The sequence below is a fragment of the Dasypus novemcinctus genome, chromosome 1, assembly GCF_030445035.2.
Source record: "Dasypus novemcinctus isolate mDasNov1 chromosome 1, mDasNov1.1.hap2, whole genome shotgun sequence".
In the NCBI taxonomy this organism is placed as follows: domain Eukaryota; kingdom Metazoa; phylum Chordata; class Mammalia; order Cingulata; family Dasypodidae; genus Dasypus; species Dasypus novemcinctus.
Genome location: NC_080673.1, coordinates 190,847,091 through 190,991,269, shown reverse-complemented (window position 1 = coordinate 190,991,269; position 144,179 = coordinate 190,847,091).

Below are 144,179 nucleotides of genomic sequence, written 5' to 3'. Positions count from 1 at the left end.
ATAATAGAGGCTCTCCATTTTGCTCATGTACACATAGTCACAGGAGATAAATACTTTCTCTTGGTAACTGAGTCTTACCTACATAGGAAACTAACACACCTCATGGATATCTCCTCTTCATTCTATTCTAGTGAACAAAAGCTATCCCCTGGTGGGGATTTGTTTAACCATCATTGTCATATTCCACCTATTTCAATGAACTGCACACTGAACACCCCCAATACTATTCTCTGCTGAAATTGTGGTAAAATTGTATCAAGTACCTCTTTGACACAAAATAATGCCACTGCTTCATTTATATTTTAAGTGGCAGAAGCACCTGGAATTTCCCTTTACCCATCTGATGTAGATACTCCCTGGGGGAAATAGTCACACCCACTATAATATGATGACTAAATAATGATCAAAGCCATTGAGGAACAACTTAACTATTCACCATGCTGATGTTTAATGGCTGACAAGCATTTGTTAAGAAAAAAAGGCTACTTCTGCAGAGCATAAGACAAAACATTAAATATTATTTTTTAATGCCTTATTTGTAGTTAAAATTGCATAACTTTATAGAAAGTGAATAACTTAATAGAAGATAACTTTATAGAAACAACAATCTCATAATTTAAAATAATTTGGATGTTCTCCCTGGACCCTGTCTTAGTTTGCTATAGGCTGCCAATGCAAAATACCTGCTGACTTTTATAATGGGAATTTCATGGGTTAAAATTTTACAGTTCTGAGGTTGTGAAAATGTCCAAATCAAGGGATCATCAGAGATGCTGTCTCACCCAAGGTCAGCTGCTGGTGATCCTGGACTCCCCCATGAGGAAGGCAAAATGGCAGCTGGTCTCTGCCTTCTCCTCCAGGCTTTTTCTCCCCGAGCTCAGCTGTGGTTGATCAGGCACATAGCTTGTCTCTCCCCTCTCTTCTGGGCCTCATCTTTTTGAGCCTCTCAGGGGCCTTTTTCAGTGCCTTTGTGCTCCACTGAGTCCAGCCTCCGAATTCTCTCTCAGCCTCTCAGGGTTTCTCTGTTTTGCAGTTGCAGGTGACGCAGGAGTCCTCTCTCTCATGGCAGGGTAAAATGGTGCTCTCTTTCTCTGCCTTCTCCTCTGTTTTTAAAGGACTCTGGAGAAAAGATTAAGACCCACCCTAGGGCCTGCCTCACTAAAGTCTTCCATTAAAGGACCCCAACTGAATTCAATCCAATCACAGGGCCCCATGCCCACAGGAACGGACCAATTTAGGAACATAGTTTTTTGGGGTCCACATAAAAGATAAACCAACACAGATGTGTATCAGTGCATTTTCTTTTTACTTAACTGTTATTAGTATATGCAGACTCTCTAATGCTCTTTATTCACTCGTGTGTATATTTTCATGAAGCAAGGTCTACAGACTTTTTTGGATGATGTTTTATTATCTCATAACTTGCTTAATCATTCCTGGGTTGTGGGCCATTTGTATAAAGATAGTTTATTTGGATACAGAAAAGTCAGCTTCTCTTTATTCATGACCAATCTTCCCCATTTCCGAATTATTTAAATAAATGGTTTTCCCTATTTGATGAACATCTGTATCACCTTTAGAGATGTTAAAATTAAAGAGGTTATTTCAGCCCTTGCCAAACTTACTGAATCAGAATCCTGATTGCGAATGTTGAAACAGTTCTTCAGGTGATTTTGATAATAGTGAAGCTAATATAAACTGTGTGGACACACCAACATCAGCTTCAGAACAACCACCGTCTTCTGCAGCTAATGTTTAAACACACACAGACATTTAATTTTAGTGTAATTATAACTGTAATAAACACAGTCTGACCTAGCATGATACTACATATTGTTTCATGTGGTTCTCTGCCAGCCATATGGGTTTATGTCCATCTTTATCTCCTGAACCAGCTTACCACCTAACTAATTGAAAGCAAAGTTTCTGTTTCCTCTATATTCCCAGAGTACTCAGCATGGGGCTGAATATGCTGGGAGGCAAATGTTAATATTTGCTTGTTATTTAAACTTCCTCCTTCCTGACCCCACTGGACTGTCTTCTCTCTTCTTGGCCTTCTAAATGGAACCAACTCACCCTCGTATTGTGAAGCAGGTGGTAAAAACCAACTACAATCTCAGGTATTGGCCCAGGCTCACTTTGACTTACCCATTCAACCCTTTCTCTAGTTGACTGAACTCAGCACCCATGCTTCCTTCTCTTGGTTTCAGGTTTTGTAGGATAATTTATTCATTCATTCATCAAACAAACATTTATTGAGTCCCCATTTGTTTGTGGCAGATACTGAGAACCTAAAGGCTACATGCTGGCAAGGATCTCATGTTCTGGTGGTAGTTCTGAGTAAGAGTTATTTTCTCAAATAAAGCAGCTAGTCCTCTGTGTTAGCATAAAGGGATATACTCCCCTAGCTCATGTTTCTAAAATGCTTGATATTTGTGCCATAAAATATGACTACATTTTTGTGCAACATGCATTGATTTATGCATTAATCTTGTTTCCCTGGCTAGGCTGTAAGCAAGTTGGGAGAGGAAACAATGTCATTTGCTTTTCTGTAACACACTCAAGAAACTTACAGTGTGCTGATTTATTGATTTCTGTAAATAAGGGGTGGGATTGCCTATGAGACTTGGCTCTTATTCCTAAATAATTTGACTTGACTTTTTTTTGCTGTGCTAAGCCTTATTTCCCCCTCTACTTACTCTACATTACAGGATTCATCAATTTGACCATTGTCTTTTAGCGTCTTCTGCTCTTTTGACTCTTTGGCTGGCTCGACAAACATCTAATCTTGGAATTATCCCACCATTTTTCTGCATCTTCTGCTGGGCCCTCAATTCTGTGGGAAATGAAGCTTCCTTTCTGTATGTCTCATCAGCACTTCCTTGGGTTCCCCAGGCCAGCTTTTCCAACTCTCTATTTCCTTCCTGATGTCCTCTGCTTCACCTTCCTTCCTCTCTGATAAGAAACTTCACAGAACAGAGGCACTGTGAATGTATTCCTCACCTTCCTGCCACCTTTTCCTCTAGCAACTCTCCTTCTCAATTTCTCCCTCTTGTTTGAATGAAAGTGACCCCTTCCCTCTCCCCCCCCCCCTTTTTTTTCCTGTTTCAGGCCAATCCCTCCACCCATGTCCTTGACCCCTTCTTGCCTTTTACAGGCTCTTGTTCCATCAGTCAATCAGAGTCTTGCATGACTCATTTACCCTTTCTTAGAATAAAATAAGATGCAAATATCTTCCACCCTGAAAAAGGAAACAAAAGATGACTTTGATACCCAGTGACACATCTATGATAGATGAAAAGTTTTGATTGAGGCAACCTGATACATGTGAGGTACTGGAGTGAGTTGTAAGAAGAGCAAGAATAAGCGAGATGATTGACTTTCACCCAAGGTTTAAAGATAGTACCAGGTGAAGTGAGGAGGACTCCCACAGGATTCCTTCATGAACTCACTAAGGCTCTTGCAGTTGGTCCAGGGTGGAGGGTGGAGCAAATTTCAAACACCAAAAAGAATGCAAAGTATCTCATTAATAATTTTTATACTCATTGCATGTTTTTTTGTTTTGTTTTCTCTTTTTTTATTTACTTTTTAAAATTAAATTGTCTTTTTTATAAGGTACATAAATCACAAAAAATGTTACAGTAAAAAATATAAGTGATTCCCACATATCCCACACCCCACCTGCCACTCCTCCCACATCAACAACTTCTTTCATCATCATGGCACATTCATTGCATTTGGTGAACACATTTTTTTTTGGCCTTTATTTATTTTTTTAATGTTACATTAAAAAAATATGAGGTCCCCATATACCCCCTACCACCCTCACCTCACTCCTCCCCCCAAACAACAACCTCCTCCATCATCATGAGACATTCATTGCATTTGGTGACTACCTCTTTGAGCACTGCTGCACCTCATGGTCAATGGTCCACACCATAGCCCACACTCTCCCATAGTCCACCCAGTGGGCCATGGGAGGACATACAATGTGTGATATCTGTCCCTGCAGCATCACCAGGACAACTCCAATCCCCGAAAATGCCCCCACATCACATCTCTTCCTCCCACTCCCTACCCCCAGCAGCTACCATGGCCACTTTCTCCACACCAATGCCACATTTTCTTCGATTACTAATCAGAATAGTTCATGACTTGAATATCAGTAAGTCCACTCTAATCCGTACTCTATTCCTCCATCCGGTGGACCTTAGAATGGTTGTGTCCACTCCACATCTATATCAAGAGGGGGCTTAGATTCCACGTGGATGCTGGTTGCAGTTCTCCTGCTTTCAGTTGTAGGCACTCTTGGCGCCCTGGTGTGGTGGTTGACCTTCTTCACCTCCATGTTAGCTGAGTGGGGTAAGTCCTTTACTTGATAATTTTGGACAGGTTGGTTAAATAAAATGTATTATTAAAATGAATTTCACCTGATTCTTTTTACCTTTTTAATGGAATTACTAGAAAATTTAAAATAAAATATGTACCCTGCATTGGTGGCTTGTATTTTCTTTCTATTGGACAGTGCTGATCTAGAGGATAAGACAGGCTGAGAGAAGGTTAGCTCCTGCTACGTTTAGACCAATTTGTATTTTCAGAGTTTTTAGGGAAAAGATACAGAAGTAGTTTTTATGGACCGGACAGGAGTCACATAGGGGAGAGAGAATGATCCTTGGTTATTTGGCTGCTGCCCAAGATGATGACCTGATAGGCAATGTGTCAGAGTGGGTGGATGCCTAGAAAACGAGGAGAAAGCTGCAGGGGAAAGAATCAACTTTCTACATCTCTCAGGCTCTAAAGTTTGCAGGCAGGTTACAAAAGTACAAATCAGTTAATTTTTTGCCTTCCTTTTCCTTCCACTCTGACCTAGGTAGTCAGAACTATATCTACTGAGATGAGGAAGTCATGGACCAGACTCAGCAGACTCAGTTTAACTCAAGATTTGCTGGGGTCAAGGGTGAAAGTGGATTTCATCTCCAGCAGTGGCTCTCTGCAAGCTGGCTGGCCCTAACCTACTCACCAGTCTGCGCCTTTATTATGGAACAAACCATGCCCCAAACAATGGCTCCAATAACACCCATTTATTTAAGTCATGATTCTGGTGTTAGCTAGGACGGTGTTCTGATATGGGCTGATCTTTACGGGGATTGATCGTGTGTTGACTGCCAACTGGCAACTGGCTGGCTTCCAGGTGAGCTAGGATGGCCTCACTCACACAGCAGGCTGTTGGCTCGATGATGGGGATGAATGGACCAGGTGTCTTGCATCATCCACAGATTAGTTTGGGCTTGTTCACATGGCAATCTTGGGGTTCCAAGAACAGCAAGAGAGGACAAGTCAGATGTACAAATGATTTTCTACCCTCTTCTGGTGTTATGTTTGCCAACATTCCATTGTGTGCCAACAAGCATTGTGTGGCTGAACTCAAGTCAGAATGGGAGGCTACTCAAAGTTGTATGGCTGGGGGCATGGATACAGAGTGGGGAGAAATTTGTGGTCCCTCATATTCTATCCATTTTAAAACTTGGTTTTACCTTCCGAATATTTCCATAGGATCAATTGATTTGAATTTCAAGCACCCCTAGAAATTTAATAAATAAAGTTGTTTACCTATTGTTACAGAGGTAAAGCTCCTGGCACTGTATTTTGTTATTGGTTGGATCAATGTTTAGTGACTACTCACTCTTCAATCTCTCTCCCTTGGAGTAGAGCAGCATTTCTCAAACTTTTGGATCTCAGGATGTCTTTACTCTCTTAAAAATTGCTGAGGACCCCAGTGAACTTCTGTTTACATAGGTTTTATCTAACAATACTTAAATTTAATACAAATTGAAACCAAGAAATTAAAAAATACATTAATTCATTTAGAAATAATAAACAATAATAAACCCACTACATATTAACAAAATGAATATTTTAATGAAAAGTAATTATATTTTCCCAAACAGAAAGAAATAGTGAGAAGAATGGTATTGTTTTATATTTGAAGACAGATGGATTTTAAGATTTTTCTCTGCATTTCATCTGTTGTGATATGTTGTTTTTGGTTGAAGTCCATGAAGAAAATCTGAGCTCACACAGATAATTAGTTGGAAAAGGAAGGAGTATTTAAAATTTTTCTTTCATGCTACCCTGAAATTTCAATGTATGCTTATGGGAGGATAAGAGTAAAAAAGTCATATAATGCCATAGCATTATTAAGAAAAATATTTTGACCTAGGGGTCACAGTTTGTGAACCACTGGAGTAGAGGATGCTTTGCTTCTTCAATGACTTGCTTTGGCCAATGGAATGTGGCTGATCTGAGGCCTTAAATGTACCTGCTTGGTTTGGCTTGGTTCTTGCACTCCTGCAGTCTGTTATGAGAAAAGCATGCCTTGGACACCTGGTGACTGAAGAACTATGTGGAAATGTGGAGCAGTCCTGAATCTAACCCATAGCCTGGAGTCTGCTTCCCAGGGTCTGGCTTAACCTGGCTAATATGCAACTGATATGAAGGCCCATGAGCAAGAAATAAAGTTTAAGAAATTGGAGCAAGAAATAAAGCTTTGTCATGCAGGATTATTGCATGAATAATGTACTAATACAATCTGGAACTTAAAAAATGGAGAATCAAAGGATAGAGAAGGCATGGGCTTCTCTTCCGCCCATGCCCAGAAGGTCATATCTCTGCTGCCCTACTGGCTGCAAGGAAAGGACTTCAGCTACCACAATAGTGATTACCTTAATTCATTTCTTTCTTTCTAGTTTGTTTTCTTTCCTTCTTCCCTCTCTCCTCCCTGCCTTCTTTTAGTCTTTACTTCTTGTATCATTTTTCACTACTCAACTGATAAATTGGGCTGGGCACTAATACAAAACAAATAATACATACAAATACAAATAAGATCCCTATTATGGTTTAAAGTGGGACATGGACTGGGAGTAGTTGATCCACCATGTAAGAGGGGCTGTAATAAAGTTGTATAGAGAGAGCAGGTATATATAGACGGTAGGAAAAAAGGGGAGCCGTCTGCTCTGGGGGGTCCTCCTGAATGCTCGTGCCAGGCATTGTGTGCGCAGTGGAGCTGAACATAGTCCACCACTGCTCTCTTCCTTCCAGCTTTTCTGAGTGTAGAGGCTCATCTCTGTGGACTCAAAGCCTTTGGATTCTGGGTTCCTCGCACAGGTTATTTCCTCCCTGGAACTCTCACCCCTTCCATTTTGCCTAGTCAACAACTCTGGGCCCCCTTCTTTAGGGGAGCCTTGTCTAAACCCCAGAGTAAATTGGATTCCCTTTATAGATGCATTCATAATACTTGGTACGTGTCTTTTTGTAATATTTATCATATTTGAATTCCTAGTTAAATGTCTGTTTTCTCTCCAAGGTAACTAGTTCAAGAGGGTATCTATCTGGTTCACCACTTATCCCCACTAACTAGCTTACTATGGGACACACAGAAGGGATTCAGTAAATATTAAGCGAATTGGATTTGAAGCCACTCTTGTTATGTATGTGAGAGAATGTGAGGAAGATGGTTTGGAGAAATTACACAAAGGATCAGTTCACTTCCTAGATCCTCAAACAAATACCCAAATTGCTATCCAAGTTGATCCCTGAAATTACAGAAAAGGACAAGAAACATTAAGAAATCTAACTCGGGTCTCCAAGGCGCTGGGCTCCAATTTCAGGGCTGAGAACTCTCCATCAGCTAGAAAATTCCACTCAGGAGTTAGCTCACCTGGCTCTGGGTTTACGACGCAAGCAGTGTTTGGCGGTAGCATTTCCTGCGATTAATACTTTTCTGCCCCGTGAGTCCCTCGGGGTCCTCGTCTTATTCACAGAGGCACAAAACCTGGCTGTGCTGCGTTTGTCTTCGAATCACTCCTCTGCGCGCAGGGCGGCGCCTGGGTGCGGGGGCGCCGGGGTGCTCAGCTGCTTTGTTCGCTTGTTACCGCCGCGGAGCTGCCTCTTGTGCTAGGTTCCCGGTAGGGTGAAATCATTCAGATCTTTCTCCTAGTTGTTTGCTGGACTCAAACAATGAAAAATTTCATTCCCTACCTCCAGGCAATGACACATTCTGCAACATGTATACACTGAAAGGATTGCTCCGGGTATGAAGAGAGATTTTGTATGCACAGGGTCATCTTACCTCGGTTGAATTTCAGATATCACTTCCATGTGGCCTTGTGGGCTCAACGTTCGTTTTACTAACAGAGCAGAAGTGGGCAAACTGTCACCTGTTTTTGTACGGCCCACGAGCTAAGCATGGTTTTTATATTTTCTAAAGGTTGGAAGAAACCAAAAGAAGAATACTATTTTGTGACACGGGAAAATGATGTGAAATTCAAATTTCAGAGTCTGTAGGTGGGGGGTTATTGGGACCCAGCCGCGCCCATTTGTTCACAGATGGTCTGTGGCCGCTTTTGTGCCACTGTGGTGGGGTTGAGTAGTCGCCACCGAGATAGAATGGCCAGCAAAGCCTAAAATATTCTCTATCTAGCCCTTTACAGAAAAAGTTTGTTGATCCTTGCACTAGAGGGATATGGATTCTTTTTTAATTGGCAGCCTAAATTTACCAGAGACTTGCTCAAGGGCCCATTTTGTGTTTCTGCTGAACTGAACTTTATTCCCCCTTTGAGGAAAGATGTGTGGCCGCACACAGCTCTGTCGGCTCTTAAGAGCATGTCTTCTCCGCTCCCTTTGGTGTTATGGGGCTGCGTGTAATAATCACAACCCAGAGAACCTAACCCACTGGCAGGAACCACATAATGATTCAGCAGGGAAGGAGGACTCGTGCCCACATTTGCTGCCAACCTGTCTAATGAGACCTTCTTTGAAAGGACTGAGCATAGAGTCCTTGGATACTCAAGAAAAACCAAGGGGTTCTTTTTGCCTCCCTTGAAGGCACCTGCACTGCTGGGCATGGTTATTAAGCAAGACTCTTGTCTAGATAATTGCAATATCTCTAGAGAGGTCTCGCCCCCTCGGCTGGCCTCCAGCACCTTGTTCTTGCCTTTGCTAAGGCATAGCCATGCACAGAATTCGATTGTTTTTCTTTACCTTCTAGATAGGGAGAGTTCCTTGAAGGCGTTTTTTTTTTTTTCTTTTTTTTTCTTTCTTCTTTAATCTGTGTGTTATGAGCACATCTGGCAAGAACTAGGCGCATAAGAAATACATGCGAAATGTTCAACGGATCTCTGGAGTTTGTTGTGCTTCTCACACTGAGCTACAAGTTTGGGAAGCCCATGGTAGTTTAGTAGGAAGTACTTCATCCACAGATTAAATGTGACGTAGCTTTCTGGGTTATTGGTGGTCTCTAAGGTCTATGGAACAGATCATGGTTTTTATATTTATACAAGTGAGCATTACAGAGTGAAAACTCAAAATGTTTCAAGGTTGAGGACAAAACTCCAAAGAAGTAGACCCCCTGGTCGTGGCTGATTTGGGGTCTGCCTCAGATCCCTGGAGCAGGGAAGGGCTCAGCAGGTATAAATTCCTTCCTCCTGCAGTTAGAGGTCTTTGGGTGGCATTGTCAGAGGACTAAATTACTGTTTTTCTGCAAGTCCAGAAATTAGCAGTATTAACCATGAGGTTTGGGGACGTGAAATCAAGCATTTGTGCAAGAGGCAAGCAGGTAGAAGAGAGAGGCCCTTGAATGACAAAGCAGACCCAGGCAGTACTTACAGCTGCCCCATGTCCTTTGTCAGGGATCTTTGGACACAGGCATGGACCTTTAGTGTAAGGGGTCCTGTAAGAATCTGGTAAAAGCTGTAGACTGTTCACATAATTGCCCTATCCACACACTTGAGGGTGGCAGAATGTCATTTTAATGTTCATTATAAGCTCAATCATAAGTTTATTCCTTTTTTTTCCCAAGAAATATGACACAGGCCTCAATAATATAGGGAAGGCAGGCAAGGGAGTTAAAATTTAGTTGGGCATCTGGTCTGAAGTATTGTTTTAGGACACTGTCTTTTTTTTACATTAAAAATTTTACTGGGAAACGGACTTTGGCCCAGTGGTTAGGGCATCCGTCTACCACATGGGAGGTCCGTTGTTCAAACCCCGGGCCTCTTTGACCCGTGTGGAGCTGGCCCATGTGCAGCGCTGATGCGCGCAAAGGAGTGCCGTGCCACACAGGGGTGTCCCCCGCGTAGGGAAGCCCCATGCGCAAGGAGTGCACCCGTAAGGAGAGCTGCCCAGCTCGAAAGAAAAAGTGCAGCCTGCCCAGGAATGGCGCCGCCCACACTTCCCATGCGGCTGACGACAACAGAAGCGGACAAAGAAACAAGATGCAACAAAAAGACACAGAGAACAGACAACCGGGGGAGGGGAGGGGAATTAAATAAATAAAAAAATAAATCTTTATAAAAAAAAATATATATTTTACTGAAGTTGTGATGGTTAGGCTAGTGTGTCAACTCAGCCAGGTAATTGTACCCAGGTGTTTTGTCAAGCAAGCTCTGGGCTAATTGTAATATAAGGACATTTGTGGGCTTTGGTCATCAGTGAGTTTACTACATAGATGGCTGATTACATCTACCATCAACCAGGGAGGTTGCCGTCAGCCCTGAGTGAAGTCTTAAACAATCAGTTGAATGCCTTAAAAGGAGAAGTGATTTCAGCATTCAGAGAGAATTTCCCAGCTAGTTTTTGGACAGCCAGTTTCTCCTGGAAACTCATCAAGGACCTTCACCGCACTTTGATCAGAGCCCCTGGTTGCAGCCTGCCTGCGGAACCTGGACTTGTGCATCCCCACGGTCACGGGAGAGACTCTTTTAAAATCTAATACTATTGAAAGATATCTCCCGTTGATTCTGTTTCCCTATAGAACCCTGACTAATACAAAGTATATTATTCTTACATGAACATACATAAAGAATAAGTGTAAATGTGTAGAGAAAGTTGTGAACTTATAAAACAAACATGCATAGCATCATGTAGGGCTCCCATATACCACCATATCACCGATACCTTGCATTGTTGTGAAACATTTGTAACAAATTATGAAAGCTCATCATCAAAATTTTACTACTAAAGTCCATATCTTACATTTGGTGTATTTTTCCCTCAACTCATCCTATTTTTTTGTTTGTAATCCATAAAGTTTATCTCAAGTGTACAATCAATGGCATTTGGTATAATCACCAAGTTGTCCATTTATCACTTCAATCAATATTAAAGCAATTTCATTACTCCCCAAAAAAGGAAAAAAACAAACCACTATCTACCCTATGTTAACGCTACTAATTACAAATCTAATGCTGTGCTTTCACCATTTCTATTCATTTACAAACAACTTTTACCAATTCTGCACAGATTAAACTTCAGCTTTCCATTCTCTAACTGCATTCTCTGGTGACTTATATTTTAGGTATTCATGCCATGAACTTGCACATTAACTTTGTTCATAATAGCAAAATCACAGAATATTTGTCCTTTTGTGCCTGGCTCAACATAATGTCCTCCAGGTTCATCCACATTTTCATATGCTTCATGACTTCATTTCTTCTTAGAGCTGAATAATATTCCATTGTGTGTACATACCACAATCCACTTATCCACTTGTTGATGGATACCTGGGTTGTTTCCATCTTTTGCCAATTGTGATAATGTCTCTGTGAACATCTGTGTGATGTCTGCTCGTGTCACTGTTCTCCGTTCTTCTGGGTATATACCTAGTAGTGATATTGTTGGGTTACATGATAAATCTGTGTAACAGTTTGATATTGTTTATGAATGCCAAAAGTAGATATTGGATTATGTTTGTGAACTGGTCTGTTCCTCTGGACATAGTAAATTGATTAGAGGGAAGCGGCTATAGCTCAGTGATAAGGCCTCTGCCTACCATGTGGGAGGATCCAGGTTTGCTCCCTGGGACCTCCTGGTGAAAAAGAAGAGAAAGCATGCCTGCATGGCAAGCCAGTGCCCATGTGGCGAGCCGAGTGCCCACACGAGTGCCTGTATGGTGAGCCAAGTGTCCATGGGAGTGCCCGCATGGTGAGCCGAGTGCCCATGGGAGTGCCCGCATGGTGAGCCGAGTGCCCATGGGAGTGCCCGCATGGTGAGCCAAGTGTCCATGGGAGTGCCCGCATGGTGAGCCGAGTGCCCATGGGAGTGCCTGCATGGTGAGCCAAGTGTCCATGGGAGTGCCTGTATGGTGAGCCAAGTGTCCATGTGAGTGCCCACATGGTGAGCCAAGTGTCCATGGGAGTGCCCGCATGGCGAGCCGAGTGCCCACACGAGTGCCTGTATGGTGAGCCAAGTGTCCATGGGAGTGCCCGCATGGTGAGCCAAGTGTCCATGGGAGTGCCCGCATGGTGAGCCGAGTGCCCATGGGAGTGCCCGCATGGTGAGCCAAGTGTCCATGGAAGTGCCTGTATGGTGAGCCAAGTGTCCATGTGAGTGCCCGCATGGTGAGCCGAGTGTCCATGGGAGTGCCCGCATGGTGAGCCAGTGCCTGCGCAGTGATCTAGTGCCCACCCAAGGGAGTCATGCAGCAAGATGATGCAGCAACAAAAGAGACGAATGGGAGAGTCAAAGCAAAACACAGCAGAGACCAGGAACTGAGGTGGCACAATTGACAGGCAACCTCTCTCCACATCAGAGGTCCCCAAGATCAAATACCTCTGAATTCCAGAGGAGAAAGATGAGAAGAGAAGACAAAAAAAAAAAAAAAAAAAAAGAGAGAAAGAAATAGATACAGAAGATCCCATAGCAAAAAAACTGCAGGGCGGGGAGGCGGTAGGAGTAAATTATAAATTGGATTAGATTCTGAGGTTTCACTTTTACTTGATTAAATAACAATTAAGTCGTTGATTGGTCCATATCAAAGAAAATGACATGATAGAGGAAAAAGTTAGAATTTTAATGCTGGGACCCCAGGATATAAGCATGCAGAGAAGAAGAGGAAAGAGAGAAGGCTCCATTAGACATGCAAGAGGCCCCCGGAAGACAGACAAGCTCTTTCCCTGACAGTTTACAGCTGGTCTTGTGGAGAGACCAGAGCAGCTGAGCCTGGAAAGAAACCAGCCCCAGGAGAGAAACAAGACTTATCCCAGCCTTCAGCTGATATTGGAAGAACTGGGACCCTGGAGCCTTAAGAGGAAGAGGAAGCTTGAACCTTTGCAGACGTCACCAGCCATCTTGCTCCAACCCGTGGCAACAGACTTTGGTGAAAAAAATAACTTAGGCTTTATGGCCTGGTCACCGTAAGCTTCTACCCCAAATAAATACGCTTTATAAAAGCCAATAGATTTCTGGTATTTTGCATCACCATCTCTTTGGCTGGCTAATACAATCTATATCTAACTTCTTTAGGAACCACCAAACAGACTTCTTTCTTCTCCAATACTTGTACTCATTATAGCTTTGATTTGCATTTCCCTAATAGCTAGTGATGTTGAACATTTTTTTGTGTGTTTTTTCACCATTTGTATTTCTTCTTTAGAAAAATGCCTATTCAGGTCATTTGCCCATTTTTTAAATGGGTGATTTGTCTTTTTATTGTTGAGTTGTAGGATCTCTTTATATTTCATGGGTGTTAGACCCTTGTTGGACATGTGATTTCCAAGTATTTTCTCCCATTGAGTAGGCTGCCTTTTTCCCTCTTCACAAAGTCCTTTGAGATGCAAAGTGTTTATTTTTGAGGGGATACCATTTATCTGTTTTTTCTTTTGTTGCTTTAGCTTTGGGTGTAAGATTTAAGAGATCCCCACCTACTACAAGGCCTGCAGATGTTTCCCAACATTATCTACTAGGAGTTGTATGTTAGGACAATTTCCTTGAGCCAGACTTTTACATACAGTTCCATTGTGTCCATGGATCTCAGGTTAATAACCCCTGAGCAAGCTTCAATCTAAAAATGGGTGAATGGAAGCGAGGAAGAGAAGATAAAATAACTCAGGAGGTTCTGTCCTGTGGTCTGAATTGCCAGAGGGAAGGGAAGTGAGTGGCCCCGTGGTGTGAACCCCCCTACCAGCAAGCAGTGGATCTCATCCAGTCATAGCCACGTGCCTACTGAGTACTGTGCAATTCTATACCCTTTCTGTGAGTGTTATTGATTTCTTGGGGAAATGAGATCAAAAAACAAATGTTATTATGTGGTGTCCTATGTTTTCTGGGGGAAGTAAATAGATTAGCTAAATTGGACAGACAAGATCAGGGCAAAGAGAGGAGACTTCCCGGACCAGCCTGCCCTGAAATGGGATCTCTTGGAGTGATCTGCAGGGGAAATAAGATGAGGCAGGACAGAGATCTTTCCTGTACAGAGATCAAATGTCACACTTTGTTTCATCCTAAGTTTTGCGTCCTGAGACTCAGACCTCTCTGCTTCCCCAAATTGTCTGATGTCAGCGGCTCTGCCTGTCTGCTCCTGAACCATCCATCCCCCGGCTGCCAGGGCTAATTGTCACTTTATGTCCCTGAATGTTGCTCTAGGGCAGCACTGTCTAATGAAACTCTTTGTGATGATGGGACTGTCGTATGTCTCGCAGTTAGAGTAGTCACTAACCTCATGCGGTTTTTGAGCACTCAGAATGTGGCAAATGTGACTGGGGGACAAGATTTTAAATTTTATTTCATTTTAGCGAATTTAAATGTAAAGAGCCCACATGTGCCTAGTTGCCACCACTTTGGACCGTGCAATTTAGACTCTGGCACTACTTTTGGCATCAGCCGGAATTGGGAATTTACCAGAGATGTAACATCTTGGGCCTCAGTCAGAACCTTCATTTTTACAAGATTTTCAAATGTTCAGTGCGTGCATTCAAGTTTGAGAAGAACTTCCATAAATGACTAGGTCTCAGGAAAACACATGTAGGCTAGGTTATGTTGTGATAACAAACAAGAGCTTCCTAATGGCCTGGAAACCAAGTTTTGCTTTTCACTAATGCAGGGGTTCTTAGCCAGGGGTCTGTGGAAAGATTTCAGAGCATTTGTGAGCTTGAATTGAAAATTCAAAAGAACGTTATTCTCATGGGGATGTTGGTTTGTGTGTGATAAATTTATTAAATAATATACACTATAGTGAGGACTTAGTATGATTTTTTTTTTTGTATGTAGTGTGTTCTGAGTGCAGTGGATAACTGCCTGCAAAAAGGTTGGTAAAGATGGTGGAGATGATTTTATGACGCTGTGGAAAAACTCGGATTTCTAAATGTTTGCCGAAAATGACCATTTGAACAGATGTTGAACTGTTAGGTTATCAGGTATTGAGACAATGGGAAAGTTGTAAAATGTAATTTTGAATATTCTAAAATTTAATTTAAAGACATGCCAATGTTGAGTGTCACTGAACTATTTGCCACTACATTCTGAGAAGGGGTCAGTGGTTTTTACCTGACTGGCAAAGGGGTTTGTGGAACACAGAGTTAAGAACCCTGGACCTAATGCTATCTGTCCATTGTGGGCTAGAAGGGGTTCTTTTCTACATGATTCCCACTCCAGACCCCAGACTCACAGACCAGTACTCACTGGATCTTTTTTGGTTGTTGGGGCTGAAGGGAAAACAGACAAGTGTGATGAAGCCTGCCATTTCTATTCACATTTCATTGACCCAAGCAAAGTCACATGACCACAGTTACTCAAGGGGGCAAGAAAGTGCAAACTTAACCATATGCCAAGAGGTGGGATGTATTAGTTAAGGTCCTCCAGAGAAATAGAACCAAAAGCATATATTTGGAGAGAGGTTAATTGTGTGAAATTGATTGGCTCATGTCCACCGGACACAAACTGGAAACTCTGATAAAGGTGATGCTGATGACCTTAGTCTGAAATCCCCAGGGGAAGTTGGCTGGCAACTCCAGCAAGCTCTGAAATTCTTTTGACCTCTGACATCCTTGGTCCTGCCTTTTAAGGCCTCTAATTGATTGGATGAGGACACTCCCCACTTTGCTGTGAGCACGCACCCTTGTTCATTCTGTAGGTACTCAAGGATTGGAGATGCAAATCTCATCTACAGATATCCTCACAGGGACAAGCTGATCAGTGTTGGGCCAAGGAAATGGACATCACAACCTAGCCAAGTTAAAGCATGAGATTCACCACCACAGGGGAGAAATAGACTGTTTGGTATATAGTGCTAATGACTGCCACATACAACAAGCGTAATTAGAGGCTATTCGTTGTGTTTTGTTCTGTTTTTGTTTTTAACAACTAGTTCAGAGCCTCATCATTTCAAGCCTGGGCTTGCAATATCCTTCTAATTGGCCTCTCTGTCTCCTTCCTAACTTCACATCACTGCCAAGTTAATCCTCCAAAGACTTAGCTCAGGGCATGTCATTTCTCTGCTCAAAACCCTTCAGTGACACCTCTTTGCCTACCAAATTAAGTAACTCCCATTAGCATGAAGTAGTGGAAAGAATGCTCTTCATTTATCTGTGGGACCTTAGGCAGGGTTGCTTAAATTCTGGGAATCTCAGTTTCCCCATCATTTGACTTGGGCATGAAAATACCTGCCTTAGAGGGCTACTGTGAATCTCAAATGAAATAATGTATATAAAGTCTTAGACATGTAGTAAGTGATAGCAGTGCTGTTATCATGTGCTCAGAGCCTAGGGTGCATATTCATATCATAATATTTACCAAACACATAGTGAAATATGTTTGCATGTCTGTTCTCCTGGCAGACTTGAATTCTTTAAGAGTAGGGACTATGTCTTTGACTTCTTAACAGCTGAATCAGGGCTCTGTATGTGGGAGGTTCTTACTTAATGTTGTTTTAACTGCACATCATTAGCCAAGCATTTAGAGCACTCCCTACCAAGGCTGCCTTATGTGCTCCCTGTGTTTTAACCAAGCAGGACCACTTGCTGCTCCTCAAATGAAAACATATTTTTCACCTCTGTGCCTCTGCTCATGATGTTTCTGTTTCCTATCCAAACTTTTTCTATCCTCTGTCTTAGCCTTTTAAACTTTTACCCTTCCCTTGAGCCCATCTAAAATGGTGTCTCAGCAATGAAATTTTTCATTATGCCTGTAACCGAAAGCAACATTTCTAGTCTCTGAACATTCATAATGTTCAGGGAAGGCTCACAGAGAAAGTAAGACCCAGGATTCTCCTGAAAAGGGTTGATCAGATATTTCCATGGAGAAGACAAAGTTGAAGGCAGGAGACAGGGAGGGCATCCCAGAATAATCAGGGAGGGTTTAATATTGCCAATAGCTGAAATACAGGAAATGTGAGGAAAGGAATTCAAAGGATGAGACTACAGAGATAGGCAGGCTGAACTGGCCCTGGAGAGGAGTTGGAATTTCATCTTGAGACAATGGAGATGGCTTTAGGCAGGGAAATGACCATATTATATTTGTGATTTCAGAAAAAATATCAGGATCTGATATTGGAAAGCAACCCTTAGTACTTGACCTGCAATACTCTATGATAAGCCAGTTCTCCTTCTCTATTTTCTGATCACATTTGGGCCTTCCCAATCCTTCTTCTTAACTTATGACATTTATATTACCTATCTATCCCCTGAAGGTATTTGCATTTTCAACCCCTTCTTAAGCCTGCACTCCAAGCAAAAATCATCTCTTGTTAGCTTAAATTTCTTGTCAGTTAGGAATTGCATCAGGCTGATTATAAAAAAGACTTTTCCAACCAGTGGCTTCTATAAGATAGAGAAGCCTTTATTACCGTCATGTAATGAAGTCTGGAGGGAGGCAGCTCACATTTACATGGTGGCTTTATAGTTTTTTTTAGCGACTATGACTTCTCCTTTTTTCCCTCTGCCGTCTTTGACATATGGCTTCCATTCTCAAGGTTTTCTGGTATAAAATGGCTGCTAGAGCTCCTACCATCACATCCCCTTTCCAGGGAGCAAGATGGTGGATAAAGGAAAGAAAACATGGCTACCTGGAATTTCCATATAATGTATCTGCTTATAATGATTGGCAAACATTTAGTCACAGGGCTACAAGGGAGGTGGGGAATGTAGACACTTATTCCAGATGGTACTATACCCAACTAAAAGTTACTTCTATTGTTGTTTTAAAAAAGGAAGAAAAGACTTGATATGAGAATGGGAAACTGGTAGCCTCTGCTATTGCATGTGACTCAGGTATTCATTCTAATATATCTGTGTTTTTTGTTTTTTGTTTTTTTGAAGAAACTTTATACTTCCACTGGCACATTTTTATCAGGTGTTTCATTCTATGGTGTCCTACTGGTATATGTTTTTCTTCTTGTACTTAAATTAAATGTCAATATCAATTTATGTATTAGTCACACTCTGTGTATTGATGGATGCACAACTGGTTGTCCCGAACTTGAAAATTCTTGGTTAGATTCTCTCCTTCTTAACCTTTCAGTACTACATCTCAACAAGGGATAAAAGAATAGGAAGTACTGGGCAAACTGAATTTGGAAACTCCTGATATGTTTGAAGAGACATTCCTCCAGTGGATACCCATCTACGTGGGGAATGCATTTATTTTCTTTGCACAAATTTACTTCTTAGAAAAGTGCCCCTGTATGGATTGTTGTCATCACTCTCACCTTATTGTAGGAGTTCCCTGCATGGCCAAAGAGAAGTCGGGATCCACATTTAGCCATGTTCCCTTCTAGTTTGGAATTTGCTAATGAGAGGAATTTATAGAAAATCGGAAAGGCAGAAGGGAAAGGCCTGTTGCAGATTCAGGGTGGCTGGCTGTTGGGGACCGTCAGTGGTCCCTTCCCTGACTGTGGGTGGCTGTCCCCTAATTTTGCAGGCAGCTTCCCTCTTAGGTCTTCCAATGGTCATATAAGTCCCTAATTCCTGTATTCAACTCTTTATACTGAACTAATTGCATGGTTTCTCTTTTTCTGAATGAACCCTGACTGATACATGGCCTCTTCCCTGAGTTCATTTGATTACAAAAGTTTTGGAAGTTCCTATACAGCCAAACAGGTAAAATGTATATTATTTTACATTGCAAACTTCTTTGAAAACTACATCTATGAATATATATATATATATATATATATATATATATATATATATTTGTATTCATACATACATACATCTCTATTTTTCTCTATCTTTATGTATCATCTCTATGTATATCTTTAAACACATACATCCCCCACCCCCTGTAGGGTCAGTTATACCTCAAGGGCTTAATATCTGTAACTCTAATATGGCAAGAAGGTCTTCCATTTTACTCTATATGAGTGCTTTAAGGGAGAGGAAAATGTAGGGGTGGTGATGGAGTCAGAGAACGAGGGGGTGGAGCTCCAGGCCTGAGTTCCCAGCCCTCCCCTCCTACTTCGAGTCCACTCCATTGCTCCTTATGGACACATGGGGGATCGGGTGAAGGATTTCATTTGACAGAAAGTGTCTGACGACTTAAAAATAAGGTGGAGGACTTCTGCTTCAAAACTCCAGATTTGAGATGTGCACTATCGGTCTCAGTTCCTCCATTTATTAGCCATGTGACCTTGAGCGTGTCATTAAAATGCTCCAAGTTCAGCTTCCTCAGGGGCACAATAATACAAGTGTCAAAGCATTGCTGAGAAGATGAGAAGAAAGGATGCCTGTGCATTTGAAGAGCTGGCTAGACCAGTCAAGGGTGATACTCTCAAAAGCCTGCAGGGGCTAGGCTGGGCCGGTGACATAAATGAGGGAAATTCAGAAAGGGTTATGCTCCAAAGAAAGGTGCCATCCTCAACCCACAGGGTTCCTTAGCATATGGAAATGTCAGCACACCGTTCCATATATGAAGAGAAGCTTGAAATTATGTAGTTTTCCCACCAGAAATCTCAGGATTTTAAAATGTTGACACTAATTCAACTTTTAAAAGACCAAATAAAACACATCAGTGGGTATGTGGGCTTCCTTGTGTGAACTTTAAGTTACCAGATGACAATTACTATTTTTAATTTCATATTGGAAATAGGCATTGGAAGCTATTGTTCTCTAGTGATCCCTTTGGGTTTACTTCTCTCTCTGCTTTTGGTAAACTTGCCTCAGAGTTGGACACCTGACCAGGTCTGACCAATCTAAATTTTAATTCCCAATGATCATTCTCTGCTCCCTCCACCCCACATCCCTAACCCCTCACCCCCGCCAAGAAATAAAACACTCATTCAGGGGATTATTGCCACTATTACCTCTGTCAGTGGCCAGTTTCTTTCTCTTCCGGAGTTACTGTCCTACGATTTGGGGGCATGTGCGTGAATTTTCTTTTTTGCTTGTTTCTTTTTCTTTTCTCTTTGCTTTGCATTAAGATGCTCCGATTTGATATTTGACCTGAACACAAAGGGCTAGCTGCTCTTGCTGATTTCCAGCAAATGGGGTAGGGGAAATATAGCAATTGGTAAAGTCCTTTAAAATAATGGTTTTGTTTTTTTCATTTTGAGAGAATCTTCTTTCCCCAATGTATGTTTTATATTCTCCTTTTTGCCCAGTTTCCTTATCACTTGCTATAAACAGCTTATTTTGTATTCATGCAGAGTATGTTACAAGTATGTTTCATCTAGTAAACTGAAAATTATTTGCTTAAAATAAAGATTAGAGGTCAATCGTCTGAGCTCCTCATAGAGTCTGTCCCCTGAGGTGGCAAGGGAGAGCTGTGAATAGCATTTTCCCTACCTAAGAGGTGGGCATTTGACCTAGGTAGGTCTATTCAGGTTCTTCATAGGGATCGATATTTAGACCCTTGGAAAATTAAGCTGCCTTTTCCCATTTGTGTTGCTCAGCTAGTTTTTATAGACATGGAGCTGCCAACAGCCATATTCCTTAGCCACACAGTGGAAATCCAGCTGTGGTAAGAAATAAAGCAGAGACAAGCAGAGGTAAAAAAAAAGGCTTGAGTCCGGGTAGCAGGATTCTTGAGGCTCACTTTCCTAAAGCTCCCTGTGGCAGTTTGATATTATTTATGAATTTGAAAAAAAGATATTGATTGTAAACTTGGTCTGTTCCTCTGGGCATAATATCCTTTGATTGTGTTGGATTCAGCTGAGATGTCTGATCACATTATGTTAAAATTAGGGCTTTGATTCAACCGCATCATTAGAGCATGAGGGATGAGTTCTCATCCCCTTGGTGGGCTATATAAATGGATGCTCAATCAAGAAACTAGATACACATGGAACTAGATACACAAAGAAGAACACAGGAAGAGAGACAGTTCCACAGACATGACAGAGAGATGAGCCTGAGAGTTTGCAGCTGAAGAGAGCAGAGGAGCTGAGAAGCCCTGAGAGACGAGCCTTATGCCAGCCTACAGCTGAGATTGGAAGGAGCTAGACCATGGAGCCTTAAGAGGAAGGAAGGCTGAATCCTCACAGACATCACCTGCAATTTTGCTTCAATAAGTGGCATATGACACTGGGTGGAAAAGTACTTCTTATGGTACCTTGAGTTGGACTCTTTAGAACCTTGTGACTATAAGCTCCTACCCCAAATAAATACCCTTTATAAAAGTCAACAGATTTCTGGTACTTTGCATCAGTACCCCTTTTGGCTAATATACTCCCCCTTTAATTCTATGGTTACTAAAATATTCCTGCCAGAGGAACCAGCAAATTACTTTTTTCCTGTGTGATACTCATTTGACTGGGATTTGTTTCAATAATGCCCAATCAAAAAGACTATTCCTAACAATTAGGAATAATAGTATTAGTAGAGGTAGAATTTCCCTATCCATCAATTTCTTTAGAAGCAAGGCAATGGTAAATTTTTGAATTTGAGGAACTATCCTTGGCTCAAAATTCTTTAGGAAGTGTTTAGGTTCAGTTAAGAATTGCAGTAAAAGACTTGGCCTTTGGAATAATGCAAAGAATAAGGACAAAATCAGATATCCTAATAGGCTCTGGTGTCTACTGGTCCTTAGCATATTTTCTCCAGTCCATCATTTCTTCATAGACTTTTCTAGGAAAGTTTCTTGGTACCAAATTGTGTGAACAACTCAATGAATGTGTATTCTCCTAGGACAGAAATCAGGAACACAGACCTGGAAAGAAGGATTGTGTAGACATGGACATTATCTGTCTGGGGTAAGTAATTTTTTGATGAGAAAATGAAAAATAATGCCTCGGGCACTTTCCTAGATGGTACATGTATTTATCTTTCACTAAATATAACTTAATAGCACTTAATAACAGGCTATAGGGTGAGAATAAGAAGATGTAGAAAAATGGGTGGTATTCATGTATGAAGTACTGTAAAGGCAAAACATAATCACGAATTGAAATGCCTTTCACTTTCTGTAGTAGGAGGTGATATAGGACTGGTAGGTTAAGAGGTGGTACTGGTGGTAGGAAAAATTAAAAATTAACTTTATGACCCTTCATAACAAAGTAGTGATTCCTGAATGTGTGTAGTGTTGTTTTTAGGAGGTACTGGCTATTGAATCCAGGACCTTGTACATGGGAAGCAGGTGCTCAACTACTGAGAAATATCTGCTCCTCAATGAGAGTTGTTTTTTTTGTTTGTTTTCAGTAGGTATCAGGGATCGAACCTGGGACCTCAAATGTGGGAAGCAGGTGCTCAACCGCTTGAGCCACATCTGCTCCCTGAATGTATGCAGTTTTGCTCTGCTTTAAATACTCTATAAGTGATCAGAGAATTCATAGAGGAAAACAGCTTCCCCAAAGATCAGCCGGCATCCCCTTGGGAGTATAGTTACACAAAAGTTCCTCAGAGCTGGTTGAAAGCTTGTTGCTAGCAACGTTCTCTTTAAGTATCCTTTTAGGTGCCTCAACTTCATTCAAGCCCATAGCTTTTTGAAATCTTGAGTCTTAACTTTAGAGGAAATCTTTGATGTTGAAAAAGAGCTTAAATACTGGGTTCTGTGGGTGCTTAGGTTACAAAACAAGCTTTCAGGATACAGATCCCTAATTGGGATTGTTTTAGTGAATTTAGTCATGCTAATCCATCTCTCAGTTAATTATATAATAACATTTACATGCCTGGAGGCAAATATACAGTTTTTTTTCCCAGACTTTTTCTGAAAATGTGTTGTGCTCTGAAAGGCCAAAATATTAGCTGCAAATGGACATTTAAGGGGTCAGAACTCTGGTTCTGACTGTACTACCTGTTAGAATACGAAGGCTGATTGCTGCCCCTGGTTTCTCCATTCTACCCATCCGTGTGACTAGACAGATTTTCCACTAAAATTTCAAATTATATGTGACTTTACTTCTTAAAAAGTTCCTTTTCTCCTGACTATATGATAGAGATCTAAACATTTCAGCCTAGAATCAAATATCCTAGTTTCAGCACTAGAGACTCATGCTGTGCCAGAGGAATTCTTTCAATGCTGAGGTAGAAAGAATTTCAGAAGTGTTTGTTGGATGTGTGAAATCTAAGCTATGGAGACCAAGTGTGATCCTCACTTCACTGAGCTACAATATATCCAGATGGGAAGCTAATGGTGTTTTTAGTTTCTAAATCTTTCCTCCAGAGTTTCAAGATTTTGGAAGCCTAATGGTGAAAGAGAGAATTAAACATAATCTTGAGATATATTCTAAACTCCCCCATGCCCCCAAGAATGAGTAAGCCTGAATATTCCAGAAAGGTTAATGATTATGCTACTAATTCTGTCTGGAAGAGGAATTTCCACAGGTTTCTGTAGTAATATATTTTGATGTGTCATAACGTTGAGAATCAGATAATTATTGAATCTGGGATGAGAAGAATTATTATTTCATTTATTTCAGCCTCCAAACCAAGTTAGAGGTCTTCTCTGCCATGTCTTTCACTTAGTTGGGAAATATTTACTGAATGTCTTTCAGAAGCCAGGGACTGTGTCAGGTTTAGTGAAAGGCTTAGAAATATGTAAAATGCTTTGTCCTCCAAGGGTTATAGTCAGGTAGCAATTAGGCTACACATTCATAAATTTACTAACAGGTAGGCAGGGAGATAGAATATTAAAGGAGTTACACAGTAGAAGAGATTAATTCTGGGTGATGGAGTAAAAAAGGAGCATTGGAAGAAGTGGCTTTTTGGTGGCGGTATAAAGAAGTGTAGTAAGGTTTGAACTTGTGAGGATGGTAGAAAAGGAAATTCTAGGTAGAGGGATCATGGGAGAAAATGAAGGGTGTGCACAAAGGGTACTTGGGGAAGTTAGGTGTGGCTATATCATGGGTCATGATTAGAGGGTAAGTGGTTAACGTGGTTAGAGGGATAAATTTGAAGGCATAGGTTTCTGCCAGGTTGTTGAGTCTTTTGGAGGCAGACTAAATAAGCCATTTGCTATTCTGCAGGAATTGAGGAGCCACTGCCAGTTTTCAAGCAAGGAAATGAAATGATCAAACTGTTCTATGGGAAGGTGACTGGTGAGGGGGGCACTGAATGTCAAATGGATGGGTGAGGAAATAGACTAGAGTGGGAAACAAGGTGGCAGTTATTACATGGTTCAGGTAAGAAATTAATTCAAGCTCAAAGTAGACAAATAGCTGGAGTAACCATGAGAATGAGATAAGGGTTGAGCCTGTGGGATTATGACTGATTGTGGAGGACAAGAAAAAGAAAGAGCTAGCAGTTTCCTTCGCAGTTTTTATCCAAGTACCTGGGGTAATGTTGATGCCAAGGAGGAAAAACAGGTCTAGTAGAGGTAACGGTAAGAGATGGAACATGTAAGCATAAGACGTTATCAATGTATCAAGATTGAGATGTGTGGGAAATAATGGGGAATGTGAGAGTGACTCCAGCATCTGTAGCATAAGGAAAATTTGGGAGGCACTCATGTAGAATGACATTTGAAGCCATAAAAGTGCAAGAAGTCACCGAAGGAGAGAGTGTACGGAGGAAGGAAAGAGGGACAAAGCCAGCGACTTATTTTAGGGAGCAAGTACAGTTAGGGAGTAGAAGTTTCAAGAAGAGTATGAAATAGAGAAGGAACAGTTACTGAGGAAGGACAGTGATCAGAAAGACACAGGGTATTGGAAACAAGGGAAGTAAGAGCTTCATAGACCATGCTCAAAAGGAAATGTTCAAGGAAGATCAACAAAGGTAAAGAATGAGAGAAAGTCTGTATCTTTTACCTGTAGTGCCCAGGTGGTTATTTAAGAGCACCTTGTTGCCATCAATCAGATTAAAGTGCTTAAAAGATTAGGGACATCTACTCAGACTGGGGCAATGAGTTCATCATGCGCAAATACTTTTCTTTTTTGCTCCAGGCACCCAAGAATAAAAGATAACAAAGTAAAAAATAAAAAGATAACAAAGACTTGTGGGATGTGCTAAACACAAGGCAAACCAAAACACTCGATCACAGCTGAAGCTACAGGACTTCTGGGCTTCCTATTTTGAATCAGAGAGTGGATCTGAGAACTTACTTCCCCGCACGGATGCTCACTATGAGATGGGGTTGCAGCACTAAGTCTGTTGACTAAACCTGCACAAGGATTGCCCCACTTGTGAAAGGAGGCTGGAGTAAAGTATGTCTGATGACCCATAATTGGTGACAGGCTAACAGAAGCCATGTGCCGCGAAGAGAGTAGACATTGGGAAAGTAGAGCTGGGAGTAGGAATTCAGGAGGGATAAAGACACAACCTCATGACCAGGAATTGGTTCCAGCTGTCAGCTGGCTTTGTAACTAGATCTGTGACCATACCATTATAACAGAGCAGGAGCTGCACAATGCAATCATGAGGTCTGATTCTGACTTAGTTCTGGACTGGGAGACCAGGCATCAGGGTGGAGATAACAACAAAACTTCTAGATGGGAGGGATATGGGCATTAACAAACAAGCAAACAACAACAACAGCAAAAAAACAAAGGACACACAAACATAACATTAAACAAACATAAAAAGCAAAAAACCCATCTACCTAAAACAAGCTTGCAAACAAAAATTTAAAACTCATTTAAAAATTCATGCTGATAAGGATCATGAGCAAAATAAAAAATCAGAACATGAGTTTACTCCAAATGAAATTATTTCATGAGCCAGTCTGACAAAGACTTTTGTATGTGTTTAGGATATTCAAAGTGAAAAATGAAGCAATACCATCTATTAAAAATAGATGAGTTTTCCAAAGAAGTTGACATAAAATATATAGTACCATGTGATTCCCTTTATATAAAGTTTAAAAACAGGCAAAAAGCACAGTTTGTGGAGAAAAGAAGAAGAGGGCATAAGGGACTTTTGCTTTCAAGGGGCTCCTAGATGATGATAATGTTTTATTTTTTTAATTGACTAGGTTATAATAATTCATTGAGTTACATAAACTTATAATTTATGCTCCTTTCTGTATGTATAATAAAAAGATATTATTAACAAAAAAGAAATAATGAAGCAAAACTAGGCAGAAATAAGAACAATGTCTTTATAAATAAATCTTGGGAATGGAAAGCATAGTCATTGAAACTAAGAATTAAAAAATCATTTTGGATTTTATGGAGTCTATGAATAATTTCTATACACCACTATATCTGAACTAATCAAGATTAAGATAGGAGATTAAAGGTGATCTTTGTTAAGTGAAAGAAGCCAGACAAAAAGAGCTACCTATTATATGATTTCATTTATATGAAATCCAGAATAGGCAAATCCTTAAAGATAGAAAGTAGATTAGTGGTTTCCAGGGGCTGGTGGGAGAAAGGAATGGAGAATAACTGCTAATGCATACAGTTTTTTTTGGGGGGGGATGTTGAAAATATTCTGGCATTAGATAGTGGGGATGGATGGGCAACTTTGTGAATACAATAAAAACTACTGAATTGTACTCTTTAAAAAAGTGAATTTTATGGTATATGAATTATATCCCAATTTAAAAAGAAGTAAAAAGAAAAAAAGTGAGTTTTATCATTGATAGAAAAGCTGTGTTGGAAAACATGCCAAACTATATAGCCAAATGCCAAACAAGTTTGCTGATGTTCCCTTCCTGCCCACCTCCAGCTTATCTCTATAATGCTGTTTGGATCTCATCTGTATTAGCCAGGTTTCTCCTGAGAAACAGAATCAACAGGATTTGATTATATATATATTTTACATATATATATTTCATATGTATTTGATTATATATATTTGATTATATATATATTTCATATATATATAATGAAAATATCTGTTATATAACTATTATGAAATTTTTTATAGGAATTTGCTCATTCCTAAATGGCTGTGGGAAAGAATTAGTCTGAATTTCATACAGCAGGCCACAAGGTGGGAACTCTGTTTTTCGATGAAGTCCCCAGGGGAAGCTGGCTAGCTGAAGTAGATACGGAAATTCTTTCTTTTGACGGCTGAAATTATCACTTTTCCTTTTAAAGCTTTCAACTGATTGGATCAGACTTTTCTCATTGCTGAAGACAATCTCTTTTGTTGATTGTAAATGTAATTAGCAATAGATGCAATCAACTGACTAATGATTTAAATCCATGAAATACCTTTGCAGTAACAGTCAGGCCAGAGCTTGACTGACCAAACAACTGGACACCATAGCCTCACCAAGTTGCCAGGTGAACTTAACCATCACACCACCCATGGGAAATTGGGGGCAGCAGACACACTCAGAATTGATGCCTCACAGTGGTTCAGAATGCAGAAGGAGGAAGAGATTGAATTCCCAGAGCTTACAGCCCTTTTAATGGATTATCTCCATCCAATGAAAGAATACAGAGTAATGTCCATCATCCACCAATCAGGTGCAAGGAGTGAGGAAGGGGTGGAACGAAAAAAAAGACCCTTACTCTCTAGTGGAATTCCTCTATATAGGTTCCAGTGGAGTGGGATATGTGTTACTGCCTGTCTTGGTTTTCCAGGCTGCTATGACAAATAAGAAGCATTTATTGTCTCAGGGTTTTGGAGACTAGAAGACCATGTTGTCTCGCCTACCTCAATCTTTGGGATATCTTGGCTTGCAGCTCTAACTTCTGCAACCTGGTGATCTCTCTCCTGTTTCTGCTCTTCCAGTTTCCACTGATTTCTGGCTTCTTCCTGCATGGCCTTCTCTGACAGGTCAGACTTTCCTTTCTTAACAGTCTCCACTCATATGGACTGAGGCTGTGTTCACATCTAAATGGGATTTTAGAAGATCCTATTCACAAATGAGTCCACTACTTAGCTAATATTACACCTTCAAAGAGTCCTATTTATAAATGAGTTAGCATCCTGGAATGCAGGCTAAGATTAAGAACATGTCTTTTGTTGAGGTACATGATTCAATCTGCCATACTCCTTACAAAAACGTCTCAAGAATGGAAACAAAGTGAGAACCTGTGAACTAGAAGATAGTACTGGAATTAAACTCTGAACATGGTTTTCCCATTGTAGGGAAACTGCAAAATATCAGGGATAGTGAAAAATCTTAACTTTACATTAGAGAAAACCCACGTTATCTATAAAGAAACAGCAATTGGATTCAAAATAGCAAGAACAAGGCCAGAAGACTCCTAAGTACTAAATACTATGGCAAAATGTCAACCAATAATTCTAACCCAGAATTATTATTAAAAACTAAGGGTAAATAACACATTCATAATATAAAATTATGAGTTCACTACAAAGAGAGTGTCAATATAACAATTATTAAAGCTGTGCTTTACGAAGTAGAAATATGAATGCAGAGGTTGGTCCTGGGATACAGTATACAGTAAAAAGTACTGAAATTGACAAATTTCACTAAGAATTTATGTAAAAGAAACAAAATAAAACCAATATTTTTGTATTTTTCTTAAAAGTAAAACTAAGAGGAGGGAATTTTGATAGATAAAGAGTGCTAAAATCCTTGTTTTGTCTAGGAGAGAGAGACAAATGCTGTAGTCATTAGAGTATTAGAAAAATTTATAGCTAATTATATACTCTAAAAAGTGAAGGGCCCAACTAAATAGTGGGAAGCAAGAAGGGCTTATAAAAATATTGTCAACTTAATGGGGGTAAGAAAAGAAGAAAATATACGAAGAAGAAAAGAAAAAGTTTGGTTAACTCCAAAGAAAATAAGATGCAGAAATAATTCCAAATTTATCAGATAATAAAATACATGTAAGTTTATTAAGGTTTCAAAGAACAGTTTTTATTGGGATTCAAAAACAATATCCAGCCATATGTTGCTGACAAAGGACACCACAAAACCAAAATCAAATAGAGATGCTACATGTGAAGAGATGGGAAAGTATGCTAACTGTTGTGCAATATTAATATCATACAAAAATAGAATTAAAGTATTTGGAGGGAAAAGAGGACAATTGTATAATAATTAAAAAAACAGTCTTCCAAGAAGATGGAACAGCACCAACTCATTTGTACCCAACAACATGTCCTTGAACAATGCAAAGTAAAACTGACCAAAATGTAAGAATAGGTGGACAAATCTACAATTTTGATGGGAGATTTAGCAAACTACTATCAGATACTTGCAGAACAAGCAGAAAGGACATTAGTGAATGTAAGCTACACTATTAAAAAACTAACTCTAGTAGATAACATAGAAGTCTAATTCCAAATAGAAAACATAAATGCCTTTCAAGTATGCATGGAATATTTACACAATGATCACATTAGGGCACAAAGGAAGTTTCAATAAATTTAAAAGAATCAATATGATAAAGTTCATATGCTGTGACAACAAGGTGTTTTGATTAGAAATGAATAAAAAGATAGAAAAAATTCCCATATGGTTAGAAAAAATAAAATTATGCTCCAAAATAATTTATGAATTAAAGAGAAAAATCTAATGAGAATTATAAAATATTGGATGGATCCACCAACAACAATACCTTAAGTACATTACTTAAAAAATAAAATATTGAACATAAATGAGTTAAGTATCGGGCTCAAGATATGAAGCCAAAGGAAAACAACAACAACTAGGATAAACCTAAAGACTGTAGGATAAAAAATGAAAAAACAAAAGAGCAAAAAAGTTAAACAGATAATAAAGGGAAAATAGAACCAAGAAAACCACATGTATTCATCAGTCTTCCTGATGAAATAAAAAAGGTGCAAAGTAATGAAAAAAATCTTGTAACAATGTAAACAGTAGGGTTTTAAAACATCAGAAGAAAATACCATAAGCATATTAGTGCTACAAAATTTCAATAGCTAGCTAAAATGAACAATTTTCTAAAAAACATTTTTTTAAATACCAATTTGAGCCAAGAAGATGTAGAGAACATAACAATAACCATTAAAGAGTTAGGTGGTAATTAAGATTCTCCCTCTCATCACCTTTTAACATCAAGCCCAATTACTCTCACCACACAAGCATCAAAGTCATCCATGATCTGGCCCAGATGGTTTTAACAAGCAAATTTCAAAAATCCTTTGAGGAACAGACGGTCCCCATCTTATAAAAACTGTTTCAAAGGATTAAAGTAGAAAGAAAGCTACTCAACTCATTATGCGAAAATATTATAATCTTGATAGTCAAAGTAGATGAAAGTAAAATTAAATAAAATTATACATCAGTTTCACTTAGGAACACAGATGTAAAAACCCTAAAGAAAAGACAAACAGACCAAAGACAGTGTATGTGTGGCCCATACCTATAAATGTCAAGTAGGAATTATTCCAACAATGTAAACATAGTTCTACTTGAGAAAATTTGGGTGGATCTGGATGCTAAAACATGCCAACACCACAGTCCAGCATGTCCCCTTCCAGGTATGCATGTGAGAAATCCTTGCTAATTGTACACTAGGAGACACATCTGGGAATATTTATAGTGGTGCTGCTTATAATAGTGAAACACTGGAAATAACCTGAATGAACATCAACAGGGTAAGACCTAAACTGGTATATGAATACTAGGAATATATTATGGCAGTTAACACAAATGAATGAAATTACATATTTCTTCATGGACACATCTCAAAAACACCAAGTAGTTTAATGAAGAAAGCAAGTTAAAATGAAAAAATGCAATTGACAAGTACCATTTATATAAAGTTCAAAAATATTAAAAAACTCCTCATCCATGTGCAATAATAGTATAAAATGCACAGAGGTAAGATAAACACTAAAATGAAGACAGAGATTACCACAGGGCAGGGTAGTGTGTAACTGGGTAACATATTTGGGCAAATGAACACAGGGAGGTTTAATTAATACCTGCAATGTTCTCTAAAAAATCGAAACAAGTATCACATAATGCTAGAAATTGGTTAAGCTAGGGTGATGAGTATATGGTTGTGTCAGTTTGATATTAGTGATGAATTCCAAAAAGAAATTTTGATTATGTTTGTAAACTGGTCTATTCTTCTGGGCTAGTGATATCCTTAGATTGTATTGAATTCAGAGGTTTCACTCATACTTGATTAAATTATGACTAGGGCTTTGATTGGGCCATGTCAGTAGGATGTCAAGTCCCTGCCCCCTTTGTGTGTGAGGACTCATTGAGAAACAACCAGGCAGAGGGGACAGAGTTTTGATCCTGGAGCCCCAGGAAGTAAATACACAGAGAAGCAGATGCATAAGGAATCTTATCTATCTCCATAAGACATGGCAGAGGCCCTGGGTGAGAAGAGAGACGAGCCAAATACCTGGTAGTTCACAGCTGGCCTTGTAGAGAGAGCCTGGAGAGAAACTAACTCTGGGAGAGAGATAAGACTTACCCCAGCCTACAGCTGATATTGGAAGAAGCTGGAATCATGGGTCCTTAAGAGGGAGAGGAAGACTGAACCTTGCGGACATCAGTAGCCATCTTGCTCCAACACATGGCAACAGACTTTGGTGAGGAAAGTAACTTAGGCTTTATAGTCTGGTAACTATAAGCTTCTACCCCAAATAAATACCCTTGATAAAACCAACCAATTTCTGGTATTTTGCATCAGCACCTCTTTGGCTGACTAATACACTGGTGATTATTAAATGAAGTGATGTAGGTGGGAAGGAGGTATAGGCATATCTCAGAGATGCTGTGGGCTCAGTTTCAGACCACCACAATAAAGAGAATATCCAAATAAAGCAAGTCACATGAATTTTTTGGTGTACCAATCTTTTTTCTCATGGCATTTCTTTTTGTCTGATGACATAGTAATTATATAAAATGAGAAATATAAAGTTTCAAAGAAGAGAATAAAAATCACCAACTACCATTTATTATTAAAAGCCCCCTCTGTACCTGGAGCTTTACTAAATGTTTTACATGCTTTCTACCAGGTGTCAGTCATTAGGTTGCTTTTGAATACAAGAAAAAGAAAGAGTCTAAATCAAACTGGATTAGAACATAAGGGAATTTACTGTTCAGGTAACTGTGAGTAGCATAAGCTTCAACTCAGTTTTATTATGACTCTGATTCTTTCTCTCTGTGATTCTCTGTGTCCACCATCCTTCTGCCCATTCATTGCCTCAATCCTGATGGGGGTTCCTCTTGTGATCAGGTTTGTTGTAGAAATAACACCAGGGACCCAGAATTTGAAATGACACTTGGGCATTTATAAGAACTGCACTGTAAGAAGGAAGCTGGTGGCCACCAATCCAGACTTCCTTAATACATCAAAATACACACTTTCTTTTACTTATGAGTCCAACTAAGACCCTCTTCTAGAATTGCCTTGTGGTCAGCAGGACAGGGGAGATCTCATGATACTCAGCAGAGGAGAGTAAGATAGGTGCTGATAAAACCATCTTCATGTTTGTCCCATCAAGTATCAAGCATTGAGGAGCCATCATTTTGCTGAAACTACTGACATGTTATACTCTCTTATTATGGAGAGGCTGGCTGACTTCTTATCAGAGAACAGCTACCAGGAGCATCCGGGGCTTCCCCACACATGTGCAATCATCAGGGCTTCTTTTACCCCTAAATACTGAGCAAATCTCCGGAGCTATACACTCAAAGGACAAATGTGGGGCGCTTGCAGATCCATGGGCCAGTATCTGTGATTAGGGTGGGCATTGAAGTGGGATCGATCAGAAATGAATGGATGAGTGTTATACCAGGGAGACAGTGGGAATGGATATGCAGAGGAAACTCCATAGTCCACCAGGGTTGGTATATTGGTCCCCATTTCAAGATGAGAGATAATTCTTTGCTTATTTTAAAAACTAGAAACAGATGGAGGAAGAATTTAAACCCAAGTGTCGTTTCCTCTAAATCTTGGTATTAGCTACCATAGTGCCAGGAAGTAACCATCAATATTTTTACCTCCATGCTTTAAAAAAAAGTTTAGCTACACAGTTTGGAATATATGATTAAAGAGTGAGAGTTAGATCCACTGTGGTTTATACTGTGTGGTTGCACTAGGAAAAGTGTGCAGGTCATCATCTATCATCTTTTTTTTTTCTTTTTCAAATTCTACTCAATTTATTCATTTTTTAAAAAGATATTACATTAAAAAATATGAGGTCCCCATTTGCCCCCCCCCCACTCCCCCCCAATAACACTCTCCCCCATCATCATGTCACATCCATTGCGTCTGGTGAGTACATCTCCGGGCATCGCTGCCCCTCATGTCCCGTGTTCCACACCATAGCCCACACTTTCCCACATTCTATCCAGTGGGCCATGGGAGGACATACAACATCCGGCAATTGTCCCTGGGGCACCACCCAGGACAACTCCAAGTCCCGAGAATACCTCTACATCTCTTCTCTTCCTCCCCTTCCCTGCACCCAGCAGCCACCATGGCCTCTTTTTCCACATCAATGCCACATTTTCTCAATTATTAACCACAATAGTTCATGAATAGAATATCGTTAAGTCCACTCTGATCCTTACTGTATTCCTCCTTCCTGTGGACCTTGGCTTGGTTGTGTCCATTTCACATCTATGTCAAGAGGGGGTTTAGATTCCACATGGATATTGGATGCAATCCTCCTGCTTTCAGTAGTAGGTACTCTAGGCTCCATGGTGTGGTGGTTGACATTCTTCAACTCCATGTTAGCTGAGTGGAGTAAGTTCAATAAATCAGAGTGTAGGAGCTGAAGTCTGTTGAGGTCAGGGCCTGGCTATCATATTGTCAGTCCAGAGATTCAAATCCCCTAGATATATCTTAAACCCCAGCACCAACTACAATTCCAGTAAAGTAGCATGAAAGGCTTGTGAAAAGAGATCCCATCTGAGTCCAGCTCCATCACACAGAAACACCAGCTCCAAAGAAGGGCCAACTGACATGGCAGTGAACCCCATCTGCCATGACCATAGAACCTGTGGGTGTCTTTAGCCCTCAAAAGAGCCAATACCTGGGGTTGTATCTACTTTATCTGTCTCTGAGACTCTGCTGAGGTGTGCATAAGGGCAATCCTTCTGACAACCTCCAGACTCTTTTTGAGACTCATAGCCATATAAACTCATTTGTCCTTTCCATTTCCCCCTTAATTTAGGTCAAAAAGCATTTTTAACTCCTGTTATTATATGTAGACAGGGATATTCTGCTGGTCCACGTTGAACCTTTAATTCAAGGTCATTTTCTAGTTGCATCATCAGCTGGTACTTGGTAGTGATCCCTCGGTGCCAGGGAGGCTCATCCCCGGGTGTCATGTCCCATGCTGGGGGGAAGGCAGTGCATTTACATGCTGAGTTTGGCTTTGAGACTGGCCACATTTGAGTAACACGGAGGCTGTCAGGAGGGAACTCCTCGGCACAGTGCTGCTCTAGGCCTTGGTCTTATTTCAGGTGTATAGGCTCACAAGCATAGTCATTATTATCAGGTGCTCACTGTTGGACCCTCATTCCTTCCTGAGCCTTACTGTTGCACCTGGGGGACTGCCTCTGCTCCCCTAGTGACCACGACAGAGGCCCCCCCCCCCCCGGCCAGTAACCCAGTACCCCCCCAGCTGTTGTTTTTAATTGTTTCCACTGTGAGTATATCCAAACATTTCCATGCCCCCTGGACATATGCCCTGTATAACTCCCTCTCAACCATATATCGCCTGTCCATAACATCCTATACCAGTATTCCTCTGCTGCCATTGTTGAACTACTCTGTGATCCAAACCTTCCTGAAAAGTGAAGCCCAATATAATGTCAGGTTCCCTTACTAGTAAAATGGAATATAGCGATGAGTTTAAAGGTTAGATATAGAATACATATTGATTTGGAAAAATTCTACATCCTATCTTTTTCTTTTCTTTTTTCCTAATTATTGAGCTTCTCTTCACAGGAGCCCTAGATCACAGTAATTCATATATACAATATACAGTACTCCCACACATCCACCATAAAACCTTTTCCCTTCCACAGCAATTATCTTTTAACTTATTCATATCATATTTACTGAAACTGATGTACAGACTCTGAGACAATAGCTTTCAAACAAGGTGACATCTGTGCTTACATTGTGGTCCATACTTTAGGATATACAGTTTCCTAAATTTTTTAGTTATCCTATGTTTTACATTATGGTTTACATTATTAGTCTGTCATCCCCTATATGTTTTTGGTGTAATATTACATGTTTTATATTCGTCCTTGTGTACTCTCGCTAAACTCCTCTCTTGCCCCTACATTTACCTTGGTTCCATCCATTCAACTTCCATTTTCCCCTCCCCTTAGGGCCCACAGCGACAGCCAATCTCCCATCTATTGTCTTTTGATTCCAAACTTACCTGTTATCTGGGACTCTGCAAATTACAGCTCTCCTTTGCCAGCTGGATCTTTTTGAGGTCCCACCATGAGAGGGAGACTGGAAGGATGGAGGAGGGAAAAGAAGTGCTTTCCTTCTTATTTGCCTGCTCTTCCTATTAGCCTTGCCCTCAAAAAACACTGTCAGTTGGTTCCTCCTCAGGGGCTGAGTTCTAGCTCCTGTGGGTCTCTCCTCTCAGCTCCTGAGGCCAGCACCTTCTTTGAGGTGCAAGTCCCAGCTCAGCAGGGCTTCTTCTCTGAGCTTCTAGGCTCTGAACACTTAAACCTCTTTCCTTTCCCCTCTAGCCCTGCAGTTATTACCTCTGTGCCATACCTCTGTGTTGCCTCTTTTCTTTTTCAATCCACTAAACTGTTTTACCAACTCCCAATGTTAAATTCTCTTTGTTGAAATATCTAGGGTGCCATTTGTTTTCCTGACTGGACCCTGACTGACAAAAATGAGTTTATATGGCTGAGCCTCCAAAAAAGAGCCGGGAGGTCATCAGAGGGGTTGCCCTTACACACACCTCAGCAGAGTCCCAGAGACAGCTCAAGTAGATACAACCCCAGGTATTGGTTCTTCTGAAGGCTACAGAGATGCACAGGTTCCATGATCATGGCAGATGGAGTTCAATGCCATGTCAGTTGGCCCTACTTTGGAGTTTGTGTTCCTGAGTGTGATGGGAGTTGGACTCAGGTGTGATCTTTGTTCACAAGCCTCTCCTGTACTTTTACTGGACCTGTGGTTGGTGCTGGGGTTTAGTGTATACTCAGGGAACTTGAATCTCTGGACTGTCCATGTGATAGTCAGGCCCTGAGCCTCAACAGACTTGCAACTCCTACTGTCTGATTTATTGGACTTACCCCAGCCAGCTAACAGGGAGGTGAAGAAGGTCAACCACCACACCAGGGAGCCAAGAGTGCCTACAACTGCAAGCAGGAGAATTGCATCCATCATCCAAATGGAATCGAAGTGCCCTCTCGATACATAGGTGGAGTGGACATAACCATCTCAGGGTCCACAGACAGAAGGAATAGAGTATGGATTTGAGTGGACTTACTGATATTCTGTTCATGAACTATTGTGATTGGTAATGGAAGTAAATGTAGCATTGATACGGAAAAAGTGGTTACAGTAGCTGCTGAGGGTAGGGAGTGGGAAGAAGAGATGTGATGTGGGGGCATTTTCGGGACTTGGAGTTGTCCTGGGTGGTACTGCAGGGACAGTTACTGGAAAATTTTTGTCCTCCCATGGCCCACTGGTTGTACTGGGGGAGAGTGTAAACAATAATGTGGACCATTGACCATGTGGTGCAGCAGTGCTCAGAGATGTATTCACCAAGTGCAATGAATGTCCCTTGATGATGGAGGAGGTTGTTATTATGGGAGGAGTGGGGTGAGGGGCGTGGGGGGAATATGGGAACCTCACATTTTTTTAATGTAACATTTAAAAAAAATAAAGACTAAAAAAAAGAAAACGAACTTGTGTTTTCCCATTCTAGGATGCTGAATAGAACATAAACCTCATTAACCCACTAACCGATAAATCTAAGTTTACATTTCAGGAAACTGAGGCTCAGAGATGTTAAGCAAGTTATCAAAAGTAAAATTTCAGAGAAACATTTTCAACTCAAGTACATGTAATTCCAGAGTCCATCTTCTCTCTATTGTCTTTTACTGATTTTCTTGAATATATGCTCTGCTTCCTTTCCAATCTAGGTTTTTCCTTACTGTGTAGTTCTAGTACATATTTGGTTTTGAATATCTTTTCCTAAACTCCAAGAATTCTGATGTATGCGTGCATACCAGGCTTTCAGCAGAGGAGGAATAAAGATTTTTGTAATAATGAAGTTCTGGGAGGAAGCCAAGATAAAATAAAGCCAGGTCTTGAAATTGCGTTCTGTCACTGCTGGAGGAGAGGAAGTGGAGATGAGTATATAAGGAGCTGACAGAGCTGGGCCTTAGTCTAAGCATCTGCTGCCAATTACTGACCATCTAAGCCATGTCTGGCACTAGGGTACCTGCTTTACACTCATGATCACATTTGGCACCACACTGCAAGGGAGGTGTAGCAGAATTGCATCACATAACACGGCATACATTTAACTTGAGTGCATTTAAATTCACATGGGTGAAGGAAAGGAAGAGGGAGAAGCAGCAGAGGAGGAAGAGCGAGAGGGGAAGAGGAGAAGTTTGAGGTGAGGGGAAAAGGAGGGAGTTTGCACAGGAAATATTTAAATAGTGCGTATAATTGTTAGTCTTGTTTGTCTTCTGTGGGTCAGTACTTCATTTGGAGTGACCTGAGATGGGCACCTGAAGCCATTATTTCCTTAAATGGCGCCGAGTCTAATGCTAATGTTTAAAGCTACATATTTTCCATTCGACATGGTCCTCAAACGCAAGCCAATTACTTCATCTGGTCTTCGAGTAAACATTCTAACACTAGAGGAAAAACTGGCTCTGCTGGATTTAATGAGATTACAGTGGTACACTGACTTCAAAGCCTTCTTAGAGGTATTTTTAAAATTTGTATCATTTTTGCCTTATGATCTAACTTTGGAATTTAACTACTGAGTGTGAAACATTAGTGTTGTCTTCCCTAATTCTGACATGCTGAAACCAATTCCCAGAAAGGATTATGCATTTCCCCAGTGTCATGCAGGGGATAAGGATTGGGTTAAGCTGAGCTGGGATTTGAACCCAAGTTTCACTCCTTCCAAACCTTTGCTCTTTTCTAGTCTACTCTGCTGCCTCATGCAGAGCATCGAAAATGAAAGTTTGGCAGGTACGTCCTGGGTGCCAGAAAGAGGCATAACAATACACAGGTTTTCCTGAGGCCTGACTGCAGCATTCTGGAATGCTCTGACAATGATGGGCCCAAAATCAACATCATCACTTGTAAAACTATGAAACTTAATTTCTGTAAAGCAACCAAATTCCTTAGATATTGCTATTCCTTTGATGGAAGAGCTTCCAAAGGCAGGTTCCTGTTCTCTCTGAGGATGGTGAATTCCTCAGGAATAATATAGGTCTATTTGTCACTTGAAATAACCTGGTGACTTAGAATAGTAGTGCTCATTTCTGCAATTTGTCTTTCCCTTGCCTTCACTGTGGACATCTGAGCTTAATATCCTGGGTGGTGGGAAATGAAAGGCAGCATGTAGTTTTCCTTGAGATTTTCAAATTTGAATTTCCTGCTGTGAATGCTCTCACTGCTCAGTTGAATTTAGAGCAGGATGAGCATCTTGGAACTGTCACCAACCTGGCCACAGGCCTACTCCCAGACCTCCTGCAGGGAAGGTTCCCTGAGGGGACAACATGAAATGTCTCTGCAGGAGAGATTAAATGGTTTAATAATGTCCTACAAAACTCACAGCTTTCAAACAAAATGGAGGCTTTCAATACCACTTGTGACCCCAGAGCTCCTATTTAAGTGATTTTAATCGCAAATTACGATTTTCCTATTAAGAAAAAGGGACAGTGGTTATATTAGCATGCTTGAGATGTTGGGGAGTGTCAGATTTTCTTGTCAATTTCTCATAAAATGTGGTAGAACAGTTGCTAATAGGTTGAGAGGAGAAAGGAGTGGGTTTTGTGAATAAGCAGAAATAAATAAATAAATAATAATAATAATAATAATAAGGCTATTCAAGGACCAGTGTGGACAGTAAACCATGAACTGAAGGGTTTGTTTACTTTAACACCCTGTACATAAATTAAAGAAAGAAACTAAAAACAGAGCAAAACAAATCAAGGAAACAAATCAGATCCCACCAGAACAGAACATATATGTGTTGTTTGCAATTCTAATGAACAAATGATGTTTCAAAGCAAGTGTATAAGCCAATCAGGGGAATCTGCAGAGAGACTCTAGAGAGAGTTTAGTCCTACTGCAATCTAGTGGGCTTTATTATTTTATGCCAATACCCTTTAGATGCTCCTTGTTCCTACTTCTTCTTTAAACAATATCCTTTATGCTCTTCATATGTCAGGGGTTTTTATAAAAATAAACATCTTATTTTAGAACAATTTAAGATTTACATGAACATTGTGACAATAGTACAGTTTTCCCAAAAGCCCTGTACCCAGGTACCCCTATTATTAACAACATACTATACATTGGTATGGTGTATGGTACATTTGTTACAATTAATGAACCAGTATTGGTACATTATTATTAACTAAAGGCCATACTTCACTGAAATTCAATTAGTTTTTTATCTAGTGTCTTTTTTTCTGTTCCAGAATGCCATCCAGGACACAACATGACAGTTAGTTACTATGTCTCCTTAGGTGCCTGCCCCAGTATTGGAATTTGTCAGATGTTTTTCTCATGATTAAGCTGGGCTTATGTGTTTTGGGGAGAAATACTACAGAGGGAAAGGGTGATTTTCAACCTGCCGTATTAAGAGTGCATATTATAACATGACTTTAATGCTGATATTACTCATGATAACCTTTCTGTGGTAGTTTTTGTCAGGATACCCCACTGTAAAATCACTCTTTTTCTACCCTCTTTCCATACTGTCCTCTTTGGAATGATGTTGTAATGGTTAAATTCATGTGTCAACTTGCCCAGGTTATGGTGTCCAGTTGTTTGGTCAAGCAAGCCCTGATCTGATTCTTCCTGTGAGGGTACTTCATGGATTTAAATAATCAGTAAGTTGATTGCATCAAAGGCTGATTATATCTACAATCAACAAAGGAGACTGCCTTCAGCCATGAGAGAAGACTCATCCAATCAGTTGACGGCCTTTAAGGTACAAGTGGTGATTTCAACAGTCAAAAAAGAAGAATTTCTATCTCTATTTCAGTCAGCCTGCTTCTCCTGGGGTATTCATTATCACCATCATCAAAGTTCCCAACTTGCGACCCTGTGGAATTTGAATTTGCTAATCCCCATGGTTACGTGAGCCAATCCCTCTAATAAATTACCTAATATTTACATATATAATAGGACCTCCTTTTGCAGGACCAATATGTTCCAAGACCCTTAATATAAGTTGAAAATAGTGCATAGTAGCAAATTTCATTATTTAATAAGTATTTCTTATATGACCATACCTGTCATACACTTTTCATAAATGAGGCAAATAAATACTCTAGTAACAATAAGTAAACAAAATTAATCATAGAAATAATTTTTAAAAATTTTAATTCTTTCTCTCTTCCTTTATTTTCTTGATTGCCAATCATGTATACTTGAATTTACCTGTGTTTAATTCATGTAAAACTCATATATATATCTCCTGTTGGTTCTCTTTCTCTGGAGAACCCTGACCAGATGTCAATATGTGTAGAACATAAAGTTAAGAAATAGGAAATTATGCTCAACTCTTCGGGCATCAAGTGTCTGCATTAATAATTTGGAATTCTTCTTCAAGGGAGATTCGTTTCTTTACTTATTCAATTATTTATTTATTTGTATCAGTGTGAACTCATGGTCCAAATCAAGGCATCATCCAGGTAATGCTTTGTTTCCAAAGACTGGTTGCCAGCGATCCTTGGCTTCTCTGTCTCATGACAAGGCATGTGGCATTGTCTGTTGATCTCTCCCTTCTCTTCCTGGTTTTGTTGCTTTCAGCTTCTTGCTTCCATGGTTTTCTCTCTCTCTGCATTCATCTCATTTATAAAGAGCTTCAGTAAAAGGATTAAGACCCATCCTGAATGAGGTGGGTCTTACCTTAATTGAAGTAACCTCATCAAAAGGCTCTACTTTCAATGGGTCCATAACTATAGGGGTGGATTAGATTTAAGAACATCTTTTTCTGGGGGTAAGTACAGCTTCAAATCACCCACAAGACTATTTATTTAATCTTATGTATCAATTAGCTTTTCTCTTTTAAACTGTTTTCTTCATTACATGTAATTCAATGAAAATTTGATTAAAGGCAACAAATCACCCATAAAGCCATCACCATAGCACAATATACTCCTTTTCTGCACATTCTCTTCTAGGACTTTCTATGAGAAACAGGGAACTCAGTTGCTTATAAATCCACTTATTTATGCTGGACTTCAATTTTCTTTAGTGTCCCCTTAAGATATTTTTCTGTTTTTCCACTTGTTAATTTCATTTATTTTAACTTATGCTGCATGTGATAGTCCGTTCTGGACTATTGGGGAGTATTATTACTTTCTCCCATCTCCTGTTCAGGGCTGAGGTCCAACTGCTGAGGCATGTAAGTGGCAAAGTCCCATAGTCTTGGGGAGGCATGATGGTCTCAACCCCAGGTGACAGTTCCAGGACTGCTGTCTATGGATGAACTGGAAGGGAACTTCTCTGCTTCCTTGTTCTTTATATGCAAGAGCTGCAAAGCTCACTTGCCTGGCTTCAGGGACTAAGAAGACTCAATGCATTAGAGGTTTTGCTCCTTTATAACTCCTGTGGGTCAGAGGGATGAGCCAGTGCAGCTGCTTTGCCTGTGGATCCTTGGATCTTTGAGACCAGGCCTTTTCAAGAATTTACCCCTTTGGTTCCCAGAGTCACTGAAAGCCTGGTGCTCTGCCTCTCCTCGTGCCCAGAGGGTAAAAATTCCCCTGTTCTGCTCTGCTCCCTCTTTCTGGACCTCAGCAGAGCTGAGATTTTACTTGCTCAAGCATCCCCAGCTCCAGTGCTGCTGGGCTCCTGGTACAATAGTTGGATTTTTAACTTAGGTAGTCAGATGAAACTTTTTAGAGGTAAAAACTCAAACTGGGACTCAGAATAGATGGAAGTTTGAAAGGAGTGAAGAGGACATTTTGGACAGGGTTAAAAAACATGAGCAAAGGTAGAGAAAATCAAAGATGTATCCTGGGAATAATAAATTTGGTTGTGGCCAAGACCCCCACATTCATAAAATCATAACCCATCTGTTCCATGAAATACATCATAAGAAACAGCTTCTTTGAAAAATCTTTGTTTAGTACCTTATTATAAATATATAAATATGTATTTGTAATACACATAAATATGTATTATATATGAGCGTGTCCATAAAATCTGTGTAGTTTTTATTTGTAATAAATTTACCACTATGTATGATATAAGCAATGTGAAAAATGTGACAAAGAAAGGATTTACTCAGATTTAAAATATTGAAATGTTAACATACATCATCTTGGAAACATTTGGATATTCATATTATACATAAGGATTTTTATTTTACATGGAAAGTAGAATAAAGATATTAAGTCATTAACAGTTAATTTCAATTTTGAATAATTCTCCTTGTGATAGATTGCATTATGTACCCCACTCAGACATGTTCTGAATCTTAATCTGCATCCCTGTGGGTGTGAGACCATTGCAGACAGGACCTTTTGAAGATGTTATTTTTAGTTAAGGTGTGGCCCACCACAGCAGGCTGAGCCTTAATCTGATTCCTGGAGGCCTTCACAAGCAGAAGTCCAGATATAGAGAAAGCCAGAGGAAGGGGCCAGAAGTCAATGGAAGCTGGAAGAGAAAGGAAAGGACATCGCCCTGTGACACAAGACAGAGCTACAAGCCGAGGAACCCCAAGGATTGCTGGTAGTCAGCTCCAGAATGTTATAGCATATGGAAAGAAGGTCTCACCTTACTGATGCCCCAGTTTTCGACTTCTTCTTGCCTCAAAACTGTGAATCAAAGAATTCCCATTGTTTAAGGCAAGCATTGTGTGGTGTTTGTCATAGCAGCCTAGAAAACTAAGACACTCCTCTTTGATGTATGTTTATAATTATTCTAGCTATTATACAGAAGTGATTTATTTACAGTTAAAATGGTGCTAGGACTTTATGTACCCCTTGTACTTATAGGATGCACACACACAAATACACACACATAAAACAGTAGTTCTTAAATTTGAGTATGCATTAGAATCATCTAGTATCTTCTTAGAACACAGATTGCTGAGCCCCACTCAAGAGCTTCTGATTCAGGAGATCAGGAGTGGGTCCTGAGAATACTTGTTCCTAAAAAGTTTCCAGGCTATGCTAACACTGTTTGTAGGAGGCCACTGCTAGGGAATCACAGGTGATCTGCTATCACAAATACCACAAACTGGCTTTGGATTAAATGACAGGCATTTATTGGCTCATGGTTTCAGAGGCCAGAAGTCCAAGTCAAGGTGTTGGTAAGACCATGCTTTCTCCTGGGGTCTGTGACTTGTTGGCAAACTTTTCTTCTTTCTATTCAGGTTTCCTGCCGACTTCTGGCTTTTCCTTATGGCTTTCTCTAACTCTGGCTTCCCCGTTCTTCTCTTCTTTTTTTAAAATCAATTTTATTGATACATATTAATAAAGCATAAATCCATCCAAAGTGTACAATCAGTGATAATCATTGTAATCACATATTTGTGCATTCATCACTTCAATCATCCTTAAAGGACTTTCATTATTCCAATAATAATAAAAACAAACAAAACTCATCACCTCTCAATTCCTGTTTTACCTGACCACACCTTACTTAGAAGCAACACCTTCAAAATGTCCTGTTTGCAATGGGTTCACACCACAGGGATGCAGGTTAAGATTAAGAGCATGTCTAAATTGGGGTACATAATTCAATTTACCACAATAGGCATATGAAATACATTGAGCAGAATTAGTGGGGCGATAGGAAAAATAAAGACTATTTTCTCTCCTTTCCTTCTCTTATTTATCTTTATGATTCTATCCATTTATCTATCTATCCATCCATCCATTTCAGTCTTTCTCAAGTCAGAATGAGTTAGCATGGCAATTGTTGCCAATTTTTAGTGATTTTAGTTAACAGGAAAGAATATGATCACTTATCTTTTGTCCTGCCTGTTGCCATGGTCTCTTCTCTTTACCTGTTTCCTTGCCTCCCATCTCTGTTTCTCTGATCATTTCCCAAATAAAGCTGCCAGTTGCTCTCTGAAAACAGGTCACTCTTCAAAACCTCTAGTGATTTCCACTGGTATTTACAGGGGACGAGGAATTAGACTCAGTTCTGCCTGATTTTGAAGCCATACTTTTCACTACTACAATATTCTGTCTTCCTCACATGTGTGAATTGAATGGATAATTGAAACACAAGCCTTCCCTTTTAGGAAATAATTTCAACTTTATTCCTCATTAAGTTCTTCAATTCTGATTAATAAAGAAATTGGTGAAGCTGACATATATTTAATAAACCTCTCCAGTGGAACAAGCAATGTGGGGATTGAAGTATCTTTCCCATTCCCAGAACATACCTTTAGGGTTGGAATAATGGAATAAGCAAACAAAAATCCCCAAATGCAAACAAACAAACAAAAAGGAAAACACGAGATGAAGAAGAGGGAAACAGAAGAAATGACAAAGGGCTTTTCAGAAGATGGAATAATCATTTTCTGATGTTGCAAGCAGTAAATACTTTTTTCTTTTTTTAAACTTCCATGAATTCTGTCTTTAAAATCCTAGGCACACCTATGAAAGCAGAAACTTAGGAAAACTGCAAGTTAGATTGTTATAGAAGCAGCCTGGGTTTTAATGTGGCATTTCCAAAAATAGTCGGTGTATCTTTGATCAACATACTTTATTTCTGTGGACCTCCATTTCTTCATTTGTAAAATGAAGGATTGGACCCAGGTGATCGCCAGAGCTCCTTCAAGCACAAGTTATTCTTGAATTTCAACTTTCTGTGAAAAAACACACAAAGCAGTCTTTAATTATATGTTTGCAAAGTCATGTAGGAGGCCAGTTCCATCTGCTCCTGAAGTTTTAAACTTTTATAAATTACTTGTTTCCCAAGGCCACTTCCGTTGATGGGAGGGGACAGAGAAGCAGAGAAACCCCTTGGACCCTAACTCTTCTAGTTCTGATTTCCCACTGCAGAACATTCCCCATGACCTGGAGACCAGATGGCAACACTTTTGAAGATACACTAAGGATTTGAATTCTGGTTCATATTAAATATCACATGTAAATTATTCATCTAGAGCAGATGTAAATGTGTATTATTATACTGCATTAAACATTAATGGTGCAGAGACCAGCCTGTGGACCACCTGGAAATGCTGAGGACCACCACTTGTCCTCCAACTAAAATCCAGATTTAGAATCCAGGCAACTTAGGCAAAAGTCTTCAGAAGGAATGTTTGATACCAGGGTGGTGTACAAAGAATGTGAGCACTGTCTCTGAGCAAATGGTAATAGATAGCATTAATTGAGGTCTTACTATGTGCCACATGTTCTTCTAAATGCTGTACACATATTGTTAACTTTAATTTTCCTACTTAGTACTTACCTTATAGTGTTGGGACTACATTTATTAAGCACCAACTATATACCAGAAACTGTTCTATACAGTGGGGTAAAGAGTAGGATAACACATGTTCATGGTTTTTATGGAACTTACTTTCTGGTGAAATGAAACAGACAATATGTTCCCAAACCAATAAATGAACAAGATACTTCACAGAGGCGTAAGTGCTGTGAAGGAAATAAAACAGAATTATGTGATAGCAAGCGTCTGGGGAGTGGTTATTATAGAGTGCTTGGTATGAAAAATTCTCTCTGAGGAAGAGACATTTGGGCTGAAGTTTCTAGGTCAATTTGTTTTGTAGCAATTTCTTAAAAACAAATGGAAAATATCAGTTCTTCAATTGATTATTGTGTTGAAATGTCAATTTGCCAAAAAAGTGCTTTAATCAATTCATTTTTATGGTATTTCATGCTTCCATGTGGTCATCTAATGTCCAGTGTATTTTTGGAATGGCAATTTCCTGAGCATGGTCAGGTTTAGCTGTTGTACATGCCACAATGTCAAGACTATTATAAACAGTAGGAGTGGGGATCTGTTTTCCAGAGCATTTGCTTTCTAGTCTATAGCTTTTTCTATCTCTTTTTACCTCTGTTTGGATTATTCCATTTTATATTTTGCTTTGGATATCTATCTGTGAATGTGTTGAATTAGTTTGTGGAGACAAGTTAGGTAAAACCAGCATACAAATGACTATAGAATAAGTATGCTGTCCAGAAATAACTTCTTCCAGACTAGCCTTTCTTCAAGTCAGTTCAGTTACCACCAATCCCTGCCCGTGATCCAACCCCAAGGGACCATACTGACTGCTCAAGAGAAGAACTTTATTATTCTTGACTAGGACAGTCTTTGGAATTTTCTCATCTCCCTTTGGTGACCCTCTTTTACCCCCCCTCTGCCTTAGAAACCAGTTAAGCCTTTATTCAAGGTCTCTTCAATTTTTATTTCTGTTCACTTGATAACTACGAAAGATTGCAAGTTACATGTTTGTCATGTCAACACTCATTCCAATCCACTTGGAACTTGCTTTCCTTTATACAGAAGCTGGAAAGCCAAGAATGACATTTCTCTAACTACTTTGTACTTAGGGTATGGACACATGACCTAGGGTCTGCCAATCCGAAGACCCCCAGGTTTGGAGGTGGAAGTAAGCAAAGAAAGGGGCAGCACGCCACACAGGGAGATGGATGTTTCAAACAAACTTAGTGGTAAGGTGTTTAGGGCAGCTGTGGTGGAATTTTTAGCAGTCAAGTGGTGGTGGTAATGTTTCCTATATAATGGCCCTATGATGGGTTTCAGTGTTGTTTTTTGCTTGTTTGTTTGTTTTGGATGTATTTTACTTAACTGTGTCTTTCCTGGATGGTACAGTATAAGTCTGGGTTTTTGGGTCTCTCTGAGATTCTATAAGCTGCACAGTATCTTTTACTAGATTACTTTATGCTTACAATAACAGAATAAACTCTGTTGTCTTCCACTAAGAACCCTGATCAACATACCTGATGTCTTTATATTTTATTGAGATACTTGATGATGGAAAGGCCTCAGAGAAAGAACACTGTATTGGTGAAATGAATGGTGATGAGGCTGATATTTGGAAGTATTTAATTTATCCTATGTGGGTGGTCACTAACTCTGCCTCCTCATAAATTTGGTTGCCTCTTCCTTCTTTCTTATATTCCCTTTCTCCCTTCCTGCTCTGGGTAAGGTAAGAAGCTCTTTGGTTTGCTACTTTCACAAACTGCTGGTCTGCCAGACTCCATAAAAATGATGAAAGATTAGTTTGTGCTAATGTCGATGGACTTTATTTTGCACGTGAAATAAGTGTATGGCTCTGAGTCTTTCATGACTACCATGATACTTACAAATGTGCTGTAAAATTCAAGTCAACTCACTCTGTACCAGTCAGTTAACACCTAGGAACTGTGCTGGGAATGCATGGATGAATTTTATTTAACAATGTATACTCAGTACCCTATTATAGCATCTGGTCTATAATACAGCATGGTGAAAATTTGGTGAATAAATGAGTGACTATGGATACACTCTCTGCCCTCCAGGGCTTCTGTCTAGAAGGGGACTCAGACACAATAAATAGGTAATTACAAGTGCAATATTATTAGTATATGCAATGTACATTAAGAGGCAGTGCCTTTGGTGGTTAAGAATGTAGACTATTTAGTCAGAACTTCTGAGGCTTGAATCCCTACTGTTAGAAAGAAAGCCTTATACTTGTAAGAGAATAAATGCTCACCCAATTGTGGAGGAGAAAATAATTTTATTGACAAACTTGCAAGAATGGGTGTGCAACCAGAATATGGAGGTTGGCTCCCTGCATGGCAGGATGCAGCAGGATTTATTCCCTGAGCCTGGCACGTAGATCCCTCCCATGTTTCTCCATTGGCTGGGTACTCCAGAGGTTACAGCTTATCCAAGTGATCTAACTAACCCACATGCGTCTCCCCCCACCTACTGTATTTTTATCCATTTAAGGAATTGGCGCCACTTTCAAACTTGGTGCCTCCTTCAAACTTGTTGCCACTTTCAAACTTGGTGCCAGACCATTAGATCCCTTTTCCCTCCTTCATTTAACTGCAGAGCTGGTTTTAGCTAGTTCCCCTATTAGGATGTAGGTGACTGATGCAATAAACCATGAGGCTGATTTTTAGTTTCTATTTTCCCATCCCATGTCACCTTCAATGTGAAAGCTAAACTTAACCCTTTGCATACACCTACTCAGCCTTTTGACCTGTGGTCTTAGACAAATTACTTAAACACAAGACACAGCTTTCTCATTCATGAAATGAGCATGATAACCATAACCAACCCATAGGTCTGTTATTAACTTAAGTAAAATACTTAGAAGAATACCTGCCCCACGGACGTGTTTAATAGTAAAGATAAACATCAGTGGTGTTTTTTTTACCAGTGTTGGAATAGAGTGATTGGTTTGTCTAGGATGGCACGAGGTGATGTCTTCACACAAGGAATAGCAGCCCAGGAGGAAGGGACAGAAGGAATGGCCTCTCAGGGTCAGATGTTCAGGGAGCCAAAAGGGGTTCCATATCATTGACTTATGCTTGAGTAGGCTGGGGATTGCTGAAGGAGATATTGCTAGAATAAATTGTGGGACTGGAGGGTAAAGTGGGGACTGGATCATAAGAAATTTCATAAGCCTCTTTCATCATGGGGAAGCTCAGCTCTCAGCCAGCTCACCTTGATCAAGTTGGAAGGCCATGCTTCTTCTTCTGGGCCCAGAAACGACTCACTTAGGTGCTTTCTATTTTCTGCCCTGTGTATCACCTCCTGTTAGCTGCTTGGGGGCAGGATCCTGATCTAATGATCTCTTTATTACAGAGTGCTTAATAAATATCTCCTCGAAAAAAATGTTTATTGAACAAATACACAAAGAAAGGTTTTTATCTTAATGTCAAATAGAGGCCCCAGAGATTTGGTAATGTGCCTAAGATTGCACAGCTAGTACGCAGTGGAGGCAGGACTTGAACCGAGGACTATCTGAATTCAAAGTCCTTCCTCCTTTCCCTTACCTCCTACTGTAGAGTAGCTAAAATTTATGCTTCTGTTTTCCTTCCTTAATAGATAAGTACAGATGATTGAACTTGACAAACTCTTTCATATTCACTCATTTATTCATTCATTCAATCATTAAACATTTACTAATTCTTTACTATATTGGGTTTGCAGTCAGGGAAATAGGCATGATATATGAGGATATAAAATGTCCAGGAAATGGGACTAAATTTTGCCAAGGCTATAGCAGACATAGAATGAGTATTTTTTAAAAAAATGCTTTGATGAATATATGTTTGAAAAATTCTGGTGAACCAAGGGGTTGGGTTGCTTGGGTTCTGGTAAATCTCCTCATGCTCTAGTAAAAAAATGCCAATACTCTATGTTTGGGAAAAACTGTGACTTCAATAACAAAACTGAGGCTTTTTGATGCCAGATCCACAAGAGCCAATTTTCCATTAAGTAATGCATTGGTTTGATATTATAGTTCCAGAATTAATTTTCTGTTTTAAAATTTCTGTTTTCCTTTCTTTTAAATCCAACATCTTGATGTTAAACCCAGAGCTGCTCCTATCGGTTTCTGGAAATAGTCATTATTTTAGATGATTTAAAAGGAACAGTGGCTTTCATGGGTTTGTGAACTGCTGAGGCTGCTCACCTTATTAAACCTGGCCACTTCCTGCAACAGTTCAATTACTATTAGATTAGTATTTTATGATCAAAATGATTATTATGATTACTTCATATAAAATTATCAGAAAAGCATTAGTAGTCATGTATCAGTGACAGGAAAAATGGTCTTTTTTATGGGTCTGGGCAAATCCAGTCATGTTTTTGTTGTTTAATTTTTTGTTCTTGTTTTTTTGCTTTAAAAAAATTGAGTTAAAACTGCAAACATATTTTGCCAGCCACCTCCTCTTTCGCCTTCTTGAAAGTCCATATGCTTTTCAGGGGAAAACTGAATTCAGCTTCATTTGAGCCTTTGCAAAATTTTAAGTTCTATTTGATGTGCAAAACAATTTCTAGGTCTTTAAAAATCAGACCTAAAGCCAATTGCTTGGAAAAAGTTCAAATTGCATTTTTTAACACTTTGGAAAAATATTTGGGTAGATAAAAAATTTCAGTCTTCTTCTACTACTAATGGGAAATAGGTTAACACACTGGCAAGACCTATTTACACATTGCTTATTTTCCAGTAGCTTTTAGGAGGTCATAAATTTTGTCAACATTCAGTCCTCAATAAACATGTTTTGCTCTGACTAGCATCTGGATGTTTTAGCTTTTTTGATTGCCCTCTCACTGGTGGAGTGGGTTCATTTTCTCAGTAGGGGAATACATTGTTGCATGTCAGTCAAGCAACTGTGAGAGAAAATAACTAATTGAAGGTGGTTAAAAAGGAATAGGCCTCCTAAAAACCATTTGCACCTGCTCTGGGATGGGAAGGAAGCCCTTTAATTCAATATTTAACTTGAAATTAGGATCAGATTCAACAGGGTGAGGCTGTTGAAATGTGCAAAATAGGAAAAGGCAGAATTTGGGTTTGGATCCTTAGCTTTCTCACTACCTGGCTTTGTGGCTGCATCGAGACTTTTTTTCCCTCCTTGGGCCTGTGGGAAAGGGTTTAGTTTAATTTTCACAAAGGGGCAGCTGGAGCCGGCTCTGCTGTTAGAGCAGGTAGGGTAGGGGTCCTAGCGGCCTTGGCGCACTAAGAATTTGAAAAGTGCTGTGGAAACAAGGGAGGGCCATTGGTGAGGGCCAGGGGTGGGACCAAAGGAAGAGGGCCAAAGGGGAGTGCTGGGGGTGGGACCAGTAGTGGAAGCAGCACCAAATTTGAAAAGCCTGGCAGGGGTGAAGGCGGTGCTGAGCCCACCCAGTCTACCGGAGTGTAGGGAATGCAGGAGGTGGGAATCAGAGCAGCAACTGGGTAAGGTAGTTAGATCTCCCGGATAGGCTGTAACCCCTGAAGTACCCAATCAATGGGGAACAGAGGAGGGATCGTGTGTTAGGTTTAGGCTATAAATATAACTGTTTCTTGTTTGGCACACTGGCCATTTTATCCAGGTCAAGCGCCCTTCCTTGCAAGATCCTTAATAAAATTCTTTTCTCCTCTACAATAGGGTGAGTTTTCTGTCTAACAGCCCAGAGTTTCCTTATCTGAAACAGAAGGGGACATATCATAGCTGCAGTTTTCAAACTGGGTTCCTTAGAGCTCTCCAGTTTCACACAGCTATGATAAGTGATTCTTAACTTTTACAGGTTTTATATTATATATTAACATTCTGCAGAACACCTCAGAGTAAAATGATTCTGCTGAAATAAAACAGAGATGAAGCAACCTTTAGCTTTTATATTGTATGATTTTAAAACTTGTTTTATTTTAACTTATAACTTTAAAAATTACTGTATTTGGGGAAGTGGCTGTGGCTCAATCAGTTGGGCTCCCGTCTACCATATGGGAGGCCCTGGGTTCACGTCCCAGGGCCTCCTTGTGAAGGCAGGCTCACCCGCAAGTGCTGCAGAGTGCCGCCTGGCCTGCAAGTGCCACGGAGAGCCAACTCAGCAAGGTGACACAACAGAAAGGGAGACAAGCAAAAATGCAGAAGAGTGCACGACGAATGGACACAGAGAGCAGACAACAAGCAAGCTGCAAAGGGAGGGGGGTAAATAAAAATAAACACACAGAAGAACGTACAGCAAATGGACACAGAGTAGACAGCAAGCAAAAAGCCACAAAGGGGGGGGGGTGTTAAAAATTACTATATTTTATCATGGGTTTTAATGACCAGCAGGAAGTGATAGCAGGGTCAGAGATGTGGAAATAGAAATTTGGTTTTAATTGCTGATACTGATCTGTTACCTCCCTGGGGGACACAAGCTTAGAGCCGTGTTTGAAATAGACTGCTGGATTTTAGAGTGACCTCCATTATAGACACCTTGGAAAAAAGTGGGTGGCAATATCTCCTACAGTTGCATATATACAGAACTTAACACCAGCAATTCTACTCCTAGGTAAATGCCCAAAAGAAATGTATGTATATGTTCACAAAAAAACATGTACAAGAATGTTCATAGCATCACTATTTTTAAATTACCTTCAGTTGGAAACTACCCAGATGTCCATCAACAATGGAAAGAGTAAATAAATTTGTATTGTATTCTCACAATGGAAAATTATTCAGCAATTAGAATGATGAATCTATAACTATGTGCAATGATAGAGATAAATATCACAAACATATTTGTGAGTTCACTTATAAAATACAAAAACAGGCAAAATTAACCTATGTTTAAGTCAGAATTATGTGTACCATTGTGAGGGGAGACGGAAAAGTGACTGGAAGAAAGGATAAGGGGGCTTTGGGGGTGCTTGTAATATATTGTATCTTGACCTGGGTGCTGGTGATATATGTGTTCAGCTTGTGAAAATTTATCAAGCTGTACATTTATGACAGTGCAATTTTCTGCATGTACATTATATTTATTAAGAAGTTTTAAATTGCCTTACATTTTATTCCCAAATATGCTTCCCAAAATTGCACTAACCAAAAATAAGTTACTGCAAATGGAAATAATATTATCAACAACCCAAGTGCCAATCAACAGACAAATGGTTAAACAAAATGTGGTATATACATATAAGGGAATATTACACAACTATAAAACAGAATGAAGTTCTGATACATGCTACAACATGGCTTAACCTTGAAAACATTGTAAGTGAAATAAGCCAGTTATAAAAGGATAAATATTGTATATTTCTACTTATATGAAATAATTAGAATAAGCAAACCCATAGAGATAAAAAATGTACTAGAGTCCACTAGGGGCCGGAGGGAGGAGGGAATGGGGTTTTTGTTTAACAAATACAATTTTTTGGTGGGTCATAAAGAAATCTTGGTAATGGATGGCAGTTTTGGTATCACAACATTGTGATTATTATTAATATCTCTGCAATGAACACTTAGAAATGGTTAAAGTGGGAAATTTTGTGTTACATATATGTTACCACAATCCAGTACAATACAATACAATAAAATTAAAATAACATTATTTAGAATACCTTATTTCTGTATCATGAAAAAAGGGCATGTCTTAAAATTCAAGGCATTAGGTTGAAATAATACTGAGCTAAAGGGATTTACCAAATCATGCAAATGATTACCTGCAACTTTGCACCTGTGGATATTGATTATAGTGCTTCTGCCAGTTGTAAGCATGGAGGGTGCTGGTTTATTCTTTTTTACATCAGTTGACAAGCCTTATTCTATTCAACTCCTAAAGTCTTCTGTTTCCTCCCATGAAATATTAACTGCTACAGGAATTTCTTTCCTGCCATAAACAACTATAAGTGGGAAAGTTGTATGAACCAATGATTTTTAGATATTGGAAAACAGGTAGTGCAGTACTGTGATGCCTAAGAGAAGGAAAACAGGCACAGTAAGCTTTATAATGGTCTCAACTTACTCCATTGAAGAGGACTGAGACAGAGCCCAGTGGCCTCACTGAGTTGAGATAACAGAGATTGGAGTTTGGGGAGGCTGAGGCAGTTAGAATTTGAAGTTAGAAGACTGGAGAGAGGGAGCTGCGCAGAGCAAGATAGCTCCTGTGATCTGAAGAGGGGTCTAGTCTTGGAATGAGTACTAATACAAACATGTATTAGAGGAAAATACTTGAGATTAGGGAAAGAACCACTGGAAAGCGGAGACAGAAAAATTCCTAAAGTCCACACAGGACTTAGAATAATTCATAGTTCCATAAGCCATGTGTTTTAGTCTCATAGGCTGCTGAAATGCAATATACTAGAAATGGGTTGGCTTTTACAATGGGGATTTATTTGCTGACAAGTTTACAGTTCTGAGCCCATGCAAATGTCCAAATCAAGGCATCACCAGACAATGCTTTCTCCCTGAAGACCATCTGCCAGTGATACTAGACTCCTCTGTCACATGGCAAGGCATGTGAATCACATTCCCTTATAAAGGACTTCAGTAAGAGGATTAAGATCCATTCTGGGCTAAGCCATAACTGAATGAACCTAATCAAAAAGTCCCATCCACAGTAAGTTCACACCTACAGGAATGGACCAAATTTAAGAACACAATTTTCTGGGGGTACATGTAGTCTCAAACCATCATGCCATAGATTGCTATTCTAGAGCATTTGGTAGAGTCCTTAGAGGGATTATACCTTTATCATGGAGGTAAATTAGCATCAGAATAAAGCCTGCTCTGGATCCTCCATAACAAACCTTAAGTCAAGCATTGTGAAGATTAAATTTTCTCTTCAAGTTTCTGAATAGGGTGCTGTGCTAGGCTCAATAATGATACCTAAAGATATCCCCGTCCTAATCCCTGGAACCTGTGAATGTTATCTTATATGAGAAAAGGGACTTTTCAAGTGTGAGTAAACCAAAGATCTTGAAATAAAGAGATTATCCTGAATTATCTGGGTAAGCCCCAAGAGGAAGGTGGGGGAAGATTTGACTGCAAAAGTGGAGAAGGTGATATGATGACAGAGTAGAGATTGGAGTGTTAGGCCCTAAGCAAAGGAATGCCAACAGCCTTCTGTGGTTGGAAGAGTCAAGGAATGGACTCTCTTCTGGACCCTTCAGTAGGAAGTGACTTTGCTTTGGTTTAAGCCCCATAAGACTCATTTCAGACTTCTGGCATCCAGAACTGTAAGAGAATAACATTTCATTGTTTTAATCTGCTAAATTTATGATAATTTGTTTCAGCAGCATTAGGAAACTAATACAGAGGTCAAGACAGAATTTAACAATCTTTAAAGGAATATAACATAATCTAGCACCTGATCATGTAAAATATACAATGTCTGGTAGCCAATAAAAATTACTAGACATATGAAGAATCATAAATCTATGACCTATAACTAGGGAAAAAATCAAGCAATAGATAAAGACGTAAAAGATAGAGAGATGATGGAATTAGTAGACTAGTACCTTGGAACAGCTATCTACTATAAATATTCTAAATATGTTCAAGGATATAAAATTAAAAAAAAAACTTGAATGAGGTGAGGAGAAAAATGAAAGCTATAAAGAGATATCAAAATGGAACTCCTAGGATGAAAAATAAGTTATTTTAAATGAAAAATTCACTAAATAGGAAAAATAGCAGATGAGATTGGACATTACAGAAAGAAAAACAGTGATTTTTGAAGGCATAACAATAGAAACTCTGAATTAAAGCATAGTGAGAAAAACCACTGGATAAAACAGTCTCAGTTAACTGTGGGAAATATCAAATGGTTACTATACATGTAATTGGTGTCTCAGAAGGATGGCAGGTCAGAAAAACTATTTGAAAAGATAAATAACAACTGAACATTTTCCAAATTTGGTGAAAGCTATAAACCCACAGATCCAAGAAAAAAATATCCCAAGCAAAATAAACATTAGAAACTACAGCAAGCCACATCATCATTGAATTACAGAAAACCGTGAGAAAGCAATATTATTAAAAATAGATAAAGGGAAAAGGCATATTATATACAGAGAGATAAATATAGGAATGATAGAAGACTTCTGAGAAAAACAGCAGTGCTAAAAGAAAAAACTGTCAACTAGAATTCTATAATAGTGATAGTATCTTTAAAAACAGAAGGCAAAACAATTACTTTTTCCAACCTTCAAAACCTGAGAAAATATATCACTGAAAGACCTGCAATTCAAGAAATGTAAAGGAATGTCTTCAGGCATAAGGAAAATGAAAATAAGTGGAAATTTTAATTTACACAAAGGAATGAAGAGTGTTAAAAATGGTAGAGATGTGGATAAATATACAAGATATTTTTTCTCATTTAAAAATCTTTTAAAAAGATAATTGCTTAAGGCAGCAGAGATAAAATTCCAATCAGCTACCACCTTGAGCCACATTAGCTTATTTTATGAACACATATCAGGAAGAGATGATGTTCAGGGTATCTCCCTTGGTTGATAGGCTCAAGCTCCTTAAGTATAAAATTGCTGGGAGAAATGAATATGAGGAAAATTCAGTCCTGTATTCCTAGATCCTGTGGTTACTGATACCACATAAATAGAGACATTAGGTCTAGTAATATCTGGGCTAGGCTCCTTTCCTTAACTGCAGTCTTTACTATAAAATCCCCCTTTCTGGACAAGTGGTGGCCAGGAGGCATGGCTGGTACCATACCTTTGTCAGGCATAGAAATGCGTATCGTTGAGTGATAAGAATGAGAAGTGGTACCTTGGTGAAGGGCCAGACCTTCGGATCCTGTATGAAATGAAGTTATCAAAATCACACATGGCCAAGGCTGAGAGGAGATGATAAGTGGAAAAGTTCAAGATAGACTTTAAATATTGGATTCTGAGCGACTCGAGTTTGGAGGAGTAAATAGCTGTGATGACTTTTTTTTTATCCTCCCTGCTTGTTGCTCTGTGTGTGTGTGTGTATTGTCTGCTCTCTGTGTCCATTCACTGTGCATTCTTCTGTATCTGTATTTGTTTATTTTATTTATTCCCCGCCTCCCCCCCCCCCTCTTGGCTTGTTTGCTGTCTTGCTCTCTGTGTCCCTTCACTGCATGCTCTTCTGCGGTTTTTTTTTGCTTGTCTCCTTTTTCGTTGCATCACCTTGCTGAGTCAGCTCTCCGTGGCACCTGTGGGCCAGGTGGTACTCCACGGTGCTTGCCAGCTGGGGAGGCACTCTGCAGTGCCTGGGCCAGTGGCTATCCGCAGCACGAAGGCAAGTCTGCCTTCACAAGGAGGCCCCGGGACGTGAACCCAGGGCCTCCCATATGGTAGACGGGAGCCCAACTGATTAAGCCACAGGCGCTTCCCTGTGGTGACTTTTTAATTTGGCTCCTATGAATGCAATTCTATGCCAGGAGAACTTAAACATATACTTCAATTCTAGAAAATGCAAAATGATTTATAGTGATAGAAAGTAGGTGAGTGGTTGCTTGGGGATAGTGGTGGGTGGGCAGTGGAAGGAGAGATTACAAGGAAGCATGAGGAAACATTTAGGGGGATGTATATGATCATTATCCTGATTGTGGTGATGGTTTCATGCATTTAGACATACATCAAAACTTATCAAGTTGTAAGTTGAAACGTGCAATTTATTGTATGTTAATTATACCTCAATAAAGCTGCTTATTTTCTTATACTAAATACTTAAGTAGTTGACATTGCATTGCAGAGGTGTCTGTTTTATGCTTTCATTCTACCTTAGCACAAAGTTCACTCATCAGGAGTTGGACTTAGTATCATATTGAAAGTTGCAGGCATTGGCAATGGTTTACTTGACAGAACAGACAAATTAGTGATTCAATTCAGGGATTCCAGCAAGTCCCAAAAGGTAAGGGAAAGTCTTGCTTTAGATGCTTACATAAAGGGAGTCTGCTTGTCATTCCCAAATTTCTGTGCAGGTTTCTTTATCCGGCATTTTTGAGTCCTTATATTGTCATTTTTTCTGCATCTAACTGGCTGGATCTCACTTCCCAGGCTCTACTGGTGGTTGACCCAGAATGAACACATGCAAATCATATGCAAATGAATAATATTCACACATTTAATTATTTTCCAGCTAAAGATGGAGCTATTTAATTTTTAACAAGACTATTTCAGTGATAAAAATTCTTGGACTTGAATTTGAAATTTATTTGCCAGAATAATATCTTTTTATAGAAGCATCCTTTTGAACATAGATGTGATTTTTTAAGTTAATCAACTTTACTTGGACCCTTCAGAATGTGAGGCACAGGAAAAGGCAGGGATTTTAAAGTCAGATAGACCTAGGTTCAAATCATTCACAGACAAAATCTGTAGCGGTAGGTAAATTGTTCAAATTTTCTGCACTGCAGTTTCCTCAAATGCAAAGTGAAGATAATACCTTTCTTATTGATTTTTGGGGTGAGAACTAGAGATAATGTTTGTAAAGTGCTTAGAATAATGCATGTGTTGACACTCAGTAAATAATAGTGGACCATTAGTTTGTAAACACAACCAAATTACATAGCTTTTTTGAAATCACTGTCAAGAAACAGAAAAAAAAAAAAGTCTGGACTTGGTAAGGAGAGACTATTTGAAAGGATTATTACCATGGGGGGGGGGCGGGGAGGGACTATTGCAATAGGGACACCGGGACTAGTGCAGTAGGAAGAATACTCTGATTAGCAAGCATCTCAAGGGTTAGGGAAAGGTTTTTTCATTTACAGGAAGGAGTATATGACTAGAAAGTACCAGGTGTGGAGAAGTGGACTGAAACTGTGGCCTGATTCGAAAGTCCATCAGAGCTTTGTGCTGAAGTCAGCCTATTCTCCAGCAGGGGCCCTTTGGGAGGGGGTTTGCTGATACAGACTGAGGATGAGCTGAATGAAGTTCAGACACTTGGGGTTGTGGGAAAGAGACAGTCTTACCAACGTTTCATTAACAAGCATTTTGATCCAATTGATTGCTGGATATAAGCAGTTCTGCTCATCATTCATGAAGCAAAGAATAGGAATTTGGAGGATCTGTGTCTGGCCTTATAAATAAACAAGGAGGCACATGTGAGTCTTATTTAAGTCTTACGAGGAAAGGGGTTTCATTTCAGTAAGCTGTTTGCTGGAACACAATTGTGGGGGAATCTTTTGACCTTTGCTGTTTTCTAGGATCACGGGCCCTGGTGAAATTCAACATCATCACCCTTTTTAATGATCCGGTTATGACCAGGAATTTTGATTCCCATTTTTCTCTGCCCCCAAATTCATTTCTATGTTCGTACCTATTACAATCTTTCCCACGTTTTCCCTTGACAAGAGAAACATTCATTTTAGGTTTTCTGACTTTAGTCCTTTTTTAGGGAATTCTTCACCCACCCCCAACTCCCATCCGGGTCTCATTTTCCTTTGTTTTCAAGTCAAGACAAATTGTTGGCTTTGGGAGATATTTACTGGGTGCCATTTAGACAAAAGAATCTGATTGAATACTCTCCACAGGTTAGCTGGAACTAAACACAGAGTTGCCATGGATACTGGTTGCTTGACCTCTGCTCCAACACATTAGAGCTTTTTTAGTTCAACAATGTGCAAACCACAGATGTTGTCATGCACTGTATTCATAACCAGCTTGCATCTCTTACCCTCTTAGCCAAGGAATATCTTTAAAATGGTTGTGGGCTTACTTCAGCAGAAAAGGACCCAAACTCTCAGATGGGAAACAAAATGCCCTGTGCCCCATATTACATCTCCTTTTTTTTTTTTTTATACATTACATCTCTTGAAGACACCATCTTTACCTTTCTCTTTACTTCTCTCAATCTACTACTCCTTTTTTGATATTTATTTCTAAATAAGATTTTCTACTGCAGATGTTGTAAACTGCCATAGAGGCATTTGTTAGGCAAATTGCATGCAGTTTTGAGTACTGGACTTGGAAAGGAGAAAGAATATAATTATGTTTGAGAGATGGAGTGGCATCACAGCAGAGAGAGCCCTGGCTGACTCAAAAAGTTCTAGGTTTGTTACTAATTAGCTCTTTGTCCTTGGACAAATTAAGTACGTGTGCCTTGGTTTCCTCACTTGTAAAACGGGCATTATCATGGTACCTTCCTTAGGAAATAAATATCATGCATGTAGGGCTTAGTTTTCATATAATATACTTATCATTATTGATAGTTATTATTTTTAATAAGTGTGACTTTCTGAAGAGGAGATATCAAAAGTCAATTAGAGGACTTGGTAAATTTATCAAATTAGAAAATGATTAGCGTCATCAAATATGAAAAAACAGCATCCAACAGATTTTGGAGAGAAAATCTGGGAAGATTAATTTAATTCTGGTAGATATGACCAGCATGTATTATTACAAAAGGATTTGAGGGACACCTAACTCATTGCTTATCAGGATATTTTCTATGGTGTCTCTGATACCTGACATAGAGAATTTTAATCTGTTACAGCGTTGCTTGGGAAGACATTATAAAGAGAGGCAAAAGCAATGTTTGCAAGTCACACAGAGAGGGAATAGGAACTTGTTCTCCAAATATAAGAATCCTACTAATGGAGACATTTACTGAACCACCAAATATTTATTTGGGCTTTCACTTTAGGTGCAGAAAGTTCTAAAATATTGTTCCCACCCCAACATCGAGAAAATTGGTATCCTACAAAATCATAACTTCTTGAGTCCATCAGAGAGCTTAGATCTCAAGGCAACACATGAATGAATTCCAAGGGATGGCAAGCATTCCACTAAGCAGAGATTGGGCCCCCACTTTGTGTTACCTTTGGTAGGTCACCAGAGAAGAGGGAAGGGTAGAAGCAAAAGTTGTCTGGCACTAAGAGAGAGTCAAAACAACACTCAAACGTGCAGCAATAGCAGAATACATACATTCTTTTCATGTGCACATAGAACATTTAGCAGACACACCATTTCTGAGCCATAATACAAATCTCAACAAGTTTAAAGGATTGATATACACAAAGTATGGCCTCTGATCAATGGAATTAATCTAAAACTTGAAACAAGATATCTAGAAAAGAAAATATGGAATGAAATAGCACACTTCTAAATAACTGATCAAAGAAGAAATCACAAGTGAAATTAGAAATTATTTTCAATAGAATGAAAAGGAAAATCCAATATATCAAAATTTGTCAGAATCAGTTAAAGCAGTAATAGAAGTTAACTTATATCACTTGAAGCTTATGAAAGAAAGGAGGAAATAATTCAATAATCTAAGCTTCCAAAAGAAAAGAAAGAAAGGAAACCTAAAATAAACAGAAGGAAAAGAATGATAAAAAAAAATAAGGGCAGAAATCAATGAAATTGAAAACAGAAAAATAATATAGACAAATCAGTGAAACCAAAAGCTGGTTGATCTATTAAGAGAAGTGAAATATTTTTTATAAAGCCATATGGAAAATGACTACATAGGGAATATATTTTCTGGATCAAACAGAATAGAGAACAGTTACATCAGGATGTAGCCATGCCCTTATAATGGCAATCCCAGTCATGTGCAATTGTGTGTAATTTCATGTGTCCACTCTATCTGAATGAGCAATAAAATCATCTGCAAATGTAATAACTTCTCTGGTCATTATTTTTGCTCTTAGACCTGGTACTTGTGATTTTCAGATAAACTTGACACATTGGCTTTACTAGAACTTCCATCTACTACATTTGTTCATGTCTAGTTTTCTGTGTCCTCCTCTTTTCATCCTCTATAGTGCAACAAAAGTTTATTTTCAGAAACAAAGGGCATGCAATGCTTGAAGGATAAATCTCCATAGCACTTTGGAACGAATGGCCCTCCCTAGTAATAGCCAACTATTCATGATGTGGCTCGTGCCTGAGGTGGTTCAGCCAGATAATACTGGTACTACATGTAAAACATGGCTGGGTCCATCTTCTATTGGATTTTCCATGTTTTCCCTTGGGCTTTTGCTGATTGGGCTTTGATGCCAAAGCATAGGAACTGTTTCCTGTGAAATTGCAGACAGCTTGGGGAGCAGTGGGGAAGACTGGGAGAGTGAACTCTAATCTGGTGGTTTACACAGTGGTGGGTCCCTTACCCACTAATATAGCTTATATATATAACTTTTTTCTTTTTTCACTAACTTTTCCTTAGAGAAATTGTGAGTTTACAAATAATCATACATAACAGTATAACATACAGGACTCCCATATATCACCCCATCACCATCTTGTCTTGTGGAATATTTGTTACAAATGATGAAAAAACATCTTCAGAATATTACTACTAACTCTAGACCATAGTTTACATTTTGTGTATTTTCCCTGTAAACCATCCTATTATTAATACCATGTATTAGTATTGTACATTTGTTATATTTCATGAAAGAGCTTTCTCATATTTGTACTGGTAATCATAACCCATCATCCACCAAAGGATTCATTGTGTTACAGTCTTGTGCCTTGTACAATCCATTCAAAGTGTTTGCTTAGTGGCTCTCAGTTTCTTCACAGTTATGCTGTCATTACCTCAGCTGATTTTAGAACATTTTCAATATTCCAAAAGGGAAAATATCCCTTATTGTTGACATTTAGAATTGATATATGACCTTCTTTTTCATTGATACAAAAATATTACAATATTACTGTTAGCTATAGTCAATACGTATCCTTAGTTGTATTTTTCCCATGTATCACCTTATTCTTAGTATGGCTTGTAATTATTTGGTTGTATCTTGGCATTTGATTTTTTTGAAGTATTTATTCTGAACTCAGGTACTCTCTTTAGCCTAGAATTTTCTTGTTTGACTTTGTGCTAAAACTTATCTTTGACATTTGGTTCAACTTATTTTGGAACTTTATAGTAGCTCGTTTTTAACTATTCAGGTTTTTTCCCGCTCTTATTCATCTGATTCTCACTTTCTACCCTGACTGGAGTGGGGATGGAGCAGAGGGTGTGGGCAATACTCTAAGCTGTGGTGGCTTAAAGTGTCTGTAGTTGTGAGGAGAGACTGATGAAGCTCTGCCCACCTTCCTCCCCTGCCAGGGGCTGGGTTGGAGCCTAGGTTAGGGCTACAATCTGACCTGGGTGGAAAGAAGCTGCTCCCTACCATCTGGGAAGCCACTGTGATTTTCCATCCATCCTACTTCAAAGCCTTCCAGGTCCAGGAGCCTTTCTTATTTAGGCATGTTTATACTTTGGTTTTAATTAGAATTAGAGTCTAGTTGAATGAATTTGCTAGTCAGTAGCTGAAGTCGGTGCTCAGCCGTGTTCTCCTCTCCTGTTGTTGGGAAATGGAGTTTCCATTTATACCAAGACTGGCTCCCAAGGTGACTTGTCCTGCCAGGGGGGATGGACACTGGCCTCTGCAGTGTGGAGGGTTTTACTCATGGATTCTCTGTCTTTTTAAAAATTTTTATTTATTTCATTTAATTGTATTTTTTAAAAAGATCCATAGATCACAAAAAATGTTACATTAAAAAAATATGAGTTTCCCATATACCCCACACCCCACCCCAGACCCATTCCTCCCACATCAACAACCTCTTTCATCATTGTGGCACATTCATTGCATTTGGTGAATACATTTTGGAGCACTGCTGTAACACATGGATAATAGTTTACATTGTAGTTTATACTCTCCCCCAGTCCATTTAATGGGTTATGGCAGGATATATAATGTCCAGCATCTGTCCCTGCAATATAATTTAGGACACCTCCAAGTCCCGAAAATGCCCCCACATCACATTTCTTCTTCCCTCTCCCTGCCCTCAGCAAATACCATGGCCACTTTCTCCACATCAGTGCTACAATTTCTTCCATTACTAGTCATAATAGTTCCATAGTAGAATACCAGTAAGTCCACTCTAATCCATATTTTGTTCCTCCATACTGTGGACTCTGGAATGGTGGTGTCCACTCCACCTCTATATTGAGAGGGGACTTAGATCCCACATGGTTGATGGATGTGATTCTCCTGCTTGCAGTTGTAGGCACTCTTGGTTCCCTTGTGCAGTTTTTGGCCATCTTCACTTCCCTGTTAGCTGACCTGGGTAAGTCAGCTAACTGGAGAGTAGAAGTTGTAACACTGCTGAGGCTCAGGGCTCAGCTCGCACATGGCCAGTCCAGCAATTCAAGTCTGCTGCGTATACACCAACACCAGCGCCAACCACAGAGTCAGTAAAATAGACAGAAGAGGCGTGTGTAGAAAGGTCACATCTGAGTCCACCTCCATCACACTCAGGAACACAAATTCCAAAGTAGGGCCTACTGACAAGGCACTGACCTCCAGAGCCTTCTGCCATGATCGTAGAACCTGTGTGTCTCTGTAGCCCTGAGGAAAACCAGTACCTGGGGTTATCTCTACTTTGGCTGTCTCTGGGATCCTGCTGAGGCGTGCATACGTGTGACCCCTCTGATGACCTCCTGACTCTTTTTTGAAGAGTCTTAGCCATACAAACTCATTCATCTTCACCATTTCCCCCTTTTATTCAAGGTCTTTTTCTAGTTGCATCACGAGCTGGTGATTGATAGTAATCCCTCAGTGCCAGGGAGGCTTATCCCTGGGAGTCATGTCCTATGCTGGGGAGAAGGTAATGCATTTACCTGCCAAGTTTGGCTTAAAGAGTGTCCACATTTGGGCAACATGGAGGCTCTCAGGAGGTAACTCTTAGGCACCCTGCAGCTCTAAGCCTAGTTGAAATTTCAGGTACATGGGCTCATAAACAAAGCCATCAGTATCAAGGGCTCATCATTGGACCATACTTCTTCACTGATCTTTGCCCTTGCACTTGGGGAATTGTTGCTGTTCCACTGGGGAATGTGACAGAGCTCTGCTGGCTAGGAAGTCAGCACTCCCTCCATTGTCTTTTGTAACTGTAACTACTATGAAAATACCCAACCAATATCCAAACATTTTTATATACCCTATATACATGCCCTGGAGAACTCCCTCCCAACCTGTGTCCCCCATCAATAACATCCAACACCAGTGTTCCACCCCTGCCATAGTTGAACCCCTCTGTGGTCCAAAACTTCTTCAAAAATGAAGCCTAATATATTGCCAAATTCAATTAGTAGCAAAATGAAATGGTCATGGTAGGTTTAAAGATTAGAAATAGAATACATACTAATTTAGAAAAACTAAAATAAAGTAAAAAATACTTTGGGGTATTAAAAAATGAAAAATATCATAAAACTTTGCTTTTGATGTTTTGCCTTTCATCACCCTAATAGGTGTTTCCCTGTATGTACAGTGGCCAGGCAGTTTCTTTCGTTCCTTCCTCAGTGTCTATATCATTTCTTTTTTTTTTTTTTAATTTTTAATTTTGCCTTCAAAAACGTTTGAGATCACAGTAAAGTCACATATACAATATAGGGAGTCCCATATATCCAACATCAAACCCTTTTCCCCTTTCCCTGGCAATGATCTTTTACATGTTCATGCTATATTTGCTGTAGCTGATGTACAGATATTGAAGCATAGCTACCAAACATGGTTCCATTTTGGTTTACATTATGGTTTACATTTCAGAATATAAGCAGTAGAAGACAACCATGCAAAGAGCTGATGGGAAAAGCATTCCAGGCAGAGCGGACAGCTGGTGCAAATACCAGCACATAGTGAGCCACAAAGGATGTCAAAGAAAGATGAAATCTGAGAAGGAGAAAGCATGAAATCAAACACAGCCTTATCAGTCATGACAAAGGTTTCTACCTGTGGTGGGGCTGGTGTCAACAATTTCTGGTTCTCTCATTCAGTGGAATGTGCTATGACAGTTCTTCTCTACCTAGTTGAGTGCAAGTGGTAAAATATTACTTACTTTGACCAGTAAAAAGTGAGAAGCTAATGAAATGGATCACTTCCAGGCAGAAGCATTAAGAGTCAGCACAAAATTCTCCACATCCCATTTCCCTTGCCTCACTGATTATGGAAGCCTCTATCAAAAGGGAGCCTGTGTCAGCCTAGGCCCCCAAGTGCTATGATGAGCAGAGGCCCCAAGCAGCCCCACAATGTATATGTAGCATTGAGAAAAATAAACTTTATTTTCATTACCACAGTAATGAAAACCATTGGGAGAATTTAATCAGGGACATCATATAACCTAACTTATGCTCTTAAACATGTGCAAATGGATTGAAGGGGACAAGAAGGGAAGACAGAGAGACAGAAACAGAGATAGAGAGAAAGAGAACTGTTGGGAGACTATTTACACTTGTTCAGGCAACAGTTAATGGTGGCTTGGACTACAATAGTAAAGAAGAAATGTAGAGAAATCATTAGAATATGCAATAGCTTGAATAAGGAGCGTATGAAAAAGAGTTAGAGCCAGTTGTTATCTGTGTGTCCGTAAAAATATGACTCCACAGAGTTGGTGAGTATAAATAAAGCTTATTTGTGACAGAAACTAGCACATCACACTGTAGGGGTTCAATAACTGTTAGCTCCTAGCCTGCTGTCATCATCACTGACATTTTGTCCAAGGACTGAAATCAACAGTTAAATTTTCTTCTTCAAATTATACTATTGTTTCATCACTGTGAGGACCAGAATAAGAGAGCCTGGGGTCACTAATCACATCACTTTACCCACTACATATTTTATTCAGGTCTGGCTCACAAATTTGATTTCTGTTTACTTCTATTTGACAATGAAGCATGCCTATAGCTAACAATAAATGATGCACTGTTCACAGTGAAATGGCTCTATGTGGAAGTAAAATCAAATGAAAATGGCTCACAGCGCAATTGAGACAACTCTCTTTCTTATAATTATTCTTGACAATCAGAAATTTGTAGGAGCAGAAGATGTTTGGATTATTTTGTTGCCTGTTGGTTTGTGATCATTTGACATCAGTGGTGGAAATTAGATGTCATTTCTCTTTATAATAACCACAAATATTTCTTTGGGAGAATAAGCAGTTTTTCCTGTAAATACTCTTCAGTTTGGAATTCTATTTGCCTAAATATCTGCTGCAAAAACAAGGTAGAAAATCATAGAATGGTTTTAGTCATGTAATATCCAATGGCTTAAAGCAGGCTTGGGCAACAGGCCCAAAATGGGGGATAGTAGTCATCTTACTTCAACTGGATGGGAGGGAAGAAGGATAATGTTTCTTGCTCAAAATATTTCTGGTTATTTCTGGCCTTGCTGATCATAACATATTATTTTGGGAAACATTTTTAAAGGTTGAAGATCAATAATATATGATTGTTTTATCATATTATATGAACTAGAAGAGAGAAGAACATTTTTCAGTTTTCATAAGTCTTGGCAGCTCGAGCAGAGCAGGGATAGTTGGGTTGAGTATTTCTTCAGAGATAAGGTGGGAGACTGTCTAGTATGTCAGCCCCTCTCTCTCGGAGGTGGGGAATAGTTATCACACCAGCACCATCATCATGACATCACCTAAACTTTTAAATGCCCAGATACCAACTTGAGAAGGAGAGGGAAAGAGTGAATCTTTGAAGGGAAAGAAATAGCCTTGAACTGGATTCAACTGCACATTTATCTAATAGAGACTGAGAAAATAGCAAACACACAGAACTGCCTCCTTTCGTTAATGGTGGGAAAGAAATTCATGAACAAGACATAGACATTTGTGGGCAATAAAGAAAGTAAAATTTATTTTGGACCACTGCATTGGAGTGTGTGGTGGGAAGAATAATGACCCCTCAAAGGTGCTCATGTCCCAATCCCCAGAAAAAGTGAATGATACAAGGCAAAGGGGAATTAAATTTGTGGATGGAATTAAGGTTGCAAATAATCTGGCCTTAAAATGGGGAGATTATCATGGAGTTTCCAGGTTGGGCCTTGTAGCAGTTTGATATAATTGATGAATTCCAAAAAGAAATATTGGATTATGTTTGTAATCTGATCTGTACCTGGACATGTTTGAGTTATGATTAGGGCATTGAGTCTTCACATACCAAGGGGTGGGGACTCACATATAAAAGGCATGGCAAAAAACAGAGTGGGGGCTTTTAATGTTGGAGTTTTTATTTTGGAGTTTGATGGTGAAGACTTTAAGTGGAGCCCTGGGAAGTCAGCACACAGAGGAAAGAGAAGCCAGCCCTGGGAAGAAAGAAACCTTGACGCCAGAGTAAAGCAAGCCCCAGGAACGTAGGAACCCAGGAAGCTTGAACCCTTGCAGACCATTGGCAGCCATCTTGGTCCAATTAGACTTTGGTGAGGGAAGTAACTTATGCTTTATGGCCTGGTATCTATAAGCTCCTACCCCAAATAAATACCTTTTATAAAAACCTACCAATTTCTGGTATTTTGCATCAGCACTCCTTTGGCTGACTAATACAGGCCCAATGTCATTATAATCGTCCTTTCAAGTGGAAGAGGACAGCAGAAAAATAGAATAATGCTGCTTGAGGAACACTCTACCAAGCTATCAGTGGCTTTGAAGTGGAATTTTTTTTTCAGATTCTCCGGGAGAATTCATTGAGAACCTTCACTGGAGTTCCGAGCTTACAGAATTTGGAATCTCATGTCCCCACTGTTATGTGAGATAATTTTATAAAATCTGATAACATTTACTGAGACCTCCTAATGATTCTGTTTCACTAAAGAACACTGACTAATGCAATTAGCAACACAAAACTCAAGCAAAATGAGTATTAACCAAGATTACTAATCTGTTTCTCCAGAGTTCTTACTTCCATTTTTTTTTTTCAAAAATACTCCAACAATAATCAATGTACTGCTGTTGACACTGAGTTAGGGAGGGTGTTGACCGTAATCTTATTCTATTCCACTGATCTATACGCCTATCACTACACCAAAACCACACTCTCTTGATGTGATATTTAGGCTAATGTGTTAACTTGGCCAGGTAATTGTACCAGTTTGGTTAACTGGGCTAACTGGATTGCAAAGATATTTCTTGAACTTAAATCATCAGTGAGTTGATTGTATCTATGACTGATTACCTCTATTATCAGCTGATGAGACTGCCTTTATCAACAAGAGAAGTCTCATCCAATCAGTTGAAGGCCTTAGAAGGAGAAGTCATTTCGGCATTTAAATAGAGAATTCCCATCTCTACTTCAAATAGCTTCTCCTGGAAAACCCATCAAGAAACTTCATTGGAGCTCCTGGCTTGCACTCTGCTTTAGAGAATTTGGACTTGTGTACCCCCACAGTAACATGAGACAATTTCATAAAATCTCATAATATATTTACTGATATTGCTTGTTGGCTCATTTTCCCTGGAGTACCCTGACTAATGCACTTGATTACCATAGTTTTTCATGAATGTTGAAACTGAGAAGTGTGAGTCTTTAAACACTGTTCTACTTTTTAAATTGTTTTAGCTATGCTAGGTACATTATATTTCACTATACATTTTAGAATCAGCTTATCATTTTCTGTGAAAAGCCTGCTGGAATTTTGATTGAATATGCATTGAATTTATAGGTCAATTTAGGGAGAATTGACATTTTAACCATATTGAGTATTTTGGTGCATGAACACAATGTATCTCTCCATTTGTTTAGGTCTACTTTAATTACTCTGAGTAAATTTTTGGATGTTCATTGTACAGACCTTGCAGAGATTTTTAAAAATTAATTTATACTTTACATTTTTCATGTTCGTGTGATTGTTTTATTAATTTTGATTTCCTATTATTCATTGCTAATACATAGTAAAACAGTTGATCTTTTTATGTTGCCTTTGTGGCCTATGGCCTTGCTACTAGGTTTGAAGTATTAGGGAATTTTTTTGTAGATTGGGATTTTCTAAATTATTTATCATTCTGCTCTGCAAATACCAGTTTGCTTCTTTCTTACTAATATGTATACCTATTATTTCTTTTTCTTGACTTATTGCAGTGGCTAGGACATCCAATAAAATGATGAATAGAAATGGTGAGTGCAGAATCTTTAGGGAAAAGCATTCAGTCTTTGATCATTAAGTTGTGGGGTTAGCTGTAGATGGTTCAAACATGCTCTTCAGGGCAGAGAAATTTCCCTTCTATTACTAGTGTGCAGAGATTTCCTCATGAATGACGTCAAATTTTGTCAAATGCCCTTTAGGCACCTATTGAGATGATTATACAGTTTGTTTCTATTTAGTCCATTGATATTTTGAATTATATTGGTTGATTTTACAATGTTGAATTAGCTTTGCATGGTCACAATGTATTATCCTTTGATACATTGCTGGATTTCATTTGCTAATATTTTATTAAGTGATTTTCATCTGTTTTCACTGGGGATATTGACCTATAGCTTTGATTAATTGTAATCTCTTTGTCTGGTTTTAATATCAGGGTCATTTTGCAGTGCAAAATTACATAGAGAGGAGCAGGCTCAAGTGGTTGATCACCTGCTTTGCACACAGGAGGTAAGGTCCCAGGTTTGGTCCCCAGTACCTCTTAAAAAAAAACAAAAACAAACAAAAAAGAAGCAAACCATCAAAAAACCAACTCAGGAACCAATGTGGCTCAGTAGTTGAGTACTGGCTTCCCTCATTTGAGGTCCCAGTTCAATCCCTGCCCATCAACAGATAAATGGATAAACAAAATATGGTATATACATACAATGGAATACTGCTCAGCTATAAGAAAGAATGCAGTACAAATACATGGGATAACATGAATGAATCTTGAGGACCTTATGTGGAGTGAAACAAGCCAGGCATTGAAGGACAAATACTACATGACCTCTCTGATATGAAATAAGCAAACCAAGCTATCTCATAGAGCTACAAACTGGATGATATGCTTACAGGAAATTGGGGAGGAGAAGAATGTTGTGAGCTTATGTCCACAAGGGTGAAATCTATGATAAGGTGGAGGTAAGTAGTTGTACAGGGAAGAGATGAGATGGGGGCATAGGGATACTGTTGGGTGGGGCTTTGCAGCCTTGAGGGGGTCTAGGGTTGGAAGGATGGATCAGATGGCCTAAGGAACTGGGGTGAGAATTGGGAGAAACAGATGACCATGGGAAATTGTCGGGTATGTGGTTGAAACTATATTATTGAGAAAAGTCTTTAGAAAATATAATAAGGAAGGGTTGCCTGTTTAAGGTGCTTAATGGGGGGCATCTAGCACAGGGGCAGGCTTATAGGGAGTGTGTGAGTGCTCATCTTGTCATGGTATGTTATATCATTGGGTGAAGACCTACACAATAAGTAGGAAGGTGTACCCCCACCCTGGGGAGGCCTGATGTTCTCAAACATATGGAATTGTGTCTCTCAAGAGAATTGGTGGCTCCTAATGGGGGAGGACAGTCTAGTGTGTCAAGCCCTCAGCATTGTTGCAAGTATCTATGAATCTGGTCCTTCAAGCAGTGAAGCTTAATTGTCACTGTTGGTCACGAGGGGAGGTGAAGGGAGGAATAAAATAGATGGAAGCAGGGTAAATGGGGGCAATGGAAGTGTTCCACAAGATTGTGTGATGATGGATTTAGGACAGGTTAAATTTCACCAAAAATGTATAAATGTCTATAGGCTAAATTGTAAACCATAATGTAAACTATAATGTAAGTAAAAATTTAGGAAATTATATAGTCTAAAATATAAACCATAATGTAAACCAAAATGGAACCATGTTTGGTAGCTATGTTTCAATATCTGTACATCATCTACAGCAAATTTAACATGAACATGTAAAAAGATCATTGCTGGGGAAAGGGTTTGATGTTGGATATATGGGAGTCCCCTATATTTTATATGTGACTTTACTGTGATCTCAAACATTTCTGAAGGCAATATTAAAAATTAAAAAAAAAGAAAGGATGTAGACACTGAGGAAGGATTGAAAGAAACTGCCTTGCCACTGTTCATACAGTGATGAAAGGCAAAACGTCAAAAACAAAGTTTTATGATATTTTTCATTTTTTAATACCCCAAAGTATTTTTTACTTTATTTTAGTTTTTCTAAATTAGTATGTATTCTATTTCTAATCTTTAAACCTACCATGACCATTTCATTTTGCTACTAATTGAATTTGGCAATATATTAGGCTTCATTTTTTAAGAAGTTTTGGACCTCAGAGGGGTTCAACTATGGCAGGGGAGGAACACTGGTGTTGGATGTTATTGATGGGGGACACAAGGTTGGGAGGGAGCTCTCCGGGGCATGTATATAGGGTATATAAAAATGTTTGGATATTGGTTGGGTATTTTCATAGTAGTTACAGTTACAAATGACAACAGAGGGATTGCTGAGTTTCTAGCCAGCGGAGTTCTGTCACATTCCACAGTGGAACAGCAACAATCCTCCAAGTGCAAGGGCAAAGATCAGTGAAGAACGATAGTCCAATGATGAACCCTTGATACTGATGGCTATGCTTAATGAGCCCATGTACCTGAAATTTCAACTAGGCCTCGAGCTGCAGGGTGCCTAAGAGTTACCTCATAAGAGCCTCAAATGTGGACACTCTTTAAGCCAAACTTGGCAATTAAATGCATTACCTTCTCCCCAAAATGGGACATGACTCCCAGGGATGATCCTCCCTGGCACTGAGGAATTACTATCAATCACCGGCTGGTGATGCAACTAGAAAAAGGCCTTGAATAAAAGGGGGGAAATGGTAAAGATGAATGAGTTTATATGGCTAAGAGACTACAAAATGCTTAAGGAGTTCATCAGAGGGGTCACGCTTACGCACGTCTCAGCAGGATCCCAGAGACAGCCAAAGTAGAGATAACCCCAGGTACTGGTTTTCCTCAGGGCTACAGAGACACACAGGTTCTACAGTCATGGCAGATGGGGACCTGGAGTTCAGTGCCTTGTCAGTGGGCCCTACTTTGGAATTTGTGCTTCTGAGTGTGATGGAGTTGGCCTCAGATGTGACCTTTCTATACATGACTCTTTTGTCTATTTTATTGACCCTGTGGTTGGCACTGGTGTTGGTGTATACTCAGGAGACTTGAATCTCTGGACTGGCCATGTGCCAGCTGGGCCCTGAGCCTCAGCAGTGTTGCAACTTCTACTTTCCAGTTTGTTGTACTTACCCAGATCAGCTAACAGGGAGGTGAAGATGGTCAAACACCACACCAGGGAACTGAGAGTGCCTACAATTGCAAGCAGGAGAATTGCATACATCAGCCATGTGGGATCTAAGCCCCCTCCTGATTTAGAGGTGGAGTGGACATCACCATCCCAGGGTCCCTAGTATGGAGGAATAAAATATGGATTAGAGTAGACTTACTGGTATTCTATTATAGAACTATTGTGACTCTAGCAATGGAAGAAATTATATCATTGATGTGGAGACAGTAGCCACAAGAGTTGCTGAGCACAGGGAGAGGGAAGGGATGTGATGTGGGGGCCTTTTCTGGACTTAGAGTTGTCCTAAATGATATTGCAGGGTCAGATGCTGGACATTATATATCCTGCTATAGCCCACTGAATGTACTGGTGGAGAATGTAACCTACAATGTAAACTATAATCCATGTGGTGCAGCAGTGCTCCAAAATGTATTCACCAAATGCAATGAATGTGCCACAATTAAAACAACAATAACAACAACAACAAAAACTATTGAGAGGAAAAAAAAAATGTAACTATCTAAATTTTCTAAGGATTTTCCCTTCCTTTGCTTAATGCTTATGACTGTCATCTCTTTTTTGTTTCCTTCACTTCTTTCCTCCCTTCTTCCTTTCCTCCCTCTCTCTTTCCTTCCCTCCTTTCTTTCCTTCCTTTCTTCCCCCTTCCTTCCTTCCTTCCATCTTCTGACATTCTTCAAATCTCTGTTTTTTTGTTTGCTTATTCACTCATTCATTCATTTATTCATTCCAGTTTATGGGAATGTAGAGGCAAATAAATATATATGGCACACACTCTGGGAGAAACACATATAAGAATACAAATCTTTACAACCTCATAAAATAAGGACTAACTATAAGCACATGAGAAAATGCTAAATATCCTTAGTCATTAGGGAAATTTAAAGCAAATCTGTAGTGAAACACTTCATACCCACCAGAATGGCTATAACAGAAAAGATGGACAGTATCAAGTATTGGTGAAAATGTGGAGAAAATTTAAACCCTTATATATTGCTGGTGGGAATGTAAAATGGTACAGTCACTTTGGAAAACAGTTTCATCATTTTTCATAAAGTTAAATGTAGAGTTACCATATGAACCAGCAATTCCATTTGTAGGTATATGGTTAAGAGAGTTGAAAACATATATTCTCTCAAAAATTTGTGCATAAATGTTCATAATAGTATTATTTATGATAACTAAAAAGTGGAAACAATTTAAATTTCCATCAGCTAATGAATGGATAAATAAACTGTGGTATATCCATGCAATGAGATATTAGTTAGCCATAAAAAAGGATGAAGAATTGATATATGCTACAATATGGGTGAACAATATGCTAAGTGAAAGATGAGACATACAAAGGCTACTTATAATGTGATTCTGTTTATGTGAAATGCTCAGAATTAGCAAATCTGTAAAGATAGACAGCAGATTAGTGGTTGTTAGGGTCTGGGGTAATGGGAGAATGGGAAGAGGCTGCTAATGAGTAGAGAGCTTCTTTCTGGGATGATGAAAATGTTGTGGAATTAGTGGTGATAGTTGCACAGTTTTGCCAAATTACTAAAAACCACTAAATTACTAAAAACCACTAAATTGTACATTTTAAGAAGGGTGAATGTTACAATGTGTGAATCACATCTCAATAAGAACTAAATACTTAGTACTAAAAGAGGCAGTAGAGATGCTCATACCCTGCCCTTGGGGGATTTGTATTTGCACTTTGGCATACCATCTCCTCTCGTGGGGCTCTATTCTAAGGTACTAATGTATAATCTGGACAAGTGGTCATCTGCAAAAAATGTTAGCTTTATTTTAATTAAAGGGAAGCAGTGTTTGCATTACAGTGGTTGGGTCTTTATGTTTTTCTCTTTTCCAAATATTTTGTCTTGAGGTTATAAAACTTTGGTAATATCAGCATGATTAAAATAAAGAAAAATACCGCAAAATGATTTTTGGAATCCTGAGGATGGGGAAAGTGTGTTTTGGAGTATTAGGGAGAAGGGGACATTTGGTCAGAGTCTTAGAGGGTAGGTCTTGCCCAATGGGAGGTTGAATAGGTGCTCCAGGCAGAGTGAAGAGCACAAGCAAAGGCCAGCAATGGAAAAAGCCCTGACAGGTCAGAGATCTGCATGTCACCCCCTATGATCCAGAGGCAGAGTCTGAGAGGATTGGCAGCCAGGGAAGGCAGAAAAAGGTGAGTTGGTCATTGGTTGGCTCGCCTATCAAGGAAGGGCAGAGCTTGGCAGCCTCTTATTATTCAGGACCTAGTTCAAATGTCACCTCCTTAGTGAGGACTTCACCAACTGCACATTGAAATTGTCAGCTGCCCTTACCTCTCATTCCTTATCTCATCAACCTGCTTTCTTTTTCCTTTATAACACTTAACGCCATCAGCAATTATCTTGTTCATTAGTTCATGTATTGATTTTTCCATTGCTCCCAAAAGAATATGTTCCAGGGCAGAGGTTTTCCCTCTCTTGCTTTTTCCTGTATCCCAGGACTTTTTAAACTCTGTCTGTCACTTCAAGAGATCTCAACAAATAGTTGCAGATAGAATTGTCAATAAGTACAGTTGGAACACGTATTTCTTAAACAGTCAGATAGACTTGAGAGTTTATTCACTTACTCGAGGTGAGACCTTCAGACAATAACTTAACTTTTTTGTGACTCAGTTTCCTGTATTTAAAGTGTACGTAAGAACAGAACTATTGTGCATTTTAAATGGAGTGATGACTGTAATGTGCTTAGTGCTGCACCTGGCAAATAGCAAGCCTTCAATAAATGCTATCTATATGTTATATTATCTCTTTATAACTCAGCCTTAACTACAGTGGAACATCTTGTTCAGCTTTGCAAACAAATGTCCATCTGAAGGCTTAGAAACATGATTAGGAGATTACTCTTTTAATATTCTCTTAGGCTAGAAAAAGTTTTACTGTAGTTTGAGCAGAGGTATTCAATTTACTTTTTATTTTCATTAAATTAAGGGCATACTAAAAATGCTACATATACTTGCTTACTAATTGGCTTCATCATAGTTTTTTTTTTTAACACTTAAACATTTTCCTCTTGAAATAAGTCTCTGAATTCAGACCCACGGTAGTGATAAATGCCTTTTAACATATGTCTAATGGTACATATTTTTATTACTCAAAACATTCCTTGGAAGGAATTATGAGATGAGAGATATTTTGAAGGGAAATAGAAAATTCTCATTAGCACTTATATTAATCATTTTCCTCTAAATAAATAGCTGAGAGGAGATAATGTATGCACGAAGAAGAATCAAGTTGTTGAATTGTATGTGGAAATGGAAGAAAAGACAAGTGGGAACTGAGTTCCCAGGACATTTGTCCAGGAGGATATGTATGCAAGCACAACTTCAAGAAGGCCGCAGGATGCTGAAAGCGAGTAGACTAGGTGTCAGAGGACTTGATTCTAGATCAGCTTTGTTACCAGTTGGCTTGTGACCTTGGATAGTGCTAAATAATTTCTCTGCTCTACTTTTCCTCTATCAAATGGCTTTAATTTTATCTACCTTATTCACATCACAGAGTCGGGATGATAAAATAATTACTAAAGGATTTGGGAAAATGCTATAAATGCAAAGTGCATCTACAACAAATTCTAATGTTTGGAATGAAACTCACATTTATTGATTCATATTTATGTCAATTTAATCTCTGTATAATCTTGTGAGATTGGTTTTACTATTCCTGTTTTACAGATGGCAAACCTGAGTCTCAGGCAGGAAAAGTCACTTGTAACAATGATAAAATTAAACAGCTGAGTCAGGATCCAAACTTTGGTCTGGTGGACCTCAAAGCTTATGTACTTTCCATGACATCATTCAACCTCATAAAATGAAACAAAAATGGGGTGGGCTTGCTGTCAGGGGACTAGTCCTCTTGCGTGGGTGGGAACCATTGCTACAATCAGCAGGAGAATTTCAAATACAGTATATATTCACCTCATTATGAATTTATTTTCCATAAATATATATTTAAAAACATTAGGGTCAATGATCCGATCATTTTGACAATTTGATAAAGTCGCCATCCAGTTTTCCCACAGCTTACCCCCAGTGAGCCAGTGTGGCTGGATTCCCATGTTGCATACAAGGGGAAAATAATATTTCACTTCCTTTATTTCTCAACCCTTTCTGATGGTGCCTGGAATTTGCCCATCTTTTGGGCTTGGGTGGTTTATTGGAATTTTTTTCTACCTGAAGATGTGAGAATTTTTCATTTCCCATATTGCATTTCTGTCTCTTTTCTGAGCATCTTTCCCTATACTACTTTCATGAATCTCTTGTTTCTGTTTTTACTAGGCTAAAGAATACTATACTGAGTGACAGTGGCCCTCAGGCAAGGAAGTCCTACTTGAATCAACAGGAAATCAATGTTAAGAATTCATTAACAAGGTCCCATAAAAACAGAAATTCAGGAAATTCTCGAGTGCAGTCACGGGGGAATATATTCTTAACAGGAGAGTAAAGGAAATAGGAAATGCTGGAGTGTGTGTGCCAAGCTAAGGGTGGCTCACAATGGAGACACCTCTTTTGCTTACAGATTGGAAGCCAGCTGGGGCCAGAGTAGAATTTCTTACCGTCTTTACTAATCATAGTGGATGCGAGCATAAATATGAATCAACAAGGCAGCAGGAAGCTGGGTAGGAAATATAAGGTGTAGAGATATATTGGAAAACACCCAGTATTTGGAATCAAAAGATGGGTTTTAAGTCTGTTGCTGTCTATATCCTGGCTGATTACTAAATTGTTCCAAGTCTCCTTTCTCATTTGTGAAATGGGAATAATAATAACTCTCTTTTATTTCTGCTTACTTCTCTCAAGTTACTATGTGAAGTCCTCACAACACAGACCTATGAATCAATACTATTAATATCCCCATTTTACAGATAAAGAAACTGAGGCTGAAAGAGCTTAAGATCTTAGTGTACAAAGGCTCAAAGAGCTTAAGTAACTTTTGCCAAGGTAGCAAAGATTCTAACCTAGCATTTATTCATAACCTACCCTGCCCAGAGGGTTGAAAACAAAACATTTGTAGCCGTGAAAGTCAAACTATTATCATGCACTCCATTGTCCAGTCCCATATGAATAAAAATGGTTAAAATATTCACAAATAAAACACATAACCGGTAATTTCTGTTGTTTGTTTTGAATGTCATTGTTTTACTGGGAAGAAAAATCTCCAGGGAGGGGACAGCAGCTTTTCTGATGGGCATCAACCGCCCGCCGGTCAAATGGATCCCCATCAGTGCTTGGCGAAACGGAATTATAAATATTCATAGCGCCGGGAACAGCAGCCCGGGAGCTGGCGCTCCACCCGCAGGCGCCCGGCCCGCCCTGGTGGAGATCCTGGCGTTTGCATTTTCCTGTGTGTGAAGCTGAAACCCGCAGAGCAGACATTCTGCGTTTGATTAGCAGAGGAAAACGGAGACCCTGACTTTGTTTTTCTTCGCTCTCTTGTCCTCTCGTGTTGGTTCATGAGGTTCTCAGATTCTCTGTTCCACACCTTTGCTCAATGCTTAAATCCCTGTACATGGGAACCAACTAAATGGAGAGACCGAGTCAGGCTCACCTGGGTCCCGCTGCTTACTAGATGCGTAACCCTGGAAAAGTCGCTGGGTACAGCCCAGCTCCAGTTTCTCATCTACGACCTGGGTCCTATCCCGCCGCATTTTCCCAGGTGGTTGTGAGGACAAAGTGAAATGGGAAATGAAAAGGACCTAGTACAGAGGAGGTTGCACCCAATCGCGAAGCCCACCCAGTACAGAGTTGCCAAATTGGGCTGCTCAGCATGCAATCCTTTTCTCTCTTTTGGAGAACGCCCCGCCTGCTCCACCTCCGTCCTTGGAATCTAGAGGGCAAAATAAAATAAAATAAATCTTTAAAAAAATTAGTATGACTTTTAAAAAATAAGCTACAATCCCAGTGATCTTGGATCTTTGGGTGTCCGTTCAGACAAATTTCTCTTCCCTTGAAAATACTAATTGTGAGTACTTTTACTTTGTTTTTTTCCAACATGCTTGAAACACACTGCTTAGGCCCATGCTTATTCTGATCTTGTGGGATGCCGTACTGTCTTGATCATGTTTACAGATGAAGTCTCAAAGCTCAGGGGACTAGCTCAGGTTCAAGAAATCTGTGATGAAGGTAGGATTTGAAACCAGGGTTCCTGATGGCAAACCCCAATTCTAGTCATTTTTCTAATGATGAGTTTGGGACTCAGCAAAAGCGAAGCCATAACTTAAAATTTAGTCAGGAGGGTCCATTCTGTGTAGCAAGCTGATTTCCGGAGGTCGTTTTTGTTTAATGACATAGGCTAAAGAATGTTTCTAATCCTTACAAGATTGTTCCCAGAGTCAGAAGAGAACTACCTAAAATTTGAGTTTGGATATGGTCCTTGTCCCACACTATATGACTGTCAGTTTAGGTCAAAATGAATCTGGCTGGAAAAATGCTTGCTGAAACTAATAGTTGACTGATGGCTTCTCCCCACTTTTCCCCCACTCATTATCCCTGCCTCAGGGAATTTGCTCATGGAGCTACAAATAAGTGGGTGGCAAGACGGGGAATAAAATGGAGACATCCATACAACCAGGCATCGTGGGGTAATTTTTCTCATCATGACATGACTGTGTGACAGGTGCAGGGTAGATGTGTTTTTATCTTAATAATTTCCCAGTGACATTCTGCTCTGCAGAGAGAAAATGCCATATGCACACACTGCTGTGGCATGAACACAGGGTTGCAAAACCAGGTTAACTGTTTCTGGAGATTTCTGTCAGGATAATCCTGTTGTTTGAATCTATCTGGAGAGAAATCCCTGGTGATACTCTAGTTAATTCCAGCTAATCCCTCTCCAGCAGGAGAACCTGAGGAAGGCAGGCTTGTTCCCTAGACGGGATGTAGATGTTTGAATGCTTGTGACTTCAAGTACTAATGAGCTAAAGGAAATCTTCCCCACACAATTTAACCTATTGCTTCTCAAATGACAATCCTCGGGGTCTTTCCTTCACATCCAATCTCTGATAAGCTATTTTATAATTTCCTGATGACAGTTAAATTGAGTCTCCTCCTTAGCGCAGCTACCCAATTTGCTTCCAACAATTCTGCCTTAAGAAACTTCTGATGAGGAGATTGCAGGCATGGCACCTCCAGCCATCCCCAGGGGGGTGTCATGCAAATGAAATAGTTAGTTTTTAAAACTGAAAAGGAAATGAGTGGGAGAAATCTTTTTTTTTTTTGAAGCGAGTCTCTAAGTGCAGGGACTGTTTCCGAGGATTTTGTATGGTTAATGAAAAGTCAGACAGCAGATGACATTTACCCTGCTAAATGTTGATGATTAAGAAGGAAAAGGTTATACCCTGCTTTTTTCCTCCTGGAGCTTCTATACCAGGAGGTCAATAGGAATGTCTGCACAAAAGGAATTGCCTGTTTGTGAACAGCGGAGCCCAACTTCAGTATTGTTGCAATTGCGCTTGATGATGGTAATTACTTTGTGTTGCCCCCTGGGTATTTGCTTTGCTGAATCTGGCCAGTTGAAAGCCTTGCTCCAGCCTCCCAGCCTCCAAGAGCCAGCTCCCTCCTGGACACATGCCAACAGCCCATAATTAAAGTGTTTTCTGGAGGGAGCTTCTCCGTGTACTACCTATTGTGAATGATGTCCTTGGAGTCGGCTAGAGTAATTGAAAAGGAATGAGACCTTTCCAATTTGTCCGTCTTTCTGCTGCCTTTGCCCCGCCCCTTTCCCAGGACAAAACCGTGAAATGCCACACAGGAAGGCAAATTCCTTTCCGTGATTTTGAGAGCTGAAGCTTAACACTTCGCAAACTCTTCCCCTTCCCCCATCCCCAGGAACAAATGTTTCAAGTGTAACCTTCCTATTAAAATTATTCTTGCATGATTAAATAGAAACTATCCTCCTATTGTGCTCTTTGTTGGTAGATTAAATGTTCCAATCATACATTAGAGTGGATTTACGATGAAACATTGCTGGAGCATCACATTATAAATTAGGTATGTCTGAGGATTACCGTCAATGAGGTTTGATTATGTGATGGTTAATTCTAAATAATAAACATCATCAACATTTTCATAAATATCATCTCATTCAATATCGACAATACTTCTATGAGGTATTTAGCAATGCTGCAATAAAAACAATTCTTAATGATTAGAAAGCCTCAACTCAGAGAAATAAAAAAAACTTGCCCCCAACTCCCAGCTAGTAAGTGGAAATGAGATTTAAATTCAGATTTCTTGATTCCAAAGTAGCGTACTTTTCACCCCACATAAGATTTTTTATGAAGTTAGTATACAGAAAGTATATTTTGGTTTTCACAAAATTCTGCAAATGTATCTACAAATGCTAAGGGTCTAAAATTGAAAAAGAACAATAACGATTTTCAGAACATAAAGCTTTGACTGAGTTGTGCTCTATACTGAGTGGCCCAGCCTCACAGGGGGAGAACAATTACATTATCAAATCCTGTTCTCAACAATGCAGCTTATATACAAAACTTGGAAGGAAATTAAAGAGGCTTGTTGGCTTTTATTCCACAATAAACATGGGAAAAGAGATCAGTGTTTGCTTAATGGAAACCTTAATTCAAATTTCTAATTGGGTATAATGAACAAAGGAGAATTTCCCAAATGCTTGAAAATTGTAAACAGAAACAGTGTTCTTTTAATGATCACACACTGATTATCTTAGTGCATGTAAATTACATGGGTCCAAATGCTGTAGTGGGAGGCAAAGTGCCTGAGTGTTTCCAATGAACTCTTTGCTGTCAGCGCCAGAGGGTGTGGGCCTGGGGAGGGAGTTTGCTCGCTGGATGATAGGACGACCACCTTTTAAAGACCCAGGATGAAAGGAAATCTGAGCTATGACCTTAGTTTAAGGAAGTTGACTTTTAAAACGTGTACATCGAAAGAAGCATCGTTCATGTTTAAATTCAAGGTCTGCAAAGGCTAAGCCTCCTTTCCTCAGGATGCTCAAGATTATTTGGAACCTAATGGCATTGATGATGGGGTTGTCCTTAGAGTTTATATCACCTTTCTTTGAACTTCCTCAGCATTTGCAAATCTTTTCCCCTAGGAAACAACTTGGTTGAAGAAAAAATTATTATTGTTTGAAATCAGACCAGACCTAGCGAATTAAATGAGGGAGGAAGTGGGGGGGAGGCAAGGTCATTTTTGCTTCAAATGAAATGTGACTACAGAGGATGGAGAATCATTTTCTTGTGGGTCGTGTTCCCCACCGCTGAGGGATATTCCAGAGGGAACATTTCTAAAATGCTTCTGGCAGTGAAAGCATCTTCTGAATAATTCCACTCAGCAGACTTTTAAAATGAAGTTATTTTTATGATAAAATTATTTTCTCATTATATATATATATATATATATATGAAATTTTTAAAAGTATAGCACTGTGATTTTGACCAAGTTACCTTACCTCTCTAAGCCTCTGTTTTCCCATGTGTAAAACGGGGTTAAGAGTAGTACTAACCTTATTTGGTCATTGCTCATTCAATTTTCATGCAGCAAATGTTTGTTGAGCACCTATTGTGCATCTGGCTGTTTCAGGTACTGGGAAGGAAAAAGAAGTGAGAACAATAGGAGTCCCAGAACTCAAGGAATGTACTGGAAAGTGGAGATAGACAAAATCCGTATAAATACATTTACATATGTCCTATATAAGGCAGTTGCACTAACTGCCTGAGGCCTACTTCCCACAGGGCAATGCCAAGTGGTCCAGACAGTGCCTGCACACACAGTGGCAAGCATTGCAGAAGAGGAACTATGAGCAGAAGGAACCTGAATGTTTTGTAATGGATAGTGAGCTTGCCTGGCCTTTGCTCTGGAGGGAGACTTTATTATCTTGATTATATAGGGCAGTAAATAAACTTGCCCTTTACTCTGCTATCTTCTGAAACTGTTTGCCATATAAACATCTTTGGAAAGTAGTAGGGAACAAAGGAAGTCAGTGGCACTGCTTTCAAGATGTGCAGAAATGAAAGAGACTCCTGGAGAATTGTCTTCCAACCCTTGTTAGAAATGCAAATTCCTAGGCTCCACCCAGACCTACTGAATGAGAAAACAGGGCCCAGTAATTCAGATTTTAAAAGGCCTCCAGATGATTTGAGGCACCCTAAAGTTGGAGATCCACTGCCTAAGGAGGGGACTAAGGACTGGTGAATTTTGGAATAAGTGGGTGGCCAATCAGTAGGTCTGTCTCTTAGGGCAGTCACTGCAGTAGACAACTCTGGATGTGCCTGGGATTCCTGGTCATGGTAATAGCATAGGTGGGGAAAGGGTAGGGGGTAGGATCCAGAAAGCAGCTTCAATTATAAATGTGAGCTGATCTAGGAATCAGGACAACAAGCTTTAGCCACTACTTTTTCCATATAAACCTGAGCAAATAATCCCATGTGGAAGACTTAAAAATCTGGAAAAGGATTTGGAAGATCTAGTCCTGGGACACCAAATAGGGATTTTGTCTTGTGATAACTCTAATCCCCTGAAATACAGGCTTCAGAAGGATTTTCAGGTGTCTGCCACGGGTGAAAAATTGGATGTGGGGCACTGTTAGAGCAGAAATCCTAATCCATCCTAATGGTTTTTTAAAAAAATGACAGCCAAGGACAAGTTGTTTGTCCCCTGATACTTGCTCGCCCTCTGTTCTCCGTGTTCTTACCAGGGACCACAGAGAGCCAACTTTCTTTCACAAGCTAATTCTCTGTTATAATTTTGTATTGCTTGGGTCAGTTGCCTTTGAGGCTGGTGGAAAAGTGAGGACATTTAGATCCTTAGGTCATGACTTAACACTAAAATTCAGCCTAGATCAACAGCTTCTGAGACAAAATGCCTTGCCAGGTCTCTTTCTTTGAAGAGTCATTTGTTCCAAAGCAAGATGGATTTCACAGTGCCCCTGTAATCTGCAGCAACTAGAGAAAAAGACAGTACAAACAAACAAACAAACAAAAAAACCCCACCACATTTTGAAATAGGAGCTTCGAAATCAGTTCAAAGCTTTTAGCAAACTTGGATACATCATTAATCACCTTGTGAGTTCTCAAAAACAGGTTTGAAAATCATAGAATCTTGTCTATTTTTACCTTTTTAATTAAATGTTTTAAGTCACCTAAGCACATCAGAAAAAGTAATGTAAAATTTTAATTTGAATCTTAGCAATTGCTTTAAGATGAATCCTTACTTTTAAGTGAGACTAATACTTCAAATGGAATTAAACAACATTATAAGATAATGGCTTTGATCTGTTTTCAAGAAAAAAAATTATAGCTACAGATTTGTTACAGTACTAATTAGCTACTGCTCTAGTAAGCACAGTATTCAGAATAATGAAAGCAAAAAAACCCAGACAGGAACAGCATTAGCATGGGGGAGAAGGAGAGAGAAGACTAGATGGGTGAGAAAGAGAAAAGAGAGAGGAGGAAAAAAAGGAGTAAGAAAGAGGAATGGGGAGGAAGAGGGGAGTAGAGAGAGACGGAGAGAAGGGGAGAAAATAAAGGAGTAAGGGAGAGAAAAGGGGAGGAAAGGAAGGGGTGGGGGGAGAGAGAGAGAAGAGCCAAGATAATAAAGATCAAAAGAAAATGTGAAAGGCAGTTAGCCTCCATCCCCTAGACACCACCCTCACGAACATTGTATCATTTCTGAGGGTTGAGCAGCTACTTCTCAGTTCCAAGCTAATGCTTTCCCAGAAAATGTTTTCTTTGCTCCCTAAATTATTGATTGGGCAATTAAGAGTCTTAAATGAAACTTTAATTCATTGTTAGATCCTTCACACAGTGTGACCTTCTGGAACATACTGCTGAGTTGATGCACCACATCCCGCGAACTGAAGACAGAAGATGGCAGCCTGTGGATGGGGAGTGAGTGCTGCTGACAGTGGCATCTCTTCTGCAAGGCCCTCTCTCATAGGGCCTGGCAACCTGGGGACAGAAAGAGCAATGGGAGGTCGGGAATTGTTCTCCAGATGGTTCTTCCTGGGAAGGGGTACAGGTTCTTCCTGCCAGTGACCTTCAGCATGGTTGAAATTATTCAGCTTAGGGGTCCAGAGCACCTACCAACAGAGAAACTGACGGACCCTGAGCAGAGCCGTCCCACAGGGGGCCGGGGATACAAAGCTGGGGTAAGTCATGCTTGGAAATGTCCTCAGGATCTGGAAGGCGCAGCGGTGTAGATGTGAAGAGGATGGTCTTGGGCACCATACCACCCTGGATTCAAATATTTCCTCTGGCTCTTGTGGGCAGTAATCTTGGAAAAGGAAATTGTAAGGAGTAGACTCCTTAGTGTTCCCATCTATAAAATGGAGACGAAGATGAAAGTGTGTGGCCATTATGTGGAGAAAAGAATATAATAAATAAAATTTTAAAATGCTTAATATCTTGCCTGGCACAGGGTATACACTTTTTCTGTCATTAATTTTAAGGTTGCTCTTGCTCTTATCTCTAACATTGTCAGAGGCAGGAGGACAAGAGCCTCACCAGAGTGTTAGCAGCGCACTGTGATCAGCAGTCATTCACGGGTTCTGGGAACAGGTATGGGTACAAGGGGCACAGCAACCGGGTCTTGGGAAAAAGATGGGTGGAGTACGAGACAAGAAGATTAAACTGGAAATGTAACTAGCATGTTACAAATACGAGTACCTATCACTATTGCATATCTGTAGACACTACATGCTTTTATTCAAATGTTATTGTTTCCAATTCTTTCATTTCTATAAAAAAGAGATTATCATTTCAAGCATTAACTGATAAAGAAACAAGAGCTCTGAGCATTTACATAGCAGTGGACAGCCCAGTCCTTAGTCAAATTCTGTGTCTTTCACAGGCTTTGTGTAAATATTCCTTGTACCATTGAGTTCTGACCTGCTTTGTATTTCTTGTATATTTCCGCTCCTCACCTGTATTTGCTTATCTTTCTCCTCTCATCTCCCTTTTATTTCTTGATTCCTGTTTTATTTTGCAGTGTTGTTGGATCCTATTGTATCTCTAATTTTATCATGAACAAAACATTTTGAAATAGAGTGTATCAGTTAGATATTGTGAGTGACAAGCCAACACCCACAACAATCATTTATTACTTCTCATATTCTATGGGTAGGCTAGAGGTTGGTTGGTCTATGTTGGGCTTGGCTGTAGGTGGTTCTGCTCCATGTGTCTGTCACCTTCTTGCTGGAGCTATCAGGCAAGCCCAGGTGTTCTTGGCATGGCATGAGGTATACCAGAAAGCAAGGTGGATACACACAAGACTTTGTAAGACCCAAATTCAGCACTGGCACACTTCACTTCCATTTCATTCTGTCAGTCAAAGCAAATTATATGTCTGATCCTAGAGTCAAGGAGAGGACAAGAGCCCTCACTTAGAGTGGAGGGCTTTATGTAAGTATATGACTAAGGACATGGATAGAGGGAGGGGTGGGGAATTGGGTCCACTGATACAATTAATCTCAGAGATGTTATCAATGAAGCCATCATTTTGAGACCTACTGTTGCCTGATGGCTTCTTTTCCTCCATCTGACTCTGACACATGGGCTAGCTCTCCTTAGTGTCCTGGCACCCATGGGGATCAGATGTCTCCCTTGGTGGTGGTTGACAGTGAGAGTTGCTTTATCTAGGCTTTCATTCTGGCCTCCTATCTCCTGTGAAAATGTAAGCTCTAGGGAAGGATCAGTACCTTTAAACTCTTAGATCATGTATCAGGGCACATTTTTTTTTTACCCCCCCCCCCCCCCTTGTGACTCTTTTTTGCTTGCTTTCTGCTCTCTGTGTCCATTTTGCTGTATGCTCTTCTGTGTCTGTATTTTATTTCCTTTCCCCTCCCCCCTTGCGGCTTGCTTGCTGTCTGCTCTCTACGTTCATTTGCTGCCGGCTCTTTCTGGTTCTTGCTTGTCTCCCTTCTCTTGTTGTGTCACCTTTATTTGCTGAGTCAGCTCTCTGCCACGTCTGTGTGACAGGCAGAGCTCTGCAGCGCTTGCGGGCGGGCTGGATGGCACTCCGCTGCGTCTGTGTGCCGGGTGGCGCTCCACAGCCTGCGGGCAAGCCTGCCTTCACAAGGAGGCCCCAGAATGTGAACTGAGGGCCCCCATATGGTAGATGGGAACTCATCTGATTGGGCCACAGCCACTTCCCTCAGGGCACATTTTTTAAGTAACTTAGTTTTTTGTCTTTTAATACCCAAATATCTTCTTTAAAGCACTCCATTTCCTGCCGTAAGTTTAGGGACAACACAAGTTGGTGCTGTGTTAGTATAACACACCCTTGGTATTCCTGTATTTTAATTGCTATTATACTTCTGTGACCTTCTTCTTGGTATTCTGTTTTAAACTGCAGCTTTGTTAGACACCATACTTTTTGTTAATGGTAGAATTTTAAGCATGGACTATTCTGATTGTGTGATACACAGGCTCTGAAATTGTAAGCACCTCCTGGACTTGGGCATGGATCCTGATTGTTACATAGAATAGGTTCTCAAACATGACACAGGGCAACATATTCATATTGACTATATGAATAAAACACTCATTTGTTTTCTGTTAAATTCTACCATCTAAATTTGTTTGACTTATTTCTTGGGAAGGGTCAGTGCCATTTAACATGGGTGCCAAAGCCATGTGTGATCAGGGCTTTCTCTCTTTGTATCCTGCACTCTTCTACTCATTTTCTGATGACATTCTGACCACACAAGTCTTTCTTATCCCCTCAAAAATACCAAGCTGCTTCACACTGCAGGTCTTTGTACCACTCTGTTCCCACTTAATGGAATGTTCTTCTCCTGGCCAACCACCCTTCCCCCGGGTAATTTCCTGCACAGCCTCAGGACTCAGCTCATTCCTAACTTATGTGAGAAGTTGTCCTGACCTCACAATTGAGATGGGCCAATCTTTTACTCTCTCTCTTAACACTCTATATTTTTCTTCCTAGAACTTCTTGCATTTCTAGTGAGTGAATGAATTTTTGTATAGTTTTTTTGTTTCATCTCTGCTCCTTCACCAGACTCTTAGTTTCTTGAGGGTAAGGACCATTTCAGTATCATATCCTTTGTACTCTCAACTTTCAGTCCCCCGTGTTTGGTCCAGAGCAGCATTTAGCATTTCCTAGTTAGTTGAATGAATGAATGAATGAATGAATGAATGAATGAATGAATGAATGAAACTTGGTAGAGACATAGATGCTCAGAACTGGAACAGACTATAAAAACAGCTCCCATATGATGGTCTTCAGGTAGCTGATTATATTTGCTTGAGCTCTTTGCTCAAGAGTGAGAGAAACTCGCTCTTCTTGACGCTATAAATGTCATCTTTCTAGCAGTTATAATACTTCCTTGTCTACTAAACAGGTTTGTCACTCCATAGCGCTTACCCATTTATTCTATGTCTTTTCCTTTGGGATCTTACTGAATTCTTCATCTGGCAAGTTTTCAAATATTTTGGCTATTTGGAAACAATAATCGTAACCTCTAAGCATCTTTATTGAATACCTACTGTCTGATCTACACACTTTATCAAATTATCTCATTTAATTTTCAGTATAATTCCCTGTGAGTTGTTATTATTATCCCCATTTTATAGATGAGGATATCGAGGTTCAGAGAGTTTAAAACTTATGCAACAGCAAGTGATTTTGACCATTGTAGCTTTCTCATGCTTTAAAGGCTGGACATGTGAGTCTCCCTAATTTGTTCTTTTTAAAGATGTTCTTAGTGCTATTTGGGGCCCCTTACCTTTCTAAATAGATTTGAAAATTGGTTTTCCCACTTCTTCAAAGTAGGCTTTTGGAATCTTAATTGGAATTGTATTGAATCTGTAAATCATTTTGCATAGGATCAACGTTGCAACAATATTTCATCTTCCAATCCATGAGCATGGAATATCCTTCTATTTATTTAGACCTTCTCTGATTTCTTTTAGCAAATTTTTTAATTTTCTATGTATAAATCATTTATATCCTTAGCTAAATTTATTCATAGATATTTGATTCTTTTAGTTGTTAAAGGAAATGGAGTTTTTTTCTTGACTCCCTCCTCAGAATGCTCATTACTAGTGTACAGAAACACTACTGATATTTGTGTGTTGATTTTGTATTTCGCCATTTTGCTGAATTTATTAGCTATAGCAGCTTTATTGTAAGTTTTTTTTAGAACTTTCTATATATAGGATCATATCATCTACAAATAGTGAAAGTTTTACTTCTTCTTTCCAATTTAGATGTCTTTTATTTTTTTCTTGCCTTCCTGCTCTTTCTAGAACTTCCAGCACAATGTTGAATAACAGTGGTGGCAGTGGGCATCCTTGTCTTGTTCCAGATCTCAGAGGGCAATTTCAGATTTTCACCATTGAGTATGCTGGGTTTTTCATATATGCTCTTTATCATGTTGAGGTTTCCTTCTATTCATATTTTTCTAAGTGGGCCTTTTTTATTTTTATCAAGAAAGGATGCTAGATTTTGTCAAATGACTTCTGAGTCAATTGAGGTGATCTTGTATTTTTCCCTTTGTTTTATATTTGTGTATCATATTTATTGATTTTCTTATGTTGAACCACACTTGCATATCAGGAATAAAACTCATTTGATAGTGTTGTATAATTCTTTTAATATGCTATTGGGTTCAACTTGCAAATATTTGGTGGGGGATTTTGCATATATATTCAAAAGAGAAATTGGTTTGTAATTTTCTTATTTTTTAATATCTTTACCTGTCTTTGGTATTAGGGTGATACATTGGTCGTATAGAATGAGTTAGTTCCATCCTGTTCAATTTTTTGGAAGATTCTGAGCAGGATTGTTATTAATTCTTCTTAGAATATTGATAGAATTACCCTGTGAAATCTGGCCCAGGACTTTTCTTTCTTGGGAGATTTTTGATGACTAATTCAGTCTATTTACTGATGATTGGTCTGTTGATGTCTTCTATTTCTTACAGAGTCAGGTGTAGGTTGCTCATGTGTTTCTAGGACTTTTCCCTTTCATCTAGGTTTTCTAATTTTGTGGCATTCTGTGATTCATAGTATCCTCTTATGCTCATTTTAATTTCTGGGGGGTCAGTAGTAATCTCCCACGTCTCATTATTGATTTTATTTATTTGTGGCTTCTCTTTTTTTTTTTTTTTTAGATAAGAGTTTGTCAAATTTATTCATCTTCTCAAAGAACCAAGTTTTGTTTTTTTAATGTTTTCTATTTTTTTATTTTCTATTTCATTTATTTCTGTTATCTTTGCTATTTTTTTCCTTCTGCTTGCTTTGGGTTTAGTTTTCTAGTTCCTCCAGGTGGGCAGTTAGGTCTTTGATTTTAGCCCTTTCTTCTTTTTCTTTTCTTTTTTTTGGGGGTACAAGGGATTGCACCCAGGACCAAGTACTTGGGAAGCAGTCATTTAACCACTGAGCTACATCCATTCTCCAAGGTGTATTGGTTTTTTCCACTTTTTTGTTTGTTTTTTGGAGGTACTAGGAATTGAAACCAGGACCTCTTACCTGGGAAGTAGGTGCTCAACTACTTGAGCTACAGCTGCTCCCCAGCTTTCTTCTTTTTTAAAGTTTTATTTTAGCCCCTCCCCCCCCAGAGATGGCATCTCATTTGTTTGCTTGTTGTGTCTGCTCATTGTCTACTCCCTGTGTGTGCTCATTGTCTGTGTATATTGTCTGCTTGCTGTGTCTGGTCTCTGTGTCCACTCATTGTTTCTGCTCATTGTGTCTGCTTGTATTCTTTAGGAGGCACCAGGAACCAAGCCCGGGACCTCCCATGTGGGAGGGGGTTTCCAACCACTTGAGCCATATCTGCTCCCTGCTCTTTGTATCTGCTCATTTGTCAGCATGTTGCATCAGCTCATTGCATCTGCTCTTCTTCTTTAGGAGGCACTGGGAACTGAACCAGGGACATCCCATGTGGGAGGAAGACTCCCGATTGCTTGAGTCACATCTGCTTCCTCTTCCTGTTTTAATGTAAGCATTTAGGACTATGAATTTCCCTCTCAGCACTGCCTTTACTGCATTCCATACGTTTTGATATTTTGTGTTCTTTATTTGCATTCATCTCGAGATATTTACTGATTTCTCTTGTAATTTCTTTGACCCACTGATTGATTAATATTATGTTATTCAACTTGCATTTATTTGTAGATTTTCCAGTTCTCTGCCTGTTATTGATTTCTGGCTTCATTCCATTATGGGCAGAGAAAATGCTTTGTATAATTCAATCTTTTAAAATTTATTGAGACTTGTTTTGTGACCCAGCATGTGGTCTATCCTGGATAATGAGCCATGTGCCCTTGAAATTTATATCCTGCCATTTTGGGTGCAATGTTATGCATATGTCTCTTGGGTCTAGTTAGTTTATCTTATTATTATCTTCTGTCTAGATGTTCTATCTATTGATAAGAGTGGTATATTGAAATTTCTATCTATTATAGTAAAGATGTCTATTTCTCCCTTCAGGTTTGCCAGTGTTTGCCTCATGTATTTTGGGGCACCATGGTTAGATGATACAGCAGTTTGATATCATTTATGAATTCCAAAAAAAGGATTATGTTTCTAAACTGATCTGTCCCTCTGGGTGTAATACCCTTTGATTGTATTAGATTCAGCTGAGATGTCTTTGATTAAATTATGTTAAGATGAGGGCTTTGATTTGACCATATCTGTAGGTTGTAACTCAGGGTTCAGTCCCCTTCCCTGTGGTGGCCTGAAATGAATGAATACTCACTCAAAAAGACACACAGAAGAAGACACAAGAACTCGGTCATCTTGGTCCTGCCATGTGACAGAAAGGTGAAGGCTCAAATAGCTGAAGCCCCAAGAAGAGAGGAGAGCCCTATGCCAGCATACAGCTGAGATTGGAAGAAGCTAGACCCATGGAGCCTTAAGAGGAAGAAGGCCTGAAAGACCAGGTAGAGATCATCTGTCATCTTGTTCAACACATGGCAATAGGCTTTGGTGAGAAAGTACCTCTTTAGGGCCTTGTAGCTGTAAGCTTTTACCCAGATAAATACCCTTTATAAAAATCAACAGATTTCTGGTACTTTACATCAGCACCCCTTTAATAAAGATGATAAATATTTATGATTGTTATTTCTTCTTGTTGCATTGACCATTTAATTAATATATAGTATCTTTCCTTGTCTCTTGTAACAGTTTTTGATATAAAGTCTATTTTCTCCAATATTAGTGTAACTACCTAAGCTCATGTTTGGTTGTGATTTGCATGGAATATCTTTTTCTCAACTTTCACTTTCACCCTATTTGTCCCTTTGGGTCTAAGGTGAGTCTCTTCTAAACAACAAATAGTTGGATCATGCTTTTCTATCCATTCTGCCAATTCATGTTATTTGATTGTGGCATTTAACCATTACCATTCAGTGTTATTACTGTAAAGGCAGTATTTATTTCAGCCATTTTGGTTTGGTCCTTTGGTTCTATATTTCATGTTTTTTCTTTTGTTGAAACTTCTTTTCCTGTATAGTTGATCTTTTGTAAGATCCCTTACAAAAGGGATCTGACTGCTCTCTTTCTCATTTTTGTTTTTATGTATTTTTAAAATGCTTTCTTTGGTTAGCCTGGGGTTTGTATTACACAACCTACGAATTTGAAAATATATTGTGGTGGTTTGAAGCTGTATGTACCTTAGAAAAACATGTCCTTAAAATTAATCCCATTTTGTGCATGTAAACCCCTTGTAATTAACCTCCAAATTCTTCTTTATGCTCACACATTGTCTTCTTAGTATGCTTTAGCTCTATATCCATATTTTCCTTCATCTCTTTGAACTGATATAGATTTGTTTGAACTTTGTTGATTACGTGTTCCAAATTCTGTGTCTCCTCTAAATTTTTAATTTGTTCCCTTTACTGAGTCATATCTTCCTGTTTCTTAATATGACTTGTAATGTTTTTGCTGATGTCTGGATATCTGATTAGTTTGATGTGTTAACTCTGAAGTTACCTAGGATTTTGCTGTTGATTGTCTTTGTGATATAGCTTTTTTTTGATACTTGGCCCAATTTATTCTGGACCTTTAGAGTAGTCCGTGTTTCACTTTTGATTTTCTCTGCTTTTCTTCATCTGGTTCTTGCCCTGAGTATGTGGTACAATTTTTAAGATTGCATTTTTGTGTAATTGTTTCACCTCTAGGAGAAAGCTTCCTTTCCTCTGTTCCTTCTCAGGAAATCTTGATCTTCATTCTCCGTTTTGTGCAGAATTTTCTCCCCAGCTCCTATGGTGTGTTTAAATTCTCTCCCTCTCTCAGTGCTCCATTTTCCCACACTATTTTATAGCATCTCAGCTCCCTGCTTTTATTCTGTGAGGCTTTTCAGCTTCCAATTTCTTCTACATTAGGATATCCCACCTTGGAGAGCCAGATGAGGTCCATACAGAAATATAGGTCAAACGGGAAAAGTCCATTTTATGTTTAACTGGCCCAGCAGACAGATATTGAATTGAGTATATGCACCTCTTTCCAACAGTTCTGCCATAGTCTCTTTGTCTCTTTTCCCCCTCTCTGTGTATCTTTTAGAATACAGCACTCCTCATTAGCTTGTGTTTTTCTCCGAGTCTCTGTGGACTTGGGTCCCCAGGACTGGATATGTGTGGGATTCTAACTCACTCCTGTGAGTGACTTTATAGTTTGCATCCATGGCAAGAGGGACCTGGGTTGTGCTACCTCTTAGCGATTCCCAACTGCCTGCAAAAAGTTACTACCCATGGTCAATAAATAACCGGGTGTTTTTAAAATTAAGGCTCTTTGTTAATTATTATAGTTACCATCAAATCCTAGTAAAGCTTCATGAAAATATGAAGAGGCCAAATGAGTGTGGGTTGATGATTAAAGCTTGAAGCAATGGTTTCTGACATTGTCATAATGGGAAATGAATTCTTATCAGAAATTCAGTTAACAATTGACCAAGTAGTCCCTGTGCCCATGCCTCTTTTATAAGGAAGCTGACCCTCCGGGAGGATGTAAGACTCGCTTGCATGGTTTTCATTTCGGAGTTGATCATTGTCCTTTCCATTTCAGAGGCACATCCAACAGTTTATTAAATGGTGCCCAAATGGCCTTAGAGAGCTTTGTCTCCATTTATGAGTTACTATCTCATTCCTGAGAAATTACTTAAGTCCTGATGGAATACTGCAAACTGTAAAAGCTTCTCAACTTGTTCTGCTCTAAAAGGTTTTCACTAACAATCAATAAATTAAGGGGAGGCAAAGTGGGATGCTGGTAAAAGCCTGGTACAAGTCAGACTTGGGTTTGAATTCTGGCTTCTCTGGTTAGTATTTTGTAGATGTGGTAAATTACTTAACCTCTGTTATTGTCGGTTTCCAGATTTGGAAAAAATAAGGTAACAGAGCCTACCCTGGATGCTTGTTATAGGAATTAAATGAGGTAAAGCATGTAGAAAATATTCAATGTGATAACGCATTAATAATGTATTCATACAGGCCTCACATGTATGAATGTGTAGGCTGCGCACTGCGTGACTCTAGGGGTCCCATTCACAATACTGTTAGAGCTATTCAGTCAACAGCCTGTTTAACTAAGTGGGGTCACCCTACTGAATGGCTTAGGATACTACTCAGGGCAGAGACAGTATTCACTAAAAGGTATTATCATCACCATTGTTGCTACATCCAGTGGAATTTTCGTACTGGCTACTCCTCTTTGCTTTCTTCTTTTTGCATTATTAACTATATTGGGTCATCTACCTAACTTCACTTTTATTTTCATCCCCAGCTGGGCATTGCTCCTTCAGTAGCTGTTATGGTTTGATTTGAGTACCTTTAAAAGATATGTTGAAGTTCAAATTCCCAGTACCTCAAAAATGTGATCTTATTTAGAAACAGGGTTATTACAAATAGAATTCAGCAAGCTTAAAAGAGGTCATAATGGAGGTGGAGTAAGCCCTTAATCCAATATGACTGGTGTCTTTATAAGAAGAGGAAGGAGACACAGACACACAGAGAGAAAATGTAGTCATGTGACAATGGAGGCAGAGATTGAGTTATGCCAAAGCCGAGGAACATCCAGGATTGTCAGCCTCTGTCAGAAGCCAGAAGACAGCAGACAGCCATGGGTACAGATTCTTCTCCACAGACTTCAGAGGGAGAATGGTCCTGTCAACTCCTTGATTTCCAACTTCCAGCCTCCAGAATTGTGAGACAATAAATTTCTGTTATTTAAAGTCATCCAGTTTGTGGTACTTTGTTATGGCAGCCATAGGAAACTAAGACAATAACCTGCCTCCATTTTGGATACAGCAACCTGTGGCAAAGTTCTGATCTGGATACATTTTTCCAAGCCATCAGCTAGAGATTAGCTTTTTTCTATTTGCCTGGGAGGTGGAATCAGAGGCCCTGGATGGGAAAATCATGAGCTGGACTTAAGAGACAGAAAACCTGTTTTGGGGAGGGTGGTCTTCAGACTGTTGAGACTTGAAAATAGTGATCTTCTTGAACTTCCATTTCTCAATCACAGAAGCACAAAAAGGCTTTTAAAAGCAATGATAAAAAGAGTTCAAGGATCAACAGAACTCAGTGTGTAGGAAAGTTGGCACTTCCTTAAAGAATATCTGTGGGAGGCACAGTTTATAATTGGATTGTCAAACATTAATACATATTAATGAATGCTGAACTTTAGGTATAACAAAATCCCATTGTTAACTAAAGGAGAAGCATTTTGTGAACCTTGGACTGGATTGAGTTTTGAATAACTTGGCACCTCACCTACATTTTTTATTAGGCTGATGTGCTCTCACATTGTAAAGTTATGCCTTACCCAAACAGGTAGTTGTGCTGTTTGCTCCACTCCTTTAGGAGTGCATCAAGAGAAAGAAAAGGGAAGAGAAATGTGGGCAATTGCATCCATTTGGGAATCATAAGAGGCTGGAATTTTAATACTTTATAAATCAGTGCATATTTTTGAACTAAATTTTTTTAGGTTGAAATGATGCAGTTAGAAACAAGCTGGAGAGTGAGGGATGAAGTATGGGAAAATTAATAATTGTAAGATCTGCCCTGTGCCAAGCTCTTTACATATTTGTTTAGTTCTTACCACATCAAGGCTAGGATCAATTGTTCCCATTTAACAAAGAGAAGAGAGGGCAGTTATTTTGCCCAATACCACACCTTTAATACTGACAGAGCTTGGATTATAATCCCTGTATGCTGAGCCTAGACCAATTCTCCTTCCTTTAGACCAAGGATCAGTGAACTTTTTCTCTAAAGGCATTAGTGAATATTTTAGGTTTCTGTTGAAACTCCTCAATATGCTCATATAGTGCAAAAAGCCATAACCAGTATGTAAGCAAATGAATCTTGCTGTGTTCCAGGAAAACTTTATTTACAAAAATAGACAGTAGACAGGATTTGGTCCACAGGCTATAGTTGTTGACCCTTATTTTAGACCATTACCTCAAGGAAAACAAAACAGAAAAGAGTTAGATGAAGGTAGTGTTGTGGAGGTGGAAATTACATTTTGAAAATGGTATCATCAAATGTATGAAGTTTTCCTCATATATTGAAGGGAATGTGATTTCATGTATGCTGATTTTATGGCTGTATCAGTTGTATGACTATGTCAGACACTGGAAGGCAACCTCATTTAAACATATACATGCCTAGTTTTTCAAGTGTTACATTTTACTTAACTCCCAAAAATTGGTCAGGGAATTCTCAATTTTAGGATCATTCTCAAGTTGGGTGACTGACTCCTTTTCTTCTTATCATTGACAAAATTTTAATAAAATTCTCATACACAAACACATCATCATACTGTTGGAACAATTACAATAGCATAGAGCTTGGCAGAAAAATATTACTTTTTAGGGAAAACTATAATATTTTCTCTACTGAACACATCACAAAAAATACATTTCTAAAAGGAAATTTCTTTGCTGTTTGTCTATTTATTTATTTTTACATGCTATTGAGATAGAATCAGAGACCCCCAAAACAAACCTAACTGAAAAATGTTGAAAAATCTGTTTTTAAAAAAAAGGAAAAAAAAAAGAAAAATTTGTTTTTTCCCCCCAAAATCAATGAGCCCTCCAAAAAGATGAAAAGAACAGCTTGTTAATGCTCACCAAATGCCACAGAAAATGACCAACTTGTTCTCTTGTACTCATATAAAAAGAGTGGGACACCTAGTAGTTGGAAAACGGCTAATGCAATAACCAAACCAAACAGTGTAACTGAGTAGTACTAAAGACTCGAAACCAATTTGCAGTAGAGTTCAGGTTCAGTGACTTAACATTCTGGTCTAGGAATCTTTTTGCAGTGGTTCAGGCTACAGATAATGAAAGTACAACTTAAGGAAGTAACTCTAAAGGTGACAAGAAAGGGATGAACATAAAAAATTTAAATATAGAATTAACAAAATGTATATTAGTTGAAGGTTGTTGCTGTTGCCACTGCTGTTGCTGATTTTGGTGACAGCTAGCATAAACTGTTGAATTAAAGCAAAAAATGCTGATTTATTGGAAGATTTTGAGGTAGGGTACATAATTGAACAAGGGACTGAATGGCCAAATCTTGGGAAGGCAGATATCAGGGCAGCTCTGGGGACTTCTGCTTTGAGCCTTCATACTTCTTTTCTCTAAGGCAGGGGTTCTTAACCTTTTTTGTTCTATGGACCCCTTTGCCAGTTAGGTGAAAACCATGGACCCCTTCTCTGAGTGTAGCGGCAGATAGTTTTATGACACTCAACATCAGAGGTCAAAGAAAATAAAGATATGGGTTTTTTTTTCAATTCAAGCTTACAGACTTTCTGAAATCTTTCCATGGACCCCTTGGGTGCCTCTGGACCCCTAGTTAAGAATCTCTGCTCTAGGCTGTTGCCAATAGAGTTGTTGGTTTCCCATCTGTAGTTAGTTGCATACATGACCCTAATTGGAGGCCTCATTGTATCCACACTCTTGCTTTGCAATGTCATAGTCCTCACCTACTCTGATTCTGAACTTGGCCATGGAATAATAGCAAAGGTGCTGTGCAAAGAAGCTTGAATAAGCACTTGAAGGTTTCCATACCTTCACTTGCTCCCTGCCTTTACTATGAAAATATAACCTAGCTATCCTAATGGATGATGGAGCAGAGCTGAGTCACCCAAATTGTAGGAGGTGAGGACTCAGCTATGAAAACAAATCCATTTAAGAACTGCCTATCAAATCTGCAGCTGACTACAGACACATGAGTGAGTCCCAACAAATCCAGCTCAGATCAGCAGAACTTTCCTGGGAACCGTGGACTCATAAAAAACAACAAATTGCTGTTTTAAGTAAGGTTTGTGGGAGGTTGTTACAGAGCAGCATCTAACTGAAACACTGTCTCTGTGTCTCTAGAGTCAGCATTCAGTTTATTGAATATGGAGCTTTATTCACTTCAGTTTGGTTCCTGTGTTATATCCCTGAATCTTTTAGCTATGAACAAGCGGCAGATGGCAGGACCAAAAGGAGAAACACTGTGAGCTACAAAAATACCCCATTGGTAATTTATTATATGGAAAGGGAATGGATAAAGATGGAGAGTCAGAAATTCCTGGAAACTTTAGATTTGTAAATATTCCCCAAAGTTCACAAATCCCTGAGAAGAACTTCTAGAGTTCCACTGATGGTAGTTGTGAATTAGCATTGCAGAAATAGCTTGTTCATAAGGGACAAAAAAAGAAAATGGTTGCTCCAAAACCATGAAAATTTCGTTGAATGGAGAACATAGAAAGCATATACTCTATAGAGAAACCTCTGAGTTTGTTTTGGGGATTAAATTGGGATAAATATGTTTGGACATACCTTATTTGGATTTATTGGGGTTGTTCTTCCATAATTTGTTGAGCTGTCTTTTGTCTTTTATTTTGTTTCTTAAAGTTGAAATAAAGTTAAAAAAATAAAGTATATGTTTTTTCATCTCTATGTCCTCAGTGCCTAGTAAATTATGGAAGAGGGAATGTCAATAATTTTTTGCAGGGAGATAGGCAAGGTGTCAAAAGAATTGTACAGAATAAAATAGCAACTATTTAAATGAAAAAGAAGGGACCAAATTCTGCTGAGTAGGTAAATAAACCAGGACATGGTACTGCAATGCCTATATTTTACTGAATGCGACTGGGACTTTCCTCAGAGTTAAAAATAAAAGTAGGGACTTTTTGGAAAAAAATGCAGTTTAGGAAACATTTTGAAATAACTCGTTTAGGTCCAATAGAGATAATCTTATCAAAATTTGACAAGTCTGATGTAATAAACAATCTATAACCATTTCCTGATTTTTAAGACTCCCCTTTATAATGAAGAATCAATTATTGTAACTTTGGAAATCCTCTAATTGCCATTATAAGCATGCAACTTCTTAACCATTTTGAAACTCTTACTTTGGTTTGAGATCTCAGAGCTTGAGCAGTTTCTCTTTCAATTAAACTATTATATTGGTTATTGATTATTATTGGTATTTTGAAAGTTTCTGGTGTCAGAAGTGGGATCTGGAAAGGCACTAGATATGAGTATCCATGGGACCTTTTGCCTCCACTTCTTGGTGAGTACCCCTAATCTGTGTGTGTGGGAGGGATACAGAGGCTCCAGTACACCTTAGGACAACTCAATTTTTTTGTTTGTGGGACCTCTATATATTTTCATTTTCAGAACTTTTAACTGAACATGAGACCTAAATTTTCTAAATAAAATTGCAATCTTCTCCAGCAAAGATGCCTACTGCCTGCATGTTTTCTACTATGGACAAAGTTCTTGTATACTTTTGAGTAAATGGGTAAATCTTACCAGTGAAGACTTGAGTTTGCAGTGGTCATTCTGGGAAACTTTTGATATGATCAAAATTGTACATTTAAGAGGTGCCTGAGAAAGGAAAGCTTGATATAGCTCCCCTGGTTCCCCTCTCCCTTGCTCCTTCCACTGAGCGGGGCTTTTTTCTGACTTTTTTGGTGAGGTCTGTGTCTTCCCTGTTTTTCTTCTTTGTTTGCAATCTAATTTGAATATTGAGTCTCCTCTTTTGTGAGGATATTAAATGTTAACAAATCAATTTTATTGATACATATAAATAAAGCATACCATTCATCCAAAGTGTACAATCAATAGCATTTGGTATAATCACATAATTGTGCATTTATCACTTCAACCATTATTAAAGCATTTTCATTATTTCCATAATAAGGGGGTATAAAATTTTAATTGCTGTTTTGGTGTCCTCTTTTACTAAGGGAAGTTTCTAATGTTCTTGCACTTGGCCTTTAAATGGACTTTGGACTTAATTCCTCTTCAGTCCCTTGCCCCAAATTTCATTCACAAATCTCTAAAAGAGCAAACATCAGGGCAAAAAAATTTTCCTCCACAAATACTGGTGAGGAAGCATTATAAGCTAGTAAGTTTTGTGTTTTTTATCTCATGTCTTTTTTCATTCTTAAGTCAGTTAGACTCATGCCTAAAATCTTTAAAGCTATAAAATCTTGATTTGTGTTTGTCTGTATGTTCATGTATGTTATATATGTTATGTGTATATTTTCCTACTTTTGAAAGGTGTTGGGGATTGAATTATGTACACCACAGAAACATGTTCTTAATCTATTCCTGTAGATGTGAACCCATTCTAAGTAGGAGCTTTTGAAGATGCTATTTTTAGATAAGGTGTGGCCAACTGAATTAGTTTGGGCTTTAATACAAATTATTGGAGTCCTTTATAAGCAGAATGAAGTTCAAACATAGAGAAAGAAAGTCACAGGAAGAAGCTGGTGGTCAACAGAACATGGAGGAGGAGGAAGAAGACATCAATATGTGCATTGCCATATGCCAGAAAAACTAAGGACCAAGGATCATCACCAGTCAGGTCCAGAATGCCACAGTCTTTGGGGAGAAAAGCAATGCTTTGCTGAAGCCTCAAGTTTGGACTTCTCCTAGCTTCAAAACTGAGCCAGTAAATTCCCATTGTTTAAGCCAACCCATTGTCTGGCATTTATTTTAGAATGAAGAAACTAAGGCAGATGGTATTGCCAAATTAACTTAAAATTCCTGAAAGGAGCTCTATTTAAATTGGCATGTGGGTAAATAAGCACTTATATAAATTAAATGCTCCTAAAATGGCAGAAATTAAAGAAGCCAAAATTGTATACTTGCAATTTTCTTAAAAGTTAACCTAAATGTTTTAGAAATTAAAGTTCACATGATAATGTTGGTTTAATAGAAACAGCCATGTCTTTTCAGTTATCAGTATTAAGTACTGTGGCAGGTTGAAATTATTTTATGAATCCAAAAAAGATAAAAGATAATGTTTGTGGGCTGGTCCATTCTTGTGGGCATGAGACTTTTTTCTACTGGACTACCTAGTGAGGCGTGGCTCAGCTTGAGTCTCTACCCTCTTCATGGATCTGATAAAAAAAAAAAAAAAGGAGCTCTACTATATTTGATGCAGCCATGTAACAGAAAGGAAAGACTCAATGAACAGAGGCCCCAGGGAGATGAGCCATTGGACTGATAGCTTGCAGCTGAATTTGGGAAGAAAGCAGAGCAACTGAGCCTGAGAGAAGGGGCCTGTTAAGAGTCAAGCTTTATGCCTAGTTGCCCTCAGATGAGCTCTGGGAGATGATACAGTCCAGAAGGGAAGGCAGAGACAAGGCAGAGATTGACCACCCTCTTGCTTCAACATGTGGCAGCTGACTTGGATGAGAAAGTATCTCTTATGGTGCCTTAAGTTGGACTTTTCATGGCCTTGGAACTGTAAGCTTTTAATCCAAATAAATATCCTTTGTAAAAAACAACACATTTCTGGTACTTTTCATCAGCAGCCCTTTGGCAAACTAAAACAGGTATAGTACAAGCACATATTTTTATTCTACTGGGATAGTTTTTCCCTAAAATTATAAAGGTTTACTGACCAAATATATTAGCATTACATTTACTTAATTTTCATGATTAATGTGTGGACCTAAGAGAGCTTATGTGGACTACTTTATAAAATTTACTGCAGTATAAAATATACTGTTGCTGTTTATTATTTTTATCACTATCATTACCAACTTGATGAGGGTATTCTTGAAATCTTGTTGGGAACCACCTGGTAATTCACATTTGGAGAACCAGGTGGTCTGTGGGCTGTGGCATCCATGCTTATTTATTATAGAATAACATCTATGGGTTTGTTTCTGGTATTATTAAGTCATTTGTTTATGATATTTAATAAAAGCAGGCACTGAATCATCTGCATCTCTGCAGAGGCAGTACAAGCTTTTCCATTTTCTGGGGTGTGGTTTTCATTTAGAGCAGCCCCTAGTGGGAATGTGGGTGGTTGGTGGTTCATGGGCATCTTCCATCTCACCAAAGTTGTCTGCAGTCCACTAGCTTTTGAGAGCCCTGCTTACCACAAGTGCATTGACTCTTTAGCTGAAAGTGTTCACAGAATATCTCTTGCTTCGTAATGGGCTGAATTCTCTCTCCATTAGACAGATACAAATAGTGCTTTAGGTGATTGAGAAAGAGCAGGAGGCAAATTCCACCAGAATCAGCTAGCTGCAAATGTGGATGGAGAAAAATATATCCTTGAAAAATGAAATCATGGCAATGATAGGAGGAGGGTGAAGCAGAAGTTGCTATTATAAACCTGATATGAAATTCCTAAAATAAACCTAAACATATTTGTACAAGGTTTGAATGTTTGCTCATTTCAGTTCAAATATATGAAAGTCAATTCTCTACAATCCGATCAATTCAATATTTCCTAAAACACATCGGGGTTAGGCTCTAATTCAGAGATGAATAAAATATAAACCCTGACCTTAAGAAGGTCTGTCTGGTGGTGGATACACACACACACACACATACACACACACACACACACACACATAAGAAAAATTTGGGGAAGATAGGAGCTAGGGTTTTGGAGTCAGGAAGACTTGGGTTAGAATCCTGGAGTAATGTCCTGACCTCTCTGAGCCTCAGTTTTCTCCATTAAAAGTGCACAAGAAATTGTAAGTCAGAGAGTTCATTATTCATTTATTCAACAAATGTTAATGAAGCTCCTGTTTAAATCAGGAGATATGGCAACCTTCAAGGAGCCTACAATCATATAGTGAATACAGATATTAAAAAAATAAACATAAAACAATGATTTAATACTGATTCTGAAAAGTTCTTCCAAGACCAAATTCAAGGTATGTGGGATAAGATGTAATGGAGGAGGAAGGTATAGTATCCATGGTGTTTAAAGGGCTTAACTTAAGCAGACAGTGAGGGACTGCTTCCATTTGAGCAGAAATAGGAAGGATGCTTCACATGTGTTCATGAATGTACACACACAGCTCTTGTGTTGGGGTTGGGGAAGCAGAATGTTTCAGGCAGAGGTATTGATAAGACATTTTGGTGGGAGAGAAGATTGTACCTCAGGCAGCCAGAGAAGACCAGTTTGGCAGGAGTGGCTGAACAGTCAGGCAGGTACAATGTATATAAAAATCATATTAAGGTTTTGGAACTTGCTACGGTAGGAATTTTAAATGGGCAAAGTGGCTGGGTTTATTCAAACTGCAATGTAAGCAGTGGTTGGGAAGGAGGTAAGGATAGATGTGGGGAGGCTGCTGCAAGCCTTTTGGAAGAGAGGTGCTATTGGCCTCCCAAATGGAGTAGAGATGGAGAAAGAGGCAGTTCAGATACAATCTTAGGAGTTCACCAATGTCAAGGTTACTAATGGTTGGCCTCTAAACTAGTCAGGGTTCTCTAGGGAAACAGAATCAACAGGAGATATATGTAAATAGTACAAGATTTTATAAAATTCTCTCATGTGAACGTGGGGATGCACAAGTCCAGATTCTACAGGCAGGCTGCAAACCAGAAGCTCCAATGAAAGTCCAATGAATGTCCTTGATGAGTTTCCCGGAGATGTTGAATGTCCAATGATGAGCTGGGAAATTCTCTCTGAATGCAGAAATCACTTCCCCTTTTAGGAAATTCAACTGATTGGATAAAACATCATTCATTACTGATGGCAATCTCCCTGGTTGATCGTAAGTGTAATCAGCCATCTATGCAGTAAACTCATTGATGACTGAAGTCCATAAATGTCCTTGTATTACAATTAGCCTAGGGCTTGTTTGACCAAACAACTGAGCGCAGTTACCTGGCTGAGTTGACATATTAGCCTAACCATCACAATGCACCCCTTGTCAACTTGGCAACCATATACATTACCTTAAACCATACTTAGTCTCTAATTAAAAACAACATATATATATATTTCCACCTAACAATGTTACAAAACAATGTTCTGTTTACAACTGGAAACATATTAATTCCCTACCTAATAGGGTGCAAGTCCTTAGATAATATTCACTCTGAAACCTGACATCCTTAAATATTATGACATGAAACTAATACAACTTGTCATATTATAAAGGGAAAAGGTTAGGGAAGAAAACAAAGATATTCGCTTTATGTACATATACTATCATACTCAGATTCATGACTAATAAAGTCCTCATTTCTGTAACTGATCATGTGGTTGAAGTGCATATTTATTGATACCTTCTTCCACTACCCATTCCATGTTATCGTTACCCTCAGCAAGCACTTCAGCTGGTGGGGTGACCTAAACTTTCATTCCTGGAGATTCTGGGCCATTGTTAGTCCTGCTTGGATTGGGTTGTTACATTTTTACATTGACTTTAATCACAGAGCATGGCAGTACTAAGAGATGCCCTAGAGGATCTCCTGCATTCCAGGCAAACTCTTCTTTACCCCCACTTATGTAGATACAGTTCTATTTCCCCTTCATAGTCAGGATTAATCACCCCAGGCAGTACAGTAATTCCCTTCTTTGACAGTTGATTTAGAGGAAAGAGAAGGAAAGTGGACGTGGTTCAACTGATAGAGCATCCACCTACCATATGGGAGGGTCCAGGGTTCGATACCCAGGGCCTCCTGACCTGTGTGGTGAGCTGGCCCATGTGCAGTGCTGCTGCATGCAAGGAGTACAGGGGCCCCTGTGTGGGGGTGCCCCATGTGCAAGGAGTGCACCCTGCAAGGAGAGCTGCCCTGTGTGATAAAAGCACAGCCCACCCAGGAGTGGTGTCACATACAGAGAGCTGATGCAGCAAGATGATATAACAAAAAAGAGATGCAATTTCCTGATGCCACCAAGGAACACTCTGTGTTATCCCAGACACAGAAGAATACACAGCGAGTGGACAGAGAGAACAGACAATGGGGGGGGGGGGGGGGGGAAGGGGGAAGGAGGGTGGAGGGGAGAGAAATAAGTAAAATAAAATAAATCCTAAAAAAAAAAAACAAAACAGCAACAAAAACATCAGAGATAAGAGGAGCCCAAAGTGGCCAGGTGGCAGTCTTAACTTCCAGTTTAATGGAATCATTGTTGTGTTCCCTGGAGGCAGCATTTCTCCTTTTGGAACTAAGATCTGTAGACCAGCAGAGCTTAGGTTTGCAGGGACAGGAAGCAAAAATTTTCCCAGTGGATCACTAGGGATAATAGTGAGTGGTGCCACTTCCATTTCCACCCATTGATTCCTGGACCCATGAATCCTGGCTATGAGAGAACCAGCACTATAGAGTGATGCCAATTTAGAGCATACACAGCCTCCTGGAGAACATTGCCCCAACCCTGCAAGGTATCGCCACCTAGTTGGTATTGTAATTGAGTCTTCAACAGGCCATTCCACTGTTTTATCAATCCACCTGCTTCAGATGATGGGGAACATGGTAAGACCAGTGAATTCTATGAGCTTGTGTCCATTCCTGCACATCATTTGCTGTGAAATGGGTTTCTTGATCAGAAGCAATGCTGTGTGGAATGCCATGGCAGTAGATAAGACACTCAGTAAGTCCATGGATAGTAGTTTCGGAAGAAGCATTGCATGAGGAAATGTAAACCCATATCTGCAGTATGTGTCTGTTCCAGTTAAATCAAATCACTGCCCCTTCCATGGTGGAAGTGGTCCAATGTAATCAACCTGCCACTAGGTAGCAGGCTGATCACCTTGGGGAATGGTGCCATATTGGGGGCTGAATGTGTGTCTCTACTGCTTGCAGATTGACACTCAGTGGTGGCTGTATGCAAGTCAGCCTTGGTGAGGGGAGGTCCACATTGATAAGCCCATGCATAACCTCCACCCTTACCTCCATGACCATTTTGTTCATGAGCCCATTGGGCAATGACAGGAGTGGCTGGGGAAAGAGGCTAAGCATTGGTCACAGAGTGGGTCATCTTATCCACTTGATTATTAAAATCTTCCTCTGCTGAAGTCACCCTCTGGTCTCACCATTCATATGGGACACAAATATTTTCATGTTTTTTTCCACCCAGAAAGTTCTATCCACATATCTCTTCCCCAGACCTCTTTGTCACCAATTTTCCAATCATATTCCTTCCAAATCCCTGACCATCCAGCCAAACCATTGACAACAGCCTATGAATCAATATACAAACACACCTCAGGCCATTTCTTCTTCCAAGCAAAATGAACAACCAGGTGCACTACTTGAAGTTCTGCCCACTGGAAGAATTTGTCCTCACTGCTGCCCTTCAGGAGTGTCCCAGAAGAGGGCTGCAATGCTGCAGCTGCCCACTTTTGGGTGGTACCTGCACAACTTGCAGAACCATCTGTAAACCAGGGAAAATCAGGCATCTCAACCTCAGACAAGCTAGGTCATCTATTGGTCCAAGTTTCTCAAGCTACGGCATTGAATCCAGAATTTCTGCTTATTGGGTTCATATCAATAAATTCAGCATTATCCAGCTTTATATTCCTTTCACCATTATCCCATACCCTTAGTATCTATTCCTACACATATTCCCCTGATTTCTGTCTATATAAGTTGGAAAACTCATGCAGTTCTTTCAGAGTATAGCATATTTCCTCATGGGTTACACTTTGCATTTCTCCTTTGGGGACTTGTGATTTTAGTCTAGTAGTAGGCCTCCAAGAGACAAGGGGTGGTGAGGGTGGGTAAGGAGAAGGATTAGAAATGCTTTTCAAGCTTCTGACCTCAGGGCATTCCTTTGCAGTTTCATCTGGTAAGACAGGATTAATCTCTTAAGGTGTTGAAAGGTTGAAAGGCAGATTTCTAGGGCAGGGTGGAGGTTGGGCAGTGTATGGTAGAGTTTGGCCAGTACCTGTCTCATGGCAGGGAGGAGGTCCAGACTCCCTGGGGCAGACAGCAGGCTGGGCAGTGCAGGCTTCAGTTTGGCCAGTAGCTGTCTCAGTACTGGAAGGAGGTTCCTACTCCTTGAGGCAGGCTGGAGGCTGGGTGACACAAGATTGACAAGTTGTGGCCTCCACAGAGCAGGCCATCACAGGTTTATCTGGTAAAGTCTCAGCAGAATTTAGGGTTCCAATGTCCCCACCAACATTATCATCATCCCATATGTCTCCATCCCAATTCTCAGCGTTCTACTCCTTTCCAATCCATGCCTTCACTTTAACCACTGATAACCTGCATGGTTGAGATTTTAGTTTCCTTTGTAGCTCTGCTACTTGTACAGTGAAAATCTAAGTCTGGTTCTCAAGATAGCTCAAGCCTGTGGCTGCAGGAAACAAGATTTTCTTTCAGAGTACACATAGAAAATTTCACATCATTCATGTGCCATTTAAGTTGCAAATTTGAAGACTTTAGCTCATCTCTTTCTTTTGTAACTGTATCCAGAGTATCCATTGATTCCCTATTTTACTAGCAAGTTTCATTCCCCCCTCAGAGAGTTTGTAACTTTATTCTTAAAGGAGAGCTGAAGGGAGATGATCATTCTTCTGTAGCTACTTCCTGCTAATTTGGGGCAGTAGGCCCTACCTGACAAGGTGTAAAACCCTTCTGCAATTCTATCTTGATTGGAAAAAGATGGATCTGGCATCTTGGGCCAAGCTGGATGAAGTCCCCATATGGCTAACAAGATGTTGATTCTGGAAGAGAAAAACTTGATTATAATTTTGAGAATATACAGTCCTACTAAAAGAATACTGGACCACAAAAGCAGAAAAGGTCAGGTGCTTGCAAAGACTGCATTTTCCCAAAGTTGGTGGAAAACAGTATTCTTTCTTGAGTTATTTTATGCTGTTGGTTAACTCTAGAGAGAAATTGCAATAGACTATGGGGTTAGGTATAAATTACCAATCCCAGTTCCTATGGTAGGGGAGAGGAATGAGAAGAGGCATTGTCCTTTTTAGTTAAGTGATAAGAGATGAAACCAGAAATGGTTTCTTAAAGGGATGTCTGGTTTGCCCTCCCCATAGCAATAAGCATTTGGGCTAGAGTTGGAGGGAACAGTTGACTTTGACACAGATGCTATTTAGCTTTTTCTCTTAAAGAGGTATTTCAGGCTGTCCAATGACTGGCATTCATACATCCCATCAGGTGCTTCTGGTGAGCTGACACCTCATTGGGCAGCTGGCTTCACTCAGGATTAGTATACCAAGCTGGAAATTCCTTTAACTTTAATAGCTGTAGGAGTGATTAGAACTACAGAGTAAAGTTCCTTACATTTTGGCTCTAATTGAGAATGTGGCTTATTGTCTTGCCAAGTTTTGATCAGAACCTTGTTTGCCAGTGCTGCTGAGGAAAAGTCCATGGACCATCTCAAAGAGGCTAAGTTGAAATGGGTCTTAGCCACCTCATTTGCTGTTTCCCTTCTGGTGGGAAATGCTTAGCCCTGGTAGGATGGCATGTGGATTTGCCAGTCCTCTCCTGGGTATTAGTGGGACAGGTTCTGGAATAAAGAGTAAGAGGGAGACCAGGGCTAAACATGTTCATTAACTACTTAGAAAATGAAGTTTACCAGGACTTCTAACATGTTCAGTGTTTTTCTGCAAATGGTCTAGAATAGGAAAGATATTACCATAATCATCAGGCATATATCTAGAACAGGATACAGGTACAGTACTTAATACTAATCAACACACTACTCAATGCATAAGTTTCCCTCTGAGCTGTAATAGAGTTAAGTTCCAGGTTTGCAATATCTCACATGTTCTCTCTCCATAGGAGCAGGCCACAATACCAATTGTGCCCAAGTTCTACTCACAGTACTCTGGTGATCATTGCTTCACTTGACATGGTCTTCACACAGCCAGCAAGCTGCAGTACCATTGACCCTAGAGAGAAGCTAAGAAGGTAGGACCCAGTATTCCATTGGCCTGGTGCATAGTACCCTTCAGTACTATGAAACATGTCAGTCTGGAGGCAATATCCATTGTACATTTGGCTGTATTGCGCCATTGCTGGCTACTGCAGGAATTTGAAACTACAAGGTAGTTTCCATCAACTTCAGGTGCACAACCAGAGATGTAGTAGATACATTTATTGCTTTAGGGGTTGGTGACTAACCTGGCCAATAAATCACATGGAGAGGCAACCTGCTGTGTAATGAAGGCCTGATTTGAATGCATAAGAGTTTGACAATGCTGAAGTCTATTTCTTGAATGATTTTGTCAAGTTCTTCTGTTTTTCTAGCAATTGAATAAATTCCACTTGTGATTTATACATTAAACCCACTCGCAAGACAGTATTGGTATTTAAAGACTCATTTTTAGATTACCTTTCACTGTTATCCAATTTGTAACAGGTGAACCTCAAATATGATTTTGGGCACAAGCAAACTGACAAAGTTAAACATAGATTTCAAAGTTGAATACAAAGTTAAGCACAGGTTAAAACAAAAGAGAATTTTTGTACCCTTAGCATTTCTAGGAACTCTTTGATCTCAATTGATGGCCCATGAGGTTTCTTATTTTCCAGGACCAGTTTAGTAACCAGTCTGGATCTTGATCTCTATTCATACCTTTTATAGGCACAACTGAGTTTAAACTGAGAAAACTGTTTCTAAAAGGGAGATATTTGAAGTTTCAGGTTTAGTTCCTCATTTCTTTAAGGAGTTGTGACAGGAGATTTCTGGGCTTCAGCTCTATCTGTTCTCTTTTTTACAGTGGTTTAACTGGAATTCAGGATTTCATACAGAGGCTGCCCTTGGTTATACTGTGGCCATATAGACCAATAGTAGGCAAATTTCCCTGACTCTTGAGAAGACACCGTTATGGTTAGTGGTATGCTAGAGGCTGTACCCATTATCCTAGGAAGAATGAAGAAGCACTTTTTAGTTGACCAATCTGTGCACCAGAGTCCTAGTCTGGCTAAAACATTCACCACTCCACATAATTTAGAGCTGATGCTCTGTCTCAGTATCCTGAGAATTTCAGTTTTCTGGGCCTGCATAGCCTGTAGGAGTCCCTGTGGGCTACCTAGGTCTTGGGGGATATCTTATTTCTGGAGATCAGATCAAAGCACCCAAGCCAAATTGGTGGGAGATATTTTGAGCAGTAGCCCCAAATCAAACCACCAGAGACATCTGTCTCAGGGGTATTTGGCTGCCCTCTGAATGGAAGGGCCTAAGAAATGCAGGCCATTCAGAGTTTACTGCTCTGTTTCTTGGCACCCCTGACATTTCAGGGTCCGAGACTGACTACATGGCTATCCAAACAGAAGTCCCTGAGTTAAATCTTGGGAAATGTTTGGCTACTCTCTGAATCAAAGTGCCCAAACCTTCAAGTCTTGGGGGACATTCAGAATTACTTCTCTGGTTCCTGCTACCCTGAGAATCAGAGACCCTGCTGCTAGGCACTTCTGGGGCCATTCTGGACTTGGGAGACAGGCTGAATAGATTTCAACCAGAAGCTGTCAAGCCAAATATTGCTCTTTCCTTGAATATTGCTCCTTCCTCGGAGGAGGGGCAAAAAGCTTCATATTCTTACAGAGATCCTTACAGCCATCCTGGTTTTAGGACTTTACTGTCTAAGACTTTCCCAGTTAGACCAGGCATCAAAAGGCCATTAAGTGATTAGAGATCAATTGTTCTAGCTAACAGGCCTTGGGAACCTGAGGTAATATCTTCCTTGCTAGCAAAGGCATTTTGTTTTACAATTTCTAAGACATTCCAAAGAAAGACTCATTTTAACATAAACCTATAAAGAGAGATTCAGTAGCAAGAAGTAGGAAGCTAAAAACATGGGTAAAAGTTAATTATGCAAAGGTATCCTGGCCTGTGACCACCTGGGGAAGGAAACTCCCATACATCCATCTTGGCTTTGCCCACTGCCTTCCCCTAAAAGTAGGCTTGCAAAGGCATGGACCTGCAAAACTGGCCTCCACTCTCCATCACTGTCATGGACCCCCTAGGGAAGAGGACGAGAGAAGCCCTCAGGGCAAAGCCAATGGTTGCTAAGAGGGCTTGAAAGAGCAGTGCAGTGAGCTCCTGTCCTGTGCCCCAGCCTCCCGACTGTGTTCAGATCTAACAAGCCTGGGTGCATGGTGTGGACCCAGAGAGTTCCAGTGCCCCAGCCTCTTCTCTCCTGGTATTACTTCCTGTGGGGCTCGTCGGTGAGCCTGTTTAAAATGGAGAACCAAAGGAAGGTATTAAACAGGCTGTAGTCCATAGGTTCACTCACCAATAAACTCCTGGTATGGCCTGCCAAATATGTTTCTGGGTTTTGTCTAGGTTCTTGATTATGCTGCAGAAATGAATTTCAAGGGCACTTCGGGTCAGTTAGGCCAGTAATTTATTCAGGCAGGGAAGAATGAGAAATGAGAGAAAATAACAGAGCATGGGTCCTGGTAGAGAGGTAAGGGCTGAAAATTGATAAAGAGAACTGATTTACAGACTACAATTTCCCATTATGGATTATAAATGTCCAGGTTTTACTTGTGTGGCCATGATGGCAGAGGAGAAACAGGAGATCAGGGCGCAGAGAGTAGGAAAAGGGATCCAAATGCAAGAGACAGAACAAATTCAGGCCTTGTGCCTGCTTTTTGAACTGTTAATTATTCCACCCCTTTGCTAATGGCAAGGGAGGAGTTCCAGGTGTTTGCTGTTTTGACTGATTACCCCTCCCCCATCAAACCCCATGAAAGCCCAATGGAAAAAATCCTTGAGAAATGTCCGGGGTTTCTCCTGGCTTCCAGAGAAAGTCTTTTTTTCTGAATGGCAGAATCTCGGGGAGGGTCTTCCAGCACTCATCTTGGGGTTACTAATGTCCACATGGACTCTCTGCCAGATTCTAGATCTATCCATTGACTCCCTATTTTACTAGCCTGCTTCAAAAGAGCTCAGGAAATCTTTTTCTTTTCCCTAATAATAGTTCCTATATTCAGATTTCCATATGACCCTTCCATCCTGCTTAGCCTAATTTGGGCTCTAGGAATATTCATCGCATATATAACTACATATTTAATTTTCAACAATTTGAATAGAGCTCTTTTAAGAATTTTTATTTGTTAATTTGATATTATCATCCCAATGAATTGGAGATATAAACTAAGCAAATAGGCAGACACTAATAGTTTTACACAGAAAGAGAACTTAAAGTTACATAAAACTTTAATTCTTTTACATAAGTTTAATTGTAAAATAACATTTGAAAGATTTCTTTGAAGGCTTTTTCTTTCTCTAATTTTCACTGTGACCATGCATGCAGTTTTGCACAAGAATTTTGTTTCTTAATGATTGGTTTATAACCCAAATGTTCCCAATGCTTTAATAAAATTTTTTTTTTCTTTGCTTTGGAACTTTGCTTATTTGACTTTAGCAGACTAATTAGCAAAAATAATTCTATGCATTCTCACTGGGACTATCGAAGGCTCAGGGAAACTGGTTTTTCTCAGAAATTGCTGCTTTTAGGAACCCCCAACAGTCAAGGCAGGAGGCCTCCCTCATTTTCCAGTCCTTGGAGATAATAGACTCTGAGCTGCCGCTAGACTGGAAGAGTGGGCGTTCAACCCTGAGGACCAAGAATTCCACCAGGCAGCAAATTATTCCACACTTGGGGCCATGAGAGAAAGCAGGGTCACTAATGCAAGGACAGGGGAAAGGGGTGTCTCAAGTTTGCTTTCTCCTGAGCCATAGGGGGTAGAAAGTGTTATGAAGTAACCATAAGCCAAGGCAAGGGGTGAGGCTAGGCTTGAAATAACCATAAACAAAGGCTAACTCAGTTTATAATTACCATGATAATAATTGAAGTTGAAGGGTTTGGTAAAGTTAGTCACAAAATAAGCATTATCAAAGGAATGTTTAGTTTGATTACCATGACAAAGGCTCAAGTCTAGGCTATATCCACCCAGTTATAATTTCAGTTATCCTTCTGCTGTTTTATAATATAAAGGGGTGGATATAATTACTTTAACTTTTAGTTACAGTTTCTAGTAATTTTACTTAAAGATAGTTTGAGCACTTTCATTCATTAAGCAACTAAAACAATTTTATTAGTAACAAATTTGCTAAGTTTTTCTTTTCCTACAGTTGAATTAATTCCACTTGTGATTTCTTTATATATCAATTTTAATTGCAAGATGTCTTTGACATTTAAAGACTCATTTTTTTTTAGGTTACCTTTCAACATTATAATTTATAACATGCAAACCATAAATCTGATTCCTAGGCATGAGTAGACTAACAGTTAAAGTAAGCACAGATTAGAGCAGAAGAGGATTTTACACACTTAGCTCAGTTTAGGAAAAGACTTTACTTTAGAATCATCTGGACACAAAGCTCCCAGTATCTGTCCAAGGCAGAAACTTCAGGCAGGATCATCCAGTTTTGTTCCTCCAGGGAATCCCTGGGCAGCTGTTAGATACAGAGCTAAGGGGTCTAGAGAAGCCCTGCCCCAATGAGATACGAACTGGGGTGTTACAAGGAAATAGGAAGCTAGGAAAGCCAGGAACTTTTTAATTATAAATGATGGCACATGATGAAGTTTCTAGTTCTACAGGGGAGAGGTTTGGTAATTAGGGCGCATTTCCCCATCCCTTTAAGGCAGGGGTTATCAAACCTTTTATTTGTTCCATGGATCCCGTGTTAAGAACTCCTGCTTTAAGGAGACTCAACCACGTTGTTGTGGTCTCTGGCCCTCAGATCTGTCTTGTCCACTTCTCTCTTACACAGGCTTAACTGGAATTCAGGTTCCCATACAGAGTCCACTTTCAGTCATGCTTTAGCCATGTGGTGTGGCAGGAAAAGATTAAACTAAGCAGGTTGTCCTAATTTAAGAGCCACCCATTATCCTAGGGGAGGAAAATGCATTCATCATTTTGCATAGTGTCCCACCACTGTCCAGATAAAACAGGGTTGCTCCCGAGCCAGCGTCCTGGAGATGGGGAGCCCTGCTCTTGTTGTCCTGCATTTTGAGGATTGGGTGATTTGTCTCTGGCATCCCCAGAGCCTTAGAGGTCTTGGGGACATTTGGGTCCTGTTCCCCGACTGAAATATCCAAGCTGGGCTTTCCTGCTAAGAAAGGGGGTGACTAGGAACTTTAAAAGCATTTGCTTACTTTGCGCTAGCTATGAGTGAGCTCACCCCATAGATGCTCCCAGGGGCTGAATTCCTCAGTTAAACCCACAGTTAAAGTGTATAAAAAACTGGAAACTAATTGTCCTGTAACTTGCCGGCAATAAAGTGTATAAAAAACTGGAAACTAATTGTCCTGTAACTTGCCGGCAAACACCCTTAGGGACCATCTTCCCTCCCAGACAATCTCTGAATCTTTCCAGGGCAGAGAAGGAGCAAGACCTTAGGGCACTGCTGAGAGTGAGGCTGATGCCTCACTAACAAATGCATTTTCAGTTTCTAAGGCATTCTAAAGCATCTCACAGACCCTGATTGAGGACAGCAGTAGTTGGAAGATCAAAGACACTTTTAATTACAAGGAGTTAACTAGCCAATCTAAGTTAACAATATGCTAGGTGATAGCCATTCTGAATTTATAAAGGGTCTGATAAACTCCGTGCTCGACACAGGCCACGTGCCCAATCAGGTCCCAAGGGCAGTTTCACGCACCACCCAGAACTTCCTTGGATCCACACAGCGTTAGGACTAGCCTCTGCCAACTCTAAAAAGAGAGCCAGGAGTTTGGGCGGACCAAATTTGTATCCTTTGGAAGCTTATCCAGGAAATGCCTATTCATTAACTCCTAAAATGGCAGAACCAAAAGAAGGCACAGACAGGCCTTAAAACTCACCAGTTTCTGGCAGGGGTCTGGGAGCACCACTCACTGACATTTCTCCTGGCTGGCTCACCAAATGAAGATGGAGAAACATTGTATTCCTCTAGGTTCTTGGCTATGAAGCATAAAAGAATTTATGAACACCCCAGTTTTGTTAGGCCAGTAAAAATAATTTATGTGGGAAATGAGGGAAAGAACAATGCTTGCTGAGAAATGGGAAAGCATGACAGAAATACATACCAAGATTTGGTGTGGGCCCCTCTAAGCAGAGAAACCACACTCTGCCTCCTAAGATTACTTTTTAAACAGTTAATTATTCCACCCCCTTGCTAATGATAAGAGGATGGCCCTCAGTGTTTACTGGTTATCCCAGGCCTTTTTGGAATATCTGGAGCCAAGGGGAGGTCCTGAAAAGAGAAATCGGGATGTCAAATTTAAACTTAAGGTCTCAGCAGGTCTTGCAGTTATGTTTTCTACTGACCATGTGGTCTGTTAGCCATGTTGTGGGTCTTCTTTTCCTCCATTATCCTGTATTAACCTGCCTCAAATACAGAAATGATACTTTGTGTATCTCCTTTGCCAACTCATGCCATGGACTGTTAGTGCCTGTTCATTATTAGAAATGGAGTCATTAGTACCCTTGAGTCCAATTAGAGTAGAGAACCAATTGCAAAACTCCCAGAATCATTTCAGACATCCCATGTTTAAGATTCTGTTCCCCAAGAACCACTCCTGGTACCAAGCTGTATTATCAGGGTTCTCTAGGGAAACAGAATCAACAGGAGATATTTGTATTTTATAAAATTTTCTCACATGACCATTGGGATGCACAAGTCCAGATTCCACAGGCAGGCTGCAACCTAGAAACTCCAATTAAAGTCCAATGAAGGCCCTTGATGAGTTTTGGGGAGACGTTGACTGTCCAAAGACAAGTGGGGATATTTGCTCTGAATGCTGAAAATCACTTCCCTTTTAGGGCATTCCACTGATTGGATAAAATGTCACTCATTGCTTATGGCAATCTTCCTGGTTGATCATAGATGCAACCAGTCATCTATGCAGTAAATTCACAGATGACTGAAGACCATAAATGTCCTTGTATTACAATTAGCCCAGTGCTTGCATGACCAAATGACTGGGCACAATTACCTGACCAAGTTGACACATTAGCCTAACCATCACAGTCTTCATGTTGCCAAATTCGTTAGTCAGTTTTCTGTCCTCATATTACTCTACATTTACCACAAACTGATGGTGTCAAGAGATTTTCTTCTCTTCATTTCTGGGATGCCACTCTTTCTTAAATTCCCCGTCTCCTCATGCACTGGGCACTTCTTAGTCTGTTTTGCTTCTTAGTCTCTTTATAGCTCTCTAAGCTTCAAAATTTATAAATTACTTTCTCTTTTTTTAGTCACTCCCTTTCTAAATTATTATTTCCTGCCTACCATCCTTGTGACTTGTATAGCTAGCATACAAGTATACTAGTATATAAACTCCCTGCTCGACTTAGACCATGTGCCCAGTCAGGTCCCAAGGGTGTTTCACCTACCACCCAGAACTTCCTTGGATCTGCACAGCATGGGGACTAGCCCCTGCCACCTTGTATATTTAATAATCTTATGAAGTAACAAATCTAAATTGGAACTGCTAATTCTATCCCTGCCTTCCATATCCTATGATCCCATCATTCCTGTTATTTGGAGTCATCCTGGATGCCTTTCTCTCAGAATTCACTAGTTCATTAGCCCATCCTGGAAGGTTGTCATGGGTTGACTGTATTAATGACCTCAGATAATAGAGTCTCTGTACTCAAAACCTTCACAGCGTGGCTTTGCAGATCCTCCCATCAAAATGTGGAGTTTATTTTCCCACCCTCAAATTGGACTACTTTTGTGATTTGCTTTGGCAAACAAAATATGCTAAAATTAACAATGTGTCCATTCTGAGAATATGTTTCAAGAAGTCTTCCACAATTCTGCTTTCCCCTCTTGATTTTCTGCCAGAACAAGTGTGGACTAGCCTCCTGGGAAGTCAAAGTCCTGCTGGAATTGAAAGCCTATATGGAGCAGAGCTCAGGAGGTCCTTTTAAATTATTTATTTATTTATTTGTTTGTTTGTTTATTTATTTATTTATATTTCTTAATTTTGTTTTGGGTCTTCTTTTGAAATAGTATATACTTTATACTTCACAGTGAAACTCTCTGAAAAATAAGTGAAAATAAAGAAGCTGAGAGACTTAGGGATTTGGAGGTTATTGGGTGATGGGGGAAATCAAAGGATTTAATTTTCCAGTCAAGTAACAAACAAACTAGGTGGGAATACTGCTAACCTGGTATATTTTAGTGGCTACAGAAAGTTAATTGGAAGAGGCAGGCTCATTCCAGGAGCCTGGGCTATGACACATTGCTTAGTAGTTGCCTGGGCAGGTGTTAATGTGGAAGCTCAGAGCCAATCTGCTTGTACTTCATGCTGACTTTTTGAGGGTGGAAGCTTATCAAAGAGTAGCATAAGCAAAGCTACTGTATTCCCTGGGGCATGTTAAAGCATTGCTTAAATAAGAAATACTGGTGTTTATAGTATCTCTGAATGAAGACACTATATGTTTATGAAAGAGAGAGACAGATAGGCATTCACCCTTGGAAATCTGTTAGGTATGATGAGTCTGACAGCTACCCTGGTTGGAGTTTCTGTTGTACAGAGGTAATGAAAACGAGCCCTGTGAGCACTCAAAGGTTTGCCCTCTGGCTCTCAAAAGGCCACTTTCACATTTACTAGACCACAGCATACACCGTACTGAGAATATCACAACCAAAGAGACATTAATAAAACTGAGTAGGAGCCGTGTGGGCTAGGTTTACAATGGCTCCTCTTCCCCTCCCTCCTTTTCTCCTATTGGCCTTCCTTCCTTCCTTCCACAAAGGATGCTTTGACTTCTTCCATGACATTTCTTTTACTTTGCCCTTTATAGCAAACACAGTCACCATGTAAGTACCCTCTGTTTGAGATCCAGGTGTTGCTATCTTCTTACAAGTCAAACACTGAGGAGATTACAGTGAGCAACTGATTAACCCCATGAGCTCTTCCTCCCTAAGAATTTCACTAAGAAGTACACATGAGACTCTCTGCAGTTCCATAATTACTTAAAAGGGTCTGAGGCCCAACCTTTTGCCTCTGACCTGTGGATCCAACTCTAACATTGTTTATAGAGAATTCTCAACAACTTGGGGACCCTCTGTGCAAGAGGAAATCTTTGGGAACTTTGCCTTTAATTTTCTCTCTAGTTATCAAACAATCAAGCAGTAATCTTGGTATCATATGAAAGACTTTGTGCTGGCATTTATTATCTTATTATTAAGGCAACTATGTCTAAGGTCCTGTGGGCTTACAAGCAAAACAGCTAGAGGAGGCTGAACATATAACAGAAATTCTAGTTCAATTCCTAGCTGGGTGACCCAGGGCAAGTCATTCAGTGGGCTACAGTTTTTTCAGCTGCAAAGGGAGGTTGTCTCCAAAGTCTTCATCTAACATTGAATAACTTCAACTTTATGTAAATTCTGTTCTCTGAATTTTTAATAAATTCTAAATCCCATTTATTGAGTACTTATTATACTGCCAAGTAATTTCAAGATATTAATAAATATTAATTACCCCCCCCCCCCTTTCAGGTGATGGGATAGAGCACTGAGCAACACAGACTTGGTTTCTGCAATTATGAAGCCCAAGTTCTAGTGGCAAAACTAGCCAAAGGTCCCATTATGAACAAGTAATTTGAACCCGGGTCTATGTTCTTGTTTCCTAAGCTTGATTGTCTCTTGATGAAAGAAAGACCCAGTCTTCCACTTCCTGCTTTGTTTTGCTGAGGCAAACAAGGGATGGTGGTCATTAGGAGGTGTAGCAGTTTGATATGGTTCATGAATTCCAAAAATAAATATTGGACTATGTTTGTAAACTTGTCTGTACCTGGGTGTGATTAAATTATGATTAGGGCTTTGATTAGGCCACATCAGTAGGGTGTTGAGTCCCCTCCTCTTGGTGGATGGGGACTCACAGATGAAAGACATGGCAAAGGACAGAGCTGGAGTTTTGATGCTGGAACCTTGGGCTGGAGCCCCAGGAAGTAAGCACACAAGGAACTTGGTCACAAGGAAAGAGAGAAGGCCCCAGGAAGAGAAACAAGCCATTTGCCTATAGTCTACAGCTGGCCTTGTGGAGAGAGGCAAAGCCTAGAGAGGTCCATAGTCTACAGTTGACCTTGTAGAGAAAACAGAGAAGCTGAGCCCAGAGAAAAATGAACCTGGGAAAGAGAGGAATCAAGGAAGCCTGAACCCTGGCAGATATCAGCAGACATCTTGCTCCAACATGTGGCAATAGACTTTGGTGAGGGAAGTAACTTATACTTTATGGCCTGGTAACTGTAAGCTTCTACCCCCAATACATACCCTTTATGAAAACCAACCAATTTCTGGTGTTTTGCATCAGCATCCTTTGGCTGACTAATACAGAATTTGGTACCAGAGAGTGGGGTCATGCTTTTGTAATTACCAAAATGCTGGAATGGTTTTATAAATAGGTAAGGGGTATTGTTGTCTTGAGGAATTGTGAGACTCTTGATGGAAAAGGCCTAGATCGCTTTGAAGAGTCTGTTGATAGCAATATAGATGCTATACGGAGACTTTTTATGATGACTTAGAAGTAAATGATGAAACTATTATTGGAAACTGGAGGAAAGGTGATCCATGTTTTAAAGTTGCAGAGAACTTAGCAAGATTGTCTCCTGATGTTTTATTGAAGGCAGAATTTGAAAATGATGAGCCTGTGCATTTAGCTGAAGAACTTTCTAAGGTAAACTTGGAGAATGTGGCTTGGCTTCTCCTTGCAGCTTTTAGAAAAATGCTAGATGAAAGAGATAAGCTGAGAATTGAATTGTTAGGCACAAAAAAACACAAAAAACAAAAACCCAGAAACTGATTCTGGAAATTCTAAGCCTCTGGAGATCAAGCTCCCAGATGATAGTGCCCAATTTGACAACTTACCTAAACTTGGAACTTGTAAATCAAGATTGAAGATGCAGTTATCAGGAAAGACATGTGGAAAGTCTTACTGTCTGATGGCTTGGACCCCTGTTTCTTGCATACTAAACCAATAAGCTTTTTGAGAAAGCTATATGAACAAAACCACTGTCAGCTTGGACTAAAAGGGACATGGAAAGAAGAGATTGAAGGACAAACAGCTTTAAGGGAAAACCATGGAAGCTGAGATCTGGAATTAAAACTTCACCTTGGGCCAAGAGAGGCACCCCACCAATGTGTACAGAGAAGGTGAGTTTGCTCCAGCATCTGTTCCTGCCTAATGTTTGGGGAGTTTTGCCATCTAGGGTACAGAGAGGGTAGAGAACATTCCTCAATGATTAGGGAGGTTGAGGTCAATGCCTCTTTGGTCTGAGATGGGTGCTCCTGTCCCCCATGGATTAGGGAAGGCCAGGTGGTCAACTCATTGCTCTGAGAGGGTTTAGCCTGTGTGCCAATGGTTAGGAGGGGTGTTGACTTCACTTAACTGTACTAGTGGGGCTAAGACTCTAATCCAAAGATTGGGTAAAGTGTGGCCATCTCCCCAATGTTTTTGGAGGGTGAGGTCTGGAGCTTGATTGACACCCAGATGCTTGATGAAGGTGGAACCAAGACAAAGGACTTTGGGCAAGCCTGTGGAAAGCGTGGATACTTATGAGGTACTAAGGAGAAGAAACCATCATCTTAAGAATGACTGTCAGACTTTAAAATTGAATGGAGGATGCCCTGCAGGTTTACTGAATTGTTCTGGACAAATAAGTCATGTTGCCCTCCCAATTTCTCCTAATTGTATTGAAAATGTTTATCCATTGTCTGTCCATTTGTGTATTGGAAGCAGATAAGTTTGTAAGTTTCAGAGGTCTTTAGCAGATGGGACCTTGCCCCAAGAAAAACTGTTTTTTTTTTTTAAACTGATTATGATTCTACACCTAGCATTGCTACTGATTTAAGGGTTTTTTGAATATTGTAATGTCTTTTTGTAATTCAGAGGGTGGAGTGTAGCAGTTTGATATCATTCATGAATTCCAAAAATAGATATTGGGTTCTATTTTTTAGCTGGTCTGTACCTGGGTGTGATTAAATTATGATTAGGACTTTGATGTATTGAGTCCTCATCCCTTGGTGGGTGGGGACTCACAGATAAAAGACATGGCAAAGGACAGAGTTGTAATTTTGATGCTGGAGTATTGGGCTGGAGCCCTGGGAAGTAAGCACACAGAGGAGCTTGGTCATGAAAAGAGAAAAGCCCTCAGGAAAAGAAACAAGCTGTTTGCTTAATACTCTTCAGCTGACCTTGTGGAGAAAACAGAGGAGTCCAGAGAAAAATGAACCCGGGGAAGAGAGGAACCAGGAAGCTTGAACTCTGGCAGACATTGACAGCCATTGGCAGCCATCTTGCTCCAACACATGGCAAAAGACTGTGGTGAGGGAAATAACTTATGCTTTATAGCCTGGTAAATATAAGTTTCTACCCCAAATAAATACCCTTTATTAGAACTATCCAATTTCTGGTTTTTGGCTGATGAATGCAGGAGGTTTTTTGTTTTGTTTTATTTTGTTTTTTGTTTTTAACCCATTCTGGTAATTCAACCAGAAAGGAATCTTATTTATTCATTGAAAGAACATTTATAGACTGTTACCGTAATTCTGGAAATATGGTAACTTGTGGCCTGACACTTTGTATTTCTCCTCATACCTATTTCTTGAAAGTGAAGAGTTAATATTGAGCCCTATTCTATATATTTATATATATCTTCCAAAGTTTAAGCTACTTCTTCTGTACCTTATCTCTGTAATGAGTTTGCTGTTAGGATAAGTGAAGATGTTAAGAATTTCCCTGGGGAAATAGACTGTGTGAAATTAAATATTTCTTCTACTTAGTATCAAAACAGCTTCCCCTTCAGCAAAGACTTTACTGAAACTAAAACCAACCAACGAACCAAACAAACTCAGCACTATAATCTACTGCTCTGTGACTTTGGCTGACTTCACTTCTCTGATCCCATAGTAGAGGATTTAATCTGTATCACCATCGGTAGAGACACAATCTGAGTGTCTGAACTTATTATAGACATTCAAGATATCTTAGTTCCCCTCTTCCTCTAAAAGTGACTCTGTTCGCACATGTTGGTATCACCTGCCTGCCCTTAGCACCTGGAGACTTAGGAAAAGGCAAGCTGAGCTGAGTGAAACCTGAAGCCTTAGGGGATAGATAGGCCACAAGAAATATAACTAAATTCAGCAATGGGTTCTGCTGCCCATTTGTTCACATCCTTATACTATTTATACCCATTTTATAGATAGAGAGATCTGAGGAACAGAGGGACTTGATTTACTCAGCAACGTCTTGGCTAGGACTAGCAATTATTAAGCCCCAGAGTGGCATATTGGCTGAAAGTTTGTTTGTAGCTCTTCTGCTTCTTTCTTTACCATAGGTAAACAAGCTGGATAGGGAAAATGTGCTTATCAGGAGCTTTCCATCCCTTTCTCCAGTGTCCCCAGAGATGATGGCCAGAGGCTATAGATGGTTCCACAGAACTGAGTAATAATAGAGCATTGCCAACATTTTCTTTCCTCGGTCAAAGGGCAGGTCTAATGTCTGTGATCCAGATACCAGGGGAGGTGCTGAGGTAAATGTACTAAGCAGAGGCAAGGGGACTTGTGATTCTTTTCTGCCCAGTTGGTGAGTGTGGTTAATGCATGATTGGTGAGTGTGGAAAAAGAACATTTGCTGAAATTGATACCATTCAGCAGATGTAGTCAAAATTCATCCATTTTTCCATTCATTCAAAATTTTAAGAAATTATGATCAATAGCTTTGGGCCAGACACTGTGATAGACACTAGATGGGGCACAAAGATGACATGGACTCATGCTTCACTCTTATGGAGCTTAGAGCTAAGCAGAGGAGAGAAGTTGTGTGCTTCCACAGCTCTCATATCAAGTCAGATGTGACAAGTGGATGGGTGAGGAGCATAACTCAATATCCCAGCATTGCAGAGGGAGGACAGTCATTGTGGACTGCAGGAATCATAGACTGAAAGGATGAGGCAGTTTGAGAAAAGCCAACATTTCAACTTTGCTGGGGTGTAAGGGTCTTTAGTAATATTACCAGCTACCAATTATTTGACATTTAGTATGTCTCAGACAACTGTGCTATACATTACATACTCTATTTCATTCAGAACAATTACTCTGCAAAGCAGATATTAATACTTTCTTTTGCAAATGAGAAAGCTCTGATGAAGAGAGGTTAATTAACAGTTCAATGGCAAACAGGAAGTGGTAGAGTAGATATTCCATAATTCATTATTTCAATGGGTATTGAAGGCACACTGTGTGTCAGGCCTCTGCTAGGATCTGGAGGCCCATTCTCTCAGTTGTTGCCTTATGCTGACTCTCCCATGCTGGTTGTGCAGACTTAGGCTGTGAAGAGTCTCCCATGTCAGGGTGTTAGCAGTGAGGAACCAAAGAAAGCTGGAGAGGATGGCACTTAAGGAAAGCCATCTTTGGAAAGAGTTTATTATTTGAGCGAGGCAAGGTAGGAAGACAAAGACTTGAATCTTACCAGATGGGAAATGTGTGAAGAGATTAATTGAAACTCCTTGTAAACAAAGCATTTCTTTAGCTGACAGGTCATGTGTGGGAAAGGATGTTGGCACAGAGCCTGCCCGTAGTGGCTCACTCACTATTTAGTTTTGTTGGAACACCAGGTAGGTGCATCTGGCTTACATGATGCCAGAAGTTGGCTTATTATTTGTTGGGATTTTAAGAGAATTAAGAAGGCTGGATAGGTTTTTGTGGTGATTGATTTGGGCTGCAACTCAACCAGGATGACAATACAATAATTTTTATGTAAGTGCTTTACATTTCTTAAAGCACTTTGACATGTGATATTTCAGAGCCATTTTAGAGATGGAAAAGCTGAGGCTCTGAGAGGTTTTATAACTTTCCTATGGTCACATAGCTATTAAGAAGCTGGAAAAGAAATTGAACTCAGATCTTAGAGCTGAATTCTACACTCTATCCAGGCTACCAGAAAACTGTACTAGTGACTTCAAATTCTAAGTGGACTAAAGAGTATCCCTACCCCATAAAATATTTGAGCTTTAAAGGGAATGTAGGGATCGCTTAGTACCAATTTTCATTTTTGGGTCCAGAGAAATTAAGTGACTTGATAGATTTCAAATTTAAGATGTAGTAGAGGTGAGATTAGAGCTTTTGGCTTCCAATTACTGCTCTAAGGCTCCCTGGACCCCACAATATGTTTACCAATGTTCACTCTATTGGACACTTTCCCTTAAATCCCTTCCTTTGTCCATCAAAATGACCTTGTAAAGGCAGGCAGGTGCCAGGTCCATTTTACTGATGAGAAAATGGAGGTTTTGAAAGATTAGGTATCTTGCTGTAATTTGTCCAGTGGTAAGAAGTGAGACAGGTCCCATGAACCTCCTTTTACTCATGCATTATGTTCAGAGATGCCAAGGGATGTCCCTGAATTTGTTCATGAAGCCAGACTTTATGAAAACTAAGGCTAATCAAAGCAGTGCCTCAGTGTACAAGGGATAAACCCCGAGGGCTTCCTCAGTTAACTTGTGGCCACATGTTAGATGAGGTCTGGGAGAATGAGGGGAAAGCTGAGTAAGTGCTGTAGTAAGTGCTGGTGGGTCTGGCTTGCTCTGTGCCCTCTTTAATTCTAATTCAAAGGGAGCCAGGTTCCTGCAGTTTGTGCCTGTGGTATCTGAGTCTGGTTGCTCCCCCACGGTTGCCATGACAGCTTTGCCACAAGCCTATTCTCCTCACCCTCAGAGCACACCCTTTAACCCTCTAATTTTCCCTGCAGATTTGTTCCATGGATCACCTGCTGTCCAGACAATCCATTTACAGAAGGTGGGCATCTCTGCATTGTTTACGTCATACAGTGCCGGCCAGGCCTTGTCTTCCCTCACTTCTCATCTGTCATGTGAGCTTGTGCCAGAAGCAGGGTCAATTAACTTCCTACAGAGATGTTAACTTGACAGCCACAACTTGATTGATTTGTTTTAATCGGACTGATTTTTGTGATGAGCATCCCAGGTAGGGGGGATGGACAAGCCTGGGGCCTGGGGTGAATGTCAAGATTGATTGCTCTTTTAGCTTAGAAGGAACACAAAGTAAATTATAGATGTGGGCAGATGGCAAATTTGTCTGATAGATAGGTGTCATCAAAAGCCTGAATGGATTGCTCCCTCCTTATAGCATTCTCACTTTACAATGCCAGTCTCCATTTCTCCATGTCATCATCTTTCCCTTCAAAACAGCTCCTGTTCTGTCTTGGTCACTGTACTCGCTCTTCATCTAATGGCCCAGAAACTGGAAACCAATTAATCCAGATATATAATAATACAGATATGCAATAATCCAGAAACCAATTGTCATCCATTTCCGTCTCCTTTTCCTCACTTTGTCTACCTCTGAAATAGTCTCAGTTCATACCTTCTGCTCCCTGCTAACCTCCTTAAACTTATTTCAGGCTACCATCTCTTTCTGGTGATCATTGCCATCACCTCCTAACAAAGGAGGTCTTAAAGTCCCCAATCCATTCTCCAGTCCAGTCTTGACTGGAGGTCAAATTTGTTCATGTTACTTCCTTGCTTAAAAACCCCAGGAATGCCCACTGCCTACAGAATGGAGTCCCAACATTTAAGAATTTTATACAAACCTAACCATTAAATGGATCTGCCTACCTCTCTGGTCTTATGTCCACATGTCCTCTTCCTTGAAGTGATGTCAAACTTCTGCTCTTCCTGAAGTTTGCTATACTGTTTTATGTGATTTACACATGCTCCCATTTACTGAAAAAAGGTTTATTTTTATGTTCCATAGCCAAATCTTATTCATCTTTCAAGACCCAGTTCAAACATCACACCTTTAGCCCAGTTTTCCCTTATCTCTAGTTTGAATTGAATGTCACAACTGCACCTCATCTTCTATCTCTATTATAGCCCACTGGACGGTATTTATTTCTTCTTATTTGTTTCTGTTACTAGCTTTGAACTCCTCAGGAAGAGGAACCAGTGGTGCATAGTAAGTTCTCAGTAAATGTTTTTGAATCATATGCAATGATTTGGCTCCTAAATATCACAACCAGAAAAGATTTATTGAGAGCTCATTTTTGCTTTCAAGTTATGGTATTTTATATCTTTGATCTTTTGCACATATTTTCTGTTTGGAGTGACCTTGCCATTTGGTCACCTAAATAACCTTATGGACTCTTCAACTGTCAAATGTTTAAACTCAAACATTTCCACCTCTGTGAAACTTTTCCTTATTTCCCCAGGTAGAATTAATCATTCCTTCCTCTGAATTCTTAAAGTTGGGCCTATATATTTGGTTACTCCAGTCTTTCTTTTATTGAAGTTAGCTGATGATAATGGATGTTTTTCAAAATAATCCCTTGAAAAATAATTAATAAGCAAATAAATACCAGAATTGATTATGACTTACTTTGTATTTCACAGCATTTGATTTTAATTCTGGCCTAGCCTTTGTCTCAATATATAAGTCATTTATGAATCTGTAAGATTTTAAGCTCCTTTAGGAAGGGATCGTGCTTTATTCTTCTTGCTATTTCCTAGCAGAGAACCTGGCACATAGGTGTTCAACAATTACATGTTAAATTGCATTGAAATCAACTTACCTGCAAGCTTTGTGAGGATAGTGAGCTCATCTTACTTTTCCTTGATTTTACCAAAGTAGTCACCAGAGGAAAAAAAAAACATAACAAAACAAAAAAAGCCATTTTTGGTTGTGCTTACATGACAATACAAAATAAGTTTTGAAAGAAAAATTAGCCTGTATTATTGTTGATTTGTCACTAGAATGTTCTGAGAATTTTACAAAGAAGTAAATTTCTTCATAATAAGCTCCTGTGCTGAACCTCTATAAGGCCTATGGTGGAAATTTACAGATAGACCTTGGTTAGAGGTTTGCAATAATTAACAGCTGTAGCTCAGTTTCCCCTGATATGCACTGGGAAAAGGCAAACCCCTTCCCCTGTGTCTGAGGGCATGGCACAGCACTTTCCCACAGGTTAAACCAAGAAACCTCATAGAGACAGGAATAAAGGGAGATAAAAATCTTCACCATCTGAATATCAGAGGGAGATGGAGATCTTTACTACCTTTACCTGCATGTCAGAGGGAAACGAAGATGGAAATCTTCACTACTTACATATCCTTTAATCCCTACAGATGAAAAGAAACATCTGCTCCTGCAGAATTCCAAGAAGCCATCAACTCCCACAACCCCCTCCCACTACCTATCATTTCCCCACCTAGGAAAGTTCTGTATAAATTCAAGTACCCCCTTCCAGGAGTGGGCTGAAGTCTCTTTTCAAACCCCCACCATGCTGGTGGGAGGCTGAAGTTTGTTCTTCAGACCCCCTCTGTTGGGAGGACTTCTCAAAAAATTCTTTGTTTATGGTCAGTCAGTCTCCGTGTCCCAGTGAACGCCCGTTTTTCTCCAACACCCTGCTTATATAGTTCTTGGTAAAGTGAGGTGATGGCTATGAAAAACTCAATATTCCAAGCTGCTGTCCCAAACTGCAGAATGCACAAGAGATGATCTCCGGGTATGAAATGAGTTCTCCAGAGGAATGTTCATTTGTTGCTTAAGATGGGTCTACAATAAATTTGATGTTTTGAATCAAACTCTTCTTTTTATTCTCTCTCTTTTTTTAAAACTTTTTACTATGGTAATGTATATACAATGTACAATTTCACATTTTAATCACTTTCAAGTGTACAAGTCAGTATTAATCACATTCACAGTAGTGAGCCACCATCATTAATATCTATTACCCCATCTTTTTTGCCACTTCAAACAGAAACTCTGCACCCATTAAGAAATAACTTACTCTGGTCCCTAGTAACCTATACTCTACTATCTGTCTGTATGAGATTTTCATCTTCTAGGTATTTCATATAAATAAGATCATACAATATTTATTTTTGTCACTTTTGTGCCTGGCTAATTTCACTAATGTCTTCCAGGGTCATCCATGTTGTAGCAGGCACCAGGACTTCATTGGTTTTGATAGCAGAATATTATTCCATTGTGTTTAAATACCACATTGTATTTATCTGTTCATCTGTTGATGGATATTTGGGTTTCTTCCACCCTTTGCCTATTGTGAAAAATGCTGCCACATAGATATTGGTGTACAAATATCTGTTTGAGTCCCTGCTTTCAGTTCTTTTGGATATATACCAAAGAGCAGTATTTCCAGGTCATACAGTAATTCTGTCTTAAACTTCAGGAACTGCTAAACCATTTTCCATAGTGGCTGTACCATTTTATGATGTCATCAACACTGTCTGTTTCCTTATTTCTCCCCATCCTCACCAGTCCTTATTTTCTGTTTGTTTTTTGCTTTAAAAAAAGAAGTCATCCTAATGAATGTGAAGTGGTGTTTCATAGCTGTTTTGAGTTGCATTTCCCTGATGACCATTGCTTTTGAGCATCTTGTCATCTGCTTATTGGCCATTTGTATATGATATTTGGAGAAATGTCTATTCAAGTATTTCGTGCATTTTAAATTGAGTTATTTTCTTTTTTGTTTTTGGTGTAGCAGTTCTTTATTTATTCTGTATATTAGAACCTTATCAGTTATAGGGTTAGTGATTATTTCCTCCTATTGTATAGGCTGTATTTCACTTTCTTGATAGTGTCTTTTTTCTCTCCTTTAAATTGATTATGATATGATTTTTTTTCTTATTTTCTTTTAAATGTTACATTAAAAAAATATGAGGTTCCCATATACCCCCCACCCCACTCACCCCACCCCTCCCACATCAACAACCTCTTCCATCATTGCGGCACATCCACTGCACCTGGTGAATACATTCTGGAGCACTGCTGTACCACATGGACAGTGGTCCACATTGTAGTCCATACTCTTCCCCGGTCCACCCAGTGGGCCACGGCAGGACACACAACATCCAGCATCTGTCCCTGCAGCACCACCAGGACAATTCCAAATCCTGAAAATGCCCCCACACCATATCTCTTCTTCCTTCTCCCTACCATCAGCAACCACCGTGGCCACCCTCTCCACATCACTACTACAATTAAGTGTTTGATTTTGGTTTTCTACTTTATCTATTTTTTTCTTTTGTTGCTCATGCTTTTGGTGCCATATCTAAGAAATCACTATCAAACTGAAGGTTATGAAGGCCCTCATAAGTTTTGTTCTGGGAGTTTTATGGCTTATTACTTATATTTAGGCCCTTGATCCATTTAGAGTTTATTTGTGTATTAGTCTGAGACAGGAGTTCATCTTCATTTTTTTTGCATATGAATATCCAGTTTTCTCAAAACCATTTGTTGAAAAGACCATTCCCAATTAATGTGCTTGGCACCTTGTCAAAAATCAGGTGGCAATAGATACATAGGTTTATTTCTGAACTCTCAATTCTATTCCTTTGGTCTACTTGTCCTCTTTGTGCCAGGGTCACACTGTTTTAATTACTGTGGCTTTGTAGTAAGTTTTGAAATTGGGAACTGTGAGACCTTCAACTATATTCTTCCTTTGCAATATTGATTAAAGTTAGTCAGGGCCTCTTGCAATTTCATATGAATTTGAGGATCAACTTTTCCATTTATGCAAAAAAAGGCTGAGGTTTTAGTAGGAATTCCATTGAATCTGTATTCATATTGACATCTTAATAACATTAAGTCTTCCTATCTATGAAAATGGGATGTCTGGCCATTTAGTTTCATGTTTTTTAGTTTCTTCCAGCAGTTTTTTATAGTTTTCAGTGTGCTCCATTGTCTCATTTTACTACAGGACAGTCCAAAATACCATGCCATCAAAAAGCAATATAATTTAAAGTCAAGGCATAATCATTGCAAATAATTGCCACAAAGAGACAGAATAGCATAATGGTTAAGAGCATGGCCCCTGGATTTAGAGGGTACTCTAGGAAAGTAAACTTTGCAAATCACTTAGCCATTTTTTCTCATTTGTGAAAATAGGCCTAGTAACAACACCCACCTTAGTGGGTTGGTGTGAAGCTTAAACAAGTTAATATTTGGAAAGTTCTTCAAGCAGAACTTTATCCATAGTAAGTTCTATGTAAGGATAAATATATTTCTGTATCTGAGTGTTTTTTGAAATAGTTCTTCTACCTGAAATGTTCTTCCGCATCTTCTTTCCCTACTTCAGTGTTTATCTCTAGTTCCATTTCTATTTTAACCTTGAAGACTTCGGTGACAAATCCTGCCTTTAGTCACATCTCACACATTTGAACTATGCCCCTAATATATGGTAAACTCCTTGAGATCTTTTATTCCATAATTATCTGTTCAGTGCCAAACTATGAGTCCAGATACAAACACTGGTTGCTTTGCCGGATGTCAAGTCAAGCGCATGGAATTTTCTAACATAAAATCTTGTGTGCAGAGATATTCTGTAGGCAAATGGCCCAAACACCAAGACAGAACCTGAAAAATGTCAAAGAGAGGTTCAAATCAAAGACAGTGTCTTCAGGTCTGTGCCTAATCCTCCCCTGCCCACAGAGGGTCATGCAGGCAATGGCAGCTCAATGATGCTGCAGATTAGCCCAGTCAAGTTTACTTTGGACTAGAAAAAAACAGCTGCAATCAATATTCCCATGGGAACTTCACCTAAGGCAGTGAAGCACTACAAAATCCATGAATCCCAAAGGATTGTGTGAAGGCCCCAGATGAACTAGCATGGGAAATCGAGTCTTTGTGGAGGGACTCAGGGGAGGTCTACAGTGTGTGTGTCTCCTTGGATTGTTTGAGTTAACCTCCAAAGAGTGGATGATATTCCCCTTTAGTTTTATGTGTGCCTTTTATATTCCTTCAACCTACACTGCGAAATACTGTGCCCACTTGGGCACACAAGCTAGTGAGCATTTGAAATGTAGCAATTCCAAATTAAGATGTGCTGTAAGTGTGAAATACCCACCAGATTTCAAAGACTTTCATGTGAAAAGAGAAGATAGAACATATTAATATTTTTATATTGATTATATGTTAAAATAATATTGTAGATATATTGGGTTAAATAAAATATGTAATTAAAATAAATTTTACCTGTTTATTTTACCTTTTCTGATTTGGCTACAAGAAAATTTAAAATTGCACATGTGGTTCACATCTATTTCTACTAGACGGTACTCCCTTAGATTATGGTTTGGGGAGGTAATAGATGTTTATTGAGAACATACAATGAATCACATGTTGTGCAAGTTGCGGATGATTAAAAGATAAATAAGATGAAGCCTGCAGTCCATATACATATAAACACTATGGATGCAGAGAAATAAGTGTTGCACTTGGCAGACAAGATTGTGTGGACAAAAGATATTGGGCTTGGCACTGTGGAGGACTCTTGGCAGTTTCTAAGGAGGTAATACAGACTTGTGACCTGGCAATATCATTGCTAGGTATATCCTAGAAGAACTGAGAACAGTGACATGAATAGACATTTGCACACCTATGTTCATAGCAGCATTATTCATGACATTCAAAAGTTGGAAACAACCCAGGTGTCCATCACCTGATGAGTGGATAAACAAATTGTGGCATATACACTTGATGGAACATTATGTAGTGATACGAAGAAATGAAGTTGTGAAACATATGACAACATGGATGAATCTGGGGGACATTATTCTGAGTGAAGCAAGCCAGACACAAAAGGACAAATATTGTATGCTTGCATTATTATGAACTAAACATATTATGTAATCTCATAGAATTAATAATTAGAATATAGGTCACTAGAAAATAGAATGAGGATAGAGAAGTGAAAGTTTACAGTTAATTTGTGCAGATTTGGTTAAAAGATTGTTTATAAATCTTTGGAAATGAATGAAAATGGTGCAAGCACATCATGGTGTTTGTGACTAACAAACCTATTATAGGGGTATGACAGTGTTTGATAGGGAAAGCCTAAGGACATTTATATTACTAGAGGGAAAGTTGAAAATTGTAACATGGAACTGTACAACAGTGAAACCTCATGTAAATCATATGAATATGGGTGATAATGCATATATAGAACTGTTTTTACAAAATATAAATACAAATAAACAAGAGAGAAGGAAACATAATATCTGCTATGTATGGCAGTGGAAGTGTGGAGAGATTGAGAGGTGATGAGTTTTGTTTGTTTGGGTTTTGTTTCTGGTATTATTATTATTATTATTATTATTACTGGAATAATGAAAATGCTTGGACCGATTGGGGTGATGAATGCACAACTATGTGATTATACTGAATACCATTGATTGTACACTTTGGATGAATTTACGCTTTATTTGTATGTATTGATAAAACTGATTTGTTAAAAATAATAAATTAACTTCTGTCTAGTTTAAAAACAGATATCAGGCTTGGGTTATATAGGGCTGACTCTAGTATGACCTCATTTTAACTAGCCTAGGTTCATCTTTAAAGACCCTATTCCCAAATAAGGTCACATTTTGAGGTACAAGGGATTAGGACTTTAACATATCCTTTTGGAGGACACAATTCAAGCCATATAACAAGTGCTACGGAAGAGGAGAAAAGTGCCTGCTGTGCCTAAGGGTGAGAGAATGGGAGGCATCAACCTTCCAGAAAGTGACCTTGAACCAGAATCACCAAGAATTTGTCAAGTAGAGAAGGGATGGGGAAAGGGTGGTCCAGAGTCAATGATAATATAAGCCAAGCACTGTCCTGAGCCACTGCACATGTGATAGCTCATCTGAGCCCCTTAAACATGCTTAAGTAAGCACTTTTAACATGCTTAAAGTAAGCACTTTAATTATATCCCCATTTTACAGATGAAAAATTAGAAACAGAGAAGTTAAGCAACTCGTTAAGGGTCACACAGCTGATAATGGTCACAGCTGGGGTTGGATCTAGGCCTTTAGCTCCAGAGTCCAAGCTACTAAATATTTGGCTCTGATGCCAGAAAGGGAAAGCATCAGGTGCAGGGCTGTGGGAGAACTTGGGGGGCCAACAAATCTTGTTGCAATGTGGCTTACGTTTGGGTGGGGCCTGGAAGAGTGATGGTGGAGATTACCTGGAGGTGAGATTGAAGAGATCAGTAAGGGTTATGTTAAGAAATCCAGACTTTATAAACAGTGGGAGACACGGACAATTTTTAAGTTGGGGAATAATATGAACAGAGTTTTATTTTAGAATGAGATTTCTGGTGGCAAAGTGGAGAGGGGATGAGAGCAGATAGAGTCCGCAAGCAAGGAGATTACTTAGGAAAGAGCCATACCAGTCCATGCAAGATATGTGGCTGCAGGGATAAAGCCAAGAGACAGGTCTACAGGACTTGGTGGTAGGAAACCACTGTATAAAACATTATAATGTTTTGTTCCTTCCATCTTCCCAAATGTCCATGCTCCCTTTAAATGGTGGATACTTCCTAGTTGATCCAGACAGAGCTTTGTTTTTCTCTTTATCGTTCTCTCTATCAAGTTGTTCTTACACTGTTATTTATATTTAGGAGATTATAGCACATGATAATTATGATGCTTCAGGTTACAGCCCCATATAAAATACAATGTGATTATTGTTCATCTGTATTTTTTCTTATGCTTAATAGTATATTTTTACCAGGCACCAATAATTACCTAATTGCTTTGTACTTATTGAAATCTGATAAAATGCTCAAAGATTACCCTAATTATGCCTACTTTTAGGCCTATAGAATTTCCAAAATGCAAAAGGTTGAACAGTTATTAAAATCTTAACACTACCCCATTCAGCTCCCCTCTCATTTGGCCGTTAGGGCAACCACTGCTCACAAACAGGCTGGGTCTGGTCACTCACTGCTTTGATGAGACTAGGCAGTATGAGAACCTGAAATAATGCCCTGGGGGATGCTGGGAAAGCCATTTTCATCTAAAATGAGGACTGTCTGATCTGAAATAAGACGTGTGTTTTTGTTTCTAATTAGAGTTTCAACCTTGAAAATATTTTCCCTTCTTCATTTTTTAGTCTTGTGTTCTGCAAATGTATACACCATGGGTTTGTTATTGTGTTTTTAAAAAATGATTTTATTTAAACAAATTTTTAATAATGTTTCTTGCACTAAAATGATAGGAGCAATTTGACCTTCCATTTATTAAGTGGAAGTTTGAATGTAACCTTTCATAGTTGGAAAAATTAATTGCCTAGAAGAATGAATTTGAAAATAGGCAAAGCATTACAACACATTTTCTGTGGATAGGGTAGGATGTATTCCAAATCAGTGCTAAATTTCATTCATGTCCATTTACTCACAGGTAATTATCCTATGGAAGACAGTCATTGGAAACTTGTAGATAATTCACAGCTGGAAGGAAAAGGAAATCTGTTGTATATAGGAATAAAGATCCTATGTTCTTTCATAATCTGTAACAAATATTCCATAACAATGTAAGGTGTTGATGGAGGGGTATTGTAAGCTCAAAACAATCATGCATTTTACAAGGGTGAAAGAAGAGATAAAGAGGGAAGAATGTTAGGAGAATGGCATTTTCTTGCTTTCCCCATCTTTCCTTAAGAGCGATACAGGGCTGTATCTACAGGCTGAGGACAGAGGCGTTAGACAGTGAGAGATCCTAAAATGCTGGAAAAACAAGAGATACCATTGCCCAGTTTCAGTGGTTGGAGAGTGAAGCCAAGTGGGGATGAGAGGGGGTGAGCTTACAAATCATTGGAAGGATTAATCTGGGAAGGAATGAAGGATAGATAACATCTTCTGAGACAAGAGGGAAGAAGGTAAGCCTGAGAGCGCATGAAACCATCTTAAGGTTTTGAATATTATGTGGTGACAGGGGAAGCTTCAACCTTCTTAGAAACAAGAGTGTTCAAATAAAAATTTGAGCAAAATTTGGTTAGATCTCAGAAAGTTTTATTGAATCAATTTATGAATTGGGGAGATTCCAATCATCACAAGGTAGACAGGAAGAACAATGACTTTTAAAGACAGAACAACAGGGGTGGGGACACTGGGAAGAAATTTTCATTGGTTAATGCAGACTACATTTCCTAACATGGCTAGGGAAGGTGGTTGCTCAACAAGGAGGAAGTTAGCCGGTGTAAGGATAATTCGTTGGTGATAGTTGACTGACTGATTTAAATTCTGCTTTTTGGGAGAGCCAGGCTTTTAGAGGAAATGGAAACTTACTTAGATTTTGGTTTCTCTGCCCTGGGATTCAACACTGATGACTGGTTAGCACTTGGCTTTGTTTATCAGCAGTCATCTTAGCTAAGCATGACAAGGGTAGAATTTGTAGCTGCAGAACTGTGAGGAAAGGAACTGCAGCACTGGGAAATGTCACTGGGGATGGGATGGGTCTTGAAGTTTAAAAAAGTGAGTCCTGGGCCTGACCTTATTAAATGCAAATCAGCTCCTGTCACTGCCCTGATTTACATGCTACAGTTGCCTCCAGTTGCAATTTGGAAAGAAGGTCAAATTTCTTAACAGGGCCCACAAGCCCTCCAGGGTCTTGCCTACCTTCTTGGGAACCCTCACCTTGCTCAGTCTACACTGTGTGAAACCACCTTTGTTCAGTCCCACTCACCTGCCCTGGGCTCTGTGCTTCAGGACTCTGTTTAAGGCCTGCCTCTCCTGGTTGATTCTTGGTCTAGCTAGTTTCTGCTTGCAATTCGACACTCGGCTGAAATGTGTCTTGACTAAGATGGCTTCCTAACACCTGTGACGAGGTGGGTTCTTGCTTTAATACACTCACACAGTACTCTTTTCCTGTACAATATTTGCCCCCACTGTAATTAAATAATCATTATAAAAATAAACCCAGAGAAGTTGTAAAAATCATTTTAAAAACATGGTAAACATAAATCAAGGAAGTTAGAATCCATATAGGTGAGTTCAGGACTACAATATAATTTGTGGGGCCAAGTGCAAAATAAAAATGTGGGATCCCTTGTTCAAAAATTATTAAGGATTTCGGTACAGTGACGGCAGAGCATTAAACCAGCAGGGGGTCCTTCTGAGCATGGGTCCTTGTGTAATGGATCATCTGTCTATGAGCTGACCCTTTGTGAGAGTCTCTTACAAGGAGCAGAGATATAATAAGCTCTGGATTTGACCCATGAATTCGCCTACAGGCCGAAAAGAAGTCTGATGGGTGAGGTGCTTCACAAAACCAGTAAAAACAGTGTTGTGATGACAAACGTGTGTTTAGAACAGTTTGTTCCTGCAGAAAAGAAACCAGCATGAGGCTGACCGATTGGCTGAATTGGAAATAGTTGAATGCCAGTGTGGTAGAATTTGGGGGTGATGGACAATAATATAATAGAATGCCCATGAATTGATTATTTATTTATTAAATCAATTTTATTGATACATATTAATAAAGCATACAATTCATCCAAAGTGTACAAACAATGGTATTTGGTATAATCACATAGTTGTGTGTTCATTACTTTAATTGTTATTAGAGATTTTTCATTATTTCAACAATAATAAACAAAAAACAGACAAACAAACGTAAAAGAAATTCCTCACCTCTCAATCTCTCTATGCGTCCCCCTCTGTACATAGCTGCTGTTTCTGGCTATTCTATCCAAAGTGTACAATCAACGACTTTTAGTATAATCACAATGTTGTACGTTCAACATCTCAAAAATTTTAGAACAATTTCATTACTCTAAAAAGAAAGACTCTAAACCCCACAGCATTCCTTCCTCAGACATACTTAATAACTAATCTTTCATCTCTATGAACTGATTTATATTTACATTTTATAAAATGGAATTATACAATATGTAGTACTCTGTATCTGGTCCCCTTCACTTACTATAATGCTTTTTTGGTCTGATATTAACATTTTGTAGTACTAACTTACATTTGTTCAGCTTCAAAGAAAAATGGTTATATATATGCAATTCTACCCATATTTCATATTTTACATAATATATTTATTTTCATATAGTATATTTAGTTCATAGTTGGGCAATCATACAATAGTGTCTGGCTTGCTTCACTCAACATAATGTCCTCCAGTCATATGTTTCACTACTTCATTTCTTCTTACCACTGCATAATAGTCCATCATGGCTATTACTCCACAGTTTGTTTATCCATTCATCAGTTGATGGACCCCTGAGTTGTTGCCAACTTTTGGCTATCATGAATTGCTGCTATGAACATCAGTGTGCAGATATCTCTTTGTGACACTGCTCTCAGTTCTTCTGGGTATATAGCTAGCAATGGTATTGCAGGGTCCCATGGCAAGTCTATATCCCACTTTCTTAGGAACTGCCAAACAGTCCTCAGAAGTTGCTGTACCATTCTACATTCCTACCAACAGTGAATAAGTATTCCTGTTTCTCCACATCCTCTCCAACATTTACAGTTTTCTGACTTTTTAATAGCAGCCAGCCTCATAGGGGTGAAATGATATCTCTTTGTAGTTTTGATTTTCTTTTCCCTAATAACAGTGATGGTGAACATTTTTTTCATGTATTTCTTCCCCATTTGTATTTCTTCTTTGGACAGTTGTATTTTCAAGTCTTTTGCCCATTTTCAAATCACATGCTTTGTCTTTTTATTGTTGAGTTGTGTGATATCCTTATATACCAAGGATATTAAACCCTTATCAGATATGTGATTGCCAAACATTTTCTCCCATTGAGTCAGCTGCCTTTTCACCCTTTTGACAAAGTCCTTTGAGGTGCAAAATTGTTGAATTTTGAGGAGGTCCCATTTATCTGTTTTTTCTTTTGTTGCTTGTGCTTTGGGTGTAATGTTTAAGAAACTACCACATATCACAAGATGTTGAAGATGTTTTCCTACATTTTCTTCTAGGAGTTTTAAAGTTTTTGTTTTTATATTTAAGTCCTTGATTCATTTTGAGTTAAATTTTTTTTATAAGGTATGAGATAGAGGTCTTCTCTCTTTCTTTTGGATATGGCTATCCAGTTCTCCCAGCACCATTTGCTAAATAGACTATTCTGGCCCAGCTGGATGGACTTAAGAGCCTTGTCAAAAATCACTTGACTGTAGATGTGAGGGTAAATTTCTGAGTTCTTGATTTGGTTCCATTGGTCAACCTGTCTGTCCTTATGCCAGTACTATACTGTTGTGTATTTTTTTTTTTTTTTTTTACCACTGTAGCTAAGGAGTATGCTTTAAAATCAGGAAGTGAGAGTTCTCCAACTTTGTTCTTTTTTTAAAAGATATTTTTTTGCTATTCAGGGCCCCTTATCTTCCAAATAAATTTGATTATTGATTTTTTGATTTCTGCAAAAAAGGCTACTGGGATTTTTATTGGGATTGTGTTGAATCTGTAAATCAGTTTGGTGGAATTGACATCTTAATGATATTTAGTCTTCCAATCCATGAACAATATACAGTCCTCCTATCCATGAACAATATTTAGTCTTTCAATCCATTTATTTAAGCCTTCTTCAGTTTCTTTTAGCAATGTTTTGTGGCTTTCTGAGTATAGATCCTTGGTTAAGTTTATTCCTAAATATTTAATTGTTTTAATTGCTATTATAAATGGATTTTTTTTTCTGATTTCCTCCTGAAATTGCACATCAGTAGTGTATAAAAATGCTATTGATTTTTGCGTATTAACCTTGTATCTTGCCACTTTGCTGAACTCTCCTTTTAATTCTAGTAGCTTTGTTTTGGATTTTTCAGGATTTTCTAGATATAGGATCATGTCATCAGTGAATAGCAAAAGTTTTACTTCTTCCTTTCCTATTGGGTGCCTTTAATTTCTTTATCTTGCCTAATTGCTCTAGCTAGAACTTCTAGCACATTATTGAATAATAATGGTAACAGTGGGCATCCTTGTCTTATTCCTGATCTCAGCGGGAAAGCTTTCAGTCTTTCACCTCTGAGCTGTAAGTTTTTCATATTTGCACTTTACCATTTGAGAAAGCTTCCTTCTATGTCTATCTTTTGGAGTGTTTTTTATCAAGATACAGTGCTATATTTTGTCAAATGTCTTTTCTGCATCAATTGAGAGGATCACATGGTTTTACTTCATCAATTTATCAATGTGGTTTATTACACTAATTGATTATCTTGTGTTGAACCCTTACATACCTGGGATAAAACACATTTGATCATGGCGTATAATTCTTTTAATGTACTTTTGGATTCGGTTTGCAAGTATTTTGTTGAGGATTTTGCATCTATATTCATTAGAGATATTGATCTGCAGTTTTCTTTTTTTCTTAGTATCTTTATCTGGTTTTGGTTTTAGGGTGATGTTGGCTTCGAGAATGATCTTGGTCGTGTTCTTTCCTGTTCAATTTTTTGGAAGAGCTTGAGCAAGATTGATATTAGATCTTCTTTTATTGATTAGTAGAGTTCACCTGTGAAGCCATCTGGTACTGGGCTTTTCTTCTTTGGGAGGTTTTGGTGACTGCTTCAATCTCTTCACTTGTGATTGGTTTGTTGAGGTCTTCTGTTTCTTCTAAAGTCAATGTACGAACATAGGAGATTGTCAGGTATTTGGTTGAGAGTATAATGCTGAGAAAACCTTTTCAAAAATATAATAAGGAAAGTTACCTGTTTAAGATGATTAAATGGGATAATCTGACACAGGACAGGCTCCTAGGGAATATGTGAATGCTCATTTTGCCATAATGGGTTATATCATTGGATAGAGACCCATATAATGAGAGTGAAGGTATACCCACATCCTGGGGAGGACTGGTGCCATCAAATAGAGGGAGCTGTATCTCTCAAGAGAAATGGTGGCTCCCAGGGCATTAGGGCAGTTGAGCATGTCAAGCCCTCAACACTGTTGCAAATATCTCTGAACATGGCCCTTCAAGCAATGAAGATTGACTGTCACTGTGGGCCCTAAGGGGAGGGGGAAAGAGGTATTGAATAGATGGAACCAATATAACTGTGTGGGCAATAGAAGTGTTTCACAAGAGTACACAAGGGTGGATATAAGACATGTAAAATTACACCAAAAATATATGGGGGCTGATAGGCTAAAATGTAAATCATAATGTAAAACATAAGATAACTAAAAATTTAGAAAATTGTATAGTCTAAAATATAAACCACAATATAAACCCAAATGTTACCTTGTTTGAAAGCTATTGTCTCAATATCTGTACATCAGTTTCAGTAAGTATAGTCTGAATATGTAAAAAGATTATTGCTGTGGAAGGAAAAGGTTTTATGCTGGATATGTGGGAGTACTGTATATTGTATATATGAATTACTGTGATCTAAAACTCTTGTGTAGATAAGCTTAATAATTAGAAAAAAGAAAAGAAAAAGATACGATGTAGCATTTTTCCAAATTAATATGTATTCTATATCTAACCTTTAAACTCATCGCTATATTCCATTTTACTATTAAGGGAACCTGGCAATATATTGGGCTTCACTTTTCAGGAAGTTTTGGATCACAGAGAGGTTCAACAATGGCAACAGAGGAATACTGGTGTGAGATGTTATTGACAGGGGACACATGGTTGGCAGGGAGTTCTACAGGGCATATAACCAGGGTACATAAAAATGTTTGAATATTTTCATAGTGGAAACAATTAAAAACAACAACTGAGGGAGTGCTGAGTTCCTAGCCAGGGAAGCTCTATCACAGTCCCCAAAGGAACAGCAACAATCCCCCAAGTGCAACGGCAAAGACCAAAAAAGAATGAAGTTCCAACAATGAGCCCTTGATACTAATGACTATGCTTGTGAGCCTGTGCATCTGAAATAAGAACAAGGCCTAGAGCTGCAGTGTGCCTAAGAGTTACCTCCTGAGAGACTCCGTGTTGCTCAAATGTGACCAGTCTTGAAGCCAAACTCAGCATGTACATGTGTTGCCTTCCCCCCAGTGTGGGACATGACTCCCAGGGATGAGCCTCCCTGGTGCCGAGGGATTACTACCAAGTACCAGCTGATGATGTAACTAGAAAATGACCTTGAATAAAAGGTTCAACTCGGACCAGCAGAATATCTCAGTCTATGTATAATAACAGGAGTTAAAAATGCTTTTTGACCTGAATCAAGGGGGAAATGGAAATGACAAATGAGTTTATATGGCTATGAGTCTCCAAAAAAGAGCTGGGAGGTTATCAGCGGGGTTGCCCTTATGCACACCTGAGCAGAGTCCCAGAGACAGATAAAGTAGATACAACCCCAGGTATTGGTTCTTCTGAGGGCTACAGAGACCCACAGGTTCTATGGTCATGGCAGATGGAGTTCAGTGCCATGTCAGTTGGCCCTTCTTTGGAGTTTGTGTTTCTGTGTGATGGAGCTGGACTCAGAAGTGATCTTTTTTCACAAGTCTTTCCTGTTACTTTACCAAAATTGTAGTTGGTGGCGCGGTTTAATATATACCCAGGGGATCTCAATCTCTGGACTGACCATATAATAGCCAGGCACTGAGCCTCAATGGACTTCAGCTCCTACACTCTGGTTTATTGGACTTACCCCACACAGCTAACATGGAGTTGAATAAAGTCAACCACCACACCATGGAGCCAAGAGTGCCTACAACTGAAAGCAGGAGGATTGCATCCAGCATCCATGTGGAATCTAAGCCCCCTCTTGATATAGATGTGGAGTGGACACAACCATTCCAAAGTCCACAGGATGGAGGAATAGAATATAGATTAGAGTGGACTTACTGATATTCTATTCATGAACTATTGTGATTAGTAAGAGAAGAAAATGTGGCATTGGTGTGGAGAAAGTGGCTATGGTGGCTGCTGGGTGTGGGGAATGGGAGGAAGAGATGAGATGTGGAGAAGTTTTTGGGACTTGGAGTTGTCTTGGGTGGTGTTGCAGGGACAATTACCGGACATTGTAGGTCCTCCCATGGCCCACTGGATGGAATGTGGTAGAGTGTGGGCTATGATGTAGACCATTGACCATAAGGTGCAGCAAAGCTCAGAGATGTATTCACCAAATGCAATGAATGTCTCATGATGATGGAGGAGAATGTTGCTATGGGGGGAGGAGTGGGGTGAGGGGGTGGGGGATATATGGGGACCTCATATTTTTTGAATGTAATATTATAAAAATGAATAAAGAAAATAAATAAAGTCTATGTAGGTGGTTCATGTGTTTCTAGGAATTTGTCCATCTTGTCTACATATTCTAGTGTTTGGCATACAGTTCATATGATCGTAAGATCGTAAGATCATGCTCTTATGCTCTCTCTTATTTCTATGGGGTTGGTGGTAATGAACCCCCTCTTATTTCTGACTTTTTGAAATTTGTGTCTTCTCTCTTTATGCTTTGTTAGTCTAGCTAAGTGTTTGTCAATTTTGTTCATCTTTTCAAAGAAAGCAACATTTGGTTTTGTTGATTCTCTGTCTTGTGTTTTTGTTCTAGATTTCATTTATTTCTGCCCTGGTCTTTACTATTTCTTTTCTTCAGCTTGGTTTGGGATTAGTTTGCTGTCCTTTTTTTAGTTTTTCCTGGTGTGCAGTTAGATCTTCAATCTAAAAAAAAGCTCTTTCTTCTTTTTTAATGTAAGCATTGAGGGCTATAAAGTTCCCTCTCAGCACTGCCTTTGATGTGTCCCATAGGTTTTGATATGTTGTGTTCTTATTTCCATTCATCTCAAAATATTTGCTGAATTCTCTTGTTATTTCTTCTTTGACCCACAGAGTGTTTAAGAATGTGTTGTTTAATCTCCATATATTTATGAATATTCCTTTTTCTACCCAGTATTGACTTCCAGCTTCATTCTGTCATGATCAGAGAAAGTGTTTTGTATAATCTCAATCTTTTCAAATCTATTGAGTCTTGTCTTGTGACCCAACATATGGTTTACCTTGGAGATGATCCATTAGCACTTGAAAATAATGTATATCATGATATTTTGGTGTGCAATGCTCTATAGATGTTTGTTAGATCTAGTTCATTTATTGTTATCCAAACTCTCTGTTTCTTTCTTTATTCTCTGTCCAGACGTTCTATCCAATACTGAAAGTGGTGTATTGAAGTCTCCAACTATTATTGTAGAGACATCTATTTCTCCCTTCAGCTTTGCCTGTGTGTATCTCATGTATCTTTGGACACTGAGGTTAGGTGCATAAATATTTAGAATAGTTATATCTTCTTGTTGAATTGCCCATTTTATTAACATATAATAACATATAATAATCTATTTTATGCAATATTAGTGTTGCTACTCCAGCTCTTTTTTGGATACTTTTGCATGGAATATCTTTTTCCAAACTTTCACTTTTAACCTGGTTGTGTCCTTATAGCTGAAGTGAGTTTCTTCTAGACAGTATATAGATGGCTTATATTTTTTGTCCATTCTATCAGTCTATGTCTTATGATTAAGTATTTCAATCCATTAACATTTAACATTATAACTGTGAAAATATTAATTATTTCATCCATTTTGACCTTTGGCTTTCTGCTGTCATATCATATTGTAGCCTATCTTTAAACCCTTTAATTTACCCTTTCTAATAATCTTCATTTTTACTCTCTTCTCCAAGTCTCTCACCCTTGTTTTTTCCTCTAAGGCTGTAGCATGCCCTTTAGTATCTCTTGTAATTCTGATCTTTTGGTGACATAGTCTATCAGTTTTTGTTTGTCTGTGAAGACTTTACTCCCCTTCACTTTTGAAGGACAGCTTTGGCTGGCAGTTTTTCTCTTTCAATACCTTAAATACATCATACCATTTTCTTCTCTCCTCCATAGTTTCTGATGAGAGGTCAACTCTTGCATGTGATGCTTTGCTTTTCTCTTGCTTCTTTCAAAATCTCTTTATTTCTGACATTTGTCATTCTGAATAGTAGGTCTCTTGGGGCAGGTCAATTGGTGTTTATTCTGTTTGGAGTGCATTGTCCTTCTTAGATATTGATATCTATGTCTTTCATAAGGGTATGGAAGTTTTCAGTCATTATTTCCTCAAAAATTTTTTCTGCCCCCTTTCCATTTTCCTTTCCTGGGACACATTTAATGCATATATTTTTGTTTTTTGAGTTGTCATTCAATTCCTTGAGGTCCTGTTCCATTTTTTCCATTCTCTCTTCTTTCTGTTCTTTCTTTTCCAGTTAAGATGTTCTGTCTTCAAAATCACTAATTCTGTCTTCAAGAAATTCCAATCTGTTCTTATGTGTCTCTAGTGTACTTTTAATCTCATCCATCATGTCTTTCATCATCCTAAGGTCTGTTACTTTTCTTTGCAGATTTTCAAATTGTTTTTATGCTCACCCAGTGTCTTCTTAATATCCTTTATCTCTTTAGACATATTTTCTTTCAATTCTTTAAATTAATTTAGGAGATTTGTGTGATTATCATTGGTTAATTGTCTTAAATCCTGTATCTCTTCAGGGTATTTGGTTTATTCTTTTGACTGGGCCATATCTTCTTTGTTTCCTAGTTTGGCTTGTAATTTTTTGCTGATGTTTAGGCATCTGATATGCTGGTGAATTTCTGATGGCCAATATTTCTCTCTTGCTAATTGTTTTTATTTTTTCTCAGCTCTTCTTTGATATTTAGTTCAATTTACCCTAAATC